This window comes from Aquarana catesbeiana, linkage group LG02 (genome assembly GCF_042186555.1).
Source record: "Aquarana catesbeiana isolate 2022-GZ linkage group LG02, ASM4218655v1, whole genome shotgun sequence".
Classification (NCBI taxonomy): domain Eukaryota; kingdom Metazoa; phylum Chordata; class Amphibia; order Anura; family Ranidae; genus Aquarana; species Aquarana catesbeiana.
Genome location: NC_133325.1, coordinates 655,945,580 through 656,089,758, shown reverse-complemented (window position 1 = coordinate 656,089,758; position 144,179 = coordinate 655,945,580). Strand labels below are relative to the sequence as shown.

The 144,179-nt window shown below is 42.2% G+C and overlaps 1 long non-coding RNA gene across 1 annotated transcript; it reads left to right on the top strand.

Moving 5' to 3' along the window:
• The first annotated feature begins 54,473 nt into the window (after window positions 1–54,473).
• On the top strand, window positions 54,474–112,581 carry LOC141130048 (uncharacterized). Its single transcript, XR_012241966.1, has 3 exons — window positions 54,474–54,533; window positions 59,775–59,834; window positions 112,237–112,581. It is a non-coding gene; the product is annotated as an uncharacterized lncRNA (long non-coding RNA).
• Window positions 112,582–144,179: the final 31,598 nt, after the last annotated feature.

The following is a 144,179-nucleotide window of genomic DNA, read 5'->3' as shown; positions in this document are numbered from 1 at the left end:
GAGTTCCCACTAAAAAAAAAAAAAAAAATTTAAAAGTTAGCAGCTACAAATACTGCAGCTGCTGACTTTTAATAATCGGACACTTACCTGTCCCAGGATCCAGTGATGCAGGGGATCGAAGCCCTGCTTGTCTCCCCCTCCGCTCAGCGGCACCGGCATTTTTCACAGCCGGGCACCCACTGTGCATGCGCGAGCTGCGCTGCGCGCCGTGACTGGCCGCACAATCATCTGGGACCTGTCACATGTCCCAGATGATTGCCTAGAGGGAGGGGGGAGAGCTGCGCCGAGGGAAGTGACGTCAGGAGCCCAGGCACCGAAGGAGGCAGATTACGAGGGATCCCCTAGCAACAGGCATTAAAGAGGTGAGTAAAAAAAAAAAAAATTTCTCCAAATTTTTTTAAATTTTTTTTTTCATGCACATTAATGATTTTTTTTGGGGGGGGTGGAACTCCACTTTAAGTTAGATTGTTCTAAAGGCTGAAGTTTTTTTCTGCTTTAAGGTAAAAAAAGAAAAAACTTAAATATGCAGTTCTCTCACCCAGCCCCCACTGAGACCAATCTTGATCCAGCAATGTGCACGAGAGCAGCTTCTCTACCGGCTCTCTCCCTCCTTAAGAGCTCAAACGCAGCAGTGGGAGCCATTGGCTCCCACTGCTGTCAATCATGGCCAGTGAGGGGGGGGTGGGGTCGAGTCACGCTCTGTGTGTCTGAAGACACCCAGAGCCAGCTTGGAAGTAATCCCACATGAGTGCCTGCATTGCAAGCAGCTTGCTAAAAGGGCACTAGGTGGGGAAAGAGGAGCCAGAAACGCCAGCGGGGGACCCGAGAAGAGGAGAATCAGGGCTGATCTGTGCAAAAGCACAGGTAAGTATGACATTTTTGTTATTTTGGAAAAAAAATAATTTGTTTACAATCACTTTAAACTAAAGTATAAATTAAAAAACATGCGAGCAAGCAGGCTCCGTATTGTAGAAAACACATGCAGTGTATCTTCTGCAATAGAATAAACTTAGCTGTCTGCTTGTTGTCATCTTTAAAATGTACACAGTGTATGCGCAGCTCAGTTTACGTTGCGCAGTGCCTGTGTGCTGGGATGACTGAACTTCTGCACATATGTGGAAGATACAGTACGTCATCACACAATGGCCAATCAAGACAGCCAAAGGCCAACACTTGAAAGAAGCCAGGAAGAGCGCTGTGGCATTGGCAAGGGACCTTGTTGGCACAAGACCATTGGAGCAGAAGTAAGTACTGAAGACTTTAGTTCTGCTTTAAAATTAAAAACTTTCTAAACTTTTAATTATTTATATAAAATTAAAGATACGCATAAAATGTACAAAGTGTTATTTGAAAAGAATGAACCTTTAAAAAAAAAAAATTCACTATCAATTGTTATATTGGTTACAGTAACTTTTTTTTTAATTGGATCAGTGATGACCTACCTGCCCCAGAAAATGAACCCTCGGATGGCATATGTTATGTTAGTTTGAAAAGAAATCTTGGGGCCTGCTAGGGGGAAATTAATAAGAAGTGTCTAAACTGCAACGCGGTCAATTGGCTTAAAAATGTTCATTTTTTGAGCTATGTGGAAAACTAATAAAATATAGAAGCTAATTGGTTGCTATAGGGAATGGCATCAGTTGAGACAGAATTTGTCTCAGACACTTGTTCTTAATTTCCCCCACTGTTTCCACTCTGCTCAGGCAGTAAGTAGTCAGTTTAGCTTCCATTGATATTAAAAAGTAATACTGTAATCATTGGAGGAAATAGTCAATAGAGCCTTTTTTTATTATAATTATATATTTCTTGCTTGCTACTTTTCTTCTTTTCTCCCTTAGCCTTGACTATGCAGCATGCATATAATCTAACTGAACTAAACACGTATATTTATATCTATGTATTGTGAGTATTTACAGTATTAAAGTATTCATGTTTTTGTATATGTATGCAAATATTTACTAATTCCATCACTTTTTTATTCGCATTCACTTTAAAAAAAAAATTGGATTCCGTCTCTATATATACGCAATATAAGCAGATCAGATAGTTATTAGTTAAATATAGGTTTAGCCTAAAAAAATATATAGAAACTGGACCAAATATCTTTGAGAAAATAGGGATTACTTGAGAAAAAGGAATGCCAATGGTTCAGGTAACAGTCTTATTATCTTGTGTAGTGCCATATTTGGTCAGATACAATTGAACAACCTGTGCACAGTGTTGCTGAAAACCATAAGGCCTAAAAAACTTTGACAGGAGGAAATCAGCATTAAAAACTCACCTAAGCCATTTTTTCAAACCAGTTTAGGTGAGTTTAGCAGCATTTAACATTTATTTAATTGGCCAACATTTTTATTTATTCTGGCCATTGAAATGAATAAATGCTCAAGTGCTAAACACACCTAGTGCCTAGGCATGTTTAGCCACATTTAGCAACGTTTAGTCACGTTTGGCCTTTTTATGTCCAAAAGCTCTTCTCCTGAATGCAATTCTTCTTCATTCAGGAGAATGAGCTTTGTCTGCCTCTAAACTCTGCTGCTCCTAAACTCCCCTAAAATGTGAGTGGAAACATAGACTTTTATTGAGGTGTGTTCAAGGGCTTAGGCAAAAAATGGCAAAAGCCTGAAAATCATCAGTTTAGGAGCAGCAATGTGCACGAGGCCTAATATGCATGCTCATGATAAATAAAAATTTGGAAAAGACATCAAAATCCTTAAAGTGCATTTGACTTGACAGAATTATGTAGGCTATCATTGCCGACCTCTTGTTTTGACGTTTACTTTGGGTTTAACGCTTCAACACTTCTTGAGTCAATGACCTTGAACAAGTATACAGATTAGGAATTCTAGCAATTTTCTGACTCTTATTTACAGTGCATCTTCACCTTATTGTTTAAGGCCTTGGGCTGGGCAGATTGATTTACTGTACTATGGTGCTCTGGTCATTTGTGATGCCTGACACCGGCTGACACACTGAAAGAAAAAAAAACACAGGTCGCCAACACAGTTCTGAACCCGACGACTGCTCACCCACTACTGACAGCACCAGCCCGCACTGAGGGTGGTGTCTATACTGATGGGAGGTCTGCACTGAGTGAGGGGTCTATACTGATGGGAGGCGGGTCTGCACTAAGGGAGGGGGGTCTGTACTGATGGAGGGGGTCTGTACTTAGGAAAGGGGGGCTATACTGAGGAAAGGGGGCCTGTACTTAGTGAGGGGGTCTGTACTGAGGGGGAGGTCTATACTGACAGAGGGGTGTCTGTACTGAGGGAGGGGGGTCTGTACTGAGGAGGGAGGTCTATACTGATGGAGGGGCATCTGTACTGAGGGAGGGAGGTCTATACTGATGGAGGGGGTCTGTACTGAGGGGAAAGGTCTATACTGACGGAGGGGGGGCTGCACTGAGGGAGGGAGGTCTATACTGACGGAGGGGGGTCTGTACTGAGGCAGGAAGTCTATACTGAGGGAGGGGGTCTGTACTGAGAGGGGAGGTCTATACTCATGGAGGGGGGTCTGCACTGAGGGAGGGGATCTATACTGCAGGAGGGAGATCCGTACTTAGTGGGGGAGCCTATACCAAGAGAGGGGGGGTCTGTACTGAGGGGGGTCTGTACTGAGGGGGAACTATAATTGGTGGAGGGGGGGGTGGCACCATTTTTTTCTGCATTGGGTGACACCAACCCTAGTGACGCAACTACAGTAGAGGGATATGGAAGGAGAAGGAAAAAGGGAGAGCAGTCCCTGCTCCAGCTCATTTACATGTGTAAATTTTATGCGTGAACTGTTAAGCTATGTAAACAACAGGCTTTTTACAAAGGCAAGAAACAACTGCATACTGTGAAAAGGAGCACGAAACACTACTTGCTGATAAAGAAAATACAAAATATTAATATTGAATATTCCATTAACCCCCCAAAAAAATAATTCTAAAAATGTCTGTGTTCCATTTTCTTCTGACCATAATAAAACAAAACAAATTACACATTCCCTTTAAAAAATATATAAAACACCGTAGATACCCTTATTAGTGATAAAAAGTGAATGTGTACCTCTGCACTATAATATAATGATCCAGGTAAAATGTGTATATGTGAAAAAATAAAAAAAATTGATTTCAAATAAAGGCGAGTTGCTGCAACCTCCCACTGTGTTCCCACAAGTATAGACAATGTAGTAATAAAAAATGACGTTCCGCAGACTCTATGCTGCAGTGTGTATCATAAAGTAATATACAATTTAATACACTGTGGTATATACCATAACAGACAAAGTGCATATCTATAGTGCAGTCCATCTAATATTGCAAATGAATGACTCTCAAAATATGTGACAGTTCATATTCCAGCCGTGATGTGTCTGAATGATCACTTATTCCCAATTACAGTGCTTCTCATGTGAACATATATGAACTTTGTGTTGTGTTTTCCCTCCTTGTGACACCTCTGTGTTCACAGAACTCTCACCTTAGTAAGTAATCAAATGTGCTTTTTGATTACTAAGAATCTCAGGGTAATGTTCCACTAATCCTATTGGTGCTTAGGGCGATGTTCCACCAGTCCTGGTCTGGTTCCTGGTTTTTCTAATGCGTTTAGAGGTGTTAGGATATTCCCTTGTTATGGTCCCTTTAAGGCTCTGTCAACCACGCAGCATTAAAATATTAAAGTAAAGCAAAGTGACCTCCCATGGTGTAGTAATTTAAAATCACAATATTTATTAAAAATAGTAAATCTTACTTTCAATTTGGTGAAAAACACTTGATATATGCAGATACAAGGTCACTTCCGGTCCGGCAATGCCCTACATGTTACGTCACGGCACATGACTTCATCAGGGTAACACCCCCCCTACTCATTACGGCACATCATTTGACTTCATAAGGGGAACCATCCTACGCATTACATCACAGCACCCTTATTAGTGACCTTCTACTGGAAAGTGTACCCCGACTGGGTGGTTTGCAGCTGGATTTGGAGGCCAGGAGTGCAGAATGGATGGGGAAGCGGCTCACCTGTCAATGAGCTCAACAACAAGTTAGCTATACCATCAATTATATCTTGCTAATGTGGCAGCTCCCAGGAACCAAAACAGTGCTGGAAAAGAGGTAGTGGAGGACCTGTGCCAAGCTGTTTCCTTTCTTTGTATAAAGAAAAGCACACAAACCATTGACTGTGCATGACATTAACATGTCAACCTATTTGCCCAGTACCTGCATAAATTCTCTGAAAAAAGCCCTGACTCTTATGTAATTCTACTCAAAATGAATCAACAGTATAACACCTAAATATTATTTATTGGTTTACCTAAACCCAGAAAAAAATTGTGGTGAGCCGATGACATAATATTTTAGTCTGTCCATTGTTTTCTCCTTATAGGACTAGAACAGAAAGGGCAAACCTAGTTAATTACTTACATCGGTCATGTACCCATCACAACATGTTTAAACATAAGTGATCTCACCATATGCTAAAGGATTAATTTTTTATCTATCTGGTCCTATCCATTATACCATTCATATACTGTAACCTATTTGAGCATATATTAGAAGATAAGGACATAAGGACTGTAAAAAAAAAAAAAAAAAACAGACATCTGCTTAATCCAGTATGAATATTAAGGGGCAGGAAATAACACATACATTGCTCTACAGGACGTATTTAGCACGATCGAGAGTAGAAAATACTTTTCAGGGATTGTCCTAGAGTTAAACACATTTGGTGTACTTTTCAGATAATATATAAAGTATTAGGTTATCCTTTTCCAAAAACCACTTGGAGGAACTTTTCAAGAAAAGCTATGTACTGTATCATTCTATTAACATAGGCTTAAAGTGGGAATATACACAAATTAAAAATTACATACAGTTTATGGTCCAGTCTGTAAAAAAGCATTAACACAGCACTCTTTGTTTTGTCCATTCTGTCATAACATATTTTTTTTTTTACCAGTTGATCCTGCCAGTAAGTCTGTTATTTTTCCTTTCTTTACAGGCCAAGCTGTTCAGCAAATGTGGCAGTTGAAAGGTTGAGAAAAACAATTTAACACTGACAAGTTTGTTTACAATAGTCAGCTTTTATTCATTTAATTGAAACCTTTATCCAAAAAGGCTGTTTCTGCAACTGATTAAAAACTATTAGCTGGAGGTATTCTTTAATTTGTAAGTCATTTATAAAAAATCTGTTTAACCGCTTCAGCCCCGGAAGATTTTACCCCCTTCCTGACCAGAGCATTTTTTGCGATTCGGCACTGCGTCGTTTTAACTGACAATTGCGCAGTCGTGCGACGTTGCACCCAAACAAAATTGACATCCTTTTTTTCCCACAAATAGAGCTTTCTTTTGGTGGTATTTGATCACCTCTGCGTTTCTTATATTTTGTGCTATAAACAAAAAAGAGCGCCAATTTTGTAAAAAAAGCAATATTTTTTACTTTTTGCTATAATAAATATCCCCTAAAAATATACAAAAAAATGATTTTTTTCCTCAGTTTAGGCTGATATGTATTCTTCTACATATTTTTGGTAAAGTAAATTTCAATAGTCGTATTTTGATTGGTTTGCACAAAAGTTATCGCGTCTACAAAATAGGGGATAGATTTATGGCATTTTTATTATTATTTTTTATTATTAGAAATGGCTGCGATCTGCGATTTTTAACATGACTGCGAAATTATGGTGGACAGATTGGACATTTTAAACACTATTTTGGGACCACTGTCATTTATACAGCGGTCAGTGCTATAAAAATGCACTGATTACTGTATAAATGACATTGGCAGAGAAAGGGTTAAACACTAGGGGGCAATGAAGGGGGATGGGCTATAACTCACATGACAGCGATCACTGCTCTCGATGACAGGGAGCAGTGATCTCTGTCATGTCACTAGGCAGAATGGGGAAATGCCTTGTTTACATAGGCATCTCCCTGTTCTGCGGCTCCATGACACGATTGCTGGGACACCGGCGGACATTGAGTCCATGGGCCCCGCGGGCAAAGTCACGCTGTATGCTAGCCCCACCAATTAGAGGGGACGTACAGGTACGCCCATTTGCCTATCACTGCCATTGTGCCAACTTATATCGGCATGCGACGGTCGGCAAGTGGTTAAAGTGGATGTAAACAATTTATGGAATTTGAGCTGGGCACATATATCTGCAGTGTTTTCTTATCTCTCTTCAAAGCACTAAGTCCCATAGCTTTCTCATGCTCCATTCTTCTGTTTTCAGCATGAAAACTTCTGACAGGCTCTCCGTCAACTGAGATAAAACCAGTCTGAATTTTGTGTTGGGGAGGTTACTATAAATAGAGTCTCTGCCTATGTGGAGGAGGAGGTGTGTGCATTTCCTCCAATCAGCTGTCTTGGGTGTATGCCCAGACTTCACACTACAGTGCTGAACAGGAAGAGAAAATCTGTAACATGATGTGAACTTTCTAAAGAATATATAAAGCTGAAGACAGCAGATATACAGATGTAAAACTTATGTAGGGAGATATGTTTCATCTCTGTGTATCATCTGAGGCTGTTCACTTCACTGGGTATATGTTGGGGGTTTACATCCACTTTAAATTTACCAGTCCATCTAACACATCTAACAATGTTGCTTTGCAAGGGAGGTTATGTTGCTCCTCCATAGATACAGTGAAGTAATGACTGTAGCCACCTCAAGAAAGGAACTGTGTTACTGGCCAGATCATCAGGAGACAATAACATAAAAAATAAAAGACAAATCTAATTCCCCCACCACATTTAAGGATTGGTAAGCCGAAATACATAAAATATTGTTTTTGGATTTGGATAGGATTTAAGATTAATAGTCTTGCTGACTCTAAATTGAGTTACGTGGATGGTAACAAATAAAATATTTAACTTCAGTATCGATTTACGCTTTGTGTTCAGCAGAGTTATAAAGTTTCCTGGTAGTGGATAAAGAAAGTGAATGCCCTTGTATGCAAATGAGGATCATAGGCTAAATTTCTTATTTGCAGAATATCAACTGTGCACTTAGATGACAGAGAGGAATTTTAATAAAATAAAATAAAATTTTAATTTGCAATACAATTATACAATTGATGCAGGCAAATAATCTAACACTAACCATTATAAATATGATGTTCCCTTGAGCAACAGTGACAAATGTTACTTAATCATGCAAACTTGCAAATGACTGAAGACTACAATTATGTTTTATAAACATGGGTAATTTTTTGCTTTCTGCAGTGTAAAAATGAGAATGATCAATCATTTATACTTATATCCCTAAATAATAAAAACCAGAAGACCATTTAAAGGCTATATTATGTCTAAATTATTTTATATGAAATAATCATGCAAAATTCCAATATAATCTAAAATGTTAGCAATTATTTTAAATTGTAATATTTTGATGCTTCATACAGTTATCCCATAGGAAAATAAATTTATAAAACATCCATACACTCTTGCGCTATCCAAGCAGTGTTATGCGTATGCAATGTTAGGAGCTGTGTGTGGTTACTCCTTTTGCTTGGAAAGTTGCCACTGACACAGCATATTTTTGTTACCCATTCTCAGACATAGAATAATTCTCAGTGTCTGATTTATGACAAAAACTATTGTCAGCCTTCCCTCCTTTGGAAATAAATACAAAATTCAGTTCATTTCCAGTTTATCTTCCCACAATTAATTTCTTATTCTTCTTATTGGCCAGTGAGGCTCATCGTCATTGGTCAGCCAAATGGATGACACAGAGTGTGGGAACACTTGGGCCAGGAATCCATGTGATCGATAATTACCTAAGAGGGCCCTTGGGGTTTCCTTGAGCCATAGGTCTTCTAAATAAGTTCGGAAGAGTCACTTTAGAAGGCACAACGAGGCCACATTTCCCTTAATAAATGGGCAAAAAACATTATTTGGGATGTTTTATTTCTAGAACTGACCCTTTTTTCTTGTACTTATCGAAATGTTTTTGTGATTAAATAGTAACTCCACTTTTGTTGAGAAAAAAAAATTCCCATCTGAGTAATCTATGTACATTACAAGGATTTTAACAAACTTTGTTGTAGATTCCTACCTTTTGTTATTCTGAAGAAATCCCTGTGTGTCTGTGTGGAAAGTGAATCTAATGGGAGTGGTTTCATAATTATCAATCAGCTGCTGCACCTGCAGGGCTCTAATGAGGAAAATTGCAGGGTCTGCATCCTTTTAGACATGATTTCCTACTGGGAGTATCTCACCAAAAATGACATTTTTGTGGCAGAGGATGACTGAAATCTGACTTGTATCTTAGTGTAGACTTCTGGGAAAATCAGCATGAAATGATGTTTCTGGAAGGGTGTGGGGTGTACAGAACACCTCCAGGTAACCATATTGCATTTCATTATACAGAAAATTACAGAGCTGCAGATTGAAAGGGAAAAGTGATTTTTAATAATATTAAATTATAATATGACACAATTGTGTATGCTATATTATTATTTTTGTTATTTGCCATTTTTTTTCCCCCACGAAAGTCGAGTTACCCTTTAAAGTTTTAATAAGTTTTAATAAATTCTAATGAAAAAACACATAGACCTGCAGATGCTAGCATTTACCTATTTTTGCATGTCTACTTTTTAAATGTCATGTTGCTTTAAATTTATTCTCTCCAAATGCCCACTTCCCTGCTTGCTGTTCTTGGGTGACTCTGTCCATTTGCAAAGTCTCATGGATCCACTTTGCATGCATGCTCCTGGCTGACACTACAGAAGAGTCCCCCTTTGTCCACAAAATTATACCAGTCCCAGTGGCAAGCCACTCCCTTGCTCCCTCTCAATCTTCCTTCAAGTGAGTAATTGACGGCAGTTGGAGTCTACACTATCCTTAATGCATTGTGTATTTTAAAGTACTCAAGGTACATGTGCCCCTATCTGGAAGTCAGTAGGAGTGGCGCTTTGTGATCTCGAGCCAGAGGCGGTGAATAGAAAGCTCTGTAAGTGTTAAGCCTAATATCCATCAAAATATGTCCTGAGTAATGTTTACAAGGTTGCTTGGAATGCATCAATTAAAAAAACTGTAATGCCCCGTACACACGGTCGGACATTGATCGGACATTCCGACAACAAAATCCTAGGATTTTTTCCAACGCATGTTGGCTCAAACTTGTCCTGCATACACACGGTCACACAAAGTTGTCGGAAAATCCGATCGTTCTGAACGCGGTGACGTAAAACACGTATGTCGGGACTCTAAACGGGGCAGTAGCCAATAGCTTTCATCTCTTTATTTATTCTGAGCATGCGTGGCACTTTGTGCGTCGGATTTGTGTACACATGATCGGAAATTCCGACAACGGATTTTGTTGTCGGAAAATTTTATAGCCTGCTCTCAAACTTTGTGTGTCGGAAAATCCGATGGAAAATGTGTGATGGAGCCTACACACGGTCGGAATTTCCGACAACAAGGTCCTATCACACATTTTCCGTCGGAAAATCCGACCGTGTGTATGGGGCATTAGGCTCCTTACACATGAAGGATCCGATGAGGTTAGTTTGACAGCTTTTCAGGCGGACCTAAGCAAACACGGACCTGTCATTCGTCCAGCCTATGTTAAAGGGGCCTAGGTGTTTATGCTACTTTAGTCAAACTAAAGATTTTATGATGAATGAGTTTGTAAAGTGTTACTATTACTATTTTATATCAAATTGTGTCTCCGTAGAACATTTTGTGTCTCGGTGACGAAAACATTTTTGACTTTATCTGCTTACTGTAGTTCAACAAGGAAATTTCTACAGAAAATTGTTATATCTTTGGTAGCATCTTTTTGAGTTTTTACAATCTGCAGTGGTTAAAGGGCCCAGGCCCAGGGAGAGATTTCTCCCTCCATCCCATAGCCTACCTAATCTATGTTTCAGGTTAGCCAATATAAAGGCATCCATAGATATGAAAATGAGCCATATCACGTCTAGGGATAGAAGCAGACTCTCAGTGGTGAAATTCTTGCCAATTTACCAGTTGGGTTGGATTTTCTTGCTTCACTCAGGATGAGGAAGGAGCCAGGAAATGTCAGGACATTCTTCTCTCTATGTATACTTTAAGCATTAAAATATGTGTCCATTTGACCAAAGTCCGACTGTCTAGAATGCGGTGACGTACAACACGTACGACGGGACTAGAAAAAGGAAGTTCAATAGCGAGTAGCCAATAGCTGCCGTCTCGTACTTGCTTCTGAGCATGCGTCGTTTTTGGTCCATCGGAACAGCATACAGACGAGCAGTTTTCCCGATAGGAACTGATTCCATCGGAAAGATTTAAAACATGTTCTATTTCTAGGTCCGTCAGAATTTTCGAAAAAAAAAAAGTCTGATGAGGCCCACACACGATCGGAATGTCCGATGAAAAGATTCAGTCGGACTTTTCCTGCCAGAAAGTCCGACCGTGTGTACGGGGCATTATACCTGAATGTCTGCCAGCCATCTCGTGTCTCCTCATAACATAAAGCCAAAAGTTAGTACAGAAGAAGCAGAACCTTTTTTCAGTACATTCATTCATGCCTGATCAGACTTTTATGCATAGGCAATAATGCTCATCAGCATTATCACTGCTATTGCCAGTTCAAGGCCAGCAAAATGCCTACCTTTACAAACAGCCAAAGCAAGACATATACAGTAGGCATGTTAAAAAAAAACGCATATATTTTGGCTTTTTTTTTTTCCTAAAGGAAGGTCACAAGACTTACAATTAATCTTTCTAATTTCTTGCGTTTTGCAATTTGTCTACTGGATTTGTAATTTTTTTAATGTAGCTTAGTGTCTAATACTATTTTCCTGCATGCATAATTTCAAGTCACTTATACTATATTTCTTTGAACATTAGCAGTGACCATAATAGTAATAATGTAATGCCTGTATGTATAGCCTATTACTCAAAAAGAATGTAGGTTAAAAGTGCACAGACAGAAAATGCCCAGACAGTTGTTTCATCTTGTGTAAAGACAGATCTCTGGAAGACTGTACATCATCTTCATTAAATGTATTGAAGCATTAACGAATACAAGGTGTTGTGCAGCTAAGAGACTTTCATCATTGGCCTTTCCTTTGTATAAATGAGCACACTGATAAAAAGAATCATTTATAAACAGCAAAGACTCATAGCACTATCTGAGCAATTTGTACACCAGGTACGTCACTTAAAAGCACTGATCACTATCACTCATGGTCATGCCATAAATTGAATGACAGCTATCCCAAAATTGCCGCTTTTAATGTACTTTTGTTTCACATATTTCCTTTTAACTAAGGTCTTTCATTTGTACAGTATATACATTAAAGCTGAACTCTGGTCACACAAACTTTCATTTAAATATATTCCTCAATAACCACAAAGGATATAAATCCATTTTGAGTGCGCCAAACACCTTTGCAAACCCAAATATTACCTTAAAAATAGCTGTGACACCATCACTATGCTGTACATAGCCTGTACAGAGGACAGAGTTGTGGGGGTCCCAGCAGGTTCCACCCACTATAGGCTGCCTGCAGAAAACTACAGGAGGGGGCAGAGACAAGACCAGTCACCCTGCACAAGAAGAGAGAGAACAGCAGTGACTGGTCTTTTTTACAGGAAGCTCCTGCACAGCAGTAAAGTTTCACACTGGATTACTGCACAGATGTGGAAGAAATACTCAAAGCACACCTAGATTCAAGGAATAACACATGGGCTTGATTTACTAAAACCAGAGAGTGCAAAATCTAGGACAGCTGTGCATGATAGCCAATCAGCTTCTAACTTCAACTTGTTCAATTAAAGTGGTTGTAAAGGTAAGGAACAATTACAGCCAGCTCCTCTGTTTATTTAATCTCTTCTACACTGTGTACATCTTTTTTTAAAACAATGCCTGTAAATAGCTTATCTTTGATCTCTTCTGGCTGGTCCGGACGCTCTATTCCTCCAATCTATGGGCTAAAACAAGGGGGGGGGGGGGGGGGGCGAGATCCCCTCTGATGTCAGCCAGGGAGGTTATGTGACTGTTGTGCTGGCCGCTTAGCCCATCCCAGGGAGGTCACATGACCGACCAAAAGAGATCAATGATAAGGTATTTACAGACATTTAAAAAAAAAAAACATGTACACAGTGTAGGAGAGCTTAATAGAACAGAGGAGCTGGCTGCAATTGTTCTTTACTTTTACTGCCAGCTACTAATAGCAGCAGGAAGAGGGGGGGACACACAAGAGCTGACAAGCAGGGAGTGAGGGGGAGTGGGAGAGAGAGGTGAGCAGCGGATGGCGAAAGCACGTAAACTGACCACAGTAATCAGGGATTAGCAGCCATGATTACTGTGGCCAGTACACATTGGGGACACAGGAACAGGCAGGATCAGCCAGACTTTTTACAGAGAGGGGCAAATTAGACGGCACAAGCACTATGCTGTTTAATCTGCTATAAGGGAACAGGAGCTCTTTTTTTTTTTTTTGGGTTACAACCACTTTAAGCTTTAACAAAAGAAACCTGGAAGATGATTGATTTCCATGCAGACTGGCACCATATTTTGCACTCTCTAGTTTTAGTAAATCGACCCCATAATGAATATATTTAGACAATATTTGTTTATCCCAGAGTTCAGCTGTAAAACAATACTGCAGAAAATCAGGTACATACATAGTTAAAATAGGTATAAGTGAACGCTTTAACTTGCCAAAAATTTTTAAATTATGCGCAAAAAGTTTTATGATCCATATACTCCTGCAAGATAGCATAAGCCTGGACCTTCAGTGCTCCAGAACATACCTCAAACTTGCTGATTGGACAATAAAGAGGCAGAGCAGAAGTATTCATTCTGCTTTCTCTTGTCAGTGCTGTAAGAACATGTGCAGTGCAAGAAAGCTTAACTGGCTACTAGTGTTGAGAACCTCTCTCATCCATTGTCCTGCTATGTTAAGACACATTTGGATAGTTATACTACTATTCATCCAATGTCCTGCAAGATCGTGACACATTTAGGTTGTTATGCTATTATTCACCTTTAGGAAGATAAAAAGGAGAAATGTCTGGTGCTTTTCCAACAGGGAGAAAAAACATGCCGGAGAAGGGGTGTGATAACACGAGCTAGGAACAGCTCCTAGATATAACTCTGTAACAGCCAACTATAATCAAAGCTTCTTAAAGTGATTGTTAAGTCTCGTTTAAAAAAATAAAATAAATAACAAACTAGTTATACTTACCTCCTTTTTGCAGTTGGTTTTGCACAGAGCAGCCCGGATCCTCCACTTCTCAGATACCTCTTTGCTGCTCCTGGCCCCTCCCTCCTATTGGTTGCCCCCTCAGCCAGCAGCTCTCTATGGGGGCACCCAAGTTGAGTCAGAGCTCTGTGCATCTATTCAGACATGGTGCCTTGACCTGGCCCCGCCCCCTTTCTCCCCTGACTGACTTTGATTGACAGTAGTGGGAGCCAAAGGCGCCGCTGCTGTGTCTCAGCCAATCAGGAGGAGTGTCCCGGATGGTCAAGGGACTTGTAGACATCGCTGGAGAAAGATGGGGCTCAGGTAAGTAATTAGGGGGTGCTGGGGAGGCTGCTACACACAGAAGTTTTTTTTATCTTAATGCATAGAATAGATAGAAGATAAAAAACCATCTGCCTTTACTCCTTTAAGTAATTGGCAGCAACTCAGCTGTGAGATTTCAGCACAGTGGGACTAGGATTAACATAGTAAAGAGTTGTTGTATGTCAGCCGGCATACAGCATACAACTTGCACTTCCAGAAACAGAGATACATGTTGACATCAGCACGTCGCTCCACCGCGGGTGCAGGTTGTATGCTATATGCATGGGATTTTTTTAAAGCGTATTTGCATTAAATGGGTGTAAGTGCAATTGTATACTGTTAATAAAATTACCTAAAGGTTTTATACTATGTGGAGCATTCTTTACATGTTCTTGTGATGAACCTCTGGGAATGATACAAAGACGATCACTACCACTCTAAATATCGGCCTCCAAAGGGACCCTATAGGAATATTGAGACTCAGGTGATCACAGATCCAAGATCCCGGCCCCTTACCACGTGATCAGCTGTCAGTCAATGAAGTTGATCATGTGATGTAAACAGAGGATCGGTAATCTGTTTTTTTTTCTTCTCACGCTGACAGCATGAGGAGAAAAAAAGCTGATCACCGGCTTCTGTTTGAAGGGACATCGGTCCTGAAGAGGAAGAGCCTCATATATGCCCACCAAGTCGGCCTGCCAGTGCAACCTGCCAGTGCCACAATCAGTGCCCACAGTGCCCACCAATCAGTGCCCACAGTGCCCACAGTACGTAACTGCCAGCAATCAGTGCCACCTATCAGTGCCCACAAGTACCACCTATCAATGCCCACCAGTGGTGCCAATCAGTGCCTCATCAGTGCCACCTAGCAGTGCTGCCTATCAGTGTCACCTACCAGTGCCAATCAGTGCCCATCACTGCCACCCATCAGTGCCCATCACTGCCAGCTATCAGTGCCACCTATTAGTGCCCTTCAGTGCCACCTATCAATGCCCTTCAGTGCCGCCCATCAGTGCCACCCATCAGTGCCACCTCTCAGTGCCCACCAATGCCACCTATCAGTGCCCACCAGGGCCACCTCATCAGTGCCCATCAGTGCCGCCTATTAGTGCCCATCAGTGCCACCTTATCAGTGCCCATCAGTGTCGCCTTATCAGTGCCCATCAATGCAGCCTATCGGTGCCCATCAGTGCAGCCTATGAGTGCCCATCAGTGTAGCCTCATCAGCATACATCAATGAAGTTGAAAACTACCTGTTTGCAAAATTTATTAACAAAATATAAAATGGTTTTGTATATATTTTTTTTAATTCGGTCTTTTTAATTTTTTTTAACAAAAATAAAAAACCCAGTGGTGATCAAATACCACCAAAAGAAAGCTCTATTTGTGGGGAAAAAATGAGAAAAATCTAATGTGGGTACAGTGTTGTATGACCGCGCAATTGTCATTCAAAGTGTGACAGTGCTAAAAGCTGAAAATTGGTCTGGGCAGGAGTGGGGTTTAGGTGCTCAGTAAGCAAGTAGTTAATGTGAACATAGAATCCCTTGATTACATCTGAAGAGGGACTCATTTTCTCTCTTCATATCGCATTTGGACTTTACTTTGAATACTTTTTGAGCATATTACATTTTTAAACACTTTATTTATGATTGTCATATCACTATTATCATTTACTGTATATACAGTAAAAAAATATTATTATTTGATCCCATGATTTTGTAAGTTTGCTGACTTACAAAGAAATTTAGGGTCTGTAATTGTTATCATAGGGGTATTTTAAATGATAGAGACAGAATATCAATTAAAAATCCAGAAAAAACACATGGTACAAATGTTATAAATTAAGTTGCAGTTCGGTGAGTAAAATAAGTATTTGATCCCTAAGCAAAACATGACTTAGTACTTGGTGGGGAAACCCTTGTTGGCAAGCACAGAGGTAAGACATTTCTTGTAGTTAGTGCCTGGTTTTCACACAGCTCCATTGGCCCCTCAATGTTGGCCTGTACCATTTTTTAATCAAACTTTATTTAGAGATGTTTTATTTTTTATTTACAAGTACAGAATAACATAGACACACTATCACACAGAATAAAAGAACTAAAAATAGAAAAATGTAAACAAATTAGCAACAAAAGAAAGAAAGAAAAAATTACAGCACTAAGCCCACAAGTTACCATTGAATAAATATATCAATGTAGCACAGGAACGTGCGGTGAGGTCAGTGGCTGGTGAGGCACTGGCTAGTATCAGAGCCAGATACACACAGGTTATACGTGAACGTTAGAGTGAGAGCAAAAAATTCTAGCACTAGTCCTCCTCTGTAACTCTAAACATGTAACCTGTAAAAAAAAATTTAAAGCGTCGCCTATGGAGATTTTTAAGTATCGAAGTTTGGCGCCATACCATGAGTGTGCACAATTTTAAATGTTAGGTATCTATTTACTTGGCGTAACATCATCTTTCACATTATACAAAAAAATTGGGCTAACTTTAGTGTTTTTTTTGTTTAATATTCATGAAACGTGTTTGAAAAATTGCTGTGCAAATACCGTGTAACATAAAAAGTTGCAACAACCACCATTTTATTCCCTAGTGTGTCTGCTAAAAAATATATATAATGTTTGGGGGTTCTGAGTAATTTTCTACCCAAAAAAATATGATTTTTACATGTAGGAGAGAAGTGTCAGAATTGGTCTGGGTGGCAATCGGTTAATTACTATAAGTAAGTAACATACAAATAATTATTATATTCACAAACTTTGGTGGAAAGACTGGGTATAGAATAGAAGCTATAGTCAGTCAAGGGTAAGGAAGAGGACCTCTTTGCTCCCACCCATGGAAATGGGGTTGTAGAGTAGGGAGGGGAGTGGAAAAGGACAGGGCAGGGAGAGAGGTGTGAAGGTTTAGTGATTGAGGGTCCAGAGATGGTGTGGTGTTGTTGCCCCGGTGATGTTCTTTTTAAGAGCCACATGGCTCACATCAGTGTGGATCTGTCTATCTGTCTGTCTTACTATTTATATATGATGTCAGGTGAAAATATTTGCCACTCTATAATATCATGGAATGTTTGTGGGTTAAATTCTAAGTTCAAACGACCAATAATGTTTCAATATGTAAAAAAGTACAATCCACAATTGATTTTACTTCAGGAGACACATCTAGTGGGAGGGAAACAAATGACAAAGTGGATTCAAAAAGCCTGTCACGCTACCTACTCCTCCTATGCGAGAGGGGTGTCAGTGTTAGTAAATAAATCTTTTCCTGGCTTAATAGAGAAGGTATATATAGATGTACAAGGAAAATATGTTATCTTAGTATATACGTTAGGGCAACAAAGGTACACTATAGCAGCAATTTATATTCCTCCCCCTTCTTCCGTTGAAATACTAAACATAATACTAGAGAAAATTATCCAACATTCTCCAGCAAAATTATTATTCATTGGAGACTTCAACGCTATCCTATCCCCAGATTTAGACACACTGAAGCCTCCCAAGCAGTAATCAGCTGATCTATACAACTGGGCACAGGCGACAGGTGTAATAGAAATTTGGAGATGGAGAAATCCACAAAAAAGAGTATACTACTGTTTTTCCACCTCCTATAAAACCTCTTCCAGAATGGACCTAGCTTTTGCACATCCGGCATTGGAGGCAGATATTGTGGAAGCTACATATTTACCAAGTGGCCTTTCAGACCACTCTCCCTTGCTTTTGTCAATACGTATCCCTGCTTTAAAAAGTGCATCACTGTAGCGATTGGCTCCTCAGTGGGTGTCGTACCCAGAGATAGCAGAAAAAATGTCATTAATGTTAGTAGAATATTGGGAAAATAATGATGGATCATCGTCGTTAGATATGGTCTGGGATGCTTTTAAAGCACATGTGCGAGGGCAATATATCTCAAACATTGTGGCAGTTAATAAGAAACAAAAGATTGATACACAGGTATTACAAACACAGGTAGAATTACAGAAGGAAAAATATAGCTTGCATCCTAGTATAATTAATTTTGATACAATAATGGCTGTGCAAAAGGGATTTACACCTGCATATGATGGAAATAACTAGATTAGAATTATATAAAAATAGACAACATTTTTTTGAACAAGGGGATAAAAGCAGAAGATTTTTGGTAAGGTTGGTGCAACAGGAAAATCAGGTTACACTTATACCAGAAATTAGGACTCCGGAAGGAGAAACGGTAGTCAATCCTGAGGATTTTCTGGAGACTTTCAAGAGGTATTATGGTTCCTTATATACCTCTTCTCTCCCCTCCAACCTATCCACGGGGAGATGTCAGACCTTTTGGACCGGAAAGCCCTTGGGTGGCTGTTGGATAAGGACAGAGAGACATTGGTTAGCCCAATCACAAGCGAGGAGATTTTGAAGACTATACATACTTTTCCGAGGGGAAAAGCCCCAGACCCTGATGGAATCCCTGTTGAATTTTATATAAAATAGGGAGACTTTTTGGCCCCAAAATTAGCGGAAATATTCACAAATGGATTGTCAAAAGGGACTCTTCCAGATTCAATGAGACAGGCACATATAACCCTTATACATTAAGAAATGAAGGACCTAAAATTATGAAGGCCAATAGCATTATTGAATATAGATATTAAAATACTGACTAAAATATTAACATCGAGAATACAACCTTTGTTAAAAACCATTATAGATTCGGATCAGACGGGATTTATGCCTCAGGAGATGACAGATATTAATCTACGTAGGTTACATGCTAATATACATGCTCTTCATGCTAACGAGGGATCTAGAACAGTGGCCTCTCTGGATATAGAGAAGGCCTTTGATACTATCGAATGGCTCTTTCTTGGGGGGCTGGAGGAGAGGGTAGCTCTATATGCAGAGGATTTGCTGCTATTCCTTGGGGATGCGGGTCCATTGCTACCCATGGCTTTAGATTTGCTAAATACATATTCACAACTTACAGGGCTTAACATAATTTGGGGTAAATCCCTACTGGTTGCGATCGATCAAGGAGCGCAGGATACGGCTTTTTCAGATTTGCCATTACAATGGGTAACAGAATTTAAATACATTGGTATAATAATTTCACAACAGGTTGGGGATTTCTTTATGTTGAATTTAAATCCAGCAGTACAGGAATTTAAGAGGAAACTAAAGAAGTCGGAGACCTTGCCCCTTTCACTACTAAGACACATAAATTTAATAAAGATGAAAATTCTTGGGGGCGTGGCCTGACGCAGCATGGAGTAGGATGTGCATACCCTGAGCTCCGTCCATTACTCCGGTTGGAATTAATCCTGCACTCTTACTATTTCACCATCCGCTGGGCTAACTCTCCTGGGACCTCTACTCTCACCTGTGCTGACCCCCAAGGCGACCGGATCAGCGGTGGCCCAAATGGAGCGGCGATCCTCCACACGGCGGCCGGATTCAGGCAAGTCCCTGGCTTCGGCCTACTCCTGGAGGTCTGCGGCCATCTTGGTCCTCCTGTGCACCCGGCCTATATCAGGGTAGTTACACCCTGCTGCTGCCTAACTTTTCTTGGGAAACCTTTTTGGGGACCTAGAACACATCCCTCCTCACCCATACAGACTTCCCTGACACGCAGTACCCCAGACGGAGCGGTAGCCGCATTTAGGAAAGCCCGTGGCTTCAGCCTACACACGGAGGTCTGCGGCCATCTCTATCCACCCAAACACCCGGCCTGTGCTGCATTTCCACCCTGCTGCTTTTTTGAATTATTTTGAAAATTCCTTTTGGGGACCTTTCACACTCCTCACCGCACCTTCAGACTACCAGCACCCCGAACGGAGCAGCAGTCTGTCACGCACTTGCCGCATCTGGGAAGATTTTTCCCCCGGACATCTTGGTGGTTCTGAGGCCAAAGCCAGCACTGTCTCCTGTCCCGCAGGCTACTTGCTTTACCAACACAAGATTGGGGACTCACTGAATGACACCCCAGACCCTCACAGCATGTCACCAACAAAATCACATAAGGCAGCGGCGGCAAAACTCGAGCAGTACCGCCGACAAGACAAAGAGGACACGGAGGAAGATGGAGCCTCTGAGAAAGCAGAGGGGGGAGCCTGAACGGTGAGTGATACTGACAGACTACTTGAAGCAATCACTTTCTGCAGAACTTCCCTCACAGCACAAATTGAGGAGGTCAAGATGGATATTTCCCTCATTAGGCAAGACTTTCAAAAGCTCAGAGACAGGGTGAAGGAAGCTGAGACCAGGCTGAACACGGTGGAGGATGCCATTCCACCCTTACAAACATCCTCAGACCGCATGCAACAACAAATACACCAACTCCTCACCAAACAAGATGATACAGAGAATAGGCTGAGAAGATGTAATTTACGCCTGATAGGCCTGCCAGAGGAGACTGTAGGCAAGGACACTACCACATTCTTGGAACAACTCCTAATCAACGCATATGGGAGAGAAGCCTTTTCCCCTATGTTTGCGGTGGAGCGGGCACACCGCATGCCAGCCAGACCCCCCCTGCAGGGAGCCCCCCCTCGCACATTCACAGCTAAACTCCTCAATTACAAAGATCGAGATGCAGCCCTGAGGATGGCGAGGGAGAAAGTCAACATCCCAGTAGGGAATGTTAAAGTAGCTATTTTCCCAGATTTTTCAGTGGAGGTACAACGCCGTCGCCAGAGTTTTGCAGAGGCCAAGCGCAGGCTGAGGAACTTACATTACAAATATTCCATGCTCTTTCCTGCCTGCCTCAGAATAGAACATGATGGTCGTGCAGTCTTCTTTGAGGATCCTGAAGAAGTGATTTCCTGGCTGGAACGCCGTGCTATCCCTGAAAGAGCTGATTGAACTGATATGGATGATATCCCTTGTTCTACTCAGACCCCAGGGACTCAGCCAGATGTTCTGCATTTTCCATATAACCTGGAAGATGGCGTGTTTCCCAGTTGGACACAAGTTAAGGGAATATGCCCGCACCAGTTTGGGACAGTGCAGGGCAGGGAGGGGGGTGGGAGTTCATTTGTTTATAGTTTTGTTAAACTTGATTGTGCATACTAACCAGAGAAAACAGGTAACATTCCGAATGCTATGTTCATGTGAGTGTTTATATATGTTGTGTGATACAATATTGATGCATCCATGTTTGAATATTAGGAACCTATGTGCCTCATGCATAAAGAGCAAATTGCTTAACATAACTGTGTCATTAGATCTCAATAGGTTCTATTCATGGCATCTCTAAAATTTCTTACGTGGAATGTGAGGGGCATGCGCGAGAAATTTAAGCGTGCAGCAGTCTTCACATTCCTCAAGAAACAACATGCTGATGTAATAGCCTTGGTGGAGACGCATGTTGAGGGGAGCATCCAGATGGCACTTTGCCGGCCATGGGTTGGGTGGGCGTATCATTCTACCCACACATCCCATTCCAGGGGAATCTCAGTCTTGATAGCTAAATCGGTACATTTTGAGTTATGTGAACTATCCACTGACCCACAGGGACGATACGTATTTATCCTAGCTAAATTATATGGAGATACCCTACTCATATTGGCCTTTTATGTACCACCCCCATTTAACATCACCATAATTAAAGAGGGACTGTCATTCATGGCCCGCCATCCTACTATATCTGCAGTTTGGCTAGGCGACTTTAATACCACACTAAATCCGACTTTGGACAGGCTACAACTTACTCCGCCTACCCTAAATACTCCCAACGAAACTAGGTTCTCTAAGCTCATTTCCACCTTCCATTTAACAGATATGTGGCGCCACAGGTTCCCACAGACTAAATCGTACTCATGCTTCTCATCTTCTCATAGCTCCATGTCCCGCATAGACTTCATAATCATTTCCCACAGATTGACACCACGACTATCAGAGGCTGCATTCTGCCCCAGAATACTCTCGGATCATAGTCCCTACTGGATTACATTAAGCATCCCTATAGCCAAACCACCATGTTCCTGGCGTTTGAACCCATTTTGGCTCTCTCTTCTACCAGAGGATGATGAGCTCACGGATAAGTGGAGACTGTACTTTGTGGAGAATGACAAGTCAGCATCGCCCTCCGCAGTATGGGACTCCTTTAAGCTATTCGCTCGCTCCACGTTAATTATTGCTATCAATAAAATTAAGACAAATTCCTCCAGTGCCCTCAGTAAGGCGCTGGAGGACCTATCCTCTGCTGAAAGAGACTTTGCCACCTCCCAGACCCCCGCGAATGTGAACCTGCTTAAACTACAAACTAGAGTAGTTACCCAGCTACAATATCAGAAAGCAAGACAAAAACTTTTTTTCTCCAAACAAAAAATGTTTAAATATGGGGAGAAAGCAGGCAAGTTATTGGCATACTTGGTGCACAGTGAAGATAGGCCCCTGGTGGTTATCACACTACATGGCCCTGGAGGACAACAAATAACAGACCCACCCAGGGTAACCTCTATGTTTAGAGATTTCTTTGCCGACTTGTACAAAACGACAGCTCCCACTGAGACACAATCAATGTCCCTCTTTCTTGAGAAGGTGACTTTCCCACAGCTGACAAAAGAACAGATAGACCTATTAGAGGCACCTCTCACCACAGACGAAATTACAATTGCTATTGCCAGTTTTGCCAGGTCTAAATCCCCAGGATCAGACGGACTCCCAATTGAGTTTTATTCCCAATTTAGCGAAATACTAACCCCTAAACTGCTAGCTTTATACAATCATCTCTTTGAGACTGGGACTTTACCCAACAATAGTCCTCATCCCCAAACCAGGAAAGGACCCGGGATACCCAGAATCCTATCGCCCAATATCCCTTCTACAGGTTGACATTAAAATATTGGCCAAAGTACTATCCATTAGGCTTAATCAGGTCATCTTATCACTAATACATACAGACCAGGCAGGTCTTATGCCTGGTCGCAACACCTCGTTTAACCTCCGAAAATTATATATAAATATACAGGCTACACATGAGGAGGTTGGTTCACGAGTTGTGGTGACTTTGGACACAGCAAAAGCCTTCGACTTGGTGGAGTGGAGGTATCTCTGGAGATGCTTGGAGGGCTATGGCTTCGGTCCGAAATTTATCAAGTGGGTTCAATTGCTATACCAGGCACCCAGGGCCAGGGTGGTGGCTAATGGGTGGTCGTCTCAGATGTTTGACCTCAGTAGAGGCACGAGACAGGGCTGCCCCTTATCCCCACTGTATGCCCTTGCGGCAGAACCCCTTGCGATATCCATCTGAGCGAACCCGGAGATTAAGGGGCTAAGACTGGGCTCTTTAATTGAAAAAATCAGTATGTATGCAGACGACATGCTGCTATATTTAGTGGATTTGGGCCCATCTTTACATACCGCACTCCACACGATCGAACAATTCGGAATATTTTCAGGACTGAAAATCAATTGGGATAAGTCCCAAATTCTACCACCCCCAGAATCCCAAGCCAGACTACCGCTTCAGAGAGTTGCTGTTATTAACTATCTAGGGATCCATATATCCAGATCCCCTGCAGATTATGTATCCCTCAATATAGACCCTCTCCTCTCCATGGTTAAAAATAAAGTACGGGTTTGGTCCAGACTCCCACTTGGGACCTGGGGTCGCATAAATTTAATTAAAATGATTAAAAATACTGTATGTTCTCTGGCATACACCAGTTTACTTACCCCTGAAACATCTCAAATCTTTAGAGTCCCTTCTCAAGCCATTTGTGTGGGGCACCAACAGACACAAACTGGCATGGCAAACTCTCAAGAACCCGACTGACCTTGGTGGCACAGCTCTCCCTGACTTTAACCTATATTATACAAGGCAAAAAGCATGAGGTAGAGAGAGGTCGCAGGTAGCTGCCACTGTCGACCAGTATCTCAATACCGCATGCACTGAAGGCAATAACCCCTAAAGAGGGGGGGGAAAACGAGGGGACTATTCCGGTACCAGGTATAATCAAAATTAATGGTAAAAGGTAATAGTGACAAAAACAATAGTAAAATATAAAAATTCCATTTTAATAGAAAACATGATTAAAAGATTGTAACAATAACACATACAGTTGCACTTAAAAACGGGAGCAATGCACACAACCAATTAAATTACAACTTGTAGTGAGATAGACACAAATAGAGCTTGGATTCTCGACCGGTTTCGCGGTTTCACCGCTTCCTCAGGAGAGCAATATCTGTGGTGCAACATACAGTAATTGTAGTAAATACAATCATATAAAGATTATACAAAAACAAAAGAAAGCAGCAAAGACATTGAATAATGCATTATATAATATACAATATAGATAGAAAAAGGATGGGCTCACCCGTTCTATGGTTGTCTGTGGGTACGCATGGCCCCAAGTGATTCCCCCCGCGGCGAACACAGGGGATGACTAAACAGACCCTGGATTAATAATTGTATAATGAGGTAGAGTAAATGAATGAGGAATCAATCAGGGGGAGGAGTAAGGTGGGGGGTGCCAGTGATGTATTTTTAAAATTCAAACAGTGTGCAAGTGAGGGGAAAACCACGGGAGGTGTGTGTGAATAGGGAAGTGGGGGGGGAGGGGGGGGGAAGGGAAGGGGGAGGAGGGGAAAACAAAGGGGGGGGGGAAAGGGGGGAGGGGAAGGGGGAGGGGAGGGGAGGGGGGAGAAAGAGGGGGAAAAGGGTAGGGGGGGGAAGAAAAAAGGGGGGGGAGGGGGAGGAAGGGAGGGGGGGGAAGGGGGGGAGGGGGGGGGGGAAGGGAGGGGGAAAAGAGGGGGGGAAAAGGAGGAGGGAAAAAAGGGGGGGGGGGAGGAAAAAAGGGAGGGGGGGGGAAAGGAGGGAGGGGGGGGAAGGGGAAAAAAGGAATGGGAAGATAAGGGGGGTTGCACACATAGATATGAACTGGCACTCACCCCTAAAGTGCATAGACAAGCACATGGACTTGAATGAGGACCAAGTGCAGCTGATCGTATAACCTATATTACATTGCATCACAACTGTCGCAGCTCTTCCACTTAGATAAAACGGACAGCGAGAGATTTCTCACTCTCCTATGTCCAAAATGGGCGCAACACACCAAGGACTCGATATATGCAATAGCATCGGGCTCGGGGGGGATGGAACTAGGGGAAAATAAACAAACCATGCTATATCACTACAGGAAAATATGGGACTTAGCCGCCTCCAAACTTGAAATCCCACGATTCAATGATTATACGCCGTTATGGCACAACAAGAATCTTCCTGAATTCAACAAAATTCATGACACAGACTTATGGTCCATGCAGGGAATATTTTACCTGCATCACTTACTAAAAGACGGGCATCTTAAAACTTTTGATTCACTTAAAGAAGAATTTACAATTCAGAATCAAATGTTCTTTAGATTTTTACAAATCCGTCATGCAGCACAATCGCAATTTCCTGATTCCCTCTCAAACCCTACACCTAATGTCCTTATGGCAGTAATTAAGAACACGGACCCCCACAAACTGATTTCAGCTTTCTATAACAAGCTCTCAACCCCCGTCTCTACTAAAATAGCATATGATCTCAAACCAAGATGGGAAAGAGAAGTGGGATCAATGGAGGATGAGGAGTGGGGGGAGGCACTGGAGTCTTGTAAGGCTGTGTCCCCCAAACTATCAGACCATCTGTCGCAGCTTTACATTCTTCATAGGGCATACCTCACACCCCTTAGAGTGGCAAGATACAAACACACACAATCTACCACATGCCTGATGTGTGGGAAAGAGACAGGCACTTTTTTCCACTTGATCTGGACATGTCCTAAGATTCAAGGCTTGTGGGAACTAATTGTGACATTTTCTACACGATACAATGGGCTCACCTCTAGCTCTAGACCCAAAACAATGCCTCCTGGGTATAATTCCAGACACAATTGACAAATATACAAAAACATTTCTCCATGAGACACTCTTTGCAGCAAGAAAGATCATAGCTAAAAAATGGATGAGACAAATGCCTCCCAAAATAGTAGAATGGAAAATAGAAGTGAATAATACCTTGCCGTATAAGAAATGCATATATATTAATAGAGGTTGCCCTGCCAAGTACAACAAGATCTGGGATCGTTGGCTCCAAGAGTCTGATACCTGTGTATAATGAAACCAAATTAGTATGGAATGATTACCTGGGTGCGCGCCTCGATGTGTAGTTTCTATGTGTTAAATGTGTACATATTGAATATTCTCACATGACAAGAACAATGTATCAATTATCCTATGTACAGACTGTATAACAATCAATGTACTAGTTACCAAGTTTATATGTTAAAGCAAACATAACATGTATGCACCAGTTGATTAATAAAACCTTTGTTCAATGAAAAATTAAAAAAAAAAAGATGAAAGTTCTTCCTACATTTTTATATTTGTTTAGAAATTCACCACAATGATTACTAAAATCGTTTTTTATACAATTACAGCAGCTCTTTTGCATATGATGTACTAATGCCTGCTAATATGTAACACCTTGTATTATATTTATCAACATTTACTATCTTTTATGTACTGCCAAGCTAATGTATATGTATCCATTATGTTTATGCCATTGTGCATGTATACATATGAAAATACTTTTTTACTATTGTTACAAATAAAAAATGATAACTATATACTCTACCTCCACAAGTCAATTGCCTTATTTAAAGTCCCACATTCCCCTTTTTTATGTACTTGAACCCGGGATGGAGGCACAAAAATTGTGCCTCATTTAAAGTCCCAAATTCCCCCCTTTTGGCTTTATACAATTAAACAGTATTTTTTCCTTATTTTTATGGAGAAATAAACTACCCAGATTTCAATTAACTACACTTTTGCATCCTTTGGCACAGGGGGGACTGGCCTTCCCAGACTTTAGCAGCACAGCTGGTAACGGCAGGTGAATGGTTAAACCAAGATAAAGATAACCCTGCGATAATGTTAGAGGTGGCAGTAGCACACTCTACTGAAGCACTTCAGGCACTGCTGTGCCGAGGGTTAAAATCTGTATACTATCTGACCCCCTTGATGGTAACTACTATAAAGGTATGGTGAGCCGGTTTAGCGGGGGAAAAATATATTAAGGGAATTTGGTCTCCAAATACTCCGCTGTGGAGGAATCCTCAGTTGCCCCATTTAAATTATATCCAACATCCAGGAGCTTGGGCTAAATTTATGGTTAAAAAGTTATCCCAGGTGGTGCAGGGAGAAACAATGATATCCTTTGGAGGAATGATAGAACTCTGGAATATTCCAGGAAGTTAGGTGTTTAGATATATGCAGCTTGCCCATGCGCTTTCTTCCCAATTTCCTCAAGGTTTTCAGCAATTGACAGAACCAGGATTAGAACAAATAACTAGAAGGAGATGGGAAAAAAATCAATACCAACAATACTGTACTTATTTAGTGAAAACTGCATTATTAGATATAAGTAAGTTAAAAGTACTTTGGATGAGAGATGTCCCCAAAAATAGAGGAGGAGAATTGGGAGGAGATATGGGGATTCCCTTTCCAGATATTAGTCTCACTTCAAGACAAGCTTATGCAAAAATTCTATTCTTTTTTCATTCTTTTGCCAAGGATCCAACAGGGCGATTATGTAAAAAGTATAACAGTTGGGACATCCAGACCATCTTGAGGAGGTTGGTGCGGCCGGCTACAGATAATGGTAATTTACACCATACAGAGCATTGGGAGTGAAATCTAATAAGTAATGGATTTAAGTTCAGGGGGATGTAATCCTGTATCTGGCTAGTAATCTGTACTCCTAGGTATTTAAACTGAGAAACAATTTTAAACTGGGACAATATAGAAAAAGATAAATCAGGGAGTGGATCAAGTGAAAGCAATACAGATTTGTCCCAGTTAATTCTAAACCATGAAAACATATCGAATTCTGTAATAAGAGACATTGCAGAGGAGAGGGATGTGTACGTATCAGAGAGAAAAAAATGTATATAATCAGCATAAAGAGCTTCCTTCTCCACATGCATTTCCCTATAAAAGCCACGCACTTCTGGGGTCTGTCTTAATAAAGTCGCCAATGGCTCTATTGTAACCACAAATAGGAGCAGCGACAGAGGGCAGCCCTGTCTCGTTCTATGATAAAGCGGAAAGAGAGAACACTGCACACCATTGATTTGGACCGAGGTCTTTGGAGAAGTATCCAACAAATTGACCCAGACACAAAAAAACATCTCCAAGCCCAAATTTTTTTATAAACTTCCCACATATAACCGCTCAAAATTGTCAAATGCTTTGACAGCATTAAGAGCTCTATTATTAGATGCATTATTTGGAATCGGAATATTTAAGAAAGTATGCCTAATGTTAATTGCAGTGGATAGATAAGGCATAAAGCCCGTTTGATCTGGGTGTATTATTTTAGAAATGACCTTGTTTAATCCATTAGCGAGAACTTTTGCAAAAAATCTTTACATCACTGGTAAGCAGTAATATTGGTCTATATGAGTCTGAATATAAAGGATCTTTGTCTTTTTTGGGTATCACCACAATAGTTGCTTCTGTCATGAAAGGAGGGATAGAACCAGAGGAAACGGCTTCCTTAAAGGTATTTAATAAAACAGGCGGTATAATCTCGACATACTGTTTATAGATCTCATTAGGTAGTCCGTCCAAACCTGGTGCTTTACCATTAAGGAGACTAGCAATTGCAACCTCAAGTTCCTCTAATGTCAGAGGAGGAGCATCAAGCATATGTTTATCTCTTAAAGAAAGGGAGGGCAGAGTAATAAGATCCAAAAACTGTTGCAATTCAACAATAGTAAAATTAGCTTGAGAGGAATACAATGGTTGATAAAAAATATTTAAAAATCTCCAAAATATCAATAGTACTAGTGTGAAATTGGCCCATACTAAACTTTATAGCTCCTTAATGAGGAGTAGCTGATTGGGAACATGCGATATTAGCTAGTAACCATTTTGCTCTCCCTCTGCCCATAACAGTTGCTTTTGAAAAAATTGCTTGTGGTGTGCCTATTTTTGACAACAATTGTTGCAATCTGGATTACATATCCAACCAATATGCATGATTACTGGAGGAGGGGTCCTGAATATATGAGGTTTCAGCCTCAAGTAGCAACCTATTTGCCCGATCCACTTCACGTCTACCTGCAGCATTAATAGTGTTAATCTCTTCAATAAGAAGACCACGGAGATATGCCTTCAATGCGTTCCGCACTAATAATGGTGGTGCTGTATTAATATTAATATCCAGGAAATAAGTAAGGACATCCTGGATAGACCTATGGGCATTGGACAGGAAACAGAGAAAGCCAAAAAGGGTTGCGTCTCCATCTAGCACCACTAAACACGTGGCTTATGGTAACAGATATCAATAGTGGAGAATGATCAGAGACTCCTCTCGCCTGTATATCAGTAGAAGTAATGTAAGGGAGGATTTCAGCAGAACCCAAAGCTAAGGCTATATGAGAAAGAGAATTGTGGGTTTTAGAGTGACAAGTATATTAAAGCTCAGTGGGGTTTGCTATACGCCAAAGATCATAAAGACCTAGTTCACTACAAAAATTACCAAATGGGGTTAATATACACCAAACTGAGGATTTAGGAGAGGGGAGCTTATCTAAAGTTTCATCAAAGAAATTATTAAAGTCTCCCATAACCAACAGAGGTAGAGGCATATGCTTAGATAAAATATTTGCAAAGGCCTGTACCTTTAGCAGAGAAACAGTTAAAAAGCATCATGTGTCCACCTCTGTACTTGACTGTAGGGATGGTGATCTTAGGGGGAGTGTTGAGTTAATGCCAAAAAGCTCAATTTAGGTTTCATCTGACCACAGCACTTTCCCCCAATCCTTCTCTGAATCATTTAGATGTTCATTGGCATGACTGTACATGTGCATTCTTAAAGGGGGACTCACCGTGTTTGGAGGAAAAATGCTGACTTATGCCGCGTACACAGGGTCGGACTTTTCGGCTACAAAAGTCTGACAGCCCGTCCGACAGACTTTCAACTGACTTTTGGCGGACTTTTGGCGGACTTGCGGCAGACTTTCTAACGAACGGACTTGCCTACATACGATCACACAAAAGTCCGACGGATTCGTACGTGATGACGTACACCGGACTAAAATAAGGAAGTTGATAGCCAGTAGCCAATAGCTGCCCTAGCGTGGGTTTTTGTCTGTCGGACTAGCATACAGACGAGCTGATTTCTGGGTCCGGTGTAGTTACGATGTAAAGATTTGAAGCATGTTTCAAATCTAAAGTCCGTCAGATTTGCGGCTGGAAAAGTCCGCTGAAAGTCCGGGGAAGCCCACACACGATCGGATTGTCAGCCGGCTTTAGTCCGTCAGCGTCCGTCGGACTTTTGTAGACGAAAAGTCCGACCATGTGTACGCGGCATAAGAGGCCATGCATACCTCTAATGGTTTGTAAATTTATGTGAGCAAGGCTCTCTTTTCATGGTAAAGTAACCAAGTGATAGAGGATTTTAATTATTAAATACATCACATTGTAAAGCTCTTTATTACAAAATAATTAATCTAGGAAGTATTTAATCAAATTAACAGTGTGATGATGCATATTCATTGCAAATGAGCAGGAAGGTGATGAAAGAATTTCCAAAGCTGGAATAGGAAACAGTAGTCTCACCTGCTTGTCTATAAAGTAGGGCAGATTTACTAAAAGAGATGAGAATCTTCACTCAAAAATTGTGTGAATATTCACTTCAATTATGCAATTAGGTGAAAATCAAATTTGTGTTCACTTTAAATACCCAGTATGTGGCAGATAATTTTCACATTATTAAATAAATGAAGTGAACAATTTTTGAGTGAAGAGTCCACCTACATCAGGTGAAAGTGAATTACAAGACCACCTGAACATAAGTGTAAATCCTTTTAGCAGGTAGAACAGTTCATATTGTGCATTTTATGCCGTTTTTCTCCAGTGATGCTATATCTCCTTGCTCTCAATGACTACTTACCTGGATTAAGCAGTCTGGACTGATTATAACCTTTATTACACTCACATGGAACACGGATGTATAAATATTTGACTGCATTATGATATGCCCATGTTCAATCCCGTTGTCTTTTCAGCCCCACTGACTGACGCACTTATGACTAGGGTAGCTTTGTAGATATTATAGAGTGTGGTTCTTTCTGTGCATCTTTCCATTATGGGATAGTGTGATTTATGTTACATGTGTTTTACACAGACACACACTGCTCTGTTTTAGGAAAGAGCTACAGAGATCCAGTTTTTTAGCTGGCTTTGAGACATTATTTAGGAATCAAGGGGGTGCATTGGGGAGGGTGGGCTTGCCTATTGTGGGGTTTTCTTGCACTTTTTTGACCCATCGGTGATACGAGGGGTATTTTTGACCTACATAGAGTATTTGGTTTTAAGAGGAATATTTTTGGGGAGGGTTGGATTATATGGGGGGTCTTGGGTCATTGTTCTAATAAATTGTTGTACATCGCTTCTGTTAGCAATAAATTCATTTTGCAGTTTAACTCTTTAGGGTGTGTAGAAATCTTTGTGTTTTTATTTTTTGTTTGTTGGTTTAGTATATTACCCTCCCCCCCATATTTATTCGGTGAGCTCTACATATATATATTAGGTAGGATTCCCACTTATACCATATTTGTTGCATATATAGTTATAGGTTGGGGTGGTTGCCATTTCATTACTGATCAGGCATTTGGAGGTTCATAGTCATATTTGTGTGGGAAACAACCTCCAGATCCTGACTACAGGGACTTTGTTCCTGAAGGGGTTAACCCATCTGTGTGTAAGTCTGGAAAAGGAACAGTAAATACCCAGCACTTGCCTATGGTGGAGTGGGAAGCCATACACACTGAGGACCAAGCGTGGTGGACTATTTTTGACTGAGATGGTTAGGCTGCTGATGACCTGGCCTTTGAGACCCTGGAGCACTAGAGGAATTTAACCCTGCATGGGACATGTTTTTTGTGGGCATTGAGCCATATCTTTACCTTTGAATCATGTGTGTATGGCATTTGGACTTTCATTTATCTAACAAAGGTGCTCCTCAAACAATTTTTAAGATGCCGTTGAGTTGGGCATTTCCATTGTTTTAGTTGTATTCCATGCTGTGTGATACTGAAGATCTATTCCCTACAGAACTCCACCCTAGGGTCACAATCTCCAGTCAAAATCCACTTGACCTATAAGTTGTTTGATATCATATATTTTCTGATCCACCACTTGCTTGATGTATGTTGGTGAATATGCACAAAACAATTTAAGAGAGATCTGGACAACACGGCTTTACCATTATGCAAAGGAAAACTATATGGCCAATATTCCATTTATAGAAATGTCACATTCTTAAATGGATTTAAAAGACAGGTGTTCTGGATCATATTTTAAATGTGCGATCTCCGCTAGAGCATAATTACAACTATGACTTGAATTTGTTTTTGTATACAGCTTATATTTTTTATTTTCTAATGCCCCCCAGGGCTCTGACCATTCACATTATGGAACCTATTGTGTAATGTATACAGTTTGCTCTCTGCTGAAGAATAGCATTCTGTGTGTTTTCTCCATTAGCACTACTGTAACATTGTCCATATATGTAACGGATACAAAATAAAATGGAATGTTTGCTGTACAACCAGTAATTTACATTATTTGTAGCAACAATTGATTTGCTTGTTTTAAATGCCACATTCTGTAATGCATTTCCTCTGTGTAATTTAAAAACTTTGGTGTTATACATGTGTTTTCAAACTGATGAAATGCTAGGAAGCTCAAAAGCTTACAGTCATTTGTGTAAAGCCACAATGAACTCCATTGCTTTTTGCATTACCTTTAAGGATCTGTATTGCAGTGCTTCTGTCTGTGATGTACAGTATATGAGATTAACTACTTCAGCTGTGTGATTGCTTACATTAGTTATTAATATGCACATTCGAAGTACAACTGATTCTTTGCTTTGCTATATTTATGCACATGACATTATAAACTTAAAGCAAATATATCCTTATAAAAAAACCTGCTTAAGTGTTAGTGTAAATGAAATCTGGAAGCTCTTGGAGAAGCTGAAAAGGACCTGATATATCTACCTACTCCCACGAATAAGTATGGAGTACATAGTATCCTTGGTTACTCATTCACAAAACAATAGCTGCACTAAAAATAAACAAAGCACACATCTGACAAAGTTCTTTATAAAAAGTCACGCTGTAATTCCATCTTCAATCACACTGTCCAACAATGTAGATCCCCGTCAATGATAATTACGTATGAGCTTGGGTTTGATCTGAACTTGGGTCTGGACCAAGCCTGGAAGGAAGCTGTCACATCCACTGCCACCCAATCAGCTGCAGCCAGGTGTAAGGTACCTGACTGTGGAGCCTGAGATGATGAGGGTGGCCTCTTAAACAATTCCTGTCCAAGCATCCCTTGTAGTGGACACAGGGACTGCTAGGGCAGTGGAAGGGTGCAGGTGCCTGGAAGCTGTAGGAGTGAGCTGTAGCTTGGAGACACAGGAGTGTTTCCAGTGGTGGTGTGGAGTCTGGTCACAAGCCTTGTTCAGCGAGAGCCAGGCAGACAGGTGCAGAATCAGGATCAGTTCCAAGGTCGGGAACAGGCAGAAGTCGGTAACGTGCTGGCGGTGGGGTACCAAATCAGGAGGCAGAGACGTAGTCATGAATCCAAGCCGGGGTGGGTAACATAAGCAAGAAGCAGATATAGCAGGCAGGGGTGATCCAAGAGAGATGTCAGACGTAGCGGGGTCAGGAACAAGGTTAGCAGACATGGATTCAAATCAGGAACACAGGAAACAAAGCTGAAGACAATCCAGCGCTGAAGGCAGGCAGACTCTTATGCCGTGTAAACACGACCAGACTTTTCGACAGCAAAGGTCCGACGGAACAAATCCGCCGGACAATTCGATCCTGTGTGGGCTTCATCAGACCTTTGCTGTCGAAAAATCAGACGGACTTTAGAAATAGAGCATGTTTCAAATCTTTCCGACGGACTTGAGTCCGGTCGAAAAATCCGTTCGCCTGTATGCTAGTCCGACGGATGACAATGACGCAAGGGCAGCTATTGGCTACTGGTTATGAACTTCCTTATTCTAGTCGTACGTCATCACGTTCGAACCAGTCGGACTTTGGTGTGATCATGTGTAGGCAAGTCCGTTGCGTCGGAACTCCGTCAAAAATCCGTCAAAAAGTCCTTCGGAGTTCAGTCCATCGAAAGTCCGCTCGTGTGTACACGGCATTAGTTTAAATAGGCTGCTGGGCACCAGAATCTGTGGATGCATGCGCACGCTAATGTGTACGCGCATGTGCTTGCATGTATGTGTCAATTCTAGTCTTTGCTCGTCTTGGTCTATGCTTGTGACTCTGCACATTAGCACAATAGAATTAGCACTTGCTGAATGGAAATTAGCAGATGCTGAATGGGAATAAGCACTTACTGAAAGGGAATAAGTACCTGCTTCACGAGATCCCAGACACCAGGGCATTCCCAACACCGCAGTTGACCCTGCCCCTTAGGTGCTGGCTGGGGGAATTGTCATTTATGGTTAGAAGTCTTCTGGGAACGGATGTCACAGTCTCTTGTGTCCTAGCAACCAAAGACGTTTGTGGCCGCAGAGCAGAGAGTTTTCATTCAGGGGTGGTAGTAATACTGCCACTAAATTATTGACTGGCTGCAACTGGAGGATTGCTTCAGTGGGTGGCAGAAATTTTTTTTAGTTCGCCCTTTCTTTGATAATTCCATCGCTGTTTTCACATATTAATCATCTTTAGAAACATATACAGATATGCATTCATTTCAGCATCATTTAGCTTGTAATATCATTTTAGCCATTTCTGTGACAATCAGTTAATAATGCATGTGTATTCTGAGCATGCACATTACAAATTCTTTGCTCATTCCTACAGTGTGATGTAATTTGTAAACCACGTAAATTAGAGACCCAATTGTCTTACACCTGCCGCACAGCGTTGATCAGTATATACAAAATGTGGCCTTTCACTCTTTTGTTTCTTGATTGACCTACAAAAGCATTACACTGTAATGGCTTGCAGGCCCCTCTGGCATTGAAACTATTAGTTATGAGGCTAGACTTTGTTATTTTTGGCATTGAATTGTGTAAGTTAATTAGGTTACTGGAACCTGTGTCTCACGCGATAAGAGTTTGTCTCACGCATGGAATTAGCAGAATCATGATAGAGGCTGATTCTTTGTGACTTTCAGGAATTTCATCAGCATATCCTCCTTTGTGTAGAATACAGTATGGTAGGTGGTAGTCATAACTAAAACCTCTATTTATTGTATGCGCACATTTTTCAATTAAAAGGTGTTTCCTAAAACACTTGGTAGCTGAGGCTAATCACATAAGGAGCTCACTGTATTAGGTGAGAATGAAAATAATGTGACAGGTGAGTACATTACTCTCTGCTCTGTCTAAGGCAACTGCTAATGCCAATAAAATGTCAAAAAAGACATCGGCCTTTAAATTTTTAGGATAATTGGTGCAATTGAAGTGAAACTCATCTAATGGTTTAGTTCTTAAAGGCTTAGTTCACCTTTTCTAGCAGATATTATTTTTTTAAATGAAATAAAGTGTTTGGTATACTATTTGTGCCCCAGTCATTTATACTTTGTTAGCGCTAATGTACCCTTCTTCCTGACCACAGTGAATCTACCTCTTTTCTGGGGTAAGTCTTAAAATATGCATGTATAAGCAGGTTTAGGCTGCAGTATTTCCTTCAATCTGCTAGTAGAACTGTGAAGTTTCTCCAGGTTGACAGGAACCCATTAAGGAATAATTGTCTCTTGCTATGGGCTCCAGGCAGTGATCTTGGGGAGGACGGCAATCCCATTAGACACCAAAGTCCCGTGAGCTTTGGTTTGCTTTCTTGGCTAAAGATTCCATAAATAGTGAAATTCATTGTCATTCACTGTGTCTGCAGTGTGGAAGTAAAGGAGGGACAGCTACAGTGCATTCCAATATAGTGTCTGTACCAAAAGCACTTTTATCAAATATTCTTCGAAGTATATATACAGTCAGGTCCATAAATATTGAGACATCGACACAATTCTAATATTGTTGGCTCTATACACCACCACAATGGATTTGAATTGAAACGAACAAGATGTGCTTTAACTGCAGACTTTCAGCTTTAAGAGGGTATTTATATCCAAATCAGGTGAATGGTGTAGGAATTACAACAGTTTGTATATGTTCCTCCCACTTTTTAAGGGACCAAAAGTAATGGGACAATTGGTTACTCAGCTGTTCCATGGCCAGGTGTGTGTTATTCACTCATTATCCCATTTACAAGGAGCAGAAAAAAGGTCTGGAGTTCATTTCAAGTGTGCTATTTGCATTTGGAATCTGTTGCTGTCAACTCTCAATATGAGATCCAAAGAGCTGTCACTATCAGTGAAGCAAGCCATCATTAGGCTGAAAAAACAAAACAAACCCATCAGAGAGATAGCAAAAACATTAGGTGTGGCCAAATCAACTGTTTGGAACATCCTTAAAAAGAAAGAACGCACCGGTGAGCTCAGCAACACCAAAAGACCCAGAAGACCATGGAAAACAACTGTGGTGGATGACCGAAGAATTCTTTCCCTGGTGAAGAAAACACCATTCACAGTTGGCCAGATCAAGAACACTCTCCAGGAGGTAGTTGTATGTGTGTCAAAGTCAACAATCAAGAGAAGACTTCACCAGACTGATGGCCAGATTAGAGTTTGCCAAACAACATCTAAAAAAGCCTTCACAGTTCTGGAACAACATCCTATGGACAGATGAGACCAAGATCAACTTGAACCAGAGTGGTGGGAAGAGAAGAGTATGGAGAAGGAAGGGAACTGCTCATGATCCAAAGCATACCACCTCATCAGTGAAGCATAGTGGTTGTAGTGTCATGGCGTGGGCATGTATGGTTGCCAATGGAACTGGTTCTCTTGTATTTATTGGTAATGTGACTGCTGATAAAAGCAGCAGGATGAATTCTGAAGTGTTTCGGGCAATATTATCTGCTCATATTCAGCAAAATGCTTCAGAACTCATTGGATAGCGCTTCACAGTGCAGATGGACAATAACCAGAAGCATACTGCGAAAGCAACCAAAGAGTTTTTTAAGGGAAAGAAGTGGAATGTTATGCAATGGCCAAGTCAATCACCTGACCTGAATTCAATTGAGCATGCATTTCACTTGCTGAAGACAAAACTGAAGGCAAAATGCCCTAAGAACAAGCAGGAACTGAAGCAGTAGCAGTAGAGGCCTGGCAGAGCATCACCAGGGATGAAACCCAGCATCTGGTGATGTCTATGCATTCCAGACTTCAGGCTGTAATTGACTGCAAAGGATTTGCAACCAAGTATTAAAAAGTGAAAGTTTCATGGATGATTGTTAATCTGTCCCATTACTTTTGGTCCCTTTAAAAGTGGGTGACACATATACAAACTGTTTTAATTCCTACACCGTTCACCTGATTTGGATGTAAATACCCTCAAATTAAAGTTAGAAGTCTGCAGTTGAAGCACATCTTGTTCGTTTCATTTCAAATCCATTGTGATGGTGTATAGAGCCAAAAAGATTAGAATTGTGTTGATGTCCCAATATTTATGGACATGACTGTACATGTGACTTTGCTACTGAGTAGGGATGAGCCGAACACCCCCCCCCCGGTTCGGTTCGCACCAGAACCTGTGAACGGACCTAAACTTCGCACGAACGTTAGAACCTATTGAAGTCTATGGGACTCGAACATTCAAAATCAAAAGTGCTAATTTTAAAGGTTAATCTGCCTGGTATTGTCCTAAAAAAGGTTTGGGGACCCGGGTCATGCCCCAGGGGATATGTATCAATGCAAAAAAAAGTTTTAAAAACGGACGTTTTTTTGGGAGCAGTGATTTTAATGATGCTTAAAGTGAAAAAAAAGTGAAATATTCCTTTAAACATTGTACCTGGGGGGTGTTTATAGTATGCCTGTAAAGTGGCGTGTGTTTCCCGTGCTTAGAACAGTCCCTGCACAAAATCAAATTTTTAAAGGAATAAAAGTCATTTAAAACTGCTTGCGGCTTTAATGTAATGTCGGGTACCGAAAATATGGATGAAAATCAGTGAGACAAACGGCATGGGTACCCCCCCAGTCCATTACCAGGCCCTTTGGGTCTTGTATGGATATTAAGGGGAACGGGCCCTGCTGTGAAATATTAGATCAAGAATTGTAATTACATGCACCTGTTGAACAGGGACAGAAAAATTGGGCCTTTGGTGGTGGTGGTTTTGCTGGTGCCACAACACTGTAAGTCCTCACAGTTACTCTTGGTGGGCGCTGGAACAGGCCTTGCTGTGAAATATTAGATCAAGAATTGTAATTACATGTCCCTGTTGAACAGGGACAGAAACATTGGTCCTTAGGCACTGGTGCTGGTGCCACAACACTGCAACCCCTCACAGATACTCTAGTTGGAGCGTAGGAACGAGCCCTGCTGCAAAGAATTGCATCAAAAATTGTAATTACACGCCCCTGTTAAACAGGGGCTGAAAAATTGGGCCTTAGGCACTGGTGCCACAACACTGCAACCCCTCACAGATTGTCATATACCAGGTAAGACCAGAACTGTGTGGACTGCAACAGAGGAAACCCAGACGTGTATAAGTGAAAATATAAATGATTTAATAAAGATGAATGAATAAATATAACATAACCACCTCCAATATCTCTGTTGTGCACCACAACTAATACAAAACAGAACCCCACAAATAATAGTAATAACAGAACAAATAAATACAAGTAAGGGAAATACCGAGATCATAAACAGAGCCAGGCCAGGGTTGTCAACGGGAGGTCAGCAGCTGGGGAAGGGAAACAAACAGGACAAGACAGGATGGATGGATCACAGGAGGGACGGGTCAAATACAAGGCTCAGGGTCCAGAGCAAGGAAACAGACAGTGAACAGGAACAACAGGAATCAGGTCTCAGGAACAGGAATCAGGTTTCAGGAATCAGGAATCAGGTAAACAGGATGCAGGCTGCAGGTCAGGGCTCAAGGAAAGAGATACAAAGGCAAGCATGTGAGGGCTTGCCGGGTATTTATGGGACTGACAATAATTGTCTTCATGTAACAACTGAGCGCAGGGAATGTTGTCTGCTCCATACTGCCAGGATCCATCCGCTGGTGGACGTCAGTACTGCGGCCAAAAGATGAAATAACACCAGCAGGGAAAGATTCCCCTGACAGTTCCAAACTGCCAGGAGACAACTGCTGGTGGACCCCAGTACTGCACGCCAAATGATATATCTTACCAGCGGACGGACCCTTTCCTGACAGTACCCCCCCAAAGGAGCAGCCTCCGGACGCTCCAACTAGTCTTAATTGTCCATAGTCTATGACATCAGGCAGAACGGTGGAAGAGAGTATTTCAGGCTGGTCGTCAGGCACATCCGGGCAGACAGCTGGCACATCCGGGTCACTGAGCTGGACAGCGGGCATCGAGACATCAGGCTGAAAGGCAGGCATCGAGACATCAGGCTGAAAGGCAGGCATCGAGACATCGGGCTGAAAGGCAGGCATCAAGACATCAGGCTGAAAGGCAGGCATCGAGACAGCAGGCTGGAAGGCAGGCACCGAGACAACAGGTTGGAAGGCAGGCACAAGCTGGGCAGCGGACAGGAACACACCAAGCTGGGCAGTGGACAGGAACACACCAGGGTGGGCAGCGGACAGGAACACACCAAGCTGGGCAGCGGACAGGAACACACCTAGCTGGGCAGCGAACAGGAACACACCAAGCTGGGCAGCGGACAGGAACACACCAAGCTGGGCAGCGGACAGGAACACACCAAGCTGGGCAGCGGACAGGAACACATCAGGCTGAGCAGCGGACAGGAACACATCAGGCTGGGCAGTGGACAGGAACACATCAAGCTGAGCAGGGAACAGGAACACATCAAGCTGAGCAGTGGACAGGAACACATCAAGCTGGGCAGCAGGTACGGTCACTTCCAAATGGGTAGCAGGCACTTCAAGCTGGGCAGCAGGCATGGGCACTTCAAGCTGGGCAGCAGGCACGGGCACTTCAAGCTGGGCAGCAGGCACATCAAGTGGGGCAGCAGGCACATCAGGCTGGGCAGCAGGCACATCAGGCTGGGCAGCAGGCACGGGCACTTCAAGCTGGGCAGCAGGCACATCAGGTTGGGCAGCAGGCACGGGCACTTCAAGCTAGGCAGCAGGCACTGGCAGTTCAAGCTGGGCAGCAGGCATGGGCACTTCAAGCTGAGCAGCAGGCACGGGCACTTCGAGCTGAGCAGCAGGCACAGGCACTTCGAGCTGGGCAGCAGGCATGGGCACTTCAAGCTGGGCAGCAGGCACGGGCACTTTGAGCTGGGCAGCAGGCATGGGTATTTCAAGCTGGGCAGCAGGCACAGGCACTTCAAGCTGGGCAGCAGGCACGGGCACTTCAAGCTGGGCAGCAGGCACGGGCACTTCAAGCTGGGCAGCAGGCACGGGCACTTCAAGCTAGGCAGCAGGCACTGGCAGTTCAAGCTGGGCAGCAGGCATGGGCACTTCGAGCTGAGCAGCAGGCACGGGCACTTCAAGCTGAGCAGCAGGCACGGGCACTTAGAGCTGGGCAGCAGGCACAGGCACTTCAAGCTGGGCAGCAGGCACGGGCACTTCGAGCTGGGCAGCGGGCACTTCAAGCTGGGCAGCAGGCACGGGCACTTCAAGCTGGGCAGCAGGCACATCAGGCTGGGCAGCAGGCACGGGCACTTCAAGCTGGGCAGCAGGCACGGGCACTTCAAGCTGGGCAGCAGGCACATCAGGCTGGGCAGCAGGCATGGGCACTTCAAGCTGGGCAGCAGGCACGGGCACTTCAAGCTGGGCACCGGGCACTTCAAGCTGGGCAGTGGGCACATCAGGTTGGGCAGCAGGCATGAGCACTTCAAACTGGGCAGCAGGCACAGGCACTTCAGGCTGGGCAGCATGCACATCAGGCGGGGCAGCAGGCACATCAGGCTGGAAGGCGGGTTCATCAGACTGGAAAGCGGGCTCATCAGACTGGAACGCGGGCTCATCAGACTGGAGAGCGGCCTCATTAGACTGGAGAGCGGGCACTGGCACCTCTGGCTGGAACACTGGCACCTCAGGCTGGAACACTGGCACCTCAGGCTGGAACACTGGCACCTCAGGCTGGAAGGCGGGTACCAGGACATCGGACTGAATAACAGGCACTGGGACGTCAGACTGGATAGCAAGCACTGGGATGTCAGACTGGGTTGCATTAGCTGGTGCGGAGGCAGGTTGGGTTACTGGCAGGATCGGCTTGGTTGGAAAAAACTTTCGTTTTTTGTTGGGTTTAGTCACTGAGGCTCTGTAGGTGGGGGGTGCAGCAGACTGGAAAGGAGGATTGGGATATGGTGGAGAAGAGATAACAGTAGCTGGGGGAAGTTTTTATGGATTAGTAGGCAGCTGAGAAGAGGCAGGTGGGTTGAATGCAGGATAAGTACAGGGAGCAGAGACCGGATATAAGTATCTGGTTGGGACCAATGTATACTGAGCTGCAACTGAGTTTGGTGTGGGTGATGAGGAGACAGACTTGTGGGCAGGTAGGTGTCTGATTGCAGAGGTGGTTTGTTGTGGATTGGTTGGGGCTGGTTGTAACATATCAGACCATGCTGAGAGTATGGGTTGGACAAATGACGGATCACATGTTGCCTGTCTAACAAGGGTTTGTACTGAGTGAATACACTCCAAAAGCTTCTGCTAAGAACAGATGGAATAGTGCTCAAAAAAGCATGAGGATTCATCCTCTAACAGCCACACCAGAGACTCCACCTGATCAGCACTGAAAGGGGGGAGAAAAATAATCACTGGTCTTAGGAACACAGGACAGGGCTTGCTCAGCACATATTTGGATCAAATGCTGCACATCCCCACACAACATAAAGCCCTGGTCAACCAGGGAGTGAGCCAGACAGATGAGCTCAAGTAGCTGGTCATTGGTCCACTCTATGACTGGCGGAGATACTCGCCACTTTCTGACGCCAGCAGAGCATAATATGGGATCACATTGGGATTCGTTCCAGCAAAGCCAGCAGAACCAAGATGGTTCCTCTGTGCAGCCACTTCTGGTCAGGGATGGCCTTGGTATTCTGTCATATACCAGATAAGACCAGAACTGTGTGGACTGCAACAGAGGAAACCCAGACGTGTATAGGTGAAAATATAGATGATTTATTAAAGATGAATGAATAAATATAACACAACCACCTCCAATATCACTCAGTGCACCACAACCAATACAAAACAGAACCCCACAAATAATAGTAATAACAGAACAAATAAATACAAGTAAGGGAAATACCGAGATCATAAACAGAGCCAGGCCAGGGTCATCAACGGGAGGTCAGCAGCTGGGGAAGGGAAACAAACAGGACAAGACAGGATGGATGGATCACAGGAGGGACGGGTCAGATACAAGGCTCAGGGTCCAGAGCAAGGAAACAGACAGGGAACAGGAACAACAGCAATCAGGTCTCAGGAACAGGAATCAGGTTTCAGGAATCAGGAATCAGGTAAACAGGATGCAGGCTGTAGGTCAGGGCTCAAGGAAAGAGATACCAAGGCAAGCATGTGAGGGCTTGCTGGGTATTTATAGAACTGACAATAATTGTCTTCATGTAACACCTGAGCGCAGGGAATGTTGTCTGCTCCATACTGCCAGGATCCATCCGCTGGTGGACATCAGTACTGCGGCCAAAAGATGAAATAACACCAGCAGGGAAAGATTCCCCTGACAGTTCCAAATTGCCAGGAGACACCTGCTGGTGGACCCCAGTACTGCACGCCAAATGATATATCTTACCAGCGGACGGACCCTTTCCTGACACAGATACTCTAGTTGGAGCGCAGGAACGAGCCCTGCTGCAAAGAAGTGCATCAAAAATTGTAATTACATGCCCCTGTTAAACAGGGGCTGAAAAACTAGGCCTTAGGCACTGGTGCCACAACACTGCAGCCCCTCACAGATACTCTAGTTAGAGCGCAGGAACGAGCCCTGCTGCAAAGAATTACATCAAAAATTGTAATTACACGCCCCCTGTTAAACAGGGGCTGAAAAATTGGGCCTTAGGCACTGGTGCCACAACACTGCAGCCCCTCACAGATACTCTAGTTGGAGCGCAGGAACGAGCCCTGCTGCGAAGAATTACATCAAAAATTGTAATTACATGCCCCTGTTAAACAGGGGCTGAAAAATTGGGCCTTAGGCACTGGTGCTGGTGCCACAACACTGCAACCCCTCACAGATACTCTAGTTGGAGCGCAGGAACGAGCCCTGCTGCAAAGAATTGCATCAAAAATTATTATTACATGCCCCTGTTAAACAGGGGCTGAAAAATTGGACCTTAGCCACTGGTGTCGGCGCCCAGAAACAAAAATATTCTTACAAGCTATCAGCATGATCACTGATGGGAAGAGGATAGTCACTCAGCATAACAGGATAGTCACTCAGCATCAGCATAGACAGTCTTGAAGGGATCTGACATTTAAAAAAAAAAATTATTTAGTTACATCAGCATCAGGTGCTTGGTATCTGGTGGTGATCCAAGACTGATTCATTTTTATGAAGGTCAGTCGATCGACTGAGTCGGTGGACAGGCGCACCCTGTGATCGGTTACAAAGCCTCCAGCAGCATTGAATGTGCATTCCGAAAGAACGCTGGATGCAGGACAGGCCAGTAGCTCAACTGCATACTGTGCAAGCTCTGGCCAGTGATCCATCCTCAAGACCCAGTAACCCAGAGGATTTTCCTTGGGAAAGGTGTCCAAGTCAGAACTTGCCCCTAGGTATTCCTGCACCATGTAAAACAGACGCTGGCGATGGTTGCTGGAACCGATCATACCTTGGGGCTGCGGACTAAAAAATTGTCTGAACGCATCAGTCAGATGGCCACCTTCTCCACTGCTCCTTCTTTGACTGGCCGAAGCCTCGGCAACACGTTGTCCAGGAACAGGAGTTTGTAACCTCCCAGTCTCTGGGAATGCGTTGCACAGACCTTTCTGCAAGGCCTCCCGAAGATTTTTCATCCTCTGCTCCCTCTGCGACGGCAAGATAAGGTCTGCAACCTTACTCTTGTAACCTGGATCAAGGAGGGTTGCCAGCCAGTATTGATCCCTCTCCTTAATACCACGAATATGAGGATCGTTCCGCAGGCTTTGCAGGATAAGGGAGACCATGCAGCATAGGTTTGCTGAGGCATTCGGTCCGGAGTCCTCTGGGTCACTAAGGATGACATGATCCACAGCCACCTCCTCCTAGCCACGTACAAGTCCATGGGTTTATTGGGACTGTAAATGATCCCTTAAAGACTGCTGCTAATGCTGAGTGCCAGGCTCCACCTCCATGCTGACACAATCCTCCTCCTCCTCCTCTTCCTGTGTGATCGGCGGGCACGCAGGAACACTGTCTGGATAAAGGGGGCCTTGAGAGCTAAGGAAGTCCTCCTCTTCCTGCCTCTGTTCTGCCTCAAATGCCCTGTCCATTATTCCACGCAGCGTATGCTTCAACAGGTGGACAAGGGGGACAGTGTCACTGATGCATGCACTGTCACTGCTCACCATCCTCATGGCCTCCTCAAATGGTGACAGGACAGTGCATGCATCCCTGATCATTGCCCACTGGCGTGGGGAAAAAAAACAAGCTCCCCTGACCCTGTCTTAGTGCCATAGTCACACAGGTACTCATTGATGGCCCTCTGCTGCGTGTACAGCTGCTGCAGCATGGCCAACGTTGAGTTCCATCTGGTGGGCATGTCACAGATTAGGCGGTTCTTGGGCAGGTTAAATTCCTTTTGGAGGTCTGCCAGCCCAGCACTGGCATTATATGACCAGGGTAAATGCACAGAGACTTTCCTGGCCTGCCTCAGGACATCCTGTAAGCCCGGGTACCTGCCCAAGAACCGCTGCACCACCAAGTTAAGGACGTGAGACAAACAGGGCACATGGGCCAGTTGTCCCTGTCGGAGGGCAGAGAGGAGGTTGGTGCCATTGTCGCAAGCCACCATTCCTGATTTAAGTTGGCGTGGCGTCAACCACCTCTGAACCTGCCCCTGCAGAGCTGACAGAATCTCTGCCCCAGTGTGGCTCCTGTCCCCCAAGCACACCAGCTCAAGCACCGCATGGCATCTTTTGGCCTGCGTACTTGTGTAGCCCCTTGAATGCCTACGGAGCACCGCTGGTTCTGAGGACAAAGCACAGGAAGAGGCCATGGAGGAAGAAGAAGAGGAGGGGGTGGAGGAGAGAGGTGTGTCAGAATCACCAGTAGTGGCATTTTGGAGGCGTGGTGGCAGAACAACCTCCAACACTACTGCACCTTGTCCTGCATCCTTCCCAGCTGCCAGCAGAGTCACCCAATGCGCCATGAAACTTAGGTAACGTCCCTGTCCATGCCTGCTGGACCATGAGTCAGCGGTAATATGCACCTTACCGCTGACCGCCCTGTCCAGCAAGGCCAAGACATTGCCTTCCACATGCCGGTAGAGAGCCGGAATCGTCTTCCATGAGAAAAAGTGGCGTTTGGGAACCTGACACTGAGGAACCACACATTCCAAAAACTCACGGAAGGGGGCAGAGTCTACCAACTGAAAAGGTAGCAGTTGAAGTGCTAGCAATTTTGCCAAGCTAGCATTCAACCGGTGGGCATGTGGATGGCTGGGAGCGAACTTCTTTCTGCGGTGCAGCAGCTGGTGCAGGGAAATTTGCCTGGTACAATCTGACGTCAGTGTACCGATAGCAGATTGCCCGCAAGTACTTGGCTGTGACACACCTAATTCTACACCTTCATTCCTCTCAGTGCAGGTCTCAGAGAGGACTGAAGGTATAGTGGGGTTGGAGATCCCAGCTGATGAGAAGCAAGGAGAGGTCCTCTTTGTTCTTTGGTGTGGGTCTTTTAGGTATGCTTGCCAATGAACTGCATGGCAAGTCAACACATGTCTGGTCAAGCATGTGGTGCCCAAGCGGGAGATATTTTGGCCACGCGAGATACGCTTGAGACATATGTTGCAAATAGCAGCGGTAGGATCTGATGCACTGGTCTCAAAAAAGGCCCACACCAAAGAACTTTTGGAATAACTCGCAGAGACAGGAGCGCCCTGCACATGCGGAGATCTGCGGTGTGATGCAGTCAGTGTGCTGCCCTTAGGCTGACCCCTGGAGGGCATCCTGCCTCGTTGGTGATGTGCCTCCTCCTCCTCTTCTCTCCTATCAGGCACCCACGTGGAGTCAGTGACCTCATCATCCTCTCCCTCCTCATCACTGGAGCAAACCTGGCAGTATGCTGCAGTAGGGGGAACATGACTGCCAGATTGCTGTCCTTCTTGGGCACCCCCTCTGTCTGGGCTCACGTTACTGCCTTCCTCTAGCTGAGTACCATCATCGGAGCCTTCAAAATGCTGGGCATCCTCCTGGGGCATGTACCCAACATTGTGGTCAAACAGGGAAGAGGCCGCGTTGGCAGCTGCTTTACCAGACAAAGTACCCTGAGCTTGGATGAGAGAGGATGAGGAGGATGAGGATGGCTTGGTCATCCACTCGACCAAGTCTTCCGCATGTTGCAGCTCAACACGGCCAGCTGCCAAAAAAAAGGCTGAGCGTGTCCCACAGCCACGTGCTGATGAGGATGCATCGTGTCCATGACCAGCACTGTTGCCTCTAGACACAGAGCCTGCTTGCCCTCTTTTATTGGCTTGTGACTGTCTGCCTCTCCTTGTTGGCCTTCCAGACATACTATTGGCCTGCAGTCAGATGTAGCTGCACAAAACTGGGATGTATATATACACCGATTATACTGCAGCTAGCAGAATCAACTGCCTGCCTGTAGTATTATTAGTATGAGAACACCTGCACTTGTCTTCAGGTAGCTATACTCTAGGTGTAACTGTGCAGGGTACACAGTACAGTAACTGGAAATACGTCAAGAGCCCACACAAGCACCTAGCTTCAGGTAGCTATACTGTAGGTGCAACTGTGCAGGGTACACTGTACAATAGCTGGAAATACGTCAAGAGCCTACACAAGCACCTGGCTTCAGGTAGTTATACTGTAGGTGCAACTGTGCAGGGTATACAGTACAGTAACTGGAAATACATCAAGAGCCTACACAAGCACCTGGCTTCAGGTAGTTATACTGTGGGTGCAACTGTGCAGGGTACACAGTACAGTAACTGGAAATATTTCAAGAGCCTACACAAGCACCTGGCTTCAGGTAGTTATACTGCAGGTGCAACTGTGCAGGGTACACAGTACAGTTACTGGAAATACGTCAAGAGCCTACACAAGCACCTGGCTTCAGGTAGTTATACTGTAGGTGCAACTGTGCAGGGTACACAGTACAGTAACTGGAAATACGTCAAGAGCCCACACAAGCACCTGGCTTCAGGTAGCTATACTGTAGGTGCAACTGTGCCGGGTACACAGTACAGTAACTGGAAATACGTCAAGAGCCTACACAAGCACCTGGCTTCAGGTAGCTATACTGTAGGTGCAACTATGCAGGGTATACAGTACAGTAACTGGAAATACGTCAAGAGCCCACACAAGCACCTGGCTTCAGGTAGTTATATTGCAGGTGCAACTGTGCAGGGTACACAGTACAGTAACTGGAAATACGTCAAGAGCCTACACAAGCACCTGACTTCAGGTAGTTATGCTGTAGGTGCAACTGTGCAGGGTACACAGTACAATAACTGGAAATACGTCAAGAGCCTACACAAGCACCTGGCTTCAGACAGTTATACTTTAGTTGCAACTGTGCAGGGTACACAGTACAGTAACTGGAAATACTGTAAAAACACCTGCCTGCCTGTCAGTATATTAGGAAGAGAAGAACAGGATCTAGCTAAACTGAATACAGTGTATATATATATATATATATATATATACAACACCTGGGATGCATATATCTACACAATACACTGCAAGTGCAGCTAACTGACTCGACCTGCCTACTCTATCTAACTTAAATCAAATGACACTGTCTCTCTGTCTATCTAACTCTCTCCACCGCAACACACTACACAGGGCCAACGTGCAGGCGGCCTTATATAGTGTGGGGCGTGTACTAAACCCCCTGAGCCATAATTAGCCAAAGCCTCCCTGGCTTTGGCCAATTACGGCTCTCTGTACACACGGCTCTGTGATTGGCCAAGCATGCGAGTCATAGTGCATGCTTTGCCAATCATCAGCCAGCAATGCACTGCGATGCTGCAGTGAATTATGGCCCGTGACGCGCCACTCAAATTTGGCGCGAACGGCCCATAACGTTCGTAATTTGGCGAACGACCGAACACGAAGCTCATCCCTACTACTGAGAGACACATCTATTTAATATATGGATGTATTTATACATGGAGTGCCCCCTTACCCCAAGGAAGTGGATGAGGACCCCCAGGTAGCTCGATGGGCTAGCATTTCCAACCTCGGAGTGGAATCCTTTATTCTTTGTGTAGTGAAAAGAAATGGGCCCCAGTCATTTTAGAAACTTTAAAGAGTTTATTAAAGAGGTTATATACCTTCACATATGCCCAGTGCAGTGAATAGCCTCAGATTATACACAGAGATAAAACAAATCCTCTCACATGTCTTCCTCTTTCTACACTCTTTGGAAAGTGCAGTTTGTGTTTAAAATCTTCCTTCCTCTTTCAGCAGTACATAGGGGTGGGTGGGGATACTGGATTTACACTGTGTAAAAGCTGACTGGAGGAAAGGGACACACACCCCCCCTCCACATAGGCAGAGGAACAAAGGAACATGTAGAACTGTAGTCTGAATAGACAAGCTCCCTGCTTATCTCTTCTCTCCCTGACACAAATTTTCAGCTACTATTATCTCATGTGTCAGAGAACTTGTTAGAAGAGACTCATGCTGATAACAGAGGAACAGAGCACCAGAGAGAAACCACACTTAGAGCTTTGGAGAGAGATAAGTAAACACTGCATATATATGTGCTTAGTTCAACTTTCATGAATGGGGTTTACAACCACTTTAACGCTCAATAAACTCATTATTAGGGCATGAGATACCCAAAACAAAGTGAAAATGCAACTCCAGGCTACTGATCACAGTCAGCACAGAAATAAGATATAGACAACTAAAAGGCACAAAGCACTAGTACTTCTAAAGTAACTCTATTGAGTCCATAATAGTCCAAAAAGTATGGGGTAGATAGTGGATCTGTATACTCTACTGCCATCAGAAGAGACCAGAAGCCAGAATTCCAGTAAAGCTAAGAAAAACAAGGAGTGTGGAAATGAAACACTTTAATAGTAAAAGCAATAGTAACTCACATGGGAGAAAGGGAAGAAGAGCACATCTGTAGGCTGGAAAGCGTCCAGGAGAAAGATGGATTACCAAGTAACAGTTGTTCCACTTATCACTGGTTCTGCAGGAGATATGGCAGGCACATCGGATATCCCAAGAGGATGGGGATGGTGAACTGTCAAAGCCTTTAACTCTCAATGCTGCTAATCCAGGAGTCCTCACTGGGAACCGTTTTGGATGGGAAACGGCCGTGCTGTGGTTAGTCCAGAGCGAGGCTTAGAGAGCATGGGGCAGCGTGGTGTAGGGCAATGACATCACAAAGGTGCGCCGTATTTCCTGAGCATGTGTGCTGCATATGTTGTGTCAGCCGCGCTTCTTTATCAAGCAAAAAAAAGGGCTTTTGAGCCGAAACTGGCAATCTGTAACTGTACTCTTCAGACTGCAAAACACCATCAGGCAGCACAAGTACCTTTAACCGCTTGCCGACCAGCGCCTGCTGATTTACGTCTGCAGAATGGTGCTGGTGGGCAAAAGGGCATACAGGTACATCCCCTTTAAGAAGCGGTGCTTTGGATGGCGTGGTCTCTGTAACCGCGGGTCCCCCAGACCCAATGTCCACCGGGTGCCCACAATCGTGTCTACCTAGTGACAGGACAGAGATCACTGCTCTCTGTCATCGAGAGCAGTGATTGCTGTCATGTTAGGTGTAGCCCCTCAGCCCACAGTTAGAATCACTCCCTAGGACACACTTAACCCTTTCACCGCCCCCTAGTGGTTAACCCCTTCACTGCCAGTGTCATTTACACAGTATTCAATGCATTTTTATAGCACTGATCGCTGTATAAATGACAATGGTCCCAAAATAGTGTAAAAAATGTCCGATGTGTCCGCCATAATGTCGCAGTCCTGATAAAAATCGCAGATCGCCACCATTACTAATAAAAAATAAAAATAAAAATGCCATAAAACTATCCCCTAGTTTGTAGAAGCTATACATTTTGCACAAACCAATCAATATACGCTTATTGCGATTTTTTTTTACCAAAAATATGTAGAAGAAAACATTGGCCTAAACTGAGGAAAAAAATGTTTTTTTTTTTATATATTTTTGGGGGATATTTATTATAGCAAAAAGTAAAAAATATTGCTTTTTTTTTCAGGGCACCTCTCTGTAGACCACCCATCATCAACTTCGCTGATGACCTCACTGGATTCGGCAGAAGATTCCCGCTGCGTCAGCGTCCCTTGCGCCCTGCACTCTGGCTCAGGCCTCCCGGAAGCATCAAAGTTTGCCTCAGCCGTATCTTGTAAGGATGATGAGTTGTGGGGTACTTTAGATGCTGTCACTTTAAGGGGCAGATCCTCCAGCTCGAGTCTCCCGCCTTCTTCCACTAATATTACCAGGCTGCAGCAGCGCTAGAGGACCAGCAGAGGGAGTCCGAACCCTTCTGCAGCCCGTAGATGATCTATTTGCTGGTCGAGCTCCTCTCTGCACTGAAGCCACAGAGAGAGCCGACACCTCCGGATCCCGACAGCGGCGGTGGCGTTTTGGGTGGAATGTTTCAATTATTTCATGCACGGTTACTGTTGATTGGCAGATTGAAGTAGTGACATCACATATTTTGGTTCTTAGCTAATCACTTTTAAGCACTATATGACTTCTCAATGTGAGGGTCATACTGTTCTGGTAAGCCTTTACTATGGGCACTGGTGTAGGAGCATGGAGTGTATTGTATTTTTCACTTGGAGAAGCTTTTTTACACCATAAGATGATTATTTCATCTTTAATTTACAGTGAACTTTTTTGTTTGCATGGACATTCTTTTATAGGCACACATTCTGGACTGTTATCAGTTTCCTTTTTGTTTTATGAGCGTTGCACTTCAGTTTGGGTTTATTTGATATTACCATTTTGTATCCAATGGTGTGCTAGCTAGCTGCTGGTTTAGAAATTTTAGCCGTTTGATGCATTTTTTAAAATTTTATGCACCCAGGCTGCATGCCTAGATAAGGCCCTGCTTAAAATTCTAAGGGGAATACAATGCCACCCCTTTTTTAAAGGGATATTACAGAATAAAAATGTATTAAATAAAATGCTGCACCATTATAGTGAACCAAACTTTCTTCAGTATGCTCATCCCTTCATCCCCACAAGAAAGAATCTGGTGCAAATGGGAGGATTCTGCTCCCGTCAACACTGGCTTCCTTTAGTAAATTCACCCTAGAGGTGGCATATATTTTTGGGAAATGTATATATACAGACATAGAAAGGATGGCAAGAAGATCTACTCACTAAGACATGTGCAATGTATTGTTGTCGGAAAATGTCTCTGAAATGTGCCACATCCAAAGTAGTTAGACAGAAAAAAAAAGGATTTACCCCTAACTGGACTTTTACTAACTGATGATATTATCTTATGATTCACCCTCGGGTGAATCATAAGATTATATCATCAATTATTGTGCTGACTGTTTCAATTCATATGCATATTTGTCTAACATTCCGCCACTTTTATATTGTATTTTTCGTTATATGTACTTATCAATAAAATATTTACAATTTTCTATTTATACGCATTTGAGTGCCTTAAAAGTCCAGTTAGGGGTAAATCCTTTTTCACTAAGACATATGAAGCATGGAATGAATGTTTTTAGCAATATTAAACAATACAGTCACACAAGACTTTCATCGTAACCACTTGGCTTTACTGCTACAGGGTGGCCATTCTGCGCAGAGTGATACTGCACTTCTGGGTAGGGGGTGCATGCCACCAGTGTGCCATTCCTGCTGTGGCTAATCAATAGATGACTGCCAGCACCCGCCGATCAGTGAGCAGACAAACTGGATGGAGCTCTGTAAACAAGGCAAAGCTCTGTCCTGTAAGCGGGGATTTGCAGAATTTTGTTTCTCTGCAAAGCTGGGGATAAAATATAACACCTTCCTTAGTGAAAGCAGCACATAATACACACAAGAATACCAATTAGGCACACATTTAACCTTTGATTGTTCTGGAAATTTAACCCTTCCCAGTCAGTGTTATTAGCACAGTGACAGTGCTTATTTTCAGCACTGATTACTGTATTACATAGTACATAGTTACATAGTTAGTCTGGCTGAAAAAAGACGCAAGTTCATCTAGTTCAACCAATAGAAGGAAAAAAAAAAAAAAAGATATATATATATCTATATATATATATACAATCCTATTTATACAATCCTGTACCCACAGTTAATAGTGTCACTGGTTCCCACAAGGTGTCCGTTAGTGTGCGATTGTCCATTGCAATATCGCAGTCCCGCTATAAGTCATTGATCGCCACCATTACTAGTATAAAATAAATAAATAACAATTCTAGCATACTGTATATCCCATAGTTTGTAGACACTATAACTTTTGCGCTTTTTGGGAATTTTTTTACCAAAAATATGTAGCAGAATACATATTGGCCTAAATTTATGAAGAAATTCGATTTTTTTAAATTTTTTTATTTGATATGTTTTATAGCAGAAAGTAAAAAAAAAATATTTTTTTTTTTTTCAAAATTGTTTTTTTTGTTTATAGCACAAAAAATAAAAAGCCCAATGGTGATCAAATACCACCACCAGAAAGCTCTATTTGTGGGGAAAAAATAAACTAATTTTTTTGGGGTACAGCGTTGCATGATCGAGCAATTGTCAGTTAAAGTAATGCAGTGCTGTATCGCAAAAAATTGCCTGGTCATGAAGGGGGGTAAATCTTCTGGTCAAGTGGTTAAAGAAAAGAAAAAGACCTCCAGGACAGTATTCTCAGAAATACTGCCTGTACCTCGAGCCATATCAGAGAGGCGGCTTAAGGAACTCGAGTGGCTGTGATGGAGGAAGGAAGGTTTTTGGATCCTGGATGTAGAATATGTATTTGTTGTATTCACATAGATGTGTGAGGACCAGGGGGTGGGAACAGGAAGCAGGAAGTTATGAAGTGAAATTAGGAAAACAGGTATACATGTGCCTCACTGCTGGCTAGAAATAAACAAATTCTTCACAAGGTTCATCTGACAACTCATCATTGCTTCTACAAAATCTACACTGGAGAACTGGGCTGACATTTTGATCAGCTACCAGCTCTATAGCAGAGACAGACTGCACCTAAAAGGGGAGGGTGCAGCTCTGTTGGGGGAGAAGATGGCCAAAAAAATATAAGAACATTTAAACTAGGTAGTGGGGGAAGGGGATCTGAGGAAGCTATTCCAGGCAGTGAGCGAGGATCAGAGGGTGCTACTGTGGTCAGCGCTGGTAGGGTAGCTAAAGTGCCGAGGGCCAATACAAGTAGGCTGACAGGATTTTATTGCAGCCTCAGAATGGGACTAGAAGTCAAATTCAATTCAACTTACACTTTAAAATATAATAAAAAACCAATAGACTCAATATGTGGTATGAATGGCCGCGGCCCGATATATATAACCAATAATAATTACCAATACATTTTACCTTAACGATATAACATTTATAACCATACATAGATTATAAATACCAATGGTTCAGCTTTAAAAGCTTGAACCAACCAAACAATGACAAAACCATTATCCCTTATAACAGAAGGAATGTTCAAAACAAAAGGGGGGGGGGGAGGACCGCGACAAAGGGAGGGAGGGGTGCCTTTTTCTTCTGCTGCAACCGCTGTTCTGAATAAAATCGTTGGTTTGAATGCTTTTATAACCTCTTCTTTGTTTTTATAGGTTCGTTGGATCACCTGATCAACTGAAGAATTTTCTAGAAGTTTGAAAGTCAGCTGACAGGTAAGTGACCAATTAAATAACTGAAATTTAAAATATTGAGCAAACTGTTATTGATTTGTCCCTATTCCCATAGGTAGGGGGCGCTATTGCGTTCCCCCTACCTTCATGGAACTAGAGGTCAAATTCAATTCAACTTACACTTTAAAATATAATAAAAAAAACAATGGACTCAATATGTGGTATGAATGGCCACGGCCCTTTATTACTGGTATGATGATATATATAACCAATAATAATTACCAATACATTTTACCTTGATGATATAACATTTATAACCATACATAGATTATAAATATCAATGGTTCAGCTTTAAAAGCTTGAACCAACCAAACAATGACAAAACCACTATCCCATACACCAGGCTCATTAATTAACACGAGCCTGGCACCCCACCCGGGCCACGACCAGTTCAATACATGAATTAAAATCCAAATTGAGGAGCCAATTGCTGATAGATGGACCTGGTCAAAATAATAAAGACCAGGCAAACCCCCTTCCAGATCAACATGACGGAAGGACAGACCATCAACAGTTGGCATAAATTTAGCTACCAATCTATTAACACTCTTACGGATCTTCTCTAAATATAGAAATTTTGGGTTAATCAACCACTGCAACCTTGGAATAATTTCAGAGAAGATTAAAACAGTGGAAGGCAGAACAACATGAAGATGCAAAACATCCATTTTAATTTGAGCAAGCAAATCCAATGTTTTAGAAGAACCCAAATCATTTCCAGATAGATGAAAAATAATAATAGATGGAGTAGGTAAAGAGACAAATAGATCATCCAGAGCAGGACATAGATTGAACCATGACATGCCTCTGTAGCCGAACCAAAAAACTTTGTAAGACGAATCGTCAAGACTCAAGTTAAGACTGTAGCATCTTAAGGAAGCTCTCCTTTTCGCCCAATAGACGAACAAATGTCCTGTAATCCAGACATGACAAGAGCGCCCTAAAAGGAAATTAGAAAAAGCACAAATTAGGCCTGACATATGACCGGAAACAGTCAGATCGCCAACCACCCAGATTTTTAATAGCTTGAGATGACAAACCCAACTTTGAAGCTTCGGTAGCCGCTCCGATTCTAAAAGAATGTGAGGTAATATGCAAGTGGCCTAAACCGACATAGCAAAGACATTTACGCAAAATCGTCTTAAATTGGTATTGTGTAAGCGGAAGACCTGAATCATGTACCAATAAATGGCCTTTCCGGTCAGGGCGCAATAACAAATATTTTGGTAGCAAAGAAAGGACACAAAGCGGAGAATCAGTCATTTTGCAAATGACAATCCAACGACCTTTCCCTAATTGATCTGTTTTGCTGAAGCGCAACAAGATCCTGACGCAATCAACATGCATAAAAACGTCAGAAAACAAAAGGCCACTGCAAGAAGATGAAGATTTCAGCAATAATTCTGAAATGCAAAAAGCACAGAGAAAACACAGGCAAAATTCAAAAGAAGGGATTCATAATCAGAATAACAAATGATGGACGAGGCAAGCAAAAGACGATTTAAAATGTCAGAAGTAATCGGCACTCTGTTGTCAACCTGAAAATGTTTCTTATGGTACCCTTTAAGGGCTTGCTTAACAGAAAAGAAATGCGAGCACTGAGGAAGACCTTGCATATTATTAAAAAAGCAAATACCCGCCAAAATTTTAACCAAATGAGAAGAAGAATAGGATCTTTTCATTAACTGATCAAGAAAGGCCAAAACCAACACTTCGGAGTAATAATGTACAGGAACATGGGCGGAGTGTAGAAAAGAGCTCCACAGGGACCACGCGGCGTTGTACTGCGCCCACGTGGAAGGAGCCAAAGAATTTGAAATAGCGGAAATCACGGAGGACAGACTACCAACCACAAATGTTCTGGGCACGGAGAACCCAAAAGATCCGCATCGGGTGCCAAACTGCGAAATCAATCCAGCTGAAAACGGGATAAAGAATCAGCAATATCGTTAATGCAGCCTGGAATATACTTAACCCTAATCCATAAATTAAAGGCAAGGCATTTGAAAACTAATCTTCTTAAGACTGCTAAAAGAGGTAAAGATTTAGGTGTCAAACAATTTATAGCAAATGCAACACCTTTGTTGTTGGAATGAAAGAGAATACGAGAATTCCGAAGACGATCACCCCAGAGTTCAAGGAAAGATCTCAAGCAAAACCACATTTTTTGTTAAACCTTGATTTACCCATGAAGTAGGCCAAAAGTCCATAGACCACTTACCGCACCAATATAACCGACCGAACCTGCAGCATCAGTAAACAAGGAAAGAGCAGAGGAATCACAAAAAGGGTTTTGCCAAATTCAACAGCCATTATAAGAAGATAAAAAATCATCCCATATCAATAAATCAGAAACTAAGTCAGATGTAATACGAATAAAATGAAAAGGCGACTTAAAACCTGCTAAAGCCTTATACAATCTTTTAGAAAAAACCCGACCGATAGGTATGATTCTAGTAGCAAAGGCAAGCAGGCCCAACAAGGATTGCAAGGCTCAAACTGTAACCTTAGGTCAAGAAATAACAAAAGAAACCAAAGCACGCAAACATGCAATTTTCGCTGAAGGGAGACGACATTCAATCAAAGCAGTGTCGATGGTTATGCCTAAAAACTCAAGACAGGTAGTAGGCCAAACAGATTTTTCTTCCGCAAGCGGAACGCCAAAACGCCTACAGATGACACGGAATTCGCTAAACAAATATAGACAATGTGAAGAATTGGCTGGACCCATAAACAAAAAGTCATCCAAGTAGTGTAACAAGCTAGCAGCATCTGACTGAAAGGAGACTGTCCATTCGAGAAAGCAAGCAAAAGCCTCAAAATATTTGCAGGACAATGAGCAGCCCATAAGAAGGCATTTATCGAATTAATAAGCTCCATTAAAATAAAAACCCAGCGAGCTAAATGAATAGGCAATAAACGGAAAGCAGATTTAATGTCAGCCTTAGCAAGTAAGGCAGATTGACCAATTAAACGAACTTTCGCAAGGGCATCATCGAATGACGCATAAGAAATAGAACCCTCAACAGGGTCAATACAATCGTTAAGAGAAGAACCGACAGGAAATGATAGGTGGTGTATCAAACGAAAACTATTTTTGTCTTTTTTATGTATCAAACCGAGAGGCGAAACTCTAAAATCCGAAAAAGGTGGCGAAAGAAAGGTGCCCGCAACTCTACCCCCATCAATTTCTTTAGAAATGTTATCAGCTACTACAACAGGAAATCGACGAACCGAAGGGAGATTATCATGACGGACACAACCTGCGCCATCAAACACTGGCAATCCAAAACCATTAGAAAAGCCATCAAGAATGAGATCCACCATCGGACGATCTGGCCAGATTCAAAGAACATTTCGACTAATTTCACTGGGTTAATTGCCAGAACGAAAATTATCCCTAGAATGAGATGTAACAGCCGGAGACAATTTTTTGAAGCGACGATTGGCGGGATGAGTACCTGTGCACGTGGCACATTCATGGTTGTAGCGACAGGAGTTAGGCCATTTACATTGCCCTTCATTAAAACCAAAACACAAGCCCTTTTTAAAAGGCGCTGGCTGTGAAGAGTGAGAGGGCAGCAATTGTTTCCTTGGAATCGGCAGATTAAGCCATAAACCTACGTCTTTAGAACCCCATTTCAAATTTTTATGAATCGCTAACTTCTGACGGAATGACTCATCATAATAGAACCAGGCCAAACCTGAAAATTTTTTAAAAGCTTCGAGAATGATGTCCACATGTTGAAACATTCCACAACACAATTCAGGGTGTTTCTCGCCCATGATGCTAGCATATATACAGAATGTTTGAAGCCAGTTGTTGAAAGAACGGGGCACAGACTTGCGTTTTTCATCATCAAATTTATCAGAATCCTTTTTATCTAAACGACTCTCTTTAAAGGAAGGAGGGAGAGAAAGAAGGTCAATGTAATCTCCTCTCCAAATTCTTTATTTAATAGAGGCTGATAAGTGAAAACCAAGAGGCGAGACTTCGCAAACCAACGCCTCTTTGAAACAACTCTCAGGGACCGAAGGAACAGAGACACGATCGGTTACAGAAAAAGAAGGTATAATAGGCGATAAATTATGTGCCATAACATGTGAAGCTGATGTGTCAGCATCTTTCCAAGCCTGCAACAATGAATTTTCAGAACTAGCAGGCAAGTTACTAATACAAAGTTTAAAATATTCAGTAAAGGAATTAAATGACAATAATAATAAACGTAATTGCTCAGACTCACCAGTATTTTTAACTTGAACATTATGATGAGGACGCAGCCTGAGCAGCAAACTCCAGTGAAATTTCAGCCTCAGGTGACGAATTCGATACAGGATCTGGCAAATGTACAAAAGGCAAAGAAACCGCAGGCAAAGCACTTGTAAAAGACAAAGAAGAAGATGGACACGACTCAGATAAACATGAAAAATTATTGCCAGCAGAGGAATTGACAGCATTAACAAAAGAACCATTTGTTTGCAAGGAACGATCAATAAATTGCAGAGGTTGCTGACATTGAGACACATTGACAATACTAGAAGATGTACCATCTAATAAATTCTGTTTTGATAATGGCACAGAAGTGGAAAAATGAGAGCATAAAGAGTTCATATTTTTACCATCAATTTTAGACTTCTTTGTCGAAGGCTGGCCCCTGGATTCGATCCAGCGGACCGGCTTTTGTTTCAATCTTCGCGGGCGTCCAGTCGGAACTGTGCATGCTCCAGCATCGCCTTCAGTGACAAGCTTGTTTGGGATGATGGAGGAGGGCAGGAAACAAGCGATCCGGTTGGAACCAAAGAGCGGCCACTTAGAGAAATAGAGGAGGGTGGAGTAGGTGGCTGCACAGAAGGAGGAGCCGGAGTGTTAGAAAGGAAAGAGGGAGAAGGAACAGACTGGGCCGGAGGAATTGCGGGAAGCGAAAGGGATGGCATGGGAGAGACAGGAGGCAAGACGGACAAAGAAGGAGGAAAACCGGGAACAACGGCCGGGAAAGGAGGGGGGAGAGGAGGCAGAGAAGCCGTGGAAGGGTCGGAAGATAAACAGGACCTCATCCAGGCATCGCCATCCGGAGCAGAGGCCCTCTCCATCAGCTGACGGAGCAAAGAATTCATAGCAAGTGAGAGAACAACACAGGGGTGCCTTTTTCTTCTGCTGCAGCCGTTGTTCTGAATAAAATCGTTGGTTTGAATGCTTTCATAACCTCTTCTTTGTTTTTATAGGTTCGTAGGATCACCTGATCAACTGAAGAATTTTCAAGAAGTTTAAAAGTCAGCTGACAGGTAAGTGACCAATTAAATAACTGAAATTTAAAATATTGAGCAAACTGTTATTGATTTGTCCCTATTACCATAGGTAGGGGCGCTATTGCGTTCCCCCTACCTTCATGCACATGGAGAAAATAAGAAGCACTGGTACAAAATTACAAAGCATGTTCAGAAATGCTAATAGTTTTGTGAATAAAATGACAGAACAAAAGCTACTGATACATGAGGAGGATTTTGACTTTCTGGTTTAACTGCTCACATGACTGGCTTTTGACTGTCCAGGGATACTCCCTGAGGTACAAGAGGAGGAGGGTTTGCATGTACCTCAAGAGTGATCTGATAGTGAATATGAGGGGTGACATTACTAACAAAGCAAAGGAAGAGGTGGAATCTTTGTGGATAGAGCTTAAAAGTGATTGTAAAGCTCCCTTTTTTTTCTATAGAAACAACAAACATGTTATAGTTACCTGCTATGTGCGGTGGATTTGCACAGAGCAGCCAAAATCCTCTTCTTCTCGGGTCCAGGGTTCTGTGATCCAGGCCCCTCTCTCCTGTTCAGTGCCCCCACAGCAAGCAGCTTGCTATGGGGGCACCTGAGCCGAGTCACAGCCCCCTGTGTCCATTCAGACATAGAGCCCTGACACGGCCCCGCCCCCTCTCTCTCATGATTGGCCAGCTGACTTTTATTGACAGCAGAGCCAGCAAATGGTGCAGCTGTTGTGTCTCAGCCAATCAGGAGGGAGAATCTCAAGTGGCTGAGACAATTGTGGACATCGCTAGTCAGAGAGGGACCTCAGGTAAGTATAAGGCGGGTTGAGAGGGGCAGTTCCACACAGAAAACTTTTTATCTTAATGCATAGAATGCATTAACATAAAAACTCTTCTGGCTTTACAAACCCTTAAAAGGGTAAAAACAAACAGGAAATTAATACTGGGTGTATGTTATCGGCCTTTGAATCTGAAGAATAAAGAGGAGACTCACAGATCAGCAACAAAGTTCATAGGCTTCCTCAGGGGCAATAGCTTCCTGAGGTTTGGAACTCTCTTTGCTGGGGAAAGACAATCTCTCCAGGGCTCCAGACTATTTATCAGCTTCCCAACCCCCATCTGGGCACACCTCCCCAGGGATTGGCTAGGCTCTGATCAATATTCTGGCTGGTTATTTTAATTCTCCCTCCCTAAGCTCTAGAAACTTTTTCTAGAAGCAGGGGGAAGCAATCACAAACTTCCAGCCTCTGAAACCCTGAACAGACCAGAACAAACAATCACTACTCCCTTGATTGCAGAGGGAGCCAAATACTAGATTTATCTATTATCCTACACTAGGAGGGTGCTACACAATCATAAGTTTCAAATATAACATCTGCTATTGTAATTACATTTCTCTCCACTGCCATCAGCAGGAAAGGTAACCTGAAGGAACAAGCGTTTGACAATACACCACAAGTTTTTTCACCTAAGTTTCAATCCTTCATGAAAGAGAGAAATATTGTGCATAGAAAATCCTCAGTTAATTATGCTCCAAATGGAAAAATTAAGAGATTCAACAAAAGCATTAAAAAAGCTCTTTAGACTGCAAATTTTACAGAGAAATCCAGGTCTTCAGAGTGACTAGACATACCAATACACAAACATCACCAGCTGAAATACTACATAGCAGACAAGTGTGCACTAAACTACATGGTGCAGGCATTCAGCTCCCACAAAATCCAATTCCTCCAAAATCATTTGCTAAGATTTACTGATCAAAAACATGGAGTTAGAGAAGAGGAGGTAAGTAGCCTCTCTCTAATATTGTTGCACAGGGCAGGTAAGTATAATAACTTTATTTATTTGACACTAATATATTTTATCCTTTAGTATCAATTTAATATGACACTTTATAACTACTCTGCCTCCCTGACTAAAGGACACAATAGTACTTGCCCTATTTTAGTAAAGCGTGTGAGTGGCCAATCTCATTTTTCACCACTGGAAGAATCTCCTGGCCGTGGCTATACTATCATGACTTTTATCACTTCTATTCAGTTCCTTCTTTGTTGTCTTTGATCTCCTATGCCATTTATACAACTGAAAAGGGTTAATGTAACCAAATACAAGCTTTCCTTGTTCTCTCTTGACTGCAGCATGTAGCCTAATACTGCAAAAGAAACAGCAATGCTCCCATGGGACATAATAGAGCTGGTTTCTGTACTTATTTCATTTCATCCTCCGCAACTCAAAGGGATTATGGAAAGAGTCATTGGTCCTTTGGTAAAAGCCAGGGATGAGTTCCAATAAATCACAGTTGAAAGCACAACTAGACCAGAGGGGGCTAGACAGGACAAAGGCCAAATGTGCCTGCAACCTACAGCTAATTTATTAATGTCAGTTACTTAAAATGTTTTAGCACATTCAGTACATATTAGTGTTGGTCGGTGTACGTCAAGTATATAAATACTTGAGATCATTAATAAAATATTCATATTATTATTCCAATACAGTTTGAAAGCAGCTGCAAAGAAGAAACTGAGCAAGACAAATTAATCCAGTTAATTTTTCCCTGTAGCATTTTAGATAGATATCAAAGTAAAAATTTGCTAATATTTGGTAGATATAGAGGCTGAAAATTGCCAATTGAATTCAATTTGATATGTGTTGTACTTGACAGCTGGTGGTTCAATGACACAGTCTCAGGAGGGAAGGTGTTTATATGATTTCTTATCTTTCTAAGAAAAATTAAGTATATTTAAAAATTATGTCATTGGAGTGGAACTAAAAAATGCAATTAGGTTGTTTGTTCATGTATCTGAAAAAAAGTGTATTTTCATGTATCTGAAATATTAGGGCACAAAACAAAAGAAAAGGTCCAAGCCATTCAAGCTTCTTTTTAACTCCAAAAATCCAAGGCTTGGCTATGACCTTAATCTCCTCATTCATTGTTAAGGAGGTGTGGGCTGAAAAGTTCTATAGGTTGTTGTGGGAAGCAATGGACCAGACCCTAACTTTTGCCAAGAAAGTTGAGTTTTTAGTGCCCTTTCTTTAGAGGGCCTTCTGAAAAAGTCTATAGTGATATTAGTTCCAAAGATAAGCTGTAACTGCAAGTACTTGTTTTTGGGCCCTTTCACACCAGGGGCACTGGGACTATGCTAGGCACCCTAGTACAGCGCAGTCTCAACGGAACACAATGCAAAAGGTCACTGTGGTTCTGTAGTGTGTGCTTAAAAAGCACAGCAGACTGTACTTTTTCAGTGCAGCAAGTACTAACAGAAAAAAGTAAACAGAGCATAGTATCAGGATCGGCATAACAGCACTTTATCGTCCTAGTGCACACCAGCAGTAGGGATGAGCCGAACACCCCCCGGTTCGGTTCGCACCAGAACCCGCGAACGGACCGAAAGTTCGCACGAACGTTAGAACCCCATTGACGTCTATGGGACTCGAACGTTCGAAATCAAAAGTGCTCATTTTAAAGGCTAATTTGCATGGTATTGTCCTAAAAAGGGTTTGGGGACCCGGGTCCTACCCCAGGGGACATGTATCAATGCAAAAAAAACTTTTAAAAACGGCCGTTTTTTCGGGAGCAGTGATTTTAATGATGCTTAAAGTAAAAAAAAAAAAGTGAAATATTCCTTTAAATATCGTACCTGGGGGGTGTCTATAGTATGCCTGTAAAGTGACGCGTGTTTCCCATGTTTAGAACAGTCCCTGCACCAAATGTCATTTTTAAAGGAAAAAATCTCATTTAAAACTGCTTGCGGGTTTAATGTCATGTCGGGTCATGGCAATATGGATGAAAATCAGTGAGACAAACGGCATGGGTACCCCCCAGTCCATTACCAGGCCCTTTGGGTCTTGTATGGATATTAAGGGGAACCCCGCACCCAAATTAAAATAAGGAAAGGTGTGGGGCCACCAGGCCCTATATACTCTGAACAGCAGTATACAGGCGGTGCAAACAAGACAGGGACTGTAGGTTTGTTGTTAAGTAGAATCTGTTTGTAATTTTGAACATTTTTAACGTGTTTAGCTCCAGCCAAAAAATCTTTTCTAAGCTTTTTGGAAAACATAGGGAAGGGTTATCACCCCTGTGACATTTGTTTTGCTGTCTTTCCTCCTCTTCAGAAGATTTCACCTCACTTTTTTGTCCCAATGAAAAATGTTTTTTGAAAATTTGGGTTTTTTTGTGGAACAAGGATTGGAAAGCATCAGTGGAAAGGAGAAATTGTTTTCCCATATTAACTCTTACAGGAAAGAATTTCCCTTCCTAGGGGTAGATTTCATCTCACTTCCTGTTGTCTCCTTCCGTTTGCAAGTAGGAGTCGTTTGTAAGTTAGATGTTTGAAAGTAGGGTCCTGCCCTATATACTCAGCAGAAATTTGGGCCTTAGGTGTTGCTGTGGCCACAACACTGTAAGCCCTCACAGGGCCCTGCTGTGAAATATTAGATCAAGAATTGTAATTACATGCCCCTGTTGAACAGGAGCTGAAAAATTAGGCCTTAGGCACTGGTGCTGGTGCCACAACACTGCAACCCCTCACAGACACTCTAGTTGGAACGCAGGAACGAGCCCTGCTGCAAAGTATTGCTTCAAAAATTGTAATTACACGCCCCTGTTAGACAGGGGCAGAAAAATTGGGCCTTAGGCACTGGTGCTGGTGCCACAACACTGCAACCCCTCACAGACACTCTAGTTGGAACGCAGGAACGAGCCCTGCTGCAAAGTATTGCATCAAAAATTGTAATTACACGCCCTTGTTAGACAGGGGCAGAAAAATTGGGCCTTAGGCACTGGTGCTGGTGCCACAACACTGCAACCCCTCACAGACACTCTAGTTGGAACGCAGGAACGAGCCCTGCTGCAAAGTATTGCATCAAAAATTGTAATTACACGCCCCTGTTAGACAGGGGCAGAAAAATTGGGCCTTAGGCACTGGTGCTGGTGCCACAACACTGCAACCCCTCACAGACACTCTAGTTGGAACGCAGGAACGAGCCCTGCTGCAAAGTATTGCATCAAAAATTGTAATTACACGCCCCTGTTAGACAGGGGCAGAAAAATTGGGCCTTAGGCACTGGTGCTGGTGCCACAACACTGCAACCCCTCACAGACACTCTAGTTGGAATGCAGGAACGAGCCCTGATGCAAAGTATTACATCAAAAATTGTAATTACATGCCCCTGTTAAACAGGGGCTGAAAAATTGTGCCTTAGGCACTGGTGGTGGCGCCCAGAACCAAAAATGTTCTTACAAGCTATCAGCGTGATGATTGAGGAGGAAGAGGATAATTACTCAGGGATAGTCACTCAGCATCAGCATAGGCAGTCTTTGAAGGGATCTGAGATTTCAAAAAAAATTATTCGGTTACATCAGCATCAGGTGCTTGGTAGCTGGTGGTGATCCAAGACTCATTCATTTATATGAAGGTCAGCCGATCGACCGAGTCGGTGGACAGACGCACCCTGTGATCGGTTACCACGCCTCCAGCAGCACTGAATGTGCGTTCCGAAAGAACGCTGGATGCAGGACAGGCCAGTAGCTCAATTGCATACTGTGCAAGCTCTGGCCAGTGATCCATCCTCAAGACCCAGTAACCCAGAGGATTTTCGGTGGGAAAGGTGTCCAAGTCTGATCTTGCCCCTAGGTATTCCTGCACCATGTAAAACAGACGCTGGCGATGGTTGCTGGAACCGATCATACCTTGGGGCTGCGGACCAAAAAATTGTCTGAACGCATCGGTCAGACGGCCACCTTCTCCACCGCTCCTTCTTTGACTGACCGAAGCCTCAGCAACACGTTGTCCAGAAACAGGAGTTTGTAACCTCCCAGTCTCTGGGAACGCGTTGCACAGACCTTTCTGCAAGGCCTCCCGAAGATGTTTCATCCTCTGCTCCCTCTGCGATGGCAAGATAAGGTCCGCAACCTTACCCTTGTAACGTGGATCAAGGAGGGTTGCCAGCCAGTATTGGTCCTTCTCCTTGATACCACGAATACGAGGATCCTTACGCAGGCTTTGCAGGATCAGGGAGGCCATGCAGCGTAGGTTTGCTGAGGCATTCGGTCCGGAGTCCTCTGGGTCACTAAGAACGACATGGTCCGCAGCCACCTCCTCCCAGCCACGTACAAGTCCATGTGTTTCTTGGGACTGATCCCTTAAAGACTGCTGCTGATGCTGAGTGCCAGGCTCCACCTCCATACTGACACAATCTTCCTCCTCCTCCTCTTCCTCCTCGTCCTCTTCCTGTGTGATCGGCGGGCACGCAGGAACACTGTCTGGATAAAGGGGACCTTGAGAGCTAAGGAAGTCCTCCTCTTCCTGCCTCTGTTCTGCCTCAAGTGCCCTGTCCATTATTCCACGCAGCGTGTGCTCCAACAGGTGGACAAGGGGGACAGTGTCACTGATGCATGCACTGTCACTGCTCACCATCCTCGTGGCCTCCTCGAATGGTGACAGGACAGTGCATGCATCCCTGATCATGGCCCACTGGCGTGGGGAAAAAAAAACAAGCTCCCCTGACCCTGTCCTGGTGCCATAGTCGCACAGGTACTCATTGATGGCCCTCTGCTGCGTGTGCAGCCGCTGCAGCATGGCCAACGTTGAGTTCCACCTGGTGGGCATGTCACAGATTAGGCGGTTCTTGGGCAGGTTAAACTCCTTTTGGAGGTCCGTCAGCCGAGCACTGGCATTATATGACCGGCGGAAATGCACACAGACTTTCCTGGCCTGCCTCAGGACATCCTGTAAGCCCGGGTACCTGCCCAAGAACCGCTGCACCACCAAGTTAAGGACGTGAGCCAAACAGGGCACATGGGTCATTTGTCCCTGTCGGAGGGCAGAGAGGAGGTTGGTGCCATTGTCGCAAACCACCATTCCTGCCTTAAGTTGGCGTGGCGTCAACCACCTCTGAACCTGCCCCTGCAGAGCTGACAGAACCTCTGCCCCAGTGTGGCTCCTGTCCCCCAAGCACACCAGCTCAAGCACCGCATGGCATCTTTTGGCCTGCGTACTTGCGTAGCCCCTTGAACGCCTACGGAGCACCGCTGGTTCCGAGGAAGAGGCCATGGAGGAAGAAGAAGAGGAGGGGGTGGAGGAGAGAGGTGTGTCACAATCAGCATTTTGGAGGCGTGGTGGTGGAACAACCTCCAACACTACTGCACCTTGTCCTGCATCCTTCCCAGCTGCCAGCAGAGTCACCCAATGCGCCGTGAAACTTAGGTAACGTCCCTGTCCATGCCTGCTGGACCATGAGTCAGCGGTAATATGCACCTTACCGCTGACCGCCCTGTCCAGCGAGGCATGGACATTGCCTTCCACATGCCGGTAGAGAGCCGGAATCGCCTTCCGTGAGAAAAAGTGGCGTTTGGGTACCTGCCACTGAGGAACCGCACATTCCACAAACTCACGGAAGGGGGCAGAGTCTACCAACTGAAAAGGCAGCAGTTGAAGTGCTAGCAATTTTGCCAAGCTAGCATTCAACCGCTGGGCATGTGGATGGCTGGGAGCAAACTTCTTTCGGCGGTGCAGCAGCTGGGGCAGGGAAATTTGCCTGGTACAATCTGACGTCAGTGTACCAAAAGCAGATTGCCCACAAGTACTTGGCTGTGACACACCTAATTCTACACCTTCATTCCTCTCACTGCAGATCTCAGAGAGGACTGAAGGTCTAGTGGGGTTGGAAATCTCAGCTGATGAGGAGCAAGGATAGATCCTCTTTGTTCTTTGGTGTGGGTCTTTTAGATACGCTTGCCAACGAACTGCATGGCAGGTCAACATATGTCTGGTCAAGCATGTGGTACCCAAGCGGGAGATGTTTTGGCCACGCGAGATACGCTTGAGACATATGTTGCAAATAGCAGCGGTGCGATCTGATGCACTCGTCTCAAAAAAGGCCCACACCAAAGAACTTTTTGAATAACGCGCAGAGACTGCAGCGCCCTGCACATGTGGAGCTTTGGGGTGTGATGCAGTCAATGTGCTGCCCTTAGGCTGGCCCCTGGAGGGCATCCTGCCTCGTTGGTGATGTGCCGCCGCCTCCTCCTCCTCCTCCTCCTCCTCCTCCTCCTCCTCCTCCTCCTCTCTCCTATCAGGCACCCACGTTGAGTCAGTGACCTCATCATCCCCTCCCTCCTCATCACTGGAGCAAACCTGGCAGTATGCTGCAGCAGGGGGAGCATGACTGCCAGATTGCTGTCCTTCTTGGGCACCCCCTCTGTCCGTGCTCATGTTACTGCCTTCATCGAGCTCAGTATCGTCATCAGAGCCTTCCAAACGCTGGGCATCCTCCTGGAGCATGTACCCAACACTGTGGTCAAACAGTTCGAGGGAATCCTCATGAGGACATGGTGGAGCTAGGGAAGGAGTCACTGATGACATTGAGCTGAGGGAAGAGGCCGCTGCTTTGCCAGACAAAGCACCCTGGGCATGGGTGAGAGAGGATGAGGAGGATGAGGACGGCTTGGTCATCCACTCGACCAAGTCTTCCGCATGTTGCGGCTCAACACGGCCAGCTGCCGAAAAAAAGGCCAAGCGTGTCCCATGGCCACGTGCTGATGAGGATGCACCGTCTCCACGACCAGCACTAGACACAGAGCCTGCTTGCCCTCTCTTATTGGCTTGTGACTGTCTGCCTCTCCTTCTTGGCCTTCCAGACATACTAATGGCCTGTAGCTGCACTAAGCTGGGATAGAACACCTGTAATTTTCTTCAAGTAGCTTTATATACTGTAACCAGACAAGCCTGCCTGTCAGTAGGAAGATAACAGGAACGGATCTAGCTGAACACTGTGAGCAGGACGCACTGTACTAAATGTAAATAGTCTAGCTGCCTGACCGTGGTACTAATAGGATCAAATAGAACACCTGTAATTTTCTTCAGGTAGCTTTATATACAGTAACCAGACAAGCCTGCCTGTCAGTAGGAAGATAACAGGAACGGATCTAGCTGAACACTGTGAGCAGGACGCACTGTACTAAATGTAAATAGTCTAGCTGCCTGACCGTGGTACTAATAGGATCAAATAGAACACCTGTAATTTTCTTCAGGTAGCTTTATATACAGTAACCAGACAAGCCTGCCTGTCAGTAGGAAGATAACAGGAACGGATCTAGCTGTACACTGTGAGCAGGACGCACTGTACTAAATGTAAATAGTCTAGCTGCCTGACCGTGGTACTAATAGGATCAAATAGAACACCTGTAATTTTCTTCAGGTAGCTTTATATACTGTAACCAGACAAGCCTGCCTGTCAGTAGGAAGATAACAGGAACGGATCTAGCTGAACACTGTGAGCAGGACGCACTGTACTAAATGTAAATAGTCTAGCTGCCTGACCGTGGTACTAATAGGATCAAATAGAACACCTGTAATTTTCTTCAGGTAGCTTTATATACTGTAACCAGACAAGCCTGCCTGTCAGTAGGAAGATAACAGGAACGGATCTAGCTGTACACTGTGAGCAGGACGCACTGTACTAAATGTAAATAGTCTAGCTGCCTGACCGTGGTACTAATAGGATCAAATAGAACACCTGTAATTTTCTTCAGGTAGCTTTATATACTGTAACCAGACAAGCCTGCCTGTCAGTAGGAAGATAACAGGAACGGATCTAGCTGAACACTGTGAGCAGGACGCACTGTACTAAATGTAAATAGTCTAGCTGCCTGACCGTGGTACTAATAGGATCAAATAGAACACCTGTAATTTTCTTCAGGTAGCTTTATATACTGTAACCAGACAAGCCTGCCTGTCAGTAGGAATTTAACAGGAACGGATCTAGCTGAACACTGTGAGCAGGACGCACTGCACTAAATGTAAATAGTCTAGAAGATAACAGGAACGGATCTAGCTGAACACTGTGAGCAGGACGCACTGACTGCACTAAATGTAAATAGCAGGAACGGATCTAGCTGAACACTGTGAGCAGGACGCACTGCATTAAATATAAATAGTCTAGATAGAAGATAACAGGAACGGATCTAGCTAAACTGAATACAGTGTATATATATATATGCAACACCTGGGATGCATATATATACACAATACACTGTAAGTGCAGCTAACTGACTGACTGTTCTGCCTAATCTATCTAACTCAAATCAAATGACACTGTCTCTCTCTCTCTCTATCTCTCAGCACACCGGAACACACACTACACAGGGCCGCCGTGCAGGCGGCCTTATATAGTGTGGGGTGTGTACTAAATCCCCTGAGCCATAATTGGCCAAAGCCACCCTGGCTTTGGCCAATTACAGCTCTCTCTACTGACGGCGCTGTGATTGGCCAAGCATGCGGGTCATAGTGCATGCTTGGCCAATCATCAGCCAGCAATGCACTGCGATGCCGCAGTGAATTATGGGCCGTGACGCGCCACACGAATTTAGCGCGAACGGCCCATAACGTTCGCAATTCGGCGAACGATCGAACAGCCGATGTTCGAGTCGAACATGGGTTCGACTCGAACACGAAGCTCATCCCTAACCAGCAGTCATGCATTCAGCATGACTGCTGGTGTGAAAGAGCAGTTAGTCTTAAAATTGGTACTGATGTCCAGCTGTAATAGCTCTGCATTCTGGAACAAGAAAAAAGACCAATATGAAATAGAATATATGTCATACAATATCTGGGCTAAAAATTCTTGATCGTATGCTAGCATTTTAAGTCAATGTCACATTGTAACTTTATTAAAAGATAGAGCAGGACTGACATATGCTAACAGCTCAAATGCCTCATGATAATTGTGTATGTTAAGTTGGCTTATGCAATATTATAGCAATGGGTAGTCTAAACCAAGGCTCAAAAAGAAGAGGAACTGGGACATGATATTCTACCAGAGAAAGAATTTCACAAGAAATCACTATAAGACTAATAGCATTGAAGAATAATGTGGATGATCACCAGTTTCTTGCAATCAAGTGTAAATGTGAGGAATGGTGCCAGGAGCTGGCTTGTGTACATGTTATGTTGATTATATGAACAATATAGAACATGCAGTAGACAGCTGTTTCTCCACAAATCACTTTATTTACGTTGAAAAATTATAAAAGCATAAATGATAAATCCAAGAATTGGAAACAATGTATCACATGACTCCCAAACCTCTCTTGTTACAGGTAAGATAGGTAGGCTCTAAATAACTGAGAAAATCTCCATCACTGTACATAGCTGTTAAAATTATGTAACACGCCAGAAAAACATTTTTTTTTACACTTTATTAGAACATTTAAAAAGAGCAAACACTGGGGCGTGGCCAGCAGCGGACATGTAAGCAGCAAGACTAACGAGCTCCTCCGGCACCAATAGATCCTGCACAGCATCCGGACACTAATCACCCCTTCTGACCGTATCAAGGGATCGGGGATATACACAGGATTACCCGGAGCCCGGAAAGATGGTTTGGCACGGAGCGGCGGGATCTAAAACAGCCGATGAACGGCCGCTGACACAGACCGCGCTGAGAACCAAAGATGGCGCCTTCCTCTTCCTCCTGCAAGAAGCCGGGGAAAGATAAACAGTCAGAAGCCGGTGAGTTCCGCTCCCCTTCCCACGCACAAAATCCAGCTGTCCCTACTAAAAAATACAAACCGCCAACCACTATAAGGGAACACTTTGCTGACTCCCCACAGAGCCCACGCTTATCAGCCTCAGTGGCGGCCCTAGAGGTGGAGGAATCAGACCCATGGAAAGGAGCAGGCAGATGGGAGGTGGACAGTGAGCCTGGGGACCCTTCACAGCCAGCTATGGCGGCGGAGGGAGCAGGAGAGGATAATGAAGAGGAAGAAGAGCTTACTCTCAAACATGTTATGGAAGCTATCCAGCATTGCCAGTCCACGCTGACAACACAGATCGAATCAGTCAAACTAGACCGCTCCAGGATCTCTAATGCAGAACAATGCATTAGCGATATGGAAGATTCTATGCAACCCATGTCAGCTAATTTACGCAAGCAGCAACAAGAATTTAAGGATCAAGCTATGAAACTGGGAGATTTGGAGGACTGCATGCGCAGAAATAACCTGCGTTTTGTTGGCTTTCCAGAAGGCACTGAAGGCAAGGATCCTGAACTGTTTCTGGAAAAATGGCTGAAATCACTCGTGGGGCCAGAGAATCTATCCTCTTTGTTCGCAATTGAAAGGGCGCACAGAGTTCCTATGCGCCCCTTTCACCTGGAGCCCCTCCACACCCTCTTCTGGTGAAGCTACTACATTTCAGGGACAAAGAGTTCATAATGCGCACGTCCCGTAACCTCTCTGATATTAAGTTCAACGGCAACAAAATATCGATTTTTCCGGACTTTTCTGCTACAACCCAAAAACAGAGAGCGGCTTTTACAGCGGTGAAGAAGCGCTTTCGTGATAAGCAGCTTAGCTACAGCATGCTTTACCCTGCCAAACTGAGGGTCATCAATGATGGCAAGGCTCAATTCTTTTTATCTCCCTCAGAAGCCTCTGATTGGCTCGATGGCCTGGGATAAGTCCCTACACACTTTTTCTGGAGCTTTAAATTAACAACTACCTTACCTGGTCAGATCTTTACATGCAACCGTTGTGCTTTGCTGGCTTTGTTCATTCTTTTCCCTTTTGTTTACCCTTTTTCTTTTATATTTTTCCCCTCCAAATTCTCCTGGGCATGACAGAATTATTTGGCGGATACGGGAACACAGAAGAGGTAATATATTGACTCCGATCCTTCTACAATGACTTAGAGCTTTACCCTTTAAGAGACGTACTTGCGGGGATAGGTATTCTACTCCTGCAATTGATCGGTGTCTGCCCCTGCATCTCATATCTGAAGTATGCCCAGGATTAATACCAGTAGGGTGAAGGACACTTTAAATAATAACTTTACAGGGGATGCACAACCCTAAATCTTTTCTTATGAAGGTGCTAATGATGCTTAATAAGACATTTATAGTATTTCTTCTTGGTAATATTAAGTGTTTCCCCTTTTTTTCCTCAAAAGAATACATGGACCTACTACCACTTTAGCTGAGGGATCTTTCTGGTCACCTCTCAGGTTATTTCCATGGTTACTGGGTTAAAGCTCGTTGAAGTTTGGGGCAATGAGCACAGTGGGGGGGATGGGGAAGTTTGTATTTACTTATTATTCCTTTTTTTTGTTGGTGTTTTCTGTTTTTTTGTTCACACTGCACAGACTTGTTTCAAACTGCTACTAATAATGAGTTGCTGCTACCATGGTCAACTTATAAAAATGGTGACCTACGCCATAGTAGACACAGGTATGTCAGGGACATCTAGACTGTCCCGAGAGGATAATATAATATTTTCTGAGTTATTGATCCTTCTCCCCAGAAATGAGTATTAAATATCTTACCTGGAACGTGCAAGGCCTAAACTCAAGGATCAAACGATCTTTGTTTTTTGACTACCTCAAACGCACAAGATCGCACATCATACTGCTGCAAGAGACTCATTTGGTGGGGTCTAGGGTCATGGCCTTGAAAAAACCCCACATTGCCCATGCCCTTCATGCAACATATTCCACTTACTCTAGAGGAGTATCTATACCCATTCTTAAATCTCTACCGATTCAGGTGTTGGAGGTTAAGACTGACCCCAAGGATGTTATGTTGCTCTGGTGTTTAAGTTTATGGAGGTACTGTATACCATAGTAAATGTGTATATTCCGACACCTTTTGAATTACAAAGATTGGAGGATTGTATGGCCGCAGTTCTTCCTATAATGCAAGGTCACCTCATTATAGGGGGTGACATTAACAGGGTCATGGATACAGAGATAGACAGACTCTGATGTGCTAGACCACAGTCCCATGCCTTAAAAGAATGGGCAGCTGCCTATGATTTAACTGAAATATGGCGTTGGAAACACCCAGATAAGAGGGAGTTCTCCTGCTCATCGGAGTCCTATAAATCTCTGTCCCGACTGGATATGTTTTTTTTATCTCAAAATACTTTACAGAAAGTGTAAGGGGTGTCTTTCTGATCATTCTCCCTTGGAGCATACCGTGCGAGAGTCCAGACCCTTAGGTGGCCAGGTTTGGCGCAATAGTCCGTATTGGTTGGTGGAGCCGATGGTTCTGTACTCTTATAGGGATGCTATAACCAAATTTTGGCAGGAGAATACACGGGAAGTGTCAGAGTGGATTACCTGGGATGCCTTCAAGGCAGTGCTGCGGGGAGCTTACATGACGGGAGTCTCGCACCTTAAAAAAGCTAATGAAGAACAGGTACTTACTTTGGCTTCCAAATTGAAAGAGGTGGAGGACATTTATGTCAGGGACACTTCCCCAGCTTGCCATCAGCTGCTGCAAGATGCCCGAAGGGTGTATGAACTGGCGATTGTGTCAAAGACCCAAAAGCGATAACTGTATTAGCGACAAAAGATTTTTGACACAGGGGACAAAAATGGGAGGCTTCTCGCCTTTTTAGCTAAACCAATACCTGACCCCATCACTATTTCCTGTGTCTATGATAGTTCGGCCACTCTCCACACCTCCCAGGTTGGGATCATGGAGGCCTTCCTACAATTTTACTCTATAAATCCCAAGCTCACTATACTCCCCCAGAACTATATGAATATGTAGACTCTATAACTTTCCCTACCCTAACAGAGGAACAACAATTAGCCCTGGAAGCACCCATTTCCATAGAGGAGATCGAACATGCCATGAAAAGTTTTGCTAAACATAAAACTCCGGGGACCAATGGGGAAACAATGGTTTCCCCATTGAGTGGTATCTAGAGCATCGAGAGGTCTTGGTACCAAGATTGCATAAATTATATTCCACTATCTTTACACAGAATAGTCTCCCCCCATCCATGAAAGAGGCCCTAATTATATTGATTCATAAACCCAATAAGGACCCCCTCTATTGTGAATCCTATAGACAAATTTCCTTCATAAACACGGACTTAAAAATGATGTCTAAAATTCCAGCCTCCTGCATAAACTCAGTAATTACTACACTGATAAGTTCAGATCAAACCGGCTATATTCCGGGGAGATCTACATATAGTAATATACGTAGATTGTCTACAAACCTTCAATCTCCTAACACATTGTCAATCCCCAGGGTGGTCATGTCCCTTGATGCCCACAAAGCATTCGATTCCGTGGAATGGCCTTATCTCTTCTATATAACGGAAAAATTTGGGTTTGGAAATAATTTTCTTACCTGGATCCGCATATTGTATGACTAGCCTATAGCCCGCATTAGGATTAATGGAATAATTTCTAAACCGTTCACAATTCACAGAGGCACCAGGCAGGGATGCCCACTTTCACCACTACTATTCGGGCTCGCTATAGAACCCCTGGCCTGCAAGGTATGAGGATCGGCACGTTGGAAGAACGTATATCACTTTACGTGGATGATATGTTGCTTTATTTATCTAATCCCAGAGTTACGATCCCTATAATGCTCTGCTTAATTGGGCACTTTGGGGACTTTTCTGGTCTCAGGGTGAACTGGACCAAGTCTAGTGTTTTCCCAGTGGATCCTACCCTCCCACTTGATCTTCCCCTGAACTGCCCGTTACAAGTTACTTCAGTGTTTACATATTTGGGAATTAAAATCCAGTTACCGATTTCCAACTATATTGTAAATAATCTCCTACATAGATTCCTTTAAAAGCAAAATGAATAGCTGGGTAAACCTACCATTGACGCTAATGGGTAGAGTAAATCTATTTAAAATGGTGTTTTTTTTTTTTTTTTTTTCTTTTTGCCACTTCAGCTTGAAGGTTTCTCCCGGGAAAAGATTTTTCAAATATTAAAATTCAAATTTCTTTCCCATCTTATCGTCACATCATCGTGGCTTTACATTTGCTTGGTACTCCAATTTAGTATATTACAAACCAAAAGAGGATACATAATTATCCCAACGATAGCTAATGCTTCCCTTTTACCCATCCCCCCCTCCCACCCCCTACCCCCCCCCACCCCCCCCCCCCCGAGACCATATCCATCCAGTCCTCTGCATTCCTCTACTTATGTAGACCACATCTCAACCGCATTTGGAGATTCTTTAAATTTTTCCCAGTCTTTCCATTTTGTTTCAAAGGCCCCCATTTTTGTCCCTTCGCTAAATCTTAGGTACTCCAAGCACTGAATTTCATTAATTTTATTAAACCATTCCCTCATCTTTGGCCTCTCTTTCCTTTGCCAATACTTAGGGATTAAGCTCTTAGCTGCATCAATAAGATGTGGCAAAAGTGTTCTGAGATATGTTTTAGTCGGCATATCACTCATGTGGAATAAACAGATCCAAGGGTCATTTGGGACGTCCAAGTTTGTTATCACTTTGATAAATTTTCTTACTTCGCCCCAAAACCTTTTCATTTCCGGACATAGCCACCAGATATGGGCCATTGACCCCATCTCTGAGCAGCCCCTCCAACAAAATTGCGACTTATCCCTATGTATTTTATGCACCCGATCGGGGGTCAGGTACATTCTGGTCAGGCATTTAAAATTTAATTCTAGGAGTTTACTATTAACTGAAGTGGCTGAGACTCTTTTCAAGATCAGGGAGACTTCTGTATCTGTAAGATTTCTCCCTAACTCCTTTTCCCATTTCCCTATATAGTCCGGGGTTTCTAACCTTTCTAAATCAACTAGAACTTTATATATCCGGGAGAAACCCCCCCTCCCCTCTCTATCCACGCATAATTTTTCTAGTGGTGTTAAATTATCCACCGATCTTATTGGCTGTGGGAGTGAACCAACATAGTGTTTTAATTGGCTATAGCGCCAGGGGTTAATGACTAACATATCTCTTTTGTCCTGCATCTCTTGGAATGAGCATATTCGACCCCTATGCATTATGTCTTTTAGTTGTATATTTTCTTCTAGTAACCATTTACCAAACCATTCCTCTTTCCCTGGTGCAAACTGTTCTAAATCTTTAAGTGGCATTAAGGGTGAGTTATACTCCCAGTGTTCCTTTCTGTGAAGGGTGTCCCATATCTTAAGTGCGTGTTTAGTGATTGCATGCGTTTCAGTGCTGTACTTTCTCTGTTGAGGCGAAATCCATATAATCTTATCCAGTTTAGTGTCACTAATTTTATTTTCTATTACTATCCATTGTTTTTCTATGTTTTTGACCCATTCAGTCACTCTGGCTATAGCGATAGCTTCGTAATATTTCCTTATATCTGGTGCTCCCCATCCCCCTTTACCTTTAGTATTAATCAATTGTGAGAATTTTAATCTAGGTGACTTTCCCCTCCAAATAAATTTTGAAAACATTAAGTGTAGCCTTCTGAGGTATGCATGTGGGAGTGTTATTGGTATCATTTGCATTTTATAAGTTATTTTCGGCAGTATAACCATTTTATATATGTTGATTCTTCCCGCCCAGGATAGTTGACCCAGATGAATTCTACTCAATTCAGCTTTTACCTCGTTTAACAGTGCTATAAAGTTCGCTTGGTATAGCGTTTCGGTTGATGTAGTGATTTTGACCCCCAGATAATTCAGTTCTTTTTTCCCCCACACAAAGGGGAAGTGTTTTTGGTAGGAGTGGTCACTCTCCTTGAAGTGGTTTATCTCAAGTGCTTCAGATTTAGTTGGGTTTACTTTGAAATTTGATAACTTTCCGTATTCTACTAGGTTAGCCATGATATTTGGTAGGGATATCCTTGGCTGGGTTATATACAGCAGGATGTCATCTGCAAAGGCGGCCAGTTTGTATTCCATATTCCCTATTACGACCCCACTAATATCCCTATTCTGTCTTATCCTTAATAGAAGGGGTTCTAACGTCAACAGGAAGAGCATGGGGGAGATTGGACACCCCTGCCTTGTACCATTGTACATGTCGATTGGGTCCGAGAAGGTCCCATTTATTTTCACTCTTGCCGATGGTCTTGAGTATAAGGCCCTAATCCATTTACACATCCTCTCCCCACAGCCTACCTCCTCGAGCGTACTCATCATGAAGTCCCAGTCTACTCTATCAAACGCTTTTTCAGCGTCTATGGATAGAAGTAGACCTGGGACTCCGCTCTTTTTGATTTCCTGGGCTACTAGGAGGGTTTTGATGCTGTTATCCCGTCCCTGTCTACCTCTAATAAACCCCACCTGGTCCGGATGTATGATCTTCTCTATTACCTGCTTCATTCTGCTCGCAATCACTTTTGCGAATAATTTAGTATCCACATTTAGCAGGGAAATAGGCCTATAGTTTGAACAAACTGTCGCATCCTTATCCTCTTTTTGAATAACCGTAATATTGGCTGCCAGTGCTTCTCTGCTCATTTCCCCCTTGTCTCCTATGTCGTTCATATAGGCACACAGTTTAGGGATTAGATAGTCTTGGTATTTTTTATAATAAAGCACTGTCAACCCATCCGGTCCTGGGCTCTTACCTACTTGTGTTTCTCTAATTGCCTTTCTAACTTCAATCTCTGTAATAGGGGACTCCAGTGTGGTATGCTCATTTTCCGATAATTTAGTCATTCCCACTTCACTTAGGTAATTTTTGATCTTCGCTTGTTTTTGTTCCCTCTCTTTAGTTGTTACATTTCTATTTATGGAATAAAGCTCACTGTAGAATTCTTGGAACGTCCTTGCAATATCTGGATCCCTATATTGGATCTTGTTTGTTCTAGATCTTATCTTGTCGATATATTTGTTATTTTTTTTTTTACTTAATATCTTTGCCAGGAGTCTACCAGGTCGGTTACTGCCTACATACCTTTCTTTTTTAACAAGGTTATACTTCTTCCTATTTTCCTGTTCAATTAACTGCCGTATAGCCTCCCTGCTCCTAAATAGTTTTGCCAGTGTTTCGCTATCCCCCTTTTTCTTATGATGTTGCTCTAATTTAATGATTTCCTCCTGAAGCACGCGAAAGGTCTCTCCCTGGCTTCTCTTTTTCTCTACCCCCGCCTTAATCATGATCCCTCTGATATAGGCTTTATGGGCCTCCCAGACCATAGTTTCTGATGTTTCCTCAGCGGTATTAACTTTAAAGTAATATTCTAGTTCTTCTTTAATAAGTTTGTCTATCTTTTCATCATGTAGGAGGTCCTCATTTAGTATCCAGCTACTGCTCCGTGTTTCATGCTTGCTTAATTTTATTTGTAGGCTAACCGGGGCGTGGTCCAAGAACGTCATTGGCCCTATGCTTGTACCCTCAACCTCTTCCACATAGCGATGCTCCACGAAGAATAAGTCCAGCCTAGAGTATGTCGCGTGAACGGGGGAATAGAAGGTATAATCTCTTATGTTCTGATGTTGCATCCTCCATATATCTACCAGCTGCTGATGACGCAGTTTTTTCCTGAGTTTTTTCATCCACTTGCCTTCGGACCCCCGAGCACGCGACGTACTGTCTTTACCTGGCTCTAAACATATATTGAAGTCTCCTGCGATAATGGCCCTACCTCTCTTAAAGGTTTCAAACTTTGCCAAGATTCCCACTAGGAACCTTGCTTGGTTATTATTTGGGCAGTAGATATTTGCCAGGGAACATTCCATCCCTTTCAAGCTACCTCTTATGAACAAGAAGCGACCCTCCGGGTCAATTACTCTCTCCTCTATTGTGAACCCAACTCCCTTTGCAAAACCAATCGCCACTCCTTTTGCCCCTCTTATCGGGGAGTCTCCATAGATCCAGTACGGAAACTCGCTTGTAGCTATTCTCTTGCTTTTGCCTAGGTATAGGTGGGTCTCCTGAAGGAGGACCACCTCTGCTTTCAGGGATCTCAATTCTCCCATTATGTTCGCACATTTTATGGGGGAGTTGATGCCCCTCACATTATATGTGACTATATTTATCCCAGCCATCCTGTTATTTTAGCCCCATTTACACCTTTACGTAGCCCCTCCTGGCTGAATAGTCGGATCCACCAAGGATTGGATTGGTCTCGTCCTACCCTTAACCCCCCCACCCCCCCTCCCCCCCTCCCTCAACCCCCCTCCTCCCTCTCCACCCGTGTACCCTCCCCCCCCCATCCCCCCCCCTCCTCCTGCCCACCCCCCTCCCTCCCCCCAAATCCCTCCCGCCCAGTCCCTCGCCTTTTCCCCTTTCCCATCAAGTTGGGGGGAGTATTGGGGTGCCACATGAGCCCCCTGAATGAAGAAAAAAGAAACCCTGGCCTACCCACTCCACCTGGCCACACGGTTTACTCCCCAGAGGTTGAGCTCAGAGGAGGGTCTAGCCTGGCCAAGAGCTTCCCCCTGGGTGTAATCCCAGCCATCCCTCCCACACACCCTTCACCCACCCCCCCCCCCCACCCCCACCGACAATAGATCGTATAGAGAGAGAAACAAAGAGGGAAGAGAGAGAGAAAGACAAATCCATTTTCAATCACTTTTAACATTCGAGGCCTCTTTCAGTCCCTGTGTTCTTTTGTCATTAGTATTGGTTTCCAAGTGACAGGGTCCCCTAAGTGTTCCTGACTTCCACTTTTCTCCCACCACCCCGGGATCTCCATTACTGGGATTCCAAGTCGATCGCAGAAATTCTGGGTCTCCTCCGGAAATCTCAGCACCGCCTTTCGGCCGTCCTTACGTCCAGTAAGATTGGCAGGGAAGCCCCAGGAGTATTGGACCTCGTTCGCCTTTAAGGCAGCTAGTAATGGCTTCAAAATTCTTCTTCTGCTTAGAGTTTCTGCGGCTAGGTCCTGGAAGATGTGTAAATTTGTTTCACCGTACTTCACCTGTGGGTTTCTCCTTAAATTCATGCTAATCTGTTCTTTGTCCCGGAAGCTATGGAATCGCACTATTACATCCCGCGGAGTGTCTCCCCTAATTTCGGCTGGTTTCCTAATTCGATGGACTCTGTCTAGGTTTAAATTACCGCTGATATTGCAAGGGCTCTTCAAATCTTTGAAAATTTCCTCCATTTTTTCCTGTAGGTTTTCTTTTTCACCATGCGCTTCCGGGAGGCCTCTAATCCGGAGGTTTTTTCTTCTGCTGCGATTTTCTTGGTCTTCCATTTTGTACCTTATATACCTCTGTTCCTTCTGCAGCACTTCTATCTGCTGTCTCAAGTTTCTTATTTCTTCTCCTTGTTTGTCCACTGTTGTTTCAACTTCCTCCACTCTGGTTAATAGGTGGCTCATGTTCTCATTTACAGCGCTGATCTCACCTCTGATTGAGGCCTCCAGTTTCGCAAACATTTCAGCGATTTCTCCCTTGGTAGGGAGCTGGTTTGCCTGCTGGATTTCTTCTGCAGTTTCTACTTCTACCTCGTTACTGGGGGGTCTTGAATCCATCTCCGCCATTTGTTTTCTTGTACCCATTTTAGCCGTTCGATCTGGCGTTTTATTCTTTGCACCTGTTGAATTACTTTCTTTGTTACTTTCATTCATCATATATTTTCTGATGGTTCCCGGGCTTGCACTTGTTCTGGGTGGATTTGCAGGTCCTTTTGTTGATCAACAGAAGATCAATAAAATGGTGTTTTTGCCCAAGTTTTTATATATTTTGGCTAGAAGCCCAGTGTATGTACCCAAAAAAATCTTTCAAGAAATAGATTCTCTATTGTCAACATTTTTATGGTCTCCTAAGAACCCTAGAATAGCTTTGAACACACTACAATTACTTACAACTCAGGGTGGACTGGCTCTACCGAATTTAAGACTTTATTATTTTGCTTCACAACTGGTTTACATGCACTGGTGGCTTTTTCCACAATTGGATAATGCCGCTACTGCAGCAGAGGCGGTCCTGCTCTCTTCTTATGAAGCTCTAACTAACGTAATATTTCGGAAAACAATTAGAATCATTGAGGGTACAGAGGGTCTCACTTAGGATATATGGACAGTGTCTCCCTCTGGTTCCAGATGACTCAGTCTCTATATCCCCCAACCATCATATATGGTTTAACCCTACATTTCCTCACTTCCATGACCTTGCTGACGCTTGTTTATGGGCTACAAAGGGACTAAAATACATACATCAGCTATATGACCATGGCCAATTTAAATCTTTTCCAGCACTACGGCAGGAATTTGGTATACCTAACACATGGGGTTTTAAATATCTTCAATTAAAACACGCAGCCAGGTCCCAACTAGTTTTAGAAACATTTCCTTTCAAAACTCTGTCTTGGAGGGAGCATTAATACAACCAGAACACACAGGTCTAATCTCCACTTATTATAAATTACTGGGGCAACAGGACTCCAAACGACTACAGGCCCTCAAAAATGAATGGTTAACAGATATACCAGACCTATCAGACAACAACTGGGAAGAACTCCTCAATACGTATTTCGTTACTGCAATATCTGCTAGGGACAGAATGATACAATTACGTATCTTCCATAGAATTTATTATACTCCTCTGCGGTTTTTCCAGTCCTATCTGCCATAAATGTCATAAAAACACAGGTGATCTTCTCCACATGCTCTGGAGCTGCGAAAAGATACGACCATTTTGGTCACTAGTAACCCACTTTATTGCAACTAACTTTAATTTACCCAATATCTGCAGTCCAAAGTGGTGTATATTGGCTATTTTCGAGGATGTGGGCTCCTATCAAAAACAATTCTTACGCTTTCTGCTATATTATGACAGAAAGACGGTAGTTTTGCAGTGGATAAACTCCACGTCAATTCCCCTTAACCTATAGAAAAACCTAATCAATCAGGTGCTGTCGATATACAAACTCACTTATGAAGCTAGAGGGTGTGCTAGTAAATTCATGAAAATATGGGGAGAGTGAACTGAACTTATAGACACATGTGAACTCCCAGAAGGTGGGTTAAACCCATGAAGGGCAATTAAAGAGATGAATCTGATAAGCGGGGATGAGGACTAAAACTTCTATTTGCCTGTGATATCTGAAAAATGAGAATTATGGCGGCTTAGGTTTCTAATATTCATCGTTACATGTGCAAGTGTTTAACTGGTTAAGATTGCTGAGTTTATAAAAATAAAATATTTTTTTATTCGTCAGAGAATTGACTAAAAAAACATCTTGTTCTAAATATATGTAGAATGGGGCCGGGAAGAAGAGGGGATTCTTTTTGTTTCTAAAAATGCATTTGATACTGACGAATCGATAATTGTACACTGAATTTTCTATGTAATATGTTTTTGATGTATCCTTTATGTGCTAAAGATTAATAAACATCAGCTTAAAAAAAAAAGAGTAAACACTAACAGTCAAAACTTCTCTATGGTTGCTGAAACTTCATGAATAGTTAAACAGTCAATTGTATTATTTTCCATAACTAAATATTTAACAGATCTAGCCAACCATTGTATGTTGACAGCATCCAGTGATATAAACCAGCAGTTCGTTGTTTATTCATCAATACATAAAAAAAATTTAGAAATACATACTTGACAAATTCAGGTACAGCCATCTTGACTTCTTTATTTCGATAGTTGTAATGGAAAAATATTATAAACAGAACATCATAATGGCTATTTTGGTCTACCCATAAATATTTAGGGTTCATTTACTGTAGGCAAATAGGCTGTTCACTTTGCAAGGGATTTTTCCCTTAGCTTAGGGAATGAGGTGAAGCTCTGCTGACTTTTATCATACGATCACGTGCAAGTAAAAACACTGTGTTTTGCATGTGATCGGGTTATATATGCAAATTGATTTTTTTTTACCACATTCCCTAAGCTAAGGGAAAATTGAGTTGCAAAGTGAAAATTTCCTTGCAAAGTGAACAGCCTATCTGTCTTTAGTCAATCAACCCTATAGTGTTTGTACACATATTTTCACAGCAAGATATTCAAATGTCAAAGTGATGGTGATAGATTTGTGCTCAGTCTCAAAACATTATTTGTGAACACCCACTGCATCCGATATCAGCTCCTGTCTGTGTCATAGTTAGTCCCTCCTCCGTATGTAGCTGTGAAGAAGGACCATTTCACATTGCCAATGTGGCGGCTTGCTTCCCAGGCAAGATGGCGGCTAGTACCTGGGATACTTATTGCTATACCTTCATTCCTCTCAGTGCAGGTTTTTGAGAGGACTGGAGGTATAGTAGGGTTGGAGATCCCAGATGAGGAGCAAGGAGAAGTCTTCCTTTTTCTTGGATGTGGGCCTTTAAAGTGCTGTTGCCAATGGACTGAATGGCAGGTCATCATATGTCTGGTCAAGCATGTTGTGCCCAAGCGGCTGCTGTTCTGGCCACACTTGATCCGCTTTAGACATAGGTTGCAAACAGCAACGGTGCAATCTGCTGCACATGTGTAGAAAAAGGCCCACACCAAGGATCTTTTAAAAGTCAGCGGTTAGTCAGCAGCGCCCTGCACCTGCGGTGCTCTGCGGTGTGATGCAATAGGGTGGCTACCCTTAAGCTGCCCCCTAGAGGACATCCTGCCTCGTTGGAGTTGTGCTTCCTCCTCCTCTCTTCTCTCAGGCACCCAAGTACAGTCAGTGACCTCATCATCCCCTCCCTCCTCGTCACTGGAGCAAACTTGGCAGTATTCTACAGCTGGGGGAACATGACTGCCAGTTTCTTGTCCTTCTTGGGCACCCCTCTCTCTAGGCTCACGTTTCTCCCTTCCTCAACCTGGGAACCAACATCGGAGCCTTCAAATCGCTGCTTATGAGGACGGATGAGGACTGCTTTGTTATCCACTCCACCAACTCTTCTGCATGTTCTGGCTCAATAACACGGCCAGCAGCAGAAAAAAAGGACAAGCGTGCCCCACGGCCACCTGCAGAGGTTGCACCATGTCCACGACCACCACTGTTGACCGTAGACACAGAGGCTGCTTGCCCCCTTTTAGTGGCCTATGAGCGTCTGCCTCTCCTTGGTGGTCTTCCAGACATGATGTATATTTTGTTTTGCAACACCACACTACACTGTATTAAATACTGTGTACACCACCTGAAGTATATTAGATACTGTACACACTGTATTAGATACTGTGTACACCGCCAGTACTGTATTAGCAACTGTACAATGGCTGCACTGTATTGTATACTTTGTACACCACCAGAAGTGTAGTAGAAACTGTACACACTGTATTAGATAGTGTGTACACCACCTGCACTGTATTAGCAACTGCACAATGGCTGCACTGTATTGTATACTGTGTACACCACCAGAAGTGTAGTAGAAACTGTACACACTGTATTAGATACTGTGTACACCGCCTGAAGTGTATTAGAAACAGCACACCACAGAATGCACTGTAGATATAGGCTACACTGGATGCAAAGTGTATATATATATATATGGTAAGGTAATTTTATGGCTTGTAACAGTAAATGAGGCTGAAAGTTCTAGAAGAAATAAAATAGAATGCCAGCTTTGTTACTTACCACCATTAGCAAAATGTATACACATAATCATATCTCTTTCTTACTTTGTTGTGTCGTGGATCTGAGCTGGAAACAATCATATGGGCAATTGCTTGAATTCATTTTCCCAATTGTCTGTGACACCTTAATTTATTTAACCTAAAAATGAGGTGAAGGACTTGCGTATTTCTCATTCCTGATTCTGAGTTTAGTGAAGGATCTTCTATGAGGCGTTTGAAGATGACTGTCTGGTTGTTCCGTGGATCACTTTGTATCTCTAGATTACCAGACTGAATATATAATATATATATATATATATATATATATATATATATATATATATATATATATATATATATATATAAATACACTGCCTGCACTGACTGAATATCGAATAAACACTGAATATATAGTCTATGCTAAATGCAGTATATATATATACATATATATATATATATATATATATATATATATATATATATATATATATATATATATATATATATATCACATTCACTGCCACTAACTGACCACTAACTGAATAACCTGCCTGCTTAATCTAAATCAAGCTATCTCTCTGTCCATGCCAACAACACTACACATGGCCGCCGTGTAAGCAGCCTTATATAGTGTGGGGCATGGACTTAGTCCCCCTGAGCCATGATTGGCCAAAGGCACCCTGCCTTTGGCCAATTATGGCTCTCTTAGCAGAGCGTGCTGTGATTTGCCAAAGCATGCAGGTCAGGTGCATGCTTTGGCCAATCATCATACAGCAATACACTGCGATTTCGCAGTGCATTATGGGGCGTTCCGCGGTGCTCAAAATTTCCACTAATGCCCCATAATGTTTGCTCTTCGGCGAATGGGCGAACACCCGATGTTCAAGTGGAACTTATGTTCAACCCGAACATCGAGCTCATCCCTAGCCACAGTGATTGACCTCTCTACTGTAAGGTCAGAATGTATTTTTGTAATAAATGTATCTGTCACTCAATATCGACTCCTTTGGAGACCAAAATCCAGGAGGGAAAGAAAACTCCTCTAATAGTGTAGTGTACCTCAGACCCAATTTGTATATTGAACCACATGCCAGTTAAAATACTCACAAAACCATAAAACACGCAACAAGGCATCTGAGCATAATACTATTATAAAAATACAGCATAAAAACCCTGTCCTACATATTTTCCCAAACAGGCTACTTTATAGACTTACATTTGCTTAAGAGATGCCTTAGGAGTTCACTTCACTGGAACTATGGGGCCAAGCCCAACCCCTGAAAAACAACCCCACACCAAATGATTTGGACCAGTGCACAAAACAAGGTCTACAAAGACATGGATGAGCGAGTTTGGGGTGAAGGAACTTGACTTTTCCTGCACAGAGTCCTAACCTCAACCCGATAGAACACTTTTGGGATGAATTAGAGCGGAGACTGCGAGCCAGGCCTTCTTATCCACATCAGCGCCTGACCTCACAAATGCACTTCTGGAAGAATGATCCATAGACACACTCCTGAACCTTGTGGACAGCCTTCCCAGAAGATTTGAAGGTATTATAGCTGCAAAGGGTGGTCCAACTCAATATTGAACCCTACGGACTAAGACCGGAATGCCTTTAAAGTTAATGTGCATGTAAAGGCAGGCATCCCAATACCTTTGGTAATATAGTGTATGTTTTGGCTATAGATATAGATATGCTTCAAGATTCATTTTAACTCCCAAGAGAAAAGAGCCACATTAGACACTATCCATGTGTGCACTGTTAATCTACTTGGGTGATATTGTCATAGATAGGCAAGTGTAAACTTTTGAGGAGGGGGTTCAAAATGGCTGACTGAGCACCAATTCAAACTGAAACCCAACCAGTTGCTGCATATCTCTTTCAAATACTGGGGTCATATAACTACACAAGACAGGAGAAATCTTAGTTCAAATAAATTTAAAAAAATGTATACTTGGGAGACATGGCAGAAAGTGACAGAACTCTGAACATTTTGGGGACTTTCTAGCATATACACGGGATTTGTCAAATGCTTTGCCCAAACCCCTACTTGCTATTTTCTAAAGACCTACCCAAAAACTGTGTTTCAGTAAAGGGTGAGGTGGTAATGCCTGGAAAGATGTGTACCAGGAAGAATTGCTTGGTTGTTTTAAAAAAAGTTTTTGTTTTTAAAGTGTATCTAAACCCCAAAACAAACATTTTATATATTGCAGCTTACCAGTACTTAGACGTAGTGGATGCATTTGTTTCTTTGCTGGAAAATGTGTTGTACCTTTCACAGTGAGGACTAGGCATTCATTTTGCTTTCAAATGCCTTATTTTATATCTTGCATTTGCCCATGTCTGGGTAGCGACACTTTGTGGCACTCTATATGGATGTTTCATCCAAATTAATTACAGAATATAAACTGATGTAAAAAATTGCTCCTAAAGAAGCTTTGTTTGACTTGAAAGGGAGGATTATAACCAGCTGCTCAATCTTCACCACAAAACCGTTGTAGTTGTAGTTATATTTATATTTTATGGCTTGTAACATTAAATGAGGCTGAAAGTTCTAGAAGAAATAAAATAGAATGCCAGCTTTGTTACTTACCACCATTAGCAAAATTTATACACATAATCATATCTCTTTCTTACTTTGTTGTGTCATGGATCTGAACTGGAAACGATCATATGGGCAATTGCTTGAATTAATTTTCCCAATTGTCTGTGACACCTTAATTTATTTAACCTAAAAATGAGGTGAAGGACTTGCGTATTTCTCATTCCTGATTCTGAGTCTAGTGAAGCATCTTCTATGAGGCGTTTGAAGATGATTGTCTGGTTGTTCCGTGGATCACTTTGTATCTTTAGATTACCAGGCTGTTTAGTTTAGTCAGTGCAGTTTGTCTGCAGGCTTACTTATTATTTATTATTCGTAACTGATATTGAGTAGATGGCTGGAAATATAAACACAGGATGCACATCACACTTGTTAGTGTTAAAGCTTTATTGTTCCAAGACGTGTCTATCATTAAGCCCGGTAGCAGGGAAAAATAAATCAGAGACAAGACAAATCCAATGGAGTACTAGATCCATTAGGAAGTTTTATTGAACACTAACAAGTACAGTATGTGACCTGCAATTGTATTTGCATCTGTGAATTGGGGAGTGAGCAAGTCCCTGTTGTTGGCCTTTTCCTCATGTCTTGTTGTTGCAGCCATAGAGGACCTGGGCCATTGCTTACATTTAAATGTAGATGGCTTGATTGAATCATTAAAGCAGACATAAAGTATAAAAGTAAGCAAAGTGGAGAGCCGTGGATGTTCCCAAGTGAAGATAAATACAGTAAAATGTAAAAATCCTATCTTTCAGAGATGCAGGACAGTTACAAAACAGTTCAATACAAGAAACTTAGAAGGGCCATGCTTATGAGAGCTTGCAATCACAAATGGTGGTGGTGGTAGGGAGGGGGGTAAGATGATACAAAGATAATAGCTGTGAGGATAAGAAAGTCAAAGGTCAGTTTTTAGGTAGAGATGGGATATGCTTCCCTGATAAATGGATGGATTTTCAGGGATATCCTAAAGGCAGAAGACCTAGGAGATAGCTGGATAGATATTGGGGCAGAGAGTTTCAGAGGATGGGAGAAGCTCTAGATTACTAGAGGTGAGCATGAGAAGAGGTGACAAAGGAGCGAGGATGATTTGGGTGATATTTTCAGACTAGGTTGGTAAGTGATATAATTTGGGTACTTACTGGTTTTATGATGCCTAGATAGTTTGTATCTTGGGAGACTGATTTAATCAAGCTTGATCCTTCTTACAAGTTCAACCCTTGACTTTAGCCTCACAAGAAGCACATTTTCTTAAAACTCTGGAACCCCTGATCGCTTTTAGTCCAGAATTTCCCTGAAGTTTGCACCACTGAAATGTATGCAACATCCAACAGAAAATAGTTTAAATATTGTTGGTAATTAAAAAAAAAATTTCTGAGATACTGCGACTGCATTTATTGGCACATCTCTGTATACCTACTTGTTTTGCGCTCTGCCCGTTTTCATACAATCATACTAATGAGGAAAAGGATCTTCTTCAGGATCCCTGAAATAAAATATATGAACTATGAAGCCGAAGATGAAATATTTCATGCAACAGTTTTAATATAATCTATTAGTGCAGATTGTGGAAAAAATACACATGCAGATTGATACCACAGACACCTAAATCATATCAGTAGGCTGGCATATCGAAGCAGGAACAAAATGTTGGCTTATGATGAGGAGTACTCCAATATCGCACCAAGGGTTTTTAGGAGCAGCCCAGGGATTACTTTTTTTGCATTGCAATAGCAAAGTTAGTTCAGGTGGGAGCGTTAAACTTTGGCATAAAAGCCTATTTAGATAATCTAATAAAGACTGGGCAGTATTCCTTTAGGTCAGGCCAGCCAAATAAAAGAATAAAAAAAGTTTAAAAAAATTGTGTTTAAGAAAATAAATGTGTCTATTTAGACATGTAATTCTATATACCTTTTAAAGCATCGTTTTCACAAATAATTTAGAGCTGTAATTGCCATAAAAGGCAGATGAATCCCTAATTACTTGGATTGTGTATCCACCAATGTCCAGGAGATATTGCACCTCATGATAATAAAGAAGCCGTAGCATTGTTGGAGCTGCTATACAATGTGTATAATTCAACTTAAAGAGGAGCTCCAGTCTCCCCCCAAAAAAATGTGGAAATCAGGTACCCGCCCCCCCCAAGTGCCAAATGGGGCAGTGGAGGATGCTAACAAGAGTAGCTTTCCCTTTAGGGTGGAGCTCCGCTTTAATAGATTCAACTGGAAAGTCTTATACATACTGTCCTTACAGTCCTAGATCATGACTCATATTAACCACTTATGCACAAATTTCAGCAAGTAGTCATCCCAATGTAAACACTTGTGTAAATGTAAAAACATTTAGCAATTCTATGCCATGATGGTATTCATTCTTCACCCCAACAATTAATATTCTTTGAAACAATCCACTCTGTGTTAAAGTGTTCCATAGCTCATATCCTAATAAAATGAATAGAAGTTTCATCTTGTTATTCTTTAATTGCGAGTTATGTTCATGTCTAAGGCAAGCCATAGATTAAATAATGTTCTTTCCTGCAACCATGGGGAGCAGTGAGCCATCCCTGCTGGCAGAACACAGTGATTATTAACCGCTTGCCGTCTGCTGCTCGATGATGTACGTTGGCAGAATGGCATGGCTGCGCAAATAGGGGTACCCGTACATCCCTCTGTCGTCGCAGGCTAGCATGCAAGCAGGTCCTCGCAGGTCCTGCGGACTCGATGTCCGCCGGTGGCCCGCCATCGTGGCATGGAGAGGCAGAATGGGGAGATGCCTATGTAAACAAGGCATTTCCCTGTTCTGCCTAGTGCCATGACTAGTGATCGGGAGCAGTGATCTCTGTCATGTTCTAGTGAGCCCATCCCCCCTACAGTTAGAATACACTAAGGGAACACACTTAACCCTTTGATCGTCCCCTAGTGTTTAACCCCTTCCATGCCAGTGACATTTATACAGTAATCAGTGGCTAGTTTTAGCTCTGATCGCTGTATAAATGTCAATGGTCCCAAAATAGTGTCAAAAGTGTCCGATATGTCTGCCGCAATGTCGCAGTCACAATAAAAATCGCTGACATTACTAATAAAAAAAAAATTATAATAAAAATGCCATAAATCTATCCCCGATTTTCTAGACACTATAACTTTTGCGCAAACCAATATATATACGCTTATTGAGATTTTTTTACCAAAAATATGTAGACGAATACATATCAGCCTAAACTGAGGAAGAAATTTGTTTTTTTTTAATATTTTTTTGGGGATATTTATTATAGCAAAAAGTACAAAATATTGTTTTTTTTTCAAAATTGTCGGTCTTTTTTTGTTCATAGCGCAAAAAATAAAAACCACAGAGGGGATCAAATACCACCAAAAGAAAGCTCTAGTTGTGTGAAAAAAAAGACATCAATTTTGTTTGAGTGTAACGTCGCAGGCAGTGCCGTATTGCAAAAAATGCTCTGGTCATTAAGGTGGTAAATTCTTCCGGGGCTGAAGTGGTTAAAGCCACTGGCAATAATCGCATGTAAAAATCCAACATGCTGGTTGTACCCAAGTTGATTGATGGATTTCATTGGGTACAATTAGCCTGCCCATAGACGGTTCAAATCTCGGGCAGTCTCTGCTGAACCAGCCAAGATTTGAACCATCTATGGCCAACTTAAGAGCTTTTTCCTAAGAAACCTGGAAAAGGTGTGAAATTTGCTTTCAGTAAGTTTTGTTTTGGTTTTGCTTATTAAATTTCAAGGCGTTGTATTGTTTTGAATTCCAATGACTGCATCCTTAGGTGGCTTTTGCGCATAACTTATGGCCATCTATGTGATGCATGTATAATGTGTGCATCTTGATGTCAACATGCTTTGTAACATCGAGCCCCTTTTGTGGCTCCATTTTATGTTATTTAAACCCACATGTACATATGATACATACAGCAATACTAGAGCTACTTGAAAAAATTGCTATATCAACCGCGATAAGCATTTTGGTAGCTAGCAGTATAGTTTTCCGCTGCATCTCCTGGCATAAGCAAGGCTTTGGTTCCATTTTTGCCCTTTGAAGGATATAAGACAAGGATATGCAATTAGTGGACCTCCAGCTGTTGCAAAACTACAAGTCCCATCAGCCTCTGCCTGTGGGTGTCATGCTTGCGGCTGCCAGAATCTTGCTATGCCTCATGGGACTTGTAGTTCTGCAACAGCTGGAGGTCCGCTAATTGCATATCCTTGATATAAGATATGGAAGGCTTATACATAGAATGGATTATCTCAAAGGAGATTTATTGCTGGAATGAAGTATAAACATAATCAAGGTCTAGGATTGCTGAAAGTGATTTTGACTTTGCATTTACTTGTTGTGGATAAAAAAAATCGGAGATTGGAATTACTTTTAAACTAAATATTATCCGAAGGTGATTATGGATACCTTCTATTTATTCTATATATGTATTCATTTGTCTATTCCTATAGTTAGCTCGTCTATTAAAACTCTGATAGTTACTGTTGATAGCACAATAATATAAGGTTAGCTATGAAAACAAACACACTGCTTAGTAACAACATCTTTTCCCAAGAAAATAGGAAAATGCTAACATGAAAATACTAAAGAAAGATATTACAAAGCATATAAGAACAAGAAACATCAAATATACTTATCACAAAGCTGTCCAATAGATACAGTATCATCAGCTGGGCTTGAGATGGTAACAGAGAGAGCCATCAGGCATGAGCCAAGAGCACAAAAGGGACGATTTCCCTTCTGTGTGCCTTTTTTATACTTCAATCATACACCGTCCAGACCCAACCCATAGCCTGCCCATTTAAATTTAACAAAAGAAAGTAGTTCTGGGGCAGTCCTTCAAAATATATTATATTTCTGTCCGTCCTGCTGTATTGGCTCTAGGGGCAGCATTTTTACATGTATCATCGCTACGTGACCTGGGTCTTTCAGTCTTAGCTGGCCCTTTGATTTTCTGTAGCAGGACAATCATCAATCATCTTGTCTTATCACACCAGTCGGTCAGGAGCCAAGCTTTGTTTTACAAAGCTTTGATGTGTAACATGTTACATTCCGAAGGCCACCTGTCTGCATCAACCAGGAAGTGAAACTCCAGAAATATGATATTAAACCATGTTGCCTTCCAACATAATCCACTTTGTGCCTAAAGAGCGCATATCACCCATGTTTAGACATGGCTCCTATGGAACAGTCCATAACTGCCTTAACGTGTTGCGCTTCCCAACATGTCTTCAGAAATAGTTCCTATGGAACAGTCCATACTCCTTTCCGGTATCTTCACGACAGGGTGCAATACAGGCAAGGAGTGTCCATTCATTCACCATTCACCAGTACACACTCAGAGCAATGTATTAACCAGCTTTCAGATACAGAGTCTCGAGGAGGGCCTTACTCACCCATTTTACTAACATAAAATACACATATGTCACACTATACCATAACATAAATTAACCCATTACCATAATATATGCATATATATGTGACCCATCAAATTACACATCCCGCTCCCAACCTCCTATAACCCTTTACTGTAAATACAGGTCGGGATTAGGCAGGCTTGCTCACAATGGCCTTTCCTACCGCAATTTTGGCACGTCAGCGGTATTTCAGGGCTCTGAATTGGCAGCAAAGCCTCTAACTTGTATGAAGAGACCTTACCGTCAATTCATCCCTCAACTTGCATAGATAAATGCGAGAGCTTCCTATATAAATTTTGAGTCTAATACATATAAACCCTAAACAATGACAAACCACAAAATTCCATCCCTGTGCCTGGATTTCAGAGACCATGTCCAGGGTATACCATGCACCTCTATCCACTGTTAGGTTCAAGGAACACCCTGGTTCCATGACTAATGTTACAACGGCATCCTTTAGGACAAAGAAACAAACTCGCCTATGTCCCAAATAATACCCAGATGCTTCCTTCCCAGCAATGATCTCTTAATCCAGAACCCAGAGTGAAATATCTTTCCAAAATTTCTCATTCACCACCGTGCATTGATCTGGCACACAAAGGACATCATGGTCATGCTTCTGACAGAGGGAAATATCAACCTGCCTCCAGCTTCCATCCTCTCTGATCACATGTGGGTAATTTAGCCTCAGATGTAACAAGGTAGAATCCCCAGTCAGTAAGCCCATTCATACCACCGAATACACAGACTGAGTCTGCACTTCTGTAAATGGGATCAATGATGAAGCATAACATCTCTCATAATCCAAACTAGCACAGCCCATCCAGGCATTCGACCACCATCTTGGTTTAGTGTAAGAGATGTGTTTTGGCAAAATCTTACTGAGCTGTGATGCCAACTCATAAGGCCACTGCCCTTCATACAGAGACTGTACAATCAGATTGAAGTTGGTCGATACCTCTGCCTGTCCCTGCATGCACACCATAGCCCATGACAGATATCTGTCCGGTATCACCACACTATCTACCAACCTCTTAAAATGGTGGATAAAATCTTGAGCCACTTTAATCTGTATTTATGTAACTTTGTTGAATGTTATTAAGAATGTAATTAATCTCTCTCTGAGTAACAAAGCCCCGCATACTGTCTGAAGTTATGGCTGAGAGTTTGTTCCTAAGGAGAACGATGTCCACTCCATTAACAACACCCATCCCAGCTCCTATTCCCCCCCAATATAGTGCTGAATAAATCCCTCCCCTTTTGGTTACTCCTCAGAAATATGCATCCTGCGTGAACCTCATTCTGTGTCTGCATATCTCTGGGAGTAAGCCACTAATATAATGACTGCACTTGATTCAGTGTATATTCAGCACATACAGGGTAATAGGATTTGATCAACCACTATGGGATGTTGAAGTGCCATGTGGTGAAGGCATACTGTATCCTGGTAGCCAGCGTTTGGGAAGAGCTTAGATCTATTTGTAGTGGTTCCCCTTTCTCTAATGGAGCATGCCCATTGTGTGTAGTCACTGGCATCACTTATGCAGGGTTTCAATCTCTCAGGTGAGACATCAACCAGGCATATCTCTCCCATGCCCAGTTCTGGTATCCCACATGTCCAGTAACTGAGAGCCTCTCTATAGGACTGATAAGACTGAGATACTGCCCCATGAGGAAATTTTCACCCCATTTATGTGTCATCTGGAGCTCCCTAGTTTGGCCAACAGACACCTTACCATACCAAGTGTCAGCCTCCTGGGCATCTGCATCATATCAATTTGGTTATGCCAGAATATGCCACACTCAAAAACATATTTCCCTTTCAATGCCTCCCTCCATTAAAAAAAAACATATTTTACATTTCTTGTTCTGAAGGATTGGATAGGTTATATTACTTCTCCAACCTCCAACCCATTGCACTTGTATTTACAGTACGTTTGCATTCATAAATGACAGGAGAGACTCCGGCTACATGTTTCACAAGTCTCGTTGCTAGGCAAAGTCTTTCAGATTCAGCATTACTAATTTGTCCATAAGAAAAAGAAACCTTACATTGCAAGTATTAATCTGAATCTTTTCATTCGTCCCTTCTCTCCTGAATGTTTATCAGAATAAATTTGTGGTTTGGTATGGCACAGACAAACTGCCAACCAGATGAACATCTTTCATCTCTGTTCCAGAAACCTCTTCAATCTCGCTCCACCAGAACTCTGGAAGTGAAAAACAAGAGCATAATCAAATTCTTATCCACAATATCTGCTCGCTTGCTATGTTTACTTATAGTTCCCTCCTTGGAACCCAGGAACTTAGTTTTCCTGGCTTCTGCAACTCTAAACAAATTATTAAAACAACTATGATTTATTTAGGCTGAACCTCAAAAATTCTCAATTTAAAAAAACAATGCATTTATCTATACCTTAAGACCTATGCACTAATTCCCCTTTCAGATGGACAAAGCCTAAAACCTTTTGGAACTTTTTCCACCTGAATGAAAATAAAAACAAAAAGAAAAAAAATACAATAACTGCAGTGGCTAGAATGGCTTCCTACCAACTCTTGTCTTAACCATTTTAAGACCGGGCCTCTTTTTTTAGATGTGTTGTTTACAAGTTAAAAAATTTTTTTTTGCTAGAAAATTACTTAGAACCCCCAAACATTATACATTTTTTTTTCTAACACCCTAGAGAATAAAATGGCAGTCGTTGCAATACTTTCTGTCACACTGTATTTGTGCAGCGGTCTTACAAGCGCACTTTTTTTAAAAAAAAAAAAGCTTTTTTGAATTAAAAAATAAGACAACAGTAAAGTTAGCCCAACTTTTTTTATATTGTGAAAGATAATGTTACGCCGAGTAAATTGATACCCAACATGTCACGCTTCAAAATTGCGCCCGCTCGTGGAATGGCGACAAACTTTTACCCTTAAAAATCTCCATAGGCGAAATTTTACAAATTCTAAAGGTTGCATGTTTTGTGTTACAGAGGAGGTCTAGGGCTACCTACAGAGGAGGTCTACTGATCATCTATTCAGCCCCTAATTGAGGGCATAGCCAATGACCCCCCTTTCAGATGGACTAAACCAAACATTTTTTCCACCTGAACAAAACAAAAATAAATGAATAAACAAATAACAAAAATAAAAAAAATAAAAAAAAACAATATTTAAAAAAATAAATAAATAAAAAACCTATTAAAACATTTTTTTTTAAAAAAAAGTTAGAAATAAGAGGAGAGAAAAAAACATAATATTCATAACGGAAAAAAAATTTAAAAAATGACAATCCAGAGGCTTATCCTTGAAAATACTAAAAATATAGCAAGGTCCTCTATAATATTCCAAACATGAAGGGCAAATTTCTGAAACTCACATCTAAACCTTATTCATAGCAAAGAACCATTAACCAGAAAATGCTTACCATTCATGCATCTCACTAAGGACTGCTAACATTGTTTCCCCCAGTGCTATATTTGAATGAACATGTGGCTACCTCCATTTTGAGTTTATGCGACTGTTCTATATAGTGATGCTTTTCCTGTCTTAATCGACTATTTTCGGTTTGTAGTCTCAGCATTTGGCTCTTAAAAGGGAAACGAGTTTGATTACTAGGCCTCTATGCCTTGGATTGCTACCCCATCTCGCAGAATAAACTTCATAACGCCTTGGTGTAGTTTTAGGGTATTTCCTTTGCATATCATTAGCCACCAAACAATACCTAGCGATGTTACCCCCCTTTTTACAAAGAAAGCACTTGAGGCCCTGCATAAGCCCTTCTCTGAGCATATGGCACTGGAGACTCACATTACTGCATAACATTACTATGATTGGAATGAACAAATTTTACACTTTCATTGTCTGAGTATTCACTAGCAATGGAGTCATCAGAAGTCTCCACTGTTTCAACTCCTGATTAGGGATGAGCTTCGAGTTCGAGTTGAACTCATGTTCAACTCGAACATCGGCTGTTCGCAAGTTCGCCGAACAGCGAACAATTTGGGGTGTTCGCGGCAAATTCGAATGCCGTGGAACACCCTTTAAAAGTCTATGGGAGAAATCAAAAGTGCTAATTTTAAAGGCTTATATGCAAGTTATTGTCATAAAAAGTGTTTGGGCACCTGGGTCCTGCCCCAGGGGACATGGATCAATGCAAAAAAAAGTTTTAAAAACGGCCGTTTTTTCAGGAGCAGTGATTTTAATAATGCTTAAAGTAAAACAATAAAAGTGTAATATCCCTTTAAATTTCGTAGCTGGGGGGTGTCTATAGTATGCCTGTAAAGGGGCGCATGTTTCCCATGTTTAGAAAAGTCTGACAGCAAAATGACATTTCAAAGGAAAAAAGTCATTTAAAACTACTCGCGCCTATTGCATTGCCAGTCTGACAATACACATAAAAGTTAATTGATAAAAACGGCATGGAAATTCCCCACAGGGGAACCCCGAACCAAAATAAAAAAAAAAAATGATGTGGGGGTCCCGCTGAATTCCATACCAGACCCTTCAGGTCTGGTATGGATATTAAGGGGAACCCCGGCCAAAAAAAAAAAAAAAAAAATGACGTGATTTTTGACAGTTTTTTAGTGAAATGGTAGGGGTACACCCTTACCATTTCACACGGGGGGGCGGGATCTGGGGGTCCCCTTGTTAAAGGGGGCTTCCAGATTCCGATAAGCCCCCCGCCTGCAGACCCCCACAACCACCGGCCAGGGTTGTGGGGATGAGGCCCTTGTCCTCATCAACATGGGGACAAGGTGTTTTGGGGGGCTACCCCACAGCACCCTCCCAATGTTGAGGGCATGTGGCCTGGTACGGTTCAGGGGGCGCTCTCTCGTCCCCCCTCTTTTCCTGCGCCCTGCCAGGTTGCGTGCTTTTATAAGGGTCTGGTATGGATTTTTTGGGGGACCCCACGCCGTTTTTTTTTTAAATTTTGGCGCGGGGTTCCCCTTAATATCCATACCAGACCTGAAGGGCCTGGTATGGAATTTAGGGGGACCCCCAAGTCATTTTTTTTTTTAAATTTTGGTTCGGGGTTCCCCTGTGGGTCTATACAACAGCTACAGACACAAGACACACAGATAAAGCTGTTTGAAAGCTAACATTGACTTGTGGTTCCACAGCAGGAGACATGCACACTCTTAATCAATGCCTTACTATCTCCTTATTACCGCAGATTTTTAGCCCCCTTAGATCGCAGGCCACATTAAACTTCTATTGGAACAGAGAGCTATTTCACTCTCACGTGGGGAAAAAAAATAATAAAAAATAAAATAAAAAAATCTATATTTCTCCCACTTTCTCCTCAAAGATGTGTGATTTATCCTGTCAATCTACAGGCTATATCAGATAACCAGGGGTGATCAGCCCCTCACTCGCCAGCACATTTGACCATCTACACAGGCCTAAAACAATTTGCATTAGCAATACAATAAACGTTAACACATACACATATACCAGCCAAAAATCTCACCAGATTTTGCATGTCCGCTCACTGATGAAATATTTCATAGAACTTTCAGGACCACTCACGCAGGACTTCAGAATTCATGAACCAACGCAAATCTTATTCATGACCAGCACAAATCTTGTCCACGGTAGAGAAGGTTTGCAGTTCTAGGTGTAGTTGATTCCTTAGCCTATAGGACTCAAGACAAAAATACATTAGGGTTTTGATTTTGTGCAGAAATAAATTCCACACACCTTCTGGGGTGCCAATCGAAATAAATCTGGAATTGGAATACATTTTAAACAAAATATTATCCAAAGGTGATTACGGATACCCCCTATTCCATATATGTAATAATTTGTCTATTCCTATAGTTAGCTCGTCTATTAAAACTCTGATAGTTACTGTTGATAGCACAATAATATTGGGTTAGCTATGAAAACAAACACACTGCTTAGTAACAACGTCTTATTTATTTCCCAAGAAAATAGGAAAATGCTAACATAAAAATACTAAAGAAAGATATTACAAAGCATATAACAACAAGAAACATCAAATAAACATATCGCAAAGCTGTCCTATAGATACGGTGCCATCAGCTGGGCTCGAGATGGTAACAGAGAGAGCCATGCAGCTCAGAGAGCCATCAGGCACGAGCCAAGAGCGCCAAAGGGACGATTTCCCTTCTGTGTGCCCTTTTTATACTTCAATCATAACCCGTCAAGACCCAACCCCATTGCCTACCAATTTAGGTTTCCAACGAATGAAAGTAGTTCTGGGGCAGTCCTTTGAAATATATTATATTTCTGTCCGTCCTGCTGTATTGGCCTCTAGGGGCAGCATTCATCCATGTATCATCGCTATGTGACCTGGGTCCTTCAGTCTTAGCTGGCCCTTTGATCTTCTGTAGCAGGACATTCATCAATCATCTTGTCTTATCACACCAGTCGATCAGGAGCCAAACTTTGTTTTACAAAGCTTTGATGTGCAACTTGTTACATTCCAAAGGCCACCTGTCTGCATCAACCAGGAAGTGAAACTCCAGAAATATGATATTAAACCATGTTGCCTTCCAACAGTGGACTACTTGGTGAAACGTATGCATAAGTGGTTAATATGATCTAAGACTTAAGACTACTGTATGTAAGTACTGTTTCTTAGAGACATTTCCATTTTATTTATTAATTTGATTTAAACACGGTTCATAGCAGTTACAATGCCACAATTCCTTTATTATCCTTCATTATCCTAAGGTGGAATAATGCTAGGGCTTTGGTGGATATACAATGTAAATAGCTGGGGCTTCATCTGTCTTTTATGGTGTTTACAGTTCAACTTTAAAGGGATTGGAAATGATCACCTTGTAAAACAAGCCATTAAGTTTCAAATAAAAATGAAAGGCTAATATGTTTGTATGGATATAAAGAAACATTATAAATACCTTTTTACACTTTTTTATGAGTGATCACATTACCTCTGTTCCCAGTTGCATAAGAGCTGGGGGAGGAGAAGCAGCAGCAGCACACTGAGTTTCCCAGTGAATGGCTGTGTAACTGGGTTGGGGTGTCAGGAGAACTGACCAGGTATGTTCTCCTGTTTAGTGTGGTGAGTTTTTAATAAGAAAGCAGAGGGGCTGGCGGGAACACCAGGGATTTCACACAAAGGAAGCAATACAAAGAGAAGAGGATACCTTTCTCATACAAGTACATGGTACAGCAGGTTCATATCAGGAATATAAAATGTTGGGGTAACAAACGCTTTAACTCTGGCTTTAAAGCATGTGTTTCAAACAATATTAGAAGGTTATGATATAAACTGACCTATGCTCTTCATTATTTATGAGCTTAGCTGCTCTATTGTGTTTTTCCTGATCTTACAGATGTGTCAGTGGTTGGTGGTTGGTGATTGATGTGGATCCACATCACTGGATGATGTGACTGATGGTGGATTTACATCATGGGGCATTTTTTTTTATTAACCAGTTCCCGCTGGCTTATAATCAAATGACGGCTGGACAGGAGCTCCCTTATTCTGGGTGTACGTCATTTGACATCCTCTCAGAACGCACCTCGTGCATGCTCCCCAGGCAGCGCTGCAGCGCAATCTGTTATCCGTTGTGTCCACCAAACACAGCAGATAACAGATCAGTGTACCAGCCCACTGCCATTATCATATAATCGCTGTGACCAATCACAGCAGATCACATGACAATTGTACACATTGGATGGCTTCCTTTTATGCCATCAATTGTGTACATTTGTGTTGCTTGCTGTGATTGGTCACAATGATCACATGATACAGACAGGGCCAATCACAGCCTATCTGCGCCATGTGATTAGCTGTGACCAATCACAGCTAATCACAATCGTAAACACTAAATGGTCAATTTCATTCAGTAAACATGGTGTTTTAAAAAAATCCTGATCACCTCCCCAGAGTAGTACAGTGTTACTATAGTAACATTGTGTTGCTCTGGTCACAGTATGAAAAAAAATCAATAGTAAAAAAAGAAGTAATAAAAAAGAAAAAAGTATTGAAAAAAATTGAAAAAAAATATAATTTTTTTTTTTTTACATACGGTCACCAGTCAGTGTCCCTGATCACTTGCCACACCAGTCATATGATGTCACTGTACTGCACTGGTGACAGTATGTAAAAAAAAAACATTTTTTAAATTTCTTTATTTTCCAAAATATTGTGACAAAACACTACAACTTCAAAAAACTTGCCATGCCTCTTACTAAATACATTGGACTAGACATGTGCACTGACAAAAAATGTGTTCATTTTCATTTCATTCCTTTTTTGTTTTTTTCGGAAATTCGAAATCTCGGAAATTCGAAAATTCGAAATTCGAAAATTCGAAAATCTGAACATTCGAAAATAAGAAAGGAAAGTCCAAAAATTTGAAAGAACGAAAATCCAAAAATCCTAAAAATTTTAAATCACTAACTGATAATAACTAACTATTAAATTATAGGTATTGGAATTTCCTTTCAAATTTGTCTGTTAGTAAACGTTACGAATACAAATTTATCTGAAGTTACGAATTATCCAAAATAAGGAATGCCGCATCTAAACAAATGAAATGGAACAAAATAATAATAAATAATAATAATAATAATACGTTTTTATTATTATTTATAATTATTAATTCGTTACGTCCCATTCGTTTAGATATGGCATTCGTTATTTTGGATAATTCATAACTTCTGATAAATTTGTATTTATTACGTTCAATAACAGCCAAATTTAAAAGGAAATTCCAATACCTATAATTTAATAGTTAATAATAGTTAAGTTATTATTAGTTAGTTATTATTTCAGATTTTCAAATTTTCAAGTTTTTAAATTTTTGTTCTTATTTTCTTTTGAATTTTCAGATTTACATACTTATTTTTGGATTTCCGAATTTTCGATTTTCAGATTTTTGAATTTCCGAATTTTTGAATTTCTGAATTTTCACATTTTAAATTTCTGAATTTCCGAAATTTAGAATTTTGGCATTTTCGAATTTTAGAATTTCCGAATTTTAGAATTTCTGAATATTCTGAAAAATTTGGAAATTCGCATATTTCCGAATTAAAAATTTGTATAAATTAGCTAAAAAATAAATTCTGAACTAAACTAATTGCACATGTCTACTTTGGACTGTCTACTTTCCAAAAATAGGTCATTTAGGGAATATTTGTACTTTCCTGGTGTTTTCGTGCCTCACAAAATCAGATAAGCCATCATTACATCAGGACTGATCGATTTTCAGATATATACAGTATCTCACAAAAGTGAGCACACCCCTCAGATTTTTGTAAATATTTTATTATATCTGTTCATGTGACAACACTGAAGAAATTACCTTTTGCTACAATGTAAAGTAGCGAGTGTACAGCTTGTATAACAGTGTAAATTTGCTGTCCCCTCAAAATAACTCAACACACAGCCATTCATGTCTAAACCGCTGGCAACAAAAGTGAGTACACCCCTAAGTGAAAATGTCCAAATTGGGCCCAAAGTGTCAATATTTTATGAGGCCACCATTATTTTCCAGCACCGCCTTAACCCTCTTGGACATGGAGTTCACCATAGCTTCACAAGTTGCCACTGGAGTCCTCTTCCACTCCTCCATGATGACATCAAGGAATTGGTGCATGTTAGAGACCTTGCGCTCCTCGACCTTCCGTTTGAAGATGCCCCACAGATGCTCAATGGGGTTTAGGTCTGGAGACATGCTTGGCCAGTCCATCATCTTTACCCTCAGCTTCTTTAGCAAGGCAGTGGTCATCTTGGAGTTGTGTTTGGGGTCGTTATCATGTCGGAATACTGCCCTGCGGTCCGGTCACCAAAGGGAGGGGATCATGCTCTGCTTTAGTAAGTCACAGTACATGTTGGCATTCATGGTTCCCTCAATGAACTGTAGCTCCCCAGTGCCAGCAGCACTCATGCAGCCCCAGACCATGACACTCTCACCACCATGCTTGTTTGTAGGCAAGACACACTTGTTTTTGTACTCCTCACCTGGCTGCTGCCACACACGCTTGACACCATCTGAACCAAATAAGTTGTTCTTAGTCTCATCAGACCACAGGACATGGTTCCAGTAATCCATGTACTTAGTCTGCTTGTCTTCAGCAAACTGTTTGCGGGCTTTCTTGTGCATCATCTTTAGAAAAGGCTTCCTTCTGGGAAGACAGCCATGCAGACCAATTTAATGTAGTGTTTGGCATATGGTCTGAGCACTGACAGGCTGACCCCCCACCCCTTCAACCTCTGCACCAATACTGGCAGCACTCATATGTCTATTTCCCAAAGACAACCTCTGGATATGACGCTGAGCATGTGCACTCAACTTCTTTGGTCGACCATGGCGAGGCCTGTTCTGAGTGGAACCTGTCCTGTTAAAAAGCTGTAAGGTTTTAGCCACCATGCTGCAGCTCAGTTTCAAGGTCTTGGCAATCTTCTTATTGACGTGGAGATTTCACTATACATTAAACGTAATCAATCTCACCTGCGCTAATAAGCGCCCATTTCGTCTAATGGTATAATACATCTTACCTATCACTCTATTTCCCGCATATCCTCAGTGAAACAGACATGACCACAGCTTACGTCCTCATCTCAGCACAAACCCCTCCTGGGCAGAGGCTCTTGCTTTTATTCTCACACACAAAGGAAGTCTCAAACAGGAAACCCTGGCCCCAACAGCCAATCGCTTCCTTCACAGGATATGACCTCACAGGATATGACCAAACAAGGATATGACCAAACAAGGATATGACCAAACAAGGATATGAATTTATACAACAAACAATGAATAATGACTAGGGGAGTCTTATGGGCATGTCTGGGTGGGGGTAGCGTGTACGATTTCCAGCCTCCTGTCTCTGTACACCAAATGAGATCACAGGAAGCCTGAGATTATGAACGCTGCTCCCAAGTCCTTATTCTGCGTTGTTCAGAGAACAATGCATACCCAGACTATACTACTGTCTCTGTGGACGGGAGATTATCTGCAGGTATAAGCCATGGCACCCCAAATATGTTGATCAGGCATACAGGGGGGACACGAGTGCACATCCACTAAACCGATAATGTCTTTCCAGAGCGAACACATCCCCTCCAGAGGATCATTCTGTGCATCGCACAGGGGCCCTTCGCTGGCGGACATATCCCCACTCCGCAAACACTTCTCTACATCCCCAGGGAGCTTTCCATTACCAAACAGATCTCAACCAGCATCAGTCTGCCCCAGTCAGCTCTTTAGAGCGGGCTGCGGGAGTACTAACACTTGGACACACTATGACAATACATATTAAAATACATCTTCATAAAATTTCCACATCATTATAGCCTAGGCCATCTTTATGTAGAGCAACAATTCTTTTTTTTCAGACCCTCAGAGAGTTCTTTGCCATGATGTGCCATGTTGAACTTCCAGTGACCAGTATGAGAGAGTGAGGACAATAACACCAAATTTAACACACCTGCTACCCATTCACACCTGAGACCTTGTAACACTAACAAATCACATGACACAGGGGAGGGAAAATGGCTAATTGGGCCCAATTTGGACATTTTCACTTAGGGGTGTACTCACTTTTGTTGCCAGCAGTTTAGACACGAATGGTTGTATGTTGAGTTATTTTGAGGGGACAACAAATGTACACTGTTATACAAGCTGTACACCCACTACTTTACATTGTAGCAAAGTGTCATTTCTTCAGTGTTGTCACATGAAAAGATATAATAAAATATTTACAAAAATGTGAGGGGTGTACTCACTGTTGTGAGATACTGTATATATATACATTATAGTTTGTGGACTCTATAACTTTCCTACAGACTAAATAATATACATGAATTTGAGTTATTTTCACTAAAGAAATGTAACAGTATACATTTTGGCCTAAATTTATGAAGAAAGATTATTTGTTTGCAAAATTATATGTACAAAGTGCATAAAAAACACTCCCTAAATGCTTGAAGAGGCTCAAGCTCTTTTGTGAACCTAGCCTTATTGTGTCAGTGTCCTCATTAGAGAGAGCATGTGCATTCTGTTGGGCTGCAGTGTTCAATGCTCCTCGTGTAGCTGTGAAGTGTACTGAGCTTCTACTGTAGTTGAGCACTGGGGGTGCCATGCTAAATGAATTGTACCACCACACACCACTGCACAGCAGATTATGCATTGCTGTGCAGTGTAATGCATGACCATATATGACCATATATGCATAACCATATATGCATAACCATAACCAGATAATGCATAACCATATTTCACAGGTTTAAATGAAACAAAAACTTCCACACATTTTATTCCTTGTTTATGTGAACTCACTCCTATAAATATGAACCTATTACAGCAGCAAGAGTGTCTTGTGGTGTGCATTGGGTTAAAAGGAATACTTGGCCAATAAGCAACAACAGCATCATCAGCATATTGGGCCCTAGGCAGTTTTCAATTCATGGGCCCCCTGCCAATTTAACTGGATCATGCAAAAGGGGTAGTGTACACAGACATTTGTGTTTCGCTTCTGACATTGTTTTGTGAAACATTTCTGCAGGATTTGGAACGCAGTATTTTCATTATCAATTGGATCTTAGACAGCGTTATACTGTTTTCAAATTACTCACATGATAGTGGCAAATAGTATTGAAATAAAGATTCCAGCTAAAGGAGTGATGCATTTGTAATGTATATGTTCATTTGATCTTTCTTTCATCTTTGATCACTTTTTGAAAAAAAGTCTAAACTTTTTGCAAAATGAAATAAACTTTCTATGAAGTGCACTAAAGTGCAAAAACCTTATAATATCTCCATAATTCCCCAATCCCCCCCCCCCCCCAGAGTCTGAAGCCCTGAACATCTGTCCATTCTGTCCTCATTATAATCTGCCACTGATACGAACACTGGACCAATTAGAAAGGTAGGCCAAGTTAAAGGATAAAAATCTTGAAAACCACAACTTTTGAAAAGGACATAAACACTGCAAACATTTAAAACTAACAGATGGCACATAACAGGACTGAGACACTCAATTACTGTTTTTACTAGCCTCAGAAAAAATACTTTGGAGGTTTTTTAATTTTTTTAAAATAAATCAAGCTATGCTTTCCAACCCCAGAAGAAAAATATCACACAATCCAATCAATTTCTAGCTTAAAAACGGGATTTTGTGCACATTGCAAATATATGTGGAAGCTGTACCCAAAGCAAAGAAACAGCTGTGTCCCCCCTTTCTTGCCCCCTATACCATCTTATTGGTCTCCTAATGTAACAGGTGGCCTTATTGACCAATGGGGAAGCTGATAAGGTGGAGACATGCTCAACATAGCAGAATTTAAGCTGCCTGTATCTTTGGATAAGTAATCTCTGTTTATGCATTTTGTCATACATCTGAATAGCCTATGTTTAAGAAAGGTTTACTTTAGTGTCAGTGATTTATTTATTACAATGATGAGAGGAGTGATATAGTCCATGAAGGTTGTCTTTGCTCACACATCTTGGCGCTTTGTCAGAGAAGTGGAGAGATTAATTTTGAAGTCAGAGAAATAGAGCAGACAATTTTTTTGATGTTATTCAGGCATTGCAGATGATCTTCTCCCTTGCTTAACTTTATCAATGTCAGCAATTCCTTTAACATAGAAATGAGAAGGTTGACATAGTTCATGCACAGTCATCCCTACCAATGATTATGGTTGCTTTTAAGAAAAAAACCTAAAAGCTCCTATCCTTTTCAAACTGCCCCAGGCTGGGCCCAAAGAAGCAGAATTTTGCCGCAGTAGTGAAAAATCTAGTAGTAAACCACTCCCATAGAGCAGGGCAGAATTATATTACATGGGATCATTGTACTTTGAGACCAATTTGTAAATAAAAAAGTAGAGGTTGTTTCATTTCTGTTTAACATAATTTCTTTCTTCAGAAGACCAAAAGATACATTTTACTTCATAGACACATCCTCTCTTGACAATTTGATTTATTGATATTGGCCAAACAGATATTGCTTGACATGTATAGAAAAAGGAAACTCCTTCTCTGTATTGAACACCTGGTGTCCACCAAAGAACCCTGCTAGGATGCAATGATTGGCTTTATTGTTGTTCGCTCCCAAACTGTGGCCCTTGGTTACCCTAGGAGTGGCAACAGCTCAAAGGAGGCAGAAGCAAAGCATGGTACAAAATCAGCTAGTAAGGTCATGGACAAACAGACAAAAGGTTAAGGCAAGTAGGGAGGCTTACATGGATCATTGAGAAACAGGCAAAAAGTCAAGGCAGATGAATAACCAGGATTGTCGAGAAACAAGCAGAGGTCATAAACTTGTATCAAAACTAGAACAGAAATCTCTGGGACAGGAGTGCAGGAACAGACACCCAGAGAGTTCTTTCCTCAGGCAACTCCTAAGTGCCAAGAGCAGGTTTAAAAAGGTTTCTAGAACATGATGAGGAAGTGTCCAGCAGCACTCTTTGTTAAGGACCAGCAAGAGCAGGAAAGAAGTGCAAAAACATCTAAACATACAGACTGAAAAAGACCTAGGGCATACATACAGTATATGCAAATTTTGTTCTCTTGCTCACAGTTCTGTTGTGACATTTAAGAGAATTGTTACTGTGCTTAATTTAGGGTTCACTGAGTTATAGCATCAGAACTGTTAGGGTAAGGAACCCAACCTAAAGTTATCCAGGGTAAAAAGAAAGCATAGACGGATGTAACGTAAACAAACGATATAATGATGATCACAAAGTTATATATGTATAGTAATATAAAGGTCCATAGTTCATAAGTCCATGAAGTGAATTTAACTGTAGTTAGCACCAGCGCCCCTAGAGTGAAGCAGGCAGCTCTGTAGGTGTAGAAACGTAAACACAGAAGGTTGCCAGACTAAGTGCAGTATCCGTTTCGTACTGCCCTCCAGCAACACAGTTCCATCATCTGATTCCGCCATCTCACCAGGACCACCAAGGAGAGCCCAAAAACTGACCATAATGATTTTATATATGCTTTACTGATCTACTAAGATGTGAGTTGCCATTTGTCTTGTTTTTAATAAATTAGAGTTTTATTAATACTGCACCTGTGCAGAAGGCTCGTATGCACTATAAAATCGGGCGAATATTTTAGTCCAAAGAATTTCACAAAAACACAAGCTGACAACAGCACAAGTCAGGTACTATACCATGCTGTCTTTGACTAGTGTAGTAGTTGGTGTGCGCTGTTGTCAGCTTGTGTTTTTGTTAATGAAAGCTCTTTTGTCCAGCTGCAATCATTTTTTTTTTGTTCACCTTAGTAGCAAGCTGCAAGTCCAGACTCTTTGTATATTAAAGAGAAGAGATGAGGAGACAGGGCATTGTAGTATAGAGTAGGAGCGGGGATCAGTGCTGGCTGTAACTCTCCACATGGGAACGCCCATGTTTTTAATCTTTGTGTGGGGGGGGTCGAGCTTCAGCCAGCATTGACAGAAAAGGACGATTTTTCTTATTTTCACCACTTAAGGACCGTCCACCGCATCAATACTGAGGCAGGGCGGCCCTATTGCCCAAAACGTCATACACGTACGTTGTATTGTGCATGAGCCACTGCGGGTGCATGGATACCGGCTGCACAGCGGGGGAGCCGATGCGTGGGTACAGTGGCCACGATGTCTGCCGGCCACTCTCGATCGCTCCTCAGAGAGGCAGAACGGGGATCTGCCTACGTAAACAAAGCAGATCCCTGTTCTGACAGGGGAGTACAGAAAGATTGTCTGTTCCTAGTGATCAGACCATTCCCCCCACAGTTAGGAAGCACCTCCCTAGGACACACTTAACCCCTTGATCGCCCCCTAGTGTTAACTCGTTCCCTGCCAGTGTCATTTATACAGTGATCAGTGCATGTTTTTAGCTCTGATCACTGTAATAATGTCACTGGTCCCAAAAAAGTGCCAAAAGTGTCCGATCTGTCCGCCACAATGTCGCAGTCCCACTAAAAAATGCTGATCACTGCCATTACTAGTAAAAAAAATTAAAATGCCATAAATCTATCCCCTTTTTTGTAGACACTATAACTTTTGTGCAAACCAATCAATATACGCTTATTGCGATTTTTTACCAAAAATATATAGAAGAATACATATAGACCTACCATGATGAATACATTTATTTTTTTACATTTTTATTGCATATTTATTAATGCTTTAATAGGCTCTAATAGGCTTCAAAAAAGGGTGGGCTCAGGGTGCAGAGCACTGCACTCTGAGCCCACTCAGTTATGTGAAAATAGCGAATGAATATTCGCTATTCAGACACTGATCCTCCTCCCGGTCAATCAGGAAGTTGCTCTGAGACCCATCCCCGATTGGCTGAAAGGACATGCGATCCTATTGGATGCCTAGAAGGAGGAGGGAGGAGACGCATGGCGGAAGCAGCCATGATGCAGAGTAGGAGGAGGCGGCTGCCCACTGCCTGTGGTAGTGCTGTCTGCCCAGAACCTAGATGGGGTAACTGAGAGGCTGGATGTCCGACCGACTGCGAGACCCCCGGGATGGGGGGGCCCTTACCACCGGCTGCCCAGGGGGGGTTGTTTGCTGCTGCCCCCCCCCAAAAAAAACACCAGCTGCCTCTGGACAAATGCTAGGTGTACAAGGACCCCTGGAAAATGTAACCAGCTTTTTTTCTTCTTTGACAGTTCTTCTTTAAGAACCCCTTATCAGTATTAGGAATACTGCTGTTGCCCAAAAATAGATTAAGTTTTGAGTTGAACTTTAATTGGTACATGACTACCTGTGAAAGTACACATGGTTGGTATTAAAACGCTGGCTACAAGTCAACCTCATTTTGTGAAGCTTGCCAGTTCAGTCTACATAAGGAGTCATTGCTTTCAAGAAACAGCAAAGTAGCCAAAACAATGCTGATAAGAAAGCAAGAGATCGCAATAACAATAAATGCATAACCAGTCTAAACTGCAATATGTTGTTTTTAGAAGAGATATCTAATCAAATACACATCTACTTGCCTTTATTCATATTTTCTTTTGCTAAAAACACCACAGCCAAAGTTAACTCTAACAATAATATTTGCATTTTGTCTACAAATCATTTTTGCCCTTAGTGTGTTTGTGTTATTCTTAGTCCCATCAGCACTTCTAATGTGAATTAGTAATTTAACCATAGGTTTTTCAAAACAAAATACAATCTGAGGAAGCATGAAACTAAACTTGGCGATTAAATAAGACCACAGCTTCAGGCATGTAGGAGTATCATTTAGCACTCTTATGATAAAGACCATGTTACTGTATATACAATCCTGTAAATTTCAAGGAAATTTCAAGTTCCATCACACCACACTGGTAGAACAAGTTTGGTCTAGTAGACCCTTGACAACTAGAAGATGCAGGTTTACCAATAGTTACACTGTATTTTGCTGTGCTGCATTACTGACAATGTCTTTTAAAGTGGAACTAAACTTCTTTAATCAACATTAACTATTTTTAATCCTTATATGCTAGCATTAGTAAATAGATAGGAAAGTATATTATATTTACTTGTTTTAACCTTTTTCTATATGTCTTCAGTTGCTTCTTAAGCAAATGCTAAAATAATGTCATACATCCTATGAGTCTTCATGGGCAATGTTTTTTCTCTTTCATCTGGAGGAGTGATGGAGGGGTTTTCTCAGCTAAGCACACCCTCCTGCCTGTATGCCTGAGCTAAGAGCAGATGGAAATAAATTCTACATGAATCATCTGCCTTTACTTACCATGGCAGTGGCTAGAAATGCTAGGGGGGTGTTTCTCAAAGTGATTTCTAAACAAAATAAAGCATAGATACATGGATGGATTGGTGAGTTTGCTTTGAAAAATAAAAATTAATTAAACAGTTTTTTTCAGTTTGTGATCCTCAGATACAGTTTTTATCCACTTTAAGATGGTAATGCACTTGTAGAAATTTGTTCGAAAGAATTACTTTTCAAACATTCATTTGATTTTCAAATAGTTAACAAGGTCAAATCAACAATCATAACGAGGAAAATTGAAGGAGAAAGATGATTTTTTTTTTTCTCAAAAAAAAAACTAAATTTTAACTTTGAATGTTTTCGTTCTTGGAAAATTGTACTTATTGTTATCTGCATGTGCATCCCCTAATCAAATAAAGAATTCAAAACGATTTTCAAAATTTTCATACAAAATTTGTCAAGTCTTTTTAATCTATCTTTATCTATTTTATCCATGCTTTGACAAATGTTTTCTGTACAAATGATATTCTACTTGTGTATGGACAGCTTTAGGCTTGAAGGCAGCATGCTGACATCTGTCTTTTGTTTCTTCATTTGAGCTTGCTGGAAGCTATAGTTAATATACATGTAGACATAGTTACAATAAATCATTTATTAAATCATATCAAATATTTTAAAAACTAAAACCAGAACACTATTAAAGCAACTCTTTATTAAGGCTATAAATGCAGAGACACCTTTCAGATGTTGACTATTCAACTTATAAATAACTCCATTGTGTCTAATAAGCGAACAGAAAACTTTTCGTTAATCTGTCCCATGTGACTTATTTATTTCTGCATTTCTTGCCAACATCTTGCCTATTGCACAGGGCAGAAATATTGCTATACACAATGACTTATGCCCTTCTGTCATGGATCTCTGTCCTCTGCATACATCAGTAGCCAGGGGAAGTGGTTAGACATTGACATAAGGGCTTAACTGTGGACTTTGACAAAAAGTTAAAATGTGCATGTGAGTGACAATGCTTCGATGGCAAGTTTTGGGGAAAGAGTTTGAAAGAGTTGATGAAATTGATTATAAAGGTACTCATATTTTTACTTATTATTTATTTTGGTAGTGGGCAGATTCACTTCACAGTACACCTAAGTCCTTCCCCAGTAAATCCAACCATTGTGTAACTATAACACACCAATTTGGTTTCAATCATTTTTAGCAGGTCCTTTTCACATTCAACTGTTGAATTTATATATGTCTAGGAAGAGTCTTCCAGTATCATGAGATTCCCTGAAGTATGTCCTATAAATGCATTGTAATGGGACTTGCAGGCAACGAATAAGTAGCGTCCAAGGCCATGCAGTTGAATGATATTTATTCTATCTTAGTCCTTTTTCTACCATCACTCCTCTGTTTCTTTCCTTCGTTCCCCCACTATCCTCTTTTCAACTAAAATGGAGGTGTAATTTTAGGATTCTGATAAATTATCTGAAGCTGGGAACTTGCAAACATTAAGCACTGTGTAAATGATAATTGGACAAGATTCTAAAACAATCTGTTCCTGATACAGGTAATTCAAAGGGAAAACCACAAGACGAATCAGAATGGCTGAAAAGTCTCATGACTGATATTTGATCAAGTTGGAAGAAGTATGCTGCTATGTTTGTACAAAGCTTTCGTTTAAGGCATGAAAAAAAATCTGTAATTCCTGCATAAAAGTGCTATAAGGAAGCTTGTAAGTAAAACAAAGCTACAGCAATATGATTAATGTGTCTGGAATTTTTTATTTGGCTTGGTAACCTGTGTTTATCTTCAGAGTGATTATTATGATTTAACCATTTTTAGATAATTAGAATTTAACCATTAATTGTTTCATTTCAAAATTAAAAAAATAAATGACTCTGGAATTCCGAAATGTATTATTCTATGCCAACAAGACTAGTACTGTTAGATCATAGTTCTAACCCCAGTGGCCATTTTCAGGATGTATTTACTTGGCCTGCTGTGAGGGAGCACTGATTTAAAGTCCCTGAGGACTGCGTGGATTTTTGCCCAGCAAAAATAAACAGAGAGAAAAACATAAATGTCTTGCTTGACCTCTCCTTGGTAATGACTGTGACATCACAATGTGCCACGAAGACAATGGGGGTGGAGGGAGGGGCCACATCCTTCAAAAGGTCCCAGAAGGACCAATTACCTGATAGTCTGATAGCTGTATGTCAGCTTCGGCTTTTAGCTGTTATGAGATATTCTTCCCGAGTGGGATGGACAATGTACATTGGTTAGCTAAAACGAACAGCAAAGCCAGTGACATTGTGACTCATAAGGGCAGCAGTCTAGAAGAAACAAGATTATCTCAACTAAATACAGTCATTACACTGAACACATCTCAGCTGTTGCTTCACAAACAGAACATAACTGGAGCTCCTTGCCTATTAATATATAATGAATGGATATTTCGTCAGGGTGAAGGAATTTCAAACCTATGTTAAAAATATATCCTTTAAAGCCTGACACTGTGATCAATGTATCTAAATGCCCATTTTCACTTGCTTCTCCTATTCTGTTCACTACCTGCTTGGGGTTCTTCTTTTGATGTCCAGGTCACTACCTGTGTGATGTGGAAACTTCCTATTGGATGGCTGCCAGCCGAGTCCTCTCAGGAGAGAAAAGAGGACTGACATCAGCACGGGGGGGCAGCAGGGAAACATTTTTGGATACAGGTTTTTCAAATCATGTACCCAGCAACATGCACTTTCTTTCGCAAGGGTCATTATGAGGCCTTCCTTAAAAAAAGATGAGTGAAAGGGATAGGATCAGTATAAGGCTTTGAGAGTGCTCTGGATCTCCACTGATAAGATTTCCCCTCACTTCTGCCTTGGGCAGAAAGTAAAAGGGAACCCCAGCATTGGGAAAACACACATCAGCACCAGTAGAGGGACTTTACTGATGGGTGGAAAGCCAGCTGAAGCCATTATGTGTTCATTTGTTTTGTGATTTACTATATTGGTGAGCTATCCTGAGAAACATTTGTGGCTATATTATTATTAATATACAGGATTTATATAGTGCCAACAGTTTATGCAGTGCTTTACAATATAGAGGGAGATAATACAGCAACAATACAATTTAATACAAGAGGGTTAGGTGAGCCTGCTCCTGGGAGTTTATAACCTAATAGGGAGGGGCTGGTGGAATAAAAGGTAATAACTGTGAGGGATGAACTGATGGGATAAATAGAAGATTTGGTTATTAGCTGAAGGCAGGATAGGCTTCCCTGAAGTTTGGAGATGTAGCTCAGGGCAGAGTTGTAAATGGCTTTCTATGTAATTGTTAACGTTTTGAATTTTATTTGTTGGGCAATGGGAAGCCAGTGGAGGGATTGGTAGACAGGGATGACAGACACTGAATGGTTGGTAAGGTGGTGAGTCTGGCAGCAGCATTCATGATAGCCTGCAAAGAGGTAGGCCAATGAGGAAGGAGTTACAATAGTCAAGGCGAGAGATAACAAGTAAGTGAATAAGATGCTTAGTGGTTTTTAACGGTTAAAAAGAGGCATATTTTGGAGATATAGTCTGCATGATTTGAACAGTGATTGGATTTGGGGCTGAAAGGACAGGTCAGAGTCCAGGATAACATCTAGCATCCTGACATAAGGGAAGGGACTGATAGTTGTATTATTGATCTTTAATGGAGAAGTCAGGGAAGGGGGGACAAGCAGGAGGGAATATTATGAGCTCAGTTTTAGAAAGATTGAGTTTGAGGAAGTGGTGCGACGTCCATGTTGATTTGCCAGTTAGTAAGTTAGTAATGCAAGAGGAGACTGAAGTGAGGTGAGGAGTAGAGAGATAGATGTGGGTGTCATCAGAAACAGAGATGGTACTGGAACCCATGGGAGTTTATGAAGTGATCAAGGGGGAGGTGTAGATGGAGAAGAGGAGGGGTCAGAGGAGGACAGAACCTTGGGGGACCGCCACAGAAAGAGGAAGTGGGGAGGAGGAGACAGAGTTGTAGGTAACACTGAAGGAGCGCTGTGATAGGTAGGAGGAGAATCAGGAGAGAGCAGAGTCTTGAAGGCCAAGAGAGTGGAGTTTTTTGAGGAGGAGGGGGTGGTCAACAGTATCGAAAGGCTGCAGAGAGGTCTAGTAGTATGAGTATAAAGTAGTGGCTATTGGTTTTAGCAGTTAGTAAATCATTAGTGAGTTTTAATAGGGCAGTTTCAGTAGAGTGTAGTAAGTGAAAGCCAGACTGTAAGGGGTCAAGAAGGTTGTTGTCAGTGAGGTAGGAGCTCAGATGGTTGTAGACTAAGCGTTCTAGAAGTTTAGAGGTAAATGGGAGCAAGGAGATGGGTCTAAAGTTGTTCACGCTGGTGGGGTCCAGTAAGGGCTTTTTAAGTATAGGGGTGATCAACGCATGTTTTAGAGGGGAGGGGAAGGTGCCAGTAGAGAGGGAGAGATTGAAGATGTGAGTGAGAGAGCTTAGGATAGAAGAAGAGGTTGACTGTAGTAGTTGTGAGAGAACAGGGTCCAATGGACAGGTGGTAATGCAGGGTTCAGAGAAAACTTTAGCGACCTCTTTGGTAGTAGCAAGGTCAAAAGAGGAGAGTGTTGATAGTTTTGTACAGGGTATGTTAAGTGGGCTATAAGGAGGGGCTTGACATGCTCTTATCAATGACGCAGCACCCAGCCACAGTGTTTGAATCGGTCGGTATATCTGATAGGAGCTTGTGAGCGATGCTGCTTTTTATTTTTTATTTTCATGAAAACACACTTCAGCGATGCATTTTTTTTCCAATAAATGCAGAAGACTTTAAACCTCTGTCGGGTTACTCTTACTGCCCTGGTGACAACTGCTCCCTCATTTCTTATCCTTTCTGTTACAGGCTACCCCAGGAAACGGTAGGATGAAATCTCCCCAACAGGGTCACAGACAGCAATAAAAGCAAGATAAAAACCTTATAAGTATTTACATTTCCCAAGTCTATGAAAACTAAAAAAAGTTTCAGCTGGAGCGGGACTATTAAAAATAATGCAGTCCAATCAGCAACAGAAAAAAAGGAAAAATCTCAATGTATTAAAGGGGTTGTAGAGTCAGAAGGTCTTTTATCATGATGTTTTCTTTGCATTAAGATAAAAAAAACCTTCCGTGTGCAGCAGCTGCCCCAGCACCCCCTAATACTAGACAGATAAAAGGGGATATTGCGAGCCACAATGGTATATTGCCTCAAATGTGGAAATCACCTTGCTGCCCGCGCAGAACACATTTCATATGCCGTGCAATACAATGTATACAAAAGATACGCTGCGCTAAGGTGAAAATATCAATCTGGAGATTATTAATGCATATGAGGTATACTGAAAATACCGCATAAGCGGCTTATCCAGCCACAGCAAGGCACAAAGGATGTATATAAAAAAACAAGTGATTTAAAGGTGCAATGTGTAAATAATATACTAAATGTATACAATTAGAATGAGAGTAGCGATGACTAAACTACTAACGGTATATATAATGAATGAAAAATTATTTATATAATCTGAAATTTACCGTGTAAAAAAATATATAAATATATCGCAGTGATAAGTGCAAAAATACAACAAAGTGCCAAGTGCCACACAATGAGTGTGAATATCAAATCCAAGATGTGATACGTGGTTATTAAAGTCCAATTTATGAAAGAAATGCACATAAAGTCCATAAAAACAGTTCATAAAAAATCCAACGTGCTTGCATTAATCTTAGTGCTTAGTGCTCAGAATTCCATGCTCAAGTGCCATCCAGTGACCCCCCGGGGACAGCCGCTCACCTCAGAGCATGCGACTCAGCTGTGAGACTGAGTCTAAACACGCTTATGAGCCATCCCACAGCTCAGTGATGGAATCCAGATACACAGTTTTCAGCAGCAACTCCACAGTTAGGAATAAAGGAAAAGAAAAACTGGATAGTGTGATATCGTTTATAAATGTTTATTAGGATAACAGCTCCCCACATTAGGGTACTCACATTTGCAAGGTGTGTGAGTGCACCAATCTGATAACAGTCTCCAAAGTTTGCCTCAAAGTTTGCCTGACAGGAGGGATAAGCTGTGCATCGCATCTCAGTGGAGTGAAAGGCTCCGTGCTTCGTCCTGGCCCCTCTCCTACACGTGTTCGACACAGGGTCACGTGTCTTCATCAGGGGGATGTGATTCCCTGATGAATGTCACCCCCCTGATGAAGACACGTGACCCTGTGTCGAACACGTGTAGGGGAGGGGCCAGGACCTATGCATTAATAACCCCCTAATACTTACCTGAGCCCCATCTCTCTGCAGCGATGTCCACAAGTGTCTCAGCCATCCTGGACTCTCCTCCTGATTGGCTGAGACACAGCAGCAGCGCCATTGGCTCCTGCTGCTGTCAATCAAAGTTAGTTAGCCAATCAGGAGAGAGAGAGGACAGGCCCGAACCGTGTCTGAATGGACACAGGGAGCTATGACTTGGCTCAGGTGCCCCCATAGCAAGTTGCTTGCTTTGGGGTAACGACAGTAGGGAGGGGCCAGGAGTGCCGAAGAGGGACCCAAGAAGAGGATGATCCGGGCTGCTCTGTGCAAATCCACTGCACAGAGCAGGTAAGTATATTAAGTTTGTTATTTTTATAGAAAAAAACAGAGACTTTACAATCACTTTAAAGCATATTTCCACTCTAAGGAGGAAGGGTTAAAGCCTCTACCATGTAGAGGCTTTAACCCTTCTGCCTCCCATCTGGGGAAATGTTTTCTTCTTTGCTGTCAGAACAGGAAATTATGGGTAATCTATTCAATTGTGACACAGGCAAAAAGAACACATTTTAGTAGAATGAGAAAAGGTTAAAACTTTTTATGACCAGTGACGGTTCCTTACATGGATGTCACAGAAGTGAATAAAAATGTTATCCATGTGGTCACAGATAGAAACTAAAAACTATCCAAAATGTAAAAAAAAAAAAAAAAAAATTAGATGATGTTAAGCTTAAGTATGTATGTTTAGCTTTTTTTTGTCACTTTTTTTTCCATTGGGGAAATTTACCTTCACACCCTGTCCCAGATCCCAAGAATATTAGAGGAAATTTCCAAAAGTGAGGGGTATTCTCCTCTTAGGCCGGGTTCACACTATTGCGAATTGGATGCGGGATCCCCACATCCAATTTGCAATAGCAGGAGAATGTGACCAGCTCTCTATGGAGCCGGTTCACATATCTCCGATGCAGCTCCGGTGCAAATTTGCACAGATGCCCTGTTTGTCTTTTTGTCTGTTTCAGGTCCAAATTCAGACCAAAATTGGGGCTGAAATCAGACCTGAAACGGTGAACCAGGGCACACAGGACCCCTGCTGGGAGCCGCATCAGCATCCAGTGTGAACTGAGCCTTAGGCTGGATTCACACTTATGCATTTTTAGTGCTTTTTGTAGATTTGCACTACAGTCCATTCAACATGGTTTCCTATGGAACACTTTCTGTAGTGCAAATCTGCAAAATGCAAAAAGCACTAAAAGTGCATAGGTGTGAATCGAGCCTAAGGCTCGATTCACACCTATGCATGTTGCTTTTGAGCGTTTTTGGAGGTTTTTTTTTCATGCTTGTCACGTTTTTGAGCAGCGTTTTTGTAGCGTTTTTGCTGCGTTTTTGCTGCGTTTTTGCCGCGATTTGCGTTTTGCGTTTTTTTTTTTTTTTTTTTTCATTTTTTTTTACAGTCTTAAAAAAAAAATTACAAAAAAAAAAAAAAAAAATGGCAAAAACGCACCAAAAACGCACCAAAAACGCTGCAAAAACGCTGCAAAAACGGTGCACTTGCGTTTTTGATGCTTGTCCATTGAAATCCATTACATGCAAAACGCTGCTTTTTGCATGAAAAAAAGTCCCCGACCCTTTCCAAAAACGCAGAGATACAAAAAAGCATTGATGTGAACATGTTCCATAGGAACCCATGTTAAAAAATTCCCATGCATTTCTGCAAATAGCAAAATGCATCAAAAAACGCGCTAGTGTGAATGGAGCCTTATGCCGCGTACACACGGTCGGACTTTACGGCGGACTTTGCCCGGCGGATTTTTCGACGTACTTTCCGACGGACTTTGTGAATGAACGGACTTGCCTACACACAATCCACCAAAGTCCGTCGAATTCGTACGTGATGACGTACGACCGGACTAAAACAAGGAAGTTCATAGCCAGTAGCCAATAGCTGCCCTAGCGTGCCTTTTTGTCCGTCGAACTAGCATACAGACGAGCGGACTTTTCGACCGGACTCGATTTCAACGGATAAATTTTAAACAAGTTTAAAATCTAAGTCCGTCCAACTTTTGAGAAAACAAAGTCCGCTGGAGCCCACACACATCGAATTGTCCGACGAAATCCAGTCCGCCGGGCAAAGTCCGCCGTAAAGTCCGCTCGTGTGTACGCGGCATTAGACTTCAACAGAATATTTCTCAGAGTTCTGACTTTTTTTTTGGAAAAAATGCTGCTTCAGGTGCCTTCACTGGTAATCACAAGTCTAAAAGCCTAGGTATTTGGTTAGATGATTTCTACTGATGGGCAAGGATTAGCCAATCTTTTTAAGAGAGAATTTATAGGGCATAGTTTAAAATTATTATTTGAGCATTGGTCCATGTTTAAGTTGCAGTACACATGTGATTCCCAGATTTACCTAGCATTAAGCAGAGCAAAGAAAGAATGGAACTTGCTTTGTCAATTTTATTAACTAGCATAGGAGGTGTGTACAGGAGATGCAGATGCAATAAATAGGATGGTTTCTACTGCAGTCAGCCTTGCTAGCCAGCAGCATTGCTTGAACCAGTGCAGTGTGGAAGAATGGACTTTCAAACTAATAGTTTCCCCATACAATTTCTCTTTAATCCCATTTTTGATTGGAACATCTCAGTCTTTTTTAGTATTATACTAGTTTGTCAAAATAATAGAGAAGGGTAAGACCCTTTAATATTTTTATTGCTGTCTGTGTGCCTATTAGGGAGGTTTACCCAGAAAGAAAATGAGGGGAATCCAAAATTTTGTCCCCAGAAGAAAGGGTATAAGGCATGGGTGCTCAACCTGTGTCCCTCCAGCTGTTGCAGAACTACAAGTCCCATGATGCATTGCAAGGCTTACAGTTACAAGCATGACTCCCAAAGAGAGAGGCATGATGGGACTTGAAGTTCTGCAACAGCTGGAGGGCCACAGGTTGAGCACCCATGGTATAAGGAAACCTTTTAGTGTGGACCTGTGTTCCAGGCACAACTGTCTAAGGGTTCTTTCACACTCATCAGTTTTTGATACGCTTTTGGAAAATGCACGAAAAATGTATCCCTTTAAAACCTGGGAAACTGTCCGCACCAATGTACTGAGGATGCGGTGCATTTTTAAAAGTCCTGTATGCTGCATTTTCAGTGTATGTTTAAAAGGACACCAAAACGCACCTCCCCATTGAAATGATTATAAAATGTCTATGTTTTACAGGTGCATAATTGGAATAGGGCAACCAGAAAAGCACCAAAAATGCATTATAAAAACCCAAAATACATTATAACGCATATGCATTTTTACTGTGTTTTTTGAATGGAGCAGTGTAAAAGGGACTTAATTAGCGGAGGTCAGAGAGCGGAACATGTGAGAGCTGTTTGGAACCCAGGGGATCAATACTTCCAGAAATGTTGGTTTTGATCAGAAACCTCAGAATTGGAGGTGAGTTGGGCATGCAGCAAGATAGGTAAGTATTCACAGACTCAGTATGGCTCGAATTAAGATTTTTTTCTATAGGGAAAGGGTCACCTTAAATCTACAGTATTTGCGACACCTATCTGAAACCCATCTGTTCTGCTGATAACAACACAGGCACAAACATGTGCAGAAATAAATGCATTTACCAGTGGACTAAATCACAGAAAATTAAGTTTGTAGGTAGAAGGGTGTGATCTCAGAATTACAGATTATGTACAGTATATATTTATATTAAGACAACATTATCTTGAGCAAATTTCTCAAATTTACACATGTAAATGGCAGCATGTAAGGCATTAAACGTAAACGTTTAAAATATCACGCCACTTACCACTTATACATAACACATACCACTCCCATGTTATAAGAACCAGATTTAGTGTCAAATTAGGGTGATGGTATTAGACAGAAGTTTTTCCTTTCTCCAGTTTTGCTCTCTTTCTCCGCTGCTGTACTCCTTCTGTGCCATCTCTCCACATTCATGTCCCTTTTGTAATAGTGTAGCCATTCTTTGCCCTCACCCCATAATTGTATCACCCTCCACTATCATTGTACCTGTACTCTGTTTCCTTTTTGCCTTTGTGCATAATGTATCTGCTACTGTCTGCTTCTCCTCCATTGTCGTGCCCCCTCTGGACTATTGTGTCCTCTCTGAACACCTATGTAAGGAAAAGAGCCACTGGGCGATTTGTGATGGAGCCTGCTACCTCTTAAGCACATATCTCTTTCTTCAATACCAGAATGACAATAGTATGTGGTTACTTGTTAGTGCTGGAGACCACACTGGACTGACTTGATCAGTCACTGGTCATGGGTGGGTGATAGTGTGAGCGGGCAGGAAGGAGTCTCTTACAGTGGTTTATGCCCAGTTTGTGGATGGTGGCAGTGAGCCTTCTTGGGGCTTGGGCTGCTTCCTTTTAGTGCAGCATTAAGGTTGTTTCCACATGAAAGGAGCACCCAGTGTCCAATATTATGCAAACTAAAAGGTGAGTTAGAAGGTGTTTATTGAAAATAAAAACAAATACGTCGAGCCAACGAATTTTGGGCAAACAAGCACTGGCTGGCTACCTATTAGAAGATGTACCAACAAGGTACCATAATATACTGTAATGTTTGTGTTCACAAGAACACCTCATCTATTGCTGCATTAATACGGTAAGAGTGTTTACTAGTTTGGCATTTTATGTATAAGTAATAAAACAACTGAAGCAGTGAAGAGCATAACTTATGCCGCGTACACAAGATCGGACTTTCTGGCATACTTGGTCCGGCAGACTTTCCGACGGGTGCGCCGGACTTAAAAATGGACGGACTTGCCCACACATGACCGGACTTTTCGGCGGGCTAGGTCCGCCCGTCTTTCCGACGGACTTTCGCCGGAGTTACGGTGGACTTTCAGAATGAACGGACTTGCCCACACACATTTTGAACGTGACTCAGGTACGACGGGACTAGAAAAGGAAGTCAATCTTGCCGCTTTTATCGGCGAGATTGACACCTTGCGAGCCCCGTCGCGGGTCATACCAGGTCCTTAGGTCTGGTATGGATTATAAAGGGAAGCCCCTACGCCGAAAAAACGGCGTGGGGTCCCCCCTAAAATCCATACCAGACCCCGATCCGAGCACACAGCCCAGCCGGTCAGGAAAGGGGGTGGGGACGAGCGAGCGCCCCCCCCTCCTAAACCGTACCAGGCCGCATGCCCTCAACATGGGGGGTGGGTGCTTTGGGGGAGGGGGCGCCCTGCGGGGCCCCCCCACCCCAAAGCACCTTGTCCCCATGTTGATGAGGACAAAGGCCTCTTCCCGACAAGCCGGGTTGTCGGGGTCTGCGCGCGGGGAGCTTATCGGAATCCGGGAGCCCCCTATAATAAGAGGGCCCCCAGATCCCGACCCCCAACCTATGTGAATGAGTATGGGGTACATGGTACCCTACCCATTCACCTAGGGAAAAAGTGTCAATATTAAAACACACTACACATTTTTTAAAAATAATTTATTAAACAGCTCCGGGGGGTCTTCCTCCGGCTTCAGGGGTCTTCTTCCGGCTTCGGGGGTCCCTCCGGTTCCTCTTCTCTGGGCGTCGGGTTGGTTCTTCTCCGCTCTCTCTGGCCTCTTCTCCCGGTGTTCCAGTTCTTCTGCCGGCTCCTCAACTGTCTTCATGCCGCTCTTTTGCCAGCGAAGGTCCGGACTTCTGGGCTTCTTGTCTTCTTCCCTCTTCTCTTCTCCAGATGTTGAGACGACGCTCTCTCCAGCTGGACTGCTCTCTGAGCGCTCCGCTGTGACTTATATAGGCGGAGACCCCGTCCCTTATGACGTCACAGTCCTTGGGCATGCTGGGACTGTGACGTTTTAGGGGGAGTGGTCACCGGGTGATGTTGGCCACGCCCCCTAAAACGTCACAGTCCCAGCATGCCCAGGGACTGTGACGGCATAAGGGGGCGTGGCGTCTCCGCCTATTTAAGTCACAACGGAGCGCTCAGAGAGCAGTCCAGCCAGAGAGAGCGTTGTGTCAACATCTGGAGAAGAGAAGAGGAAAGAAGACAAGAAGCCCAGAAGTCTAGACCTCCGCTGGCAAAAGAGCGGCATGAAGACAGTGGAGGAGCCGGGGGAAGAACTGGAACACCGGGAGAAGAGGCCAGAGAGAGCGGAGAAGAACCAACCTGACGCCGGGAGAAGAGGAGCCGGAGGGACCCCCAAAGCCAGTAGAAGACCCCCAAAGCCAGAGGAAGACCCCCCTGAACTGTTTAATAAATTATTTTAAAAACCTGTGTAGTGTGTTTTATTATTGACACTTTTTCCCTAGGTGAATGGGTAGGGGTACCATGTACCCCATACTCATTCACATAGGGTGGGGGGCCGGGATCTGGGGGCCCTCTTATTATAGGGGGCTCCTGGATTCCGATAAGCCCCCCGCCCGCAGACCCCAACAACCAATGGCCAGGGTTGTCGGGAAGAGGCCCTTGTCCTCATTAACATGGAGACAAGGTGCTTTGGGGTGGGGGGCCGCAGGGCGCCCCCTCCCCCAAAGTACCCACCCCCATGTTGAGGGCATGCAGCCTGGTATGGTTTAGGAGGGGGGGCGCTCGCTCGTTCCCACCCCCTTTCCTGACCGGTCGGGCTGCGTGCTCGGATCGGGGTCTGGTATGGATTTTAGGGGGGACCCCACGACGTTTTTTCGGCGTAGGGGGTTCAATTTAAAATCCATACCAGACCTAAGGGCCTGGTATGCCCTTTGTTATGCCATTTGTTTTTCCTATTGCAGCGAGCATGAAATGCAATACCCTGCCCTTGCGTCGTATCTGGTCCGTTGGACCAGCATACAGACGAGCGGGCTTTCCGTCGGACCAGCACACAGACGAGCGGACTTTCCGTCAGAAACTGAGTCCGACGGAAAGATTTAAAACATGTTTCAAATCTAGGTCCGGCGGACTTTTGCGGAAAAGTCCGCCGGAGCCTACACACGGTCGGATTGTCCGGTGGACTCTGGTCCGCCGGACCAAGTATGCCGGAAAGTCCGCTCATGTGTACGCGGCATTAGAGGTATGAAAGATGCTGAAATTGTCACAGAAGAAGGCACCCTATCCCCATTGGCTTAATATGGAAAATACAGCTCAACTTGTTTATAAGATAATGGGACTAGAGAAAGAATTTCATTAGAATGAGCATATTTGTGACATTTTTGTTTAGGAAAAAACATTAACACTTATATTTATAATATATTATAATAGATTAAACAGTAGGTGTGGCGCTGTTCTTAAACAATACCAAGAGTCTGATTGCTCCAATGATGCAATCCAACCAATGTCTGTTGTTGATTAGATAAATAAACAATCATTGGTGCAAAAAAGATGTGACATGTAAACATATAAATAAAGTGACTGATGCAAAAGATGCAGTTAGTTCATATGCATAACGGGGCATAAGTGCAATCCTGAATAAATTAAGTGACTGGTGCTTTATAAATGCGGCTAGTGCTATGACAAATAATTATAAGCATGTACAAATCATGACATAAGTGCAATCTTGAATAAAGTGACTGGTGCTTCAGTGAGCAAGTTGATGTAACCCAGTTCTTTTAAGTGAACACAAAGGGTGTTATTTACTAAAGGCAAATCCACTTTGCACTGCAAGTGCACTTGGAAGTAAAGTCACAGTAGATCCGAGGGGGACATGCAAGGAAAATAAAAAAACAGCATTTTAGCTTGAACATGATTGGATGCTAAAATCAGCAGAGCTTCCCCTCATTTCAGATCTACCCCTTAGATTTAGAGCGACTGCACTTCCAAGTGGACTTTCAGTGCAAAGTGGATTTACCTTTCGTAAATAACCCCCTCAGTCTTTTATAAAAAGTGACAGGTGTTTCTTGATCGTGCCTTTGTGCTGGTGCTTCCTATGGTGCTCCCCTATAGGTATTGCACTCACCAGAAATATTCACCCCACAAAGGGGTATTTCACATTCACAGTGTTTGCCACTGTGTGGCAGTTTCCAGATCGGCACCATTAAAGATCTCTCCTTGCTTTGGTCTTTTAGATAATCATCCGTTTCACCCTCATACAGAAAAAAGATGCTCCCATAGCATGATAATGTTTTCCCAAAGGTTGTTTAGATGTATACAGTTGGAAAATATACTCACATTATCTCTATACACATAAAAATGTAAAAATCAGGAAGCCGGGATGATTCGCGTTCCACGGCTCTAAACTGGAAGTGACGCATAGACGCTACAAGCTCCAGACAACAGACATTGGTTGGAGTGCATCATTGGAGCAATCAGACTCCTGGTATTGTTTAAGAACAGCGCCACTCCTACTGTTTAAACTATCATATATTGTATACTCCACTTAGGTGGTTGTATTAGTAGAGGCAGCAGTTCCATTTAACAACTAATCAATTTCAGCCATTCGCGTGGGACTACCCACAATTTCCTTTCACTTAATTATATTAGAAGTATTTGTAAATTTGCATTGGATAGGGGCTATTTTACATATAATGTGTAGTCTATGAACATATGTAAACAGGTGATATTACATGATTCACTCATAAACTCTTATTTCCTGCTACTGATTCCACAGTTCATTTCTACCTGTTAAACATCATTATGCTTATGCAGCAGTATAGTGGCAATTCACTTGAAACAGACCAGTAACCAAAAATGAGGAAATAATTGCAGAAGAAGAGTTTTCAGGCTTGGCTCTCTAGTACAATATCTCTGTCCTCCTGGTCAAGTATCGGATGAGCTCCGGTATATAAACAGATCCTTCAGGAAGTCACTGACGTGATATGGAAGATATTCTTCTCTCACCACCCAGCACATTAACTACTGAACCTCCCCTGGGCTGCCCCTTCTGATAACACTTCAGCACGACTCCTTTGTGAGCTCCGCAGACCATCACTCCATTAACACTATGTTTACAAGATGTATTTTAAACTGGATAATATAATGAAATAAAACAGCTTCTTTTTGAAAAGCCGCATTGTCTGATTAAAAGCACAACAGTCCACTTCATAATGATGATGCTTTCATCATGCTGAAGTTTTCCCTGTCATACATAGACTTGATGTGCAGTACAGAAAAAGATTTTGTGACGTTTTATATTCTACAGCTGAAACCAGAAGGTCATGCCCTGAATCACAAGCCCCACGTAATTCAGGTTTGGTTATCATAATTATTTTATGAAATAGTACTATACTCTACTAACTATTAAAGTGGTTGTAAACCACTTGTGCGTCATCGGCACATGCACACTGAAGCAGTGGCACGTACGACTGCATGCATGACGTCATCACGGCTCCGGCCAATCACAGTGCTGGAGCCCTCGATACCCGGAAGTAACTCCGGGAGCGATGTTGGCTGCCAGAGCTGGGTACAAGGATGGCTTCAGGGGCTTCGATCTCAGGTAAGTAATTCACAATGAGCTAGTATGCTATGCATACTAGCTCATTATGCCTTTGTCTTGCAGGTTTTTTGTTTTTTGTTTTTCTAGGGTTTACAACCCCTTTAAGGTATTAAGAAAAACACCACCAAGCTAACCAAAATAATAATTCTGCTGGAGCTTAATGGAAGGCTTTGGCCTTCCTTCCAGGTGAAGAACTTTTTCAGTGATTTGGTATACTTTTTTTTTTCCATTGCCTTGCATGTCCACTATAACTAATGTTGAAAGCATAACATTCATGAATCTCAACCAGTATAGATTGAAATATGCATACGGTTTTTGGAATTCACTAACAGGACTGAAAAAATGAAGTGTTATAAGTCCACATAACATTGTAATCAGTTTATACTTGTATGAAACCCCAGACACATTTGATTGTAGTAATAGTCAATTAGCAAACATGTGAATTCACTTAACTTACACGTGAGTGGAAAATTGGTTGGTTATCCTAAAACATGATGTAATTGCTGTTCTATGCTGCTGTGATTGAGAATTGTGCTAATGCTGTATGAAAAGAAAAAAGAATGAAAGGATGAATTTCCAATATGGGCCTGGGCAGTACAAATGAAAAATCAACAAAAATTGAGCTGTCCAGATCCTGCATCTGGGGTAAGAATCAGTGCAGATTATCTTTGTATACTATTGAAAAGGAACTCATGATTACATTATCGTCCCGTACTTTTTAACTTGTGGCAGTTGGAAGATTGGATGATAGACAGCAGGATTAGGTTAGCTCACTTATTTGAAGTCACATGCAATATGTGGTAAATTTACCTTAATAAAATGATTCCTGAATTTAAAGAAGCAGAAAATATAAAGGTCGACTATTATAAAAAAACTATCAAAACATTCACAAAAATATATGTATATGTTTTAGATACTCACAAGAATTCAAAATAAAATATTGAAAGTGATACGATGGTGTATTATATACAGGACATTTGGAATATTCTGATCATTTACTATGGGCCTGACTTTTTAACCACTTGCCTACTGGGCACATTCTCCCCCTTCCTGCCCAGGCCAATTTTCAGATTTCAGCGCTGTTGCACTTTGAATGACAATTACACAGTCATGTAACACTACCTACTCCCCCCCCCCCCCCCGCCTGATCAGTTGTGGCTGTTTTTTATGGACTTTGTTCTACAACAAAGCTGTTTTCTGGGAGTATTGAGTGTGCAGCCATCTAATCGTTTGTAGACATCTCAATTGCTGTGCAGTCTGAGCATTATGGCCAGCAAACATCACCTGTGAGCGGCTGTTTCTTATTGTATTCACGGTCATGAAACACTGTACCCAAACAACATTTTTACCATTTTTTTTTGGAGACAGAGAGCTTTCTTCCGGTGGTACTTAATCACCACTGTGTTTTTTATTTTTTGCTAAACAAATGAAAAAAGACTGAAAACTTTTCTAAAAACGTTTCTGTTATAAAGTTTTCTAAGTAATTTTTCTCTTTAACTGATGTGTGCTGATGAGGCTGCAATGATAGGCTGCACTAATGGGCACTGACAGGCTGCACTGAAGTGCCACTGATAAGCACTGATGAGGCAGCACTTATAGGCACTGATAGGCAACACTGATGAGCACTGATAAGTGGCACTGACAGGCATCACTGATGGGCACTGACAGGCATCACTGGTGGCCACTGACAGGCATCACTGATGGGCTGATTGGCAGCACTGATTGGCAGCACTTGTGGGCATAGATTGGCAGCACTTGTGGGCACTGTTGGGGCTGTACTGATAACCAGGACACTGATGATCAGCGCCCTAAATATCAGTGTAGATGTCCCCTGTGGGGATTTACTGGTTATCGGCTCTCCTCTTCTCATACGCTGTCAGCATAAGGAGAGGACTGCTGATAACCGGCAAATGCTGTTTATACTGTGATCAGCTGTGATTGGACACAGCTGGTTACATGTTAAAGAGTCGATTGGCTCTTTACCCCAATCTTTGATCAGATGTGTTCGTAGGATACAACGATCACAGATCTGTGCCGATGCACACCACAGGGGACGCACGGGAAGCACGATCATGGGAGGATGTCCAAGTGTGGACAGGAGGTTGTTAAATGATAGTTCCAGGTAACGACACATTATACAGTGCCTTGCAAAAGTATTCACCCCCCTTGGCATGTTTCGTGTTTTGTTGCCTTACAAACTGGAATTGTGGATTGTTTGAGGATTTACATCATTTAATTTACAGAACATGCCCACAACTTTGAAGATTTTTTTTTATTGTGAAGCAAACAACAAATAGGACAAAATAACAGAAAAAGTCAATGTGCATAACTAGGGATGCACCGATACCATTTTCTTTACAATGAGTACGAGTACCGATACTTTTTTTTAGTATTCGTCGATACCAATTACTGATACCTACCGCAACTGTTTTTTTTTCACTTCAGCTGTCAGCAATGATACAAAGCATTGAAAAGTTATTTACAAATGAAATTAATAGATTTTTTTTAATTCTGCACTTTTTCCACTGTGAAATGTGTAAATATATGTTAATATATATGTGTAAAATATTCACTAACAAAGCAAACAAAAAAAGTTTTAATTGTGTATCATTTATAAAATAGAACAAAAAAAAAGCAGGAAAATAATTAAATGGAGCAGAAATTAAGGGTTAATAAGGGGTTAAACAGGGGAACGTTTGTTCATCCCTTTGATCTGCAGATGAAGAAACAGAAAGATTCAAAAAGAAACAATGTTTCTTTTTATTTTAGTGTTTCAGCGGTTGAGCAATGTTGTTGATAAACATTGCCGGCTGCTTTTTTTTGACAGCTCCAATTATCGGACTTCTTTAACACTTCAGCTGTCAGCAGGGGAGATCCACTGACAGTTCAAAGAACCGAGTCTGAAAGTATCGGTTTCAGGTATCTGTGAATTTGCAGGAGTACCGATACTTGTGCAAATACTCGGTATCAGCACCGATACTGATATCGATACTAGTATCGGTGCAACCCTATGCATAACTATTCACCCCCCAAAGTCAATACTTTCTAGAGCCACCTTTTGCGGCTATCACATCTCCAAGTCACTTTGGATAAGTCTCTATGAGCTTGCCACATCTTACCACTGGGATTTTTGCCCATTCCTCCTTGCAAAACTGCCCCAGCTCCTTCAAATTGGATGGTTTGTGCTTGTGAACAGCAATTTTTAAGTTACATACACAGTAGGTGAGGTTGAAAAAAGACACAAGTCCATCAAGTCCAAACTATGTGTGTGATTATGTGTCAGTATTACATTATATATCCCTGTATGTTGCGGTCATTCAGGTGCTTATCTAATAGTTTCTTGAAGCTATCAATGCTCCCCGCTGACCACAGATTTTCTATTGGATTGAGGTCTGGGCTTTGACTGGGCCATTCCAACATATTTACATGTTTCCCCTTAAACCACTCAAGTGTTGCTTTAGCAGTGTGTTTGGGGTCATTGTCCTGTTGGAAGGTGAACCTCCGTCCTAGCCTCATATCACACACAGAGTGGTGCAGGTTTTGCTCAAGAATAACCCTGTATTTAGCACCATCCATCTTTCCCTCAACTCTGAGTCCCTACTGCCGAAAAACATCCCCACAGCATGATGCTGCCACCACCATGTTTCACTGTGTGTTCTTTGGGTGATGTGAGGTATTGAGTTTGCGCCAGACATAGCATTTTCTTTGATGGCCAAAAAGTTCAATTTTAGTCTCATCAGACCAGAGCACCTTCCTCCATGTATTTTGGAAGTCTCCCACATGCCTTTTCGCAAACTCAAAACTTGCCATTTTGTTTTTTGCTGAAAGTAATGGCTTTCTTCTGGCCACTCTGCCATAAAGCCCAACTCTATGGAGCCTACGGCTTATTGTCATCCTATGTACAGATACTCCAGTCTCTGCTGTGGAACTCTGCAGCTCCTCCAGGGTTACCTTAGGTCTCTGTGCTGCCTCTGATTAATGCCCTCCTTGCCCGGTCCGTGAGTTTTGGTGTGCGGCCGTCTCTTGGCAGGTTTGCTGTTGTGCCATGTTCTTTCCATTTGGTTATGATAGATTTGATGGTGCTCCTAGGGATCATTAAAGATTTGGATATTTTTTTATAACCTAACCCTGACTTCTACTTCTCAACAACATTGTCCCTTACTTGTTTGGAGAGTTCCTTGGTCTTTATGGCAGTGTTTGGTTAGTGGTGCCTCTTGCTTAGGTGTTGCAGCCTCTGGGGTCTTTAAAAAGGTGTGTATATGTAATGACAGATCATGTGACACTTAGATTGCACACAGGTGGACATCATTTCACTAATTATGTGACTTCTGAAGGTAATTGGTTGCACCAGAGCTTTTTATGGGCTTCATAACAAAGGGGGTGAATACATACGCACATGCCAATTATCAGTTTTTTATTTCTTTAAAATAGTTTTATGTATATATTTTTCTCATTTTACTTCACCAACTTAGACTATTATGTTTTGATCCATCACATATAATTCAGATTAAAATAACATTGAACTAAAGGCTGTAATGTAACAAAATAGGTAAAAAGCCAAGGGGGTGAATACTTTTGCAAGGCACTGTACATAGTTACATTGGTCTAGTTGGATCACTGTACCTATGTATATGACATATTTGATTGATGCCGCTGGAAGCTGCTAATCACTGAATTAGACACCGCTACTCCAGTGATTTCCACTTGCTTTTGAGTTCTGCTGTGAGTGGCTGGCCTAATGCCATGTGAACACAAGAGGTGTGATGAGTGTGATCTCATCAGCCTGTCTCTCCATCTCATCCACTCAGAGAATGCTTTGCATTTAGTCAGAACATGCAAAGTATTCTCTGAGTAGTGCCTGTGCCGAATGGCTGACCTCCTATGTTCACAAAGCTGGAGAGCAGCTGCTTGGCATTGGACCCAGGTCTGGTATTTGCTCTCCTTAGAGCCAGTGAAAAGTCTTGATTAAAATGCGAATAGAGAGATAAACTGTAGGCAATAATAAACAATGCACAATGCAATTAACATTCCCAATATGGACTCAATAAGGCAATAGGACTAACTATTGGGGCCTAACTACATTGTTCAGGCTCTGACTAACCTCTCTCCAGTGAGCAAATCTGTTGCAAAGTCTGTTGGCAGTGGGGCCCCTTGAATTGAATGGTGGAGTGCTGAACTTGCTAAGAAGGTATACAGAAGAGTGTATCTTCACAAAATGTTCCAACTATCCACAGTAAAAAGGTGCAGACATCCCCTTTAAGGTGTTAGCAAGTTTTAACAAATAACAGGGTTGCCAAAGCCTGCTCACCAATCCAATGTCCAAAAAAAGTCCACCTGGGTGCAACCTGTCCTTTGATGGACACCCTTACAGTTTGAATGGAGGTGGATAAGAGGTAGGCCACAATATCCTGTCTGTGTGACGGCGGATGAGCTGTAGATCAATTTGTAAGGGTCAGCAATGCAACTTCTTATGTTGCTTCACTGTGTCAATTTGCACACTGAATATATCATTAGCATTCGCTCTATCCAGTTAGCAAGGAGGGGATCTAGGAGGCAATAAAGCTGAAACTGGAAAAATCAGTGATGTGAAGTGATGTTCCTCATTGTGTAGTAGTGTAGCAGAGGGAGTATAAATAAATGAGAAGCTGAAAAAATTTGTTTATCAGGTAAAATTGTAAACAAACATGTATAAAATTCTGCCTTGTAAAAGTTGCAAGTGTCATGACATGCAACAGTAGTGTTTGTTTTATCAATCAGTAAGGATGAGTGAATTTACCCAGGTTCAATTTGCAGGGGGTTGGTTGCTGCTTAAAATTTCCATTCTGCTTTAAATCCTATACTTAATCTATAAATCTTGATACCAAATTCTGCCTATTTTTAAGGCCGATAGGCAAGCTCTTGTCAGATACGTGTATGAGGAGCTGGGCACTGCCATGAGGGATATTTATGAGCAGAAAAATTCTACATTTTAAAAAATACTGTACTGCCGGTGACTTCGAGGGTGACATGGAAAAAAACACCAATCCTTTAAATGGCATGCTTGGGAGATGACTTTAAGCTGTATATGGTGTTACTGAACAGTACATCTTTCACGGATAGCGTCAGCATCATCATTTTCTGACATCACATATTTTGGATGTGTAATCGATTATTTTAATGCTTACATTTAGCGTGTCTGAAAAACAGCATCAGCATCCCAATCTGATTAATTTTACCTTGCAAGAAACATTTTTTAGGTTGTTTTGACCATGAAACCTGATTTTTTTAATCCAGCAGTATTGGGGCTAAATTGAATGGAGCATGTAGCAGTGACAACAGATCTGAAAAACCCAGGAAGGTAAAAAAAGACAAAAAGCTAAAGCCCTCAACTTTGCATAAATTGACCAGTGGGACACTTGATAGTATACTTTGTAAACTTCTTTTATTTGTATAATCATTGTCTTAATATGTAATAAAATGTCAAAACACTGCAAACAAGGTTTTAAAATCATGACTGCACATTCCCTGAACCCCCTCCAATCCCTATGTCCTCAACGGCACTTAAATAGACAGCAAATAAAAAAAAAAGACAGGGCAGGTTTTCTCTTGCAATAAATATGACAGTGTATTATCCAAGAGACAATAGCCATAAATATTGTTCAGTGGCTGGACAGTATTTTAGCAGCTTGTTAGGTCATAAAATTAGAGAAAGAGGTGAGAATGGGTTTATCTTGAAAAGAATTAGAGTGTGCATTATATTGAAGACAATAGCAACAAATATTGCACAGTGGCTAGACAGTGCAGCTCCAGATGATAGCGGGCATCAGCTTCCAGCTGAAGCTGCAAAAAAAGCTGCTCTGCACTCAAGTTCAGATGTCAGAACCCCACTTTGTCCACGCTCTATATATTTTTTCATTATAATTTTTCTTCTGTATTTTTTGGTATTGGTGTTGTGGTTGGGCTGCACAAAGCTGAAGCCAAACGCATCTGACATTCCTCTGCTTTGCCAGCATAATCTTTACCTTCCTCCTGGTTTCAGCAGACAGTTGTATTTCTTTTTTCATATTCAAATATTTTATTAAATCAAATATCACAAAAGCCATCACATGTAACATTACAGCTATTATAAATAAAGAATGCTTCCATGCAAGGAGTGATACATTATCACGTGCCATTACCATGTCAAAACAAACAACAACTGAACATAATAGACCAATCGACTAATTAACAAAGATAGCCCCTTAAACAAAGGCTTTTAGCAACCTAATAGCTAGAATAGAGATAGAAAAAGATAGAGAGCCGCCAATCCGATGGCCCGCCCAAGCCATGGCCCCGGGGAAAGCTAGGACCTAGCAAAGTCATTGAATTATCCAGCAATGCACCGATAAACAAAAGAAATAGGAATTCATTTTTTTTGTTTATTTTATCATAGTCAGAGCACTGGATGCATAGCTGCTGGGGGAAAACCTATGGCCATAGTCTGCCTGTCCTTCTACATTGCAGGGGAAAGAGCATGCAGCATCAAATGGAGAGTGAAATTCTATAGCCGGAGGAAGGGCAGGTAGCTGCAAAGATTAAACAGAAACCTACACTCATAGACTGACTGTTCTTCCTTAAATCAGGACTGTCCCCGAAAAACGTGAAAAGCAGATGTAAAAGGAAAGGTAGAGGTGCTGCGTGTGGAGGTAGGTAGGTCCATCTTCTCCTACTCCACCTCCTCATTCTTCATTCCCTCTAATACTTCCATCTCTTTCTCCCCAAATTCCATCATACATCTGCCAACAAGACCAATCTTGCGCTCCACTTTATTTAGAACATCCCTTTTTGTCCACAAATCTCTTTTCAACACCCAAACATATGAAAGAGGCAGTCTGGAGGCTGACATCCACTATCTTGGGCTACAGATTGTATTCTGTCAGTGGCAGGTTGCAGAGGAATTGAACCACTTGTAGTCCATTGTATCGGATACGTTGTTGGGCATAACTGGCAAAGCATGCTGAGTAAACAAAGAGAATAGCAATAGTGCTTGTGATACACTGTCAGAAGGGATTAACATGCACCTGAATTGATCCTGGCAAAGAACTACTGCAGAAAATCTATCACAAAGGTTTTAATATGAAAACATTCACTGCAGGGCTGCCTATGTTCATTGTGAAGATCCTGGCTTGCACTGCACCACAGTATTATATTACCATTGTTTTTTACACATTTTATTATAGATTTTTTTATAGTACAGAAAAAGGTGAAAGTATGGGACCTTATAGGTACATTATATACAAAGCAAGACAAATGCAATAATATAAAAAATATAAATCATTTATTCAAAGAAGACAAGATAAAAATAAGGACTGCAGTTACAAACATAGTCCTGGGTAAGCACACACATCCTAACCCTGACCAGTAAGACAACTGAAGTCACAGACAATGTGTTCTCGCGACCTAAAGTTTCAACATGTTTCGCCGGAATGGCTTCATCAGGAAAAGGACGGGGATATTCAATTAAAAAAATATATATAAGACATCAATCTATTCACAACCTTAAGTGTATAGAAAAGAAAAAAGAAAAAAAAATTAATACAGTACAATACACCAAAATTTATTTAAATAACATTGCATATGCATGACCCCATATCTTTCATAAACCAATGGGAATCACCACCCACCCCCAAGAAAAAAAGAAAAAAAAAAACAAAACGAACCAACCCCACATCCCACCCACACAAACCCTAAAGTAGCCCAACCTCCACACCTCAATGGGTCTTGGAGTAAGCATATTTGGGAGGATCCCAAGACGGCCCCATAACCTGCATCCAAACTCAGTCCACAATTTGTCAGATCACCCGTAGGGAGGTATGTAGTTTGTATAGTTATGAAATCTGTTGAGAATGCTGCGATGCCTGCAATATATTAAAATAAAGTTGCAACTCCATCCTTATTATGTTGCGACTTTATGTGAGCACTAGCAGGGTAAGGCACCCTCTACTGGACCCGCATATTTGAAGGGCTATACTTAGGAACTAACCACCATGGGACTGTATTTGGATATTTATCCTTCAGGCATGCAGCAGGCATTTTACAGGTCCTAACGAATGCTCCTCTCCAGTTGGCTCACTTATGATTCTTCGATACCGTCAACATTATACACGCACCACTCTTATATGGTTTTGGTCTGGCACATACGAAAATACGCTATCTGATCTTTGGGGCCATGGGTGCTACCTGAACACAAAGTCATTCCATTGGAATCCATACATATACAAAACACTTACAACTCTTAAACCCCTGATGAAGGTACCAGAATATCGTAAACGCGTCAGGTATTCGGGCACACTACCCCCATGAAAGTACATCTACCATTTTCACCTTGCATATATTTTCTGTTTTGATTTTGTATTCATTTTGAATGGAATGGTTTTATCTTGTGTGTTATAGACGCTTTCACGTCCTTTTTAAATATATCAATAAAATATATATTTTTACCTCAAGAGCTGGTGGTCTGTCAAAGTCCTAATTAACGGGGGACTCTTCTTTTTTCTATGTTCTATTATGTAAGGGATGGAACCACCATGCTCTATACTTGTTATGATGCAAGCCCCCTTCTTGTATATTATGGGGTAAGTCAGAGGAGGAATCCAGCTGCCATGGTTACCAGTAACTAGTGCAAGGTACATTGCAGTCAGTCATAAGCATGGTACCTTATGTCTGTGACAAGTAACGAGAAGGTCTGTGTCCTGAGTGCCTCCCCAGCGGTTGTTGGGAAGAAAAGAGTTAACAAGTTCATGTTTGAGGTCCGCACTAGGTGCATGATGGAACCCCCTTCTGTCATTGGGATTTAGGTGGCAGTGGTACGCTGGACTGGTGGAGAAGGCACAGGCTCAGCGGTGTCCCTCTGAATTGCAACATACATTACGCATAGTATGTAGTGACATGGGACAGCACTTTTCAGAGGAACTCTGTACTTATAATTATTATTATTATTACTTTATTCTGGCACACTGTGTATAGCTCATCTCTAAGTTGGGGAACCGCCATAATGTTTAACTCTCACATGACCGTGGCCCCTGCCTGGTCTTTTTTTATATCTATACACAAACGTTTTGTCTTTAATTACTATATTAAACTGAATGGGTTGTTTTACAATATAATCAGTTGCAATCACTTCCACCTGCCATCATTATTATTTTATGTATTTTTAAACATTATTTAGAAATATATCTTTTTTTTATATATATTTTTTTTACTCATAAAGCTGTCCCTGCCTTGGTAAAGCAAATACAAGCAGGAATGGCAAAGATGTAACTAAAACAATTTAAAGCTACCATATCCATGGTGGACTATTGCATCTGCGGTACTTGCCTGGCCTGCTGCATGTGTCATCAGAAAGGGCCTTTAGCGCAGCAGGGGCGATTTGTGGTTTGTAAGTTAATTTTACAAATCAGAACTGGATCACAGACAACTACCAAACTCCCACTGCACATGCTACTGATAAAATTAATGGGAGCATCCAACAAAAATCTTCAGTTATTCCACGTTCACAGAAAATTGTTGGCACTGTTTGTAATTGGAGATTTTTGTTGGACTATTTCTGTATTGATCAAATTAAATGATGTATTTGGACTTTTATCACATCTGCCTCTGAATATGCGGAGAAACTGACTACAGTTACATAGTTACATAGTTAGTCTGGTTGAAAAAAGACCATCCAGTTCAACCCATGACTGGATTGTATATGTATATTTGTTTTCATAGTAATTTTGATTTGCCTACATGATTTAGTTGTTTGGGTAGCGCTACACTATTTTATTCATTAGGTTTTTGAATGGCGTCTGGAGTTAATTCCTGTATTTGAGTGTAGTAAAAGATTTCCCTAGTAAGCAAGATATTGAAAGGATTTAATGCCCTCAATAGTCAGCAGATCATCTATGCACCTGACCCCCTTTTTACGCCACCATCGGAAGGTGAAGGGGTTTTCAAAGGAAGGGATGATCAGTGAGGTATCAAGAATTTTTGTTAGAGGCAGGTGGGGTGAAACTAGGTTACTAGAATATTTAATTGAATCCATTGCTAAAGAGGATGTTGCAGGTAGGGATCAGAAATCTTGGGCCTCTGGACGTTGAGTATAGGGGGACATGTAGGTATACCAGAGGGGCAATTTGGACCGCTGTGAATCGGTGCTTAACAGACTCATAATGGGGTTGATTTACTAAAGGCAAAACACTGTGCACTTTGCAAAGTGCAGTTGCTGTCTGCAAGAACAGTTGCTCCAGAGCTTGGTAAATGAGCAAAAGCTCTACTGACTTTCATCATCCAATCACGTGCAAGCAAAAATGCAGTTTTTTTATTTTCCTTGCACGTGATTGGGTATTCTTTGCAAAGTGAAGCTTTACCTCATTTACTAAGCTCTGGAGCAACTGCACTTGCAGAGAACAACTGCATTTTTCAAAGTGCACAGTCTTTTTGCCTTTAGTAAATCAACCCCAAAATCTTTTTTCCTCCAGACGTAAAGAGTGCCCCCTTATCCTCTGTGACGACCTTAAAGTGGATAACTCAACACCAAGTTCACTATGTGGACCACTTATGTATTTGTACATGTTGATCATATCCTCCCTTAATCTCCTCTTTTCAAGAAAGAATAAATTCAATTCCTCTAATCTTTCCTTATAGCTGAGCTCCTCCATGCCTCTTATCAGTTTAGTTGCCCCTCTCTGCACTTTCTCCAGTTTCCTGATATCCTTTTTAAAAACTGGTGCCCAAAATTGAACTGCATATTCCAGATGAGGTCTTACTAATGATTTGTACAGGGGTATAATAATATCTCTCTCTCGGGAGTCCTTACCTCTCTTAATACAAGAAAGGACTTTGCTTGCTTTGGAAACTGCAGCTAGGCAGTGCATGCTATTATTGAGCTTATGATCTACCAAAACCCCCAGATCCTTCTCCACTATGGATTCCCCCAGTTGTACTCACCCTAGTATGTATGATGCATTCATATTCTTAGCCAAGTGCATAACTTTACATTTATCAATATTAAACCTCATTTGCCACTTAGTTGCCCAATTAGACAGTGGAGTGAGGTTGGCTTGTAAATTGGAGACATCCTGTAAGGACAGTAATCCACTGCATAGCTTGGTGTCATCTGCAAAGACAGATATAACACTTTTAATCCCAGACCCTATATTATTTATAAAGGTATTTAAAAGTAAGGGTCCTAACATCAAACTTTGGGGTACACCACTGATAACCTTAGACCATTCAGAGTAAGAATCATTAACCACTACTCTCTGAATTTGTTTTTTACACAGTTTTCTATCCATTTACAAATTGATATTTGCAAGCCTGTAGACTTAACCTTACACATTAGCCGTGTGTGGGGAACTGTGTCAAGCACTTTTGCAAAATCCAAGTATACCACATCCACAGCCACCCCTCTGTCCAAGGTTTTGCTTACCTCCTCATAAAAAGAAATCAGATTTGTTTGACAACTTCTGTCTTTCGTGAATCCATGCTGTCTGTTGCTTAAAATATTTTTTCCAGCAAGAACTTGTCTATGTGGTCTTTTATTAAACTCTCCAGTATCTTCCTGACTATAGAAGTTAAATTAACATGTCTATACTTACTTGGTAAAGACTTTGATCCCTTTTTAAATATGGGAACCACATTGGCCCTACGGCAATCCAGTGGTATCATTCCAGTCATTAACGAGTCCCTAAAAATTAGAAACAATGGCTTTGAAATGACAGAGCTCAATTCTTTTACGATCCGTGGGTGGATGCCATCTGGTCCAGGTGCTTTATCCACCTTTATTCTGTCTAAATATTTCTGGACCATATCACTTTTGACCCATTGTGGATCATTTGGGGCTGTGCCAATACCACCCCCATTATGGACATGAGCTCCCCCATGCTCCTTTGTATACACAAAGCTGAAGAAAGTATTAAATAAATTAGCCTTTTCTTTGTCCCCAGTCACCCATTCTAGATTATTTTACAAAGGGCCTACATGCTCGGACCTGGCCTTTTTACTATTAATATATTTGAAGAATTTTTCGGGGTTTGTCCTACTATCTTTGTCAATCGTTCGTTTTGAATTTTTGCATCCTTGATTTCCTTTTTACATATTCTGCTATATTCTTTGTAGCATTTAAACAATGATAGTGTTGCTATATTTTTTAAAAGTTCTTTTCTTATTATTTATAGCCATTTTAAAGTTGGCCGTGAGCCACATAGGTTTTATTTTAAACTTATTGCCCATGGAAATATACTTTGCAGTGAGTTCGCATACAGTCTTTTTGAAGAATTCCCATTTCTGTTCTGTGTCTATTGATGCTAATATTCCCTCCCAGTCTAAGTCCTGGAGAGCAGCCCTCATCCTTGGAAAATGTGCTCTCTTAAAGTTAGGTGGTTTTATCTTTCCCGTATTTGTTTGCTGCTTATAGCTGGGGATGAGCCGAACACCCCCCGGCTCGGTTCGCAGCAGAACATGCGAACAGGCAAAAAATTTGTTCGAACACGTGAACACCGTTAAAGTCTATGGGACACAAACATGAATAATCCAAAGTGCTAATTTTAAAGGCTTATATGCAGGTTATTGCCATAAAAAGTGTTTGGGGACCCGGGTCCTGCCCCAGGGGACATGTATCAATGCAAAAAAAAGTTTTAAAAACGGCCGTTTTTTTGGGAGCAGTGCTTTTAATAATGCTTAAAGTTAAACAATAATAATGAAATATTCATTTAAATATCATGCCTGGGGGGGTGTCCTTAGTATGCCTGCAAAGTAGCGCATTTTTCCCGTATTTAGAACAATACCACAGCAAAATGACAGGAAAAAATGTCATTTAAAACTACTAGCTGCTGTAATGTATTGTCGGGTCCCGGCAATATAGATGAAAATCATTAAGAAAAAGGCATGGGTTCCCCCCAGTCTATTACCAGGCCCTTTGGGTCTGGTATGGATATTAAGGGGAACCCTGCACCCAAATTAAAAAAACAAATGGCGTGGGAGTCCCAGAGGCACTATATGCTCTGAACAACAGTATATAATATACTATATGCCTGCCCTATATACTCTGCAGAAAATTGGGCCTTAGGTGTTGTTGGTGCCAGAACACTGTAAGCCCTCACAGTTACTCTTGGTGAGCACAGGAACAGGCCCTGCTATGAAATACTATATCAAAAATGTGTAATTACATTCCCCCTGTTAAACAGGGGCAGAAAAATTGGGCCTTGGGTGGTGGTGGTGGTACCTTAAACCAAAAATATTGTTGAAAGCTAGCATCATCAAGATTGAGGAGGAATAGGATAGTTAGCATAGGCAGTCTTCAAGGGATCCCACATCCATAGCAAATTTAATCAATTACATCAGCATCAGGTTCTTGATAGCTGTTGATCCAAGACTGATTCATTTTTATGAATATGAGCCTATCAACAGAGTCTGTGGACAGGTGCACTCTTTGATCCATTACAAACCCTCTGTCAGGGTCTTAGTAGGAGGCCGAGATGCTGAGAGGGTTCCCCTTGCGGCCGAGTGCAGCACAACCCTGTAGATAACACAGGGATGCGGTGCCCACAGAAGCACGGGTTGCCTGGAAGTAGAAGCCGGTGTTGGGAGCTTGATAGAGCAAAGTCACTGAGGCAATGTGCTTAAGGTCCAGATAAGAGGACCAATAGAAGTCCAATAGCAAATCAGAAGCCAGGCCAGGGGCTCAAACACAGTAAGACAGTCCAAGAACCAAATCAACAATCCAGGTACAGGAGACAGAGGTATGCGGAGTCCGTTAGCCAAGCTGGGGTCAGATGCAGGAAGCAGGCAGGAGGAGTCAAAAGCAAGCCGGTAGGTAGAGCCAGGAGGTCAAGAAGAGTGGATCAACAAGCCGGGTCAGTACACAGGAGGTCAGGTAAACAGGAATAACGATTACAGGAACACAGGAAGAGCTGATGATAATCCAGCGATGTGGCACTGTCAGTGGAACGTTTAAATAAACAAGGCGCCTGTGTCACGTCGTGCGTGCACCGTTGCGTACATTCGTTCGCACGATTGCGGCATTGTCATGCACGCGCATTCGCCCGATCGCGGTGCCAGGCGTTCGTCTATTAGCAATATTGCGAATCCGTGTGCGCTGATGCGCGTTAGCGCGACCTTGCCTGTACTGGTTAGCTAACCTTGTGGAACTGTGCATAGGGATGCGCCTGTTTCCCTGACACCCTCCAGCAGCACTGAATGTGCGTTCAGAAAGCATGCTGGTTGCAGGACAGGCCAGTAGCTCAATTGCCTATTAAGCAAGTTCTGGCCAGTGTTCCATCCTCAAGACCCAGTAACCCAGTGGATGCTGTGTTGGAAAGGTCTCCAAGTCTGCCCTTGCCCTTATTACCATATTCCTTTACCATGTAATGCAGACGCTGGCGATGGCTGCTTCAACCAATCAGACCTTGGTGCTGAGGATTGAAAAATTGTTTAAAGGCATCAGTCAGCCGGCCACCTTCTCCACTGCTCTTCCTCTAACTGAGCGAAGACTCAGCAACACGTTGTCCAGAACCAGGAAATTGCAACCTCCCAGGGTCTGGAAATGCATTGCACAAACCTTTCTTCAAGGCCTCCTGAAGATGTTTCATCCTATGCAAAGGCAGGTTGAGTTCTGCAACCTTACCCTTGTAACGTGGATCAAGAAGGGTTGCCAGCCAGTAATGATCCCTCTCCTTGATACCATGAATCCTAGGGTCCTTTCGCAGGCTTTTCAGAATCAGGGAGGCAATGCAGCCTAAGTTTGCAGAGGCATTCGATTCTGAGTCCTCCGGGTCACTAGGGATGAGCCCGATGTTCGAGTCGGACGCAAGTTCGACTTGAACATCGGATGTTCGCCTGTTTGCCGAACAGCGAACAATATGCAGTGTTCGGGCCAAATTCGAAAGCTGCCAGAACACCGTTAAAGTCTATGGGACACTAACATGAAAAATCAAAAGTGCTAATTTTAAAGGCTTATATGCAAGTTATTGTCATAAAAAGTTTTGGGGAACTGGCTCCAGCCCCAGGGGACATGTATCAATGCAAAAATCTTTTTTAAAAATGACTGCCCATGGAGGCAGATCGGTTGCGGCTTTTTCTTCTTTTTCCATTGGGCGGTGTGAACTTACATCGTGGGACTATTTTTTTTTAATTAAGGACATGTCCCAAGCCGTCTTTTGTCTTTTTTACCATTTTGACACTTTTTTTGTGAAATGGTAGGGCTACTTGTACCCTGTTACCAATTCACACAGGGGGGAAGGCTGGGATCTGGGGGTCCCCTTGTTAAAGGGGGATTCCAGATTCTGATAAGCCCCCCACCCACAGACCCCCACAACCACTGGGCAAGGGTTGTGGGGATGAGGCCCTTGTCCCCAACAACATGGAGACAAGGTGCTTTGAGGGGCTACCCCAAAGCACCCTCCCCATGTTTAGGGCATATGGACTGGTACAGTTCAGGAGGGGGGATGCTCTCTCATCCCCCCTTTTACTGTGGCCTGCCAGGTTGAGTGCTCAGATTAAGGGTCTGGTATGGATTTTGGGGGGACACCATGTCATTTTTTAAAATTTTGGCACAGGGTTCCCCTTAAAATTCATAACAGACCTGAAGGGCCTGGTATGGATTTTGGGGGGACCCCTACGCCATTAAAAAAAAAAAAATTGGCCCAGGGTTCCCCTTAATTTCTTATATCAGACCCGAAGGGCCTGGTATGGATTTTAGGGGGACCCCCACACAATTTTTAAAAAAAATGTTGGTTCAGGGTTCCCCTTAATATTTATACCAGACCCAAAGGAACTGGTAATGGACTGGGGGGGATCCCATGCTCTTTTTTACAATTAGTTTTATCTATATTGCCGAGACCCGACAATTCATTAGAGCCGCGATCAGTTTTGAATGACTATTTTTCCTTTAGAAACGTAATTTTGCTGTGGTACTGTTCTAAACATGGGAAAAATGCACCACTTTGCAGGCATACTATAGACACTCCCCCGGAACTATATTTAAAGGAATAGTTCATTTTTTTGTTTCACTTTAAGCATTAAAATAATCACTGCTCCCGAAAAAACAGCAGTTTTTAAAAAAAACCCAGGTCCCCAAACACTTTTTATGACAATAACTTGCATATAAGCCTTTAAAATTAGCACTTTTGATTATTCATGTTCGTGTCCCATAGACTTTAACGGTGTTCGCGTGTTCTGCCAAATTTTTTGCCTGCGCATGTTTTGCTGCAAACCGAACAGGAGGGTGTTTGGCTCATCCCTATGGGTCACTAAGGATCACATGATCCGTAGCTAACTTCCTCCCAGCCACGTACAACTCCTTGGGTTTCTGGGGACTGAAAACCATTCCTTGAAGACTACTGCTGAGTGTTATCCTCTACATCCATGCTGACACAATCCTCCTCCTCTTCCTCCTCCTCCTCTTCTTCCTGTGTGCTTGGCGGGCCTGCAGGAATGCTATTTGGATAAAGGGGACCTTGAGAGGTAAGGAAGTCCTCCTCTTACTATGTCCATGATTCCACGAAGCGTGTGCTCCAACAGGGAGACTAGAGGGACAATGTCACTGATGCATGCATTGTCATTGCTCACCATCCTTGTGGCCTCCTCAAATGGTGACAGGACAGTGCATGCATCCTTGATCAGTAGCCACTGGCGTGGCGAAAAAAAAAGCCAAGCTCCCCTGACCCTGTCCTGGTGCCATACTCGCACAGGTACTCATTGATTGCCCTCTGCTGTGTGTACACCTGCTGCAGCATTGCCAACATTGAGTTTCACCTGGTGGGCATGTCATAAATGAGGCAGTTGGTGGGCAGGTTGCATTTCCTTTGAATGTCAGCCAGCCGAGCACTGGCATTGTATGACCAGCGGAAATGACCACAGACTTTTCTGGCCTGCCTCAAGAGATCCTGTA